The sequence below is a fragment of the Manis javanica genome, chromosome X (genome assembly GCF_040802235.1).
Source record: "Manis javanica isolate MJ-LG chromosome X, MJ_LKY, whole genome shotgun sequence".
Classification (NCBI taxonomy): Eukaryota; Metazoa; Chordata; class Mammalia; order Pholidota; family Manidae; genus Manis; species Manis javanica.
In genome coordinates, this window is record NC_133174.1 from 139,598,604 (window position 1) to 139,737,298 (window position 138,695).

The window sequence follows — 138,695 nt, forward strand, 5'->3', positions numbered from 1 at the left end:
GTCCAGGACCCGGGGCAGCACAGGGGCACCAGATTCATCATACTCTGGGCTCTCCAAGGAGGAGCGGTGGACAGCGAACAGGGATAGCTCGGCGATCTCAGGGTTTGTATTGGGGAGCCCAGTGGCTTCCAGGTCCAGGAAGACAAAGGTCTTGGCCTGGGGTGACTCAGACATCTCACAGGGACAGCGAAGCCTAAAGCTGCCAGAGCAAGAGAACAAGACCTAAAGGAATGAGAATACCTGGGCCCGGCCACCTGCAGCCATCCCCACAGCCAAGGCTCCACCCTCTCTGGGTTTATTTCCCACCACCCCATGACCAGGGCATCACTTCTGTCCAGGATGAGGCCCCATAGGGGCACATCACTGGCTGTTCTGTCCCCTGGCCCGTCCCTGACCATCCCTAATACCACCACCTAGTAAGCAGCCCTGTCAGTACCTTCACCTAGACACCCTGGCTGGGAGCCTCAGGCAGAGCACCCTGCTCTGCACCCCTGTGGCTGGCTGCCGGGAAGCAGGCAAGCAGGCACCTGGGAAGGCTCTCACGGTGATCCCAAGCCTCACTGGCAGCGCCTCCCACGGCCTTCTCCCTGGCACTCCGCCTGCCTCCAGGCTCCCAGCCGCCGTCGTCGCAGGCTTACCTGGGGCAGGCGTGCGCTGGCGTCCTCGGCTGCTAGGCACCTGTCCCTGCACGGGCTGCTCCAGGCAGCCTTTAATCAGCGCCCACAGCCCGCCCCCAGCCACCGGTTGGGCAACAAGGAGGCCTAAGACCGCAGGACCTGCACAGCCGGCTCACCGCCCGGGTCGTGACTAGCGCCAGGGGCTCTGGCGGTCAGGGCGGGAGGGGGCCGGTGCCCAGCTCCCAGGAGCCTCCTGCTCTAGTCACTCACGGCCACTGGGACACACGCCCTGTATGCAGACCGGAAAGCAGAATCTTGGGCGTGACTGTGGACTTGAGGAACAAGTCACCCCAGGCCCGAGGAGGAAAGCCAAGCCTTCCGCCCAGCCCTGCCTCCAAGTGCAACCGGCCAGGCAGCAGCAGCTGGGCCTGGCCCACCTGAGTTCAACACCCAGCCCCATGCCGGGGGTCCTCCTGTGACGACAGTGAGTCCCCTTCTCCAGGGCGCAGTTCCCACCACAGGAGCCCAGGCTGCCCCTCGTGGGGCCATGAAAGGGAAGGATCTCATTGTCATCCCGGTGACAGGGGGACGGGCAGTCTCAAGGCGGCCCTCACACAGTCTGGCTGCAGTGCACCCACCCTGCAGGCTCAGCTTCCACCACGAAGTGGAGATGGTACCTGCTACATGGGCATAACGACGCATATCTAAGGGGCCTTTAGCAGAGGCTGCAAGGAAGGAGGAAAGGAGGTGATCGAGGCCTGGCATGGCGAGTCCTGTGGGCTTCTGCTGAGCCAATCCTTCCCCTCAGAAGAATGAGCAATGAGAGAAAACAGGGTAGGGGACTGCCCCGGTGGCACCCACAGCCCCAGGACCACTGGAGCAGGGGTGAAGCCCAGCCCTTCAGAGCTCACTCCAGAGCAAGGTGCGCCAGCACTCAGGCGCAGGCCCACGCAGACCCAGCCTCCTGCCGGAGCACAGGAAGGCGAGCCACATGCTGGTTGTGGCCTGCCCGCTGCAGGCCTTCGGGAGGCCCCTGGCTTGTGAAGCTGTGAATGTAGCTGGGCAGGGGTGGCTATGGGCCTGCTTGTCCTCCCACCTCCCACAACAGCCATCTGCAGAATGCCACAGGTGGGCGACTAGTGCCAGAGGCTCTGGCAGTCAGGGCGGGAGGGGGCCTGGTGCCCAGCTCCCAGGAGCCTCCTGGTCTAGAGCACCCACAGGGAACTTGCGGAAGTGGAGGTGCAGGTGCAGGGAGCAGAGCAGAGTGGTGCAAGTGAGGCTGGCAGCCACTGGGCCTCCACCACACACCGCGTGTAGGGGAGGCCCCTGTCGCTGGGCTGAGGGGGGCGGGGTCACCACCAGTGGTTCCTGTTTCTGTGCTTGGAGGGAGGGAGGTGGCTGTGACAGGTGCACTGCTCAGCAAGATACTGGGTCACCCTGGGAAGCCCAGAGAGCAGCTTCCTGGACAATCAGCTTCCTGGACAACCAGTCAGGCCACTGGCAAGAATTCCCCAGGCCAGTGCTAGGTGCCCTGGGAAGGAGGAGGAAACACACGGCCCACCCACCAGATCCCAGATGCAGTGGGTGCCAGCAGCTGGGCAAGAGGCCGGAAGTACTGTTCATGGGGGACCCTAAGGCCAGTCACCGAGGAGGAGGCACAAGGTTGGGGGCAGGCTCTGGTCCCATGGAGCCAGGTGCCTTGGAGAGACAGAAATTTTCAGGGCTTGGCATTGCCGAGCTTAAGTGGGCAGTGGCAGGAGAAGAAACAGAAGCAACAGGAGCTGGTGCAAGACGGCGAGTACCCAGAGCAGGCAGGGCACGGGAGCGTCACAGCCCAGGTCCCTGTTCAGCAGGAAGGTCACAGTCAGACAGGGGCCAGGACTCAGGGTGGGAAGTGAGGACTGAGCACTCGGGCACGGGGCCACCTCAGCGCAGGCCAGACAGCACACAGGACACAGTCACGCACAGCCAGGGAGGCCAACAGGCTAGAGGCCGCTTCTTATAATGTGAGGTCCCCTTCGTCCTTTCCCCTCCCAAACTGCTGGGCACTGGGACCCTGTGCCCCCGAGAACACAGCGGCTGTAACTGCTGCCTCTGTGGATGGTGCTGCCCTCCTGGCTGCCTGCGTCTTCAGGGCGGAGCTTCGTGCTCCGACTACTCCGTGCCTTTGTGCAGACTGTCATTGAGGATCTTGTATTTCTGGGTTAGTTCCTCCATTTTGGTGACTGCAGAGAAAAAAATGTGAACAGAAAATTGACTCTAACACCTCCCAGCCCAGAAGAGGCACCCCCCTCCTGCAACGCCCCCAGCCAGGCCCGTGTCCTTCGCTGGCTCTCCTCGGGCCTGACCACCTCCAGGGCCCCGTCACTGGGAACTGCCCGCGGGGTTGGGCCTCTTGGTTGCTCATCTTCATCCTCAGTGTGTTCATCTGTCTCTTTTCTTTCTGTTCTTAGATTTGCTGCTTCATTTTGTTTTCTACTCTTCCTGTTATTTTTTCAGCACTCTGGCAACCATTTTTATCTTCTAAGAGCATTTGCTTGTTTTTCTAGGTACATTTCAACGTGATACTGACTAGGTCAATTCAAATGTGTTGGAAAGTTCTTGCTTAATGGCCCATTGGCTCTGCTTTTCCAGGTCCTCCTCGTCCACAGTGCTGGGCTGGACTGGACAGAGGCCTGGGCAGCTGGTGCACTAGCCCCACTCAGCTCTGGTGCAGTTGCCCATTTCCCCTGCAGGAAGCTTGTGGGGGGCAGGACAGGTGGGGCAGGCAGGGACCAGCCCCCACGCCAGCGGCCCTCAGAAACCAGAAAGAGGTGGGCTTTATGTGCGTGGGCCACCAGCCAAGGCAAAAGCCTGGATTTACCATTCATTTCAATCAGTTTCTTCACAAAAGAGCAGGCTAGGATCTCACTAGGTGCACCAATCTGTACAGAACTGCTTTGCTGGTGCCCTCTGCTTCTGACCCACTCACCACTGCCCGCTCCCTGGGGCTGCTGGCCACCCAGCCCTGGGACTGTGGCAGTTCCACCACGCAGGCTGGCTCCTCAGGCTGTCCTCTAGGTCGCTGTTTTCTCTACCCACTGCATCCATCAAATTGCTCCCATCCACTTCCTACTTCCAGAAACCTGTTACCATCTCTCCCCCTTGGTGCTGTCAACTCCCCTCCCTTGCTCTAAGCACTGAGAGGCTTACTTTGTTTTCAAAATGCATGGATATGTTCTTGGCACTGGGGTCTCTGGAGGCGTGGGAGGCAAACGGGGCTTCAGATCCACCCAACTGAGATAGTGACTGGTGAATGACGATGGGACAAGCTGCCCACCCATGTCACCAGAGCTCTCCCCAGGCACACAAGGCCAAGGCTGCAGGCACAGGCCCCAGCAGACACACCTGGGCCCCTGTCCGCAGATATGGGGCCGCACAAGCAACATAGCCTGGCTACGGGCAGCCAGATTGGCGGCCTAGCTTCTTCTAGCAGGAAGGAAATAGCACAGACAGATAGACCCTCCACAGTCAGAAGGCCTGTGTCATGGAGACAAGATAGGACCCTTAGCATGGAGCTGGCGTGGACCACTTCCCCGGCATGTCTATAGCCCAAGAACTCATCTCAAACAAAACGGAGAAGCTGCATTCACAAGAGCTGAGCTTGAGGGCTGGACAGGCCAGCTCCCCACCAACCCAGTGCTGTCCCCTGCAAGTGGGAGGCAGGCCCACCCTTGGGCACAATATTTTCCCTCACGATCATGCAGACCCCCTGAGGGAAGGCAGAGCTTCTCTGCAAGCACCGCACAGAGAGGGAGGTGGGGGTAGGGTGGGGGAGGAGGGACACCGAGGGAGGGACTGCACAGTGTAGATATCAGAGCACCTGTGATCACAGGTAACATGGCACATGGTGAAGAACACTAATGATCATTATATTAATGAAAGTATGGATTGTAAGCATTTTATGAACAGCACATTATATACACTGGAGGTGAGAGTCACTGTGACAGTGGTGATTAGGATAAACATTATGATAAAATTTTTAAATGGAGGACTCTGTTGCGGTTCAGTCAGAAAGAAGAGAAACTCCTGAGTGCCCCGTAATATGTGCCAAGTGTGCATATGAAGGCCAAGAGCAGTGAGCAGGCCAGCTGCCCAACAGCAGGCTGGCTGGCAGAAGGGTTCATGCAGAGGAAGGGCTCAGAGTCTGTGTGACCTAAAGCCAATCCTTATGGACGCACTGGGGGTGCACTCTTAGAGGCAGACGCTTTAGTCACTGCTGCCTGAGGCAGTGGATCGGAGCTCAGCAGGGACAGGCTGGGGACTGAGACGTCCACAAGGGCTTTGGGAAGCTCTGACAGTCCTGGGAATCTAGAAGGACACGCACATGCCCAGGGCTGTGCAGAGGCCCAGGACACAGAGCATCTGGCCCACAGGGCCTAAAAAATGTAATATCTGCCCCTTGACAATAAAAGAAAAAAGTCTGCCTACCCCAGCTACATGGCAAAGAAAATGAACAAATCACTCACATGGCAGATGAATCTCATGGAAACATGATTCTCACTGACTCAGGACGGCAGTTGGCTGCATGCAGAAAGAGGCACGTGCGGAGTTTCTAGGGTGCTAAGCATGTTCCATTTCTTCACGTGTATCATGGTTATACAGGCCCTCACTTCAGAATCATGTGAACTGGCATAAAGGGGGTTTGCCAGAGCACAAGGAAAACGGCCAACCATTTCATGTTTCTACCCCTATGAGTTGAGACTCTTCCCTAAAGGCTATTTTTCTTAAAAATATATTTTTTTTAACTCTCTCTGAATGCATATTTCCATAATAAAAAAATTAACTTTCAGAAAAAAAAGTTAATGAAAACTAAATTCAGATACAATTTTGCCCCTTTCGAATGGATTAAATCTACAACTGATGAGGATACAGTAAGACGGAAACTGCATGGCCTTACAAACGATGATGAGCCTGGCCTTAGCACCACGCCACCAGGAGCCCCATGCAAAGGCCGTGATCTAAGATGGGGACACACTGTGCGTGAGAACATGCGCACTGCTTCCTTTTATGAAGATTGACAGTGTGGGGGGATTACTAAGGGACACATATTCACTAGGGGATAAATAGTAAAGGAACTGAAACAGCTCTGAACCCAACACAGAGAAAATCAGTATTCACATACTGGCTCACTTCCTGCAAGGGGCTCTTCTATATTTTTTTCCTTCAAAAACGTGAGATCATACTGTGTATTCCATTTTTAATCTGCATTTTTCCCTTTAACATTCTAGAACATGCATTCCCTCACGTCGTCGTAACCAACTTCTGAAACAACAAATACTATCCCGTCAAATATGTACCCAAGTGTTACTTATGCGAGCATTACCCAATGTTAAAACTTTGGATTATTTCCATTTTTCACTATTATAAATCCTGCAACAGCATTATACATAATAGCAAAAAAAATGAAAATGACCTACAGGCTCAGTAATAGGAAATGTTAAGCCAATTATAGCAAATGTCTGAATGGAAGTGTTTGACAATTTAAAAAGTCACTTTGAAAACATGGGAACATGCTTCTAATGAGGTCCTAGGGAAAGAGCATGATATATAAAAGCAAGCACATGTTGTGATTACACTTGACTTATACAAGGAAATAAAAAATGATGAGAGGAAAAAGAATAAAGGGAAATACATTAACACTGACCATCTCTGGGCCATCAGGTTACAGATGGCCCTCTGTATCCTTATTTTACCTCTGCCCATCTATGGGTTACCCAAATTTTCTACAATGAATGTTTTCATTTTATAATCCATTGAAAGAGAACTTTATGCATTAGAAAAAGAAGGAAGAACTAAGGGGACAGTCCCCAGACGCTCCCCAAATGCTGGGCAAGCAAGGAGGAGCCCACACATGAAGCCAGCACTAAGCCAAGGCACATTGGGACATCCCTGTTCCCGACTGCTGAGCAGGCAGCTACAGCTGCAGTGGCAACCACATACCTAAACTCATCAAGGCACTGTTACTGTCCCACCAGATCTGCTCGTCCTGCTGCTGCTTCGCCGTCTCCACAGGTCTCACCGACATGCCACTGACCTCCATAACTGCTTTCAACAGCTGGGAGGGAGGGGGAGGGCCACAGCGAGAGAAGGGGACATGTGGACATTAAATGCTGGTGGTCTGACCTACAGAAGGCACCTCCTGCTTCCCAGCCAGGTTCACACTGGGTATATGCTCTCCCCTAGGCCCTGGAGCATGTGGCATTCACCCCCAAGAACAGCCCAGATGAGGGCAGGACGGCCAGCGAGCTGGAGAATCCCCAAGCTAATCCCCTCCCTCCTGGCCCAGCAGGGATGCCGACCGCTCACAGCCCCAGCCCACACTGGTAGCTAAGCAAAGCTAAATGGTGCAAGGGGAAAAATCCATGTTCCAAGACAAACGGACAGTTCTGATGGGAGAGGACTGCACCCTAACTTGCCCTGTTGGCAGAATCGCAAAGAGCAGGTTGGTCAGAGGTTTGGAAGTCTAAAAGCCTTTCTGTTAAAGAGCCAAGACAAACAACATGGAAGCCCTGAGCCAATGCCAGACTTCCAACACGGCCACCGTACTCGTGACCATAACCAAACCCGGCATTTTAGGTCAGCCCCTGGGGATCTGAAATGCAGAATGACAACACGAGTAAATGCTTATGTAGTCGGCTCAGCAGCGTGAGACCACTTTTTCCCACGTCAGCTAGGTCAAAGGCGCAGACAAGCAAGCATCTGTCTGTCCAGCACACAGACGGGCCGTGACACATTTGCACATATCGGGAAGACAGAGTGAGACCAATACAGGGACAGAAGCTGGGGGCCAAGACGAGGGTCGCATATGGCCAACTACAACAAAGGGCTCCCCCAGGCTTAAGTGCTTGGCTCAGTTAACATTCCCATGAAGTTTAGTGGGGCCCTTGGAGCAGAGAGGGAGGTGGGGGGACAGGGGACACAGCCACATCAGCTCTCATCTCCTCCAGGGGAAACACCTGGCCTTGAAGGCCCCAGGCTGAGGGCCAGAGCCCAGAGCCCAGCCCCTCCCAGCCCGAGTGAACCCTTGGGTGCCTCGCTGGGGCCTGCGGGGCAGCTGGGAGGGAGGGGGACAGGGAGAGGAGAGGGCAATCCTTACTTGGCCACACGAAGTCAGAGTCTGGTGCACAGCCTGTACGATGGGGCCACACGGGTGGAGGTAGGGGCCTGGGTGCTGGCAGCACTCTCGCAGCTCATCATCATAGACTTGGAGGAAAGCCGCGACGAGCTGGTAGAAGTCAGAGATGACCAGGCGCAGCTTCTGCTCCAGGGCGGTGGTGTCAGCAGCACTTCCGGCAGCCCCTTGCGTGGGCTGCACAAAGTCCTGTAAAGCCAGAGGTGGAGGTTCACGCTGCCCTGCCTATCCTTGGGGCACAGGTCCCCTCCCCCCATCAGGGGACAGGCTCTGTTGGCCACCTCATGCTTTGAAAGACCAGGAAATATAAGACCAGAGGCATAAGAGAACCACTCGATTTCATGCAAGGTCACCCGACTTCCAGCCTCAGCCCTGCCACTGCTGCCAGTATGGGCCTGTCTCCTCCTTGGGCAAACCAGGAGGCCAGGCCACAGGGCTGCTAAGAGGGCCACACTCAAGAACACGTATGAAAGCCCTCAAGCTCAGGGCCTGGCACACAGCCCGTTTGAGGCTGATCATTTCCATACTTCAGAAAGCCTCTCCCCTTCAGGTGGGCTAAGAGCCCACCACATTCTAGAACCCACTGGGCTCTGCACACACTTAAACCTGTGTGGGCCGGAACCTCTGCCCATCTCACTTAAACCTCACAACATACTCATTTTAAAGACAGGCAGCCTGAGGTTAGGGGAGGTGATGTTCCCTGCCCTAGGACACAAAGCAAGGCCCCTCCAGCCAGGCCCTCACCCCCAAGCCCTGCAGCCCCCAGGAGCTGGCGTCCCTCACCTCCACTCTGAGCACCTGCAGTTTGGCAGCACTCTCCTGGAGGTGCCTGGCCAGCTCTGCCACCTTCACCTCCTCTGAGCCCACAGAGGGGCTGGCCCTGCAGGGAGAGAAGGGGGATGCTTCCAACTCCATGCCACTGTGGGCCACACAGAAGGGTCTGTCACAGCGGACCAAGTAGGGCACATACCTCTGCCAGTCATCACTCTGCTTGTTGAGGATGGGCTGCACGTCCAGGGGCCATGAGTCACACTCAGGGGTCAGGAGTGTCTGCGGGTGTGGACTGAAGACTGTCCCCAGCAGCACCTCATTCTTCTTCCTGGTGTCCCTGGAGGGCTCCTTCATGCTGCAAATGCAGCCCCCAAGGCCACACTGTCACCAGTGTGAGCACAGCCTCTATGGACCACGCCGGCTGTTTTCCCAAGGCCCCTGGGAGAGATCCAAGGGGTCTTGGCAGAGAGGCTGGTCCTCAAGAGCCCACCTGCCTGCAGAGATGCTCAAGTGCCCACCCTCCTCAGTGGGCCCGGCCCGTCTACTCCAAGGCCAGCACTGCACCTTTGTACCAATGGCCTGGCACTTGGCCAGTGTCCCTGGTTGGGGTGGTAGCCTGCCTTGCCTCATACCCCACAGGTCCTGGACCAGGATGCAGCTGCTGCCACCAGAGCCTGGAGTGAAACCCCAGCTGGAAATGCACCTTGTGGCGGGCCCAGGTGCCCAGCACGCTCCCTAATCACCCAGACCCAGATGGAGGATGGAGGACGCGCACTGGCCATTCTGCGGAGGGCCTGCCCTGAATCCTTACCTGGAGCATCCAGTGGTCAGGCTGTGGACTGCATCCAGCAGCTTGTCCATGAAGCGCAGCTGCTTCTGGGCACAGGCCTGGCCCTGGGCAGGGAAGGCCACATGCACTCACTGGCCTGGCATGCCAGGGACCTGCCCACACAGACACCCACCCTGCTGGGGCCACTGCAAAGGAGGGGCCTGGGATACTAGCTCCCTGTCCCTGCCCAGCAGTATTTTGGAGTGGTTCAGGGACCCTGGCCTCAGGGACTGTTGTCACTGAGTGATCCCTGTCCAAGCCCAGCCTTGGGCTGCAATGATGCCTGGGACCATGCTCTGGAAAGTGGCAAGGTGTGGAGGGCACAGGGAGAAGTGGGAGGGCCATGAAGCTCCTGGTGGCATTTCAGGCCAGAGAGCCCTGGGTAGCGAGCTGTGGGGTCAGGGGCATGCTCTGCTAACATGTGCAGCTCAGCTCCCTGTCCATGGGCACTGGGCCACATGGCTAAAGCTGCCAGGCACTTCCCATGGGCCTGGATCCCAGCTGTGTGGCCATGTTGACAGAACCAGTGTCTCTGGAAGCTTCTGGCTTCTCCATCTCTATATCCTCAGCCTGCCACTGGCTGCCTGAGCCTTGTTACCACCTCTTATTGACTCATTTGCTCAATCTGCCCAAGTGACACTGAGCTCCAGTGACAACTTCAAGGGCAGCCCTGACAGAAACATGAGAGCAGCTGTCACTCAGGACCTCAAAAAGCCTTGACCAGTGGCCAGGACTGAGACACCCTGCCTGCCGTCCCCTCTCAGCACAGAACGGGCTCCAACAGCTTCCCCCGATGCCCGGAGAGGGGTATGCGCCCCTGCTCAGGGCTTTGCCAACCCAGGATGGGACTGGGAATGTGGCACTGGCCCCCGTGAGCAGTCCCAGCCTGTATCTCCCTGTGAGGTCCCTGGGCCACAGGCCTGGACCCTGGAGGTCCAAGCACACGCCACTTTGGGACTGTTCTGTTCTCACTTTGGCCTGGAGCACTCCTCTCCCAAGGATGCGATGCTCTTTTCTTTCGGCTATGCTAGAATTTTGTGTAGTGTGTGTATAATGCGTATACCATAAATCCACTCTTTTTCAGGGTACAGTTCAGGGGTTGTTAGGATAGTCACAGAGCTTGGCAGCCCCCAGCAGTGTAAATGGAGAGAAGGGTTCCCCGCCCTCTTGAGCTACGGGGTCAAACCCTATTACTGCCTCTTCCTCTCTGCCCTCCCACCTCTGTGATGTAGTCATGCAAGTAAGTGGTTTATGGCAGGATGGGTGCAAAGGCTGTGGAAACTGAGCTCACACTAGGACCACAGGCCAGAGAAGTGGGCAGAGCATGCAGCTTAAACCTAACCAGCCAAGTGCCTGCTAAAGCACAAATATCAACATTCTCCATAAACTTTAACAAGACCCAGAGTCAACATAATGGTCAAAATGTCAGGACACAATCCAAAATTACTCAGCACATGAAGAAAACCACAAAAATCTCAACTTGCATGAGAAAAGACAACCAACAGACACCAATGACAAGATGGCACAGATGCTGGAATTACCTGACAAATTTAAAGCAATCATTATAAAAATGCTGAATAAGTAGTCATGAACACTCTTGAAACAAAAGTTAATACAGAAAACATCAGCAAAGAAACAGATAATCTTTAAAAAAACAAACGCAGAGAAACTTTTTAGAACAGAAAAATAGAATAACTGAAATTAAAAAACCAATGATGGACTCAACAGCAGAATGGAGGGAACGAAGGAAAGAGTCAGTGAACTTGAAAACAGGTTAACAAAAATTATCCAATATGAGTGACAGAGAGAAAAAAAGATTGAAAAAAATGTAAAAGCCTTAGGGACTTATAATACAATAATAAAAGGTCTAATATGTGTGTTATAGAAGGCCCAAAAGGAAAGGAGAAAAGTGTGTGGGCTGAAAATAAATTGAAAGGAATAATAGCAGGAAATTTCCCAAGTTTGGCAAAAGACACAAACTACCCAATTGGAAAGGCAGATGTAAAACTAGCTCTGTTTGCAGATGACATGATCTTGTATATAGAAAGGATTCCACTGAAAAACCATCAGAATTAATAAATAAATTTAGTAAGGTGGCAAGATACAAGAGCAATGTGCAAAAATCAACGGTATTTCCACATACTAGCAATGAACAAAAAATGAAATTCAGAAAACAATTACATTTATAATAGCACCATAAAAAATAAAATATTCAGTAATGGAATTAACAAAAGAAGTACAAGCCTTGCACACGGAAAGCTATAAAACGTCTTTGAAATAAAGGAAACCTAAAGAAATGAAAAGACAGCCCATGTTCATGGATAAGAAGACAACATAGTTGATGGCAATATTCCCCAAAGTGGTCTACGGATTCAATGCAATCTCCATCAAAACCCCAGTTGGCTTTTTGCAGAAATTGACAAGCTGATCCTAAAATTCACATGAAAATTCAAGGGACCCCCTAATAGCCAAAGCAATGTTTAAAAAGGGCAAAGTTGGAGGATTCACGTCACAGCTTATTACAAAGCTACAGCAACTGAGATAGTGTGGTACTGACACAAGGACATACATACAGATCAATCGAACAGAATGGAGAATCCAAAAATGAACCTTCACATTTACAATTAATTGATTTTCAAAAGGAACTCCAAGATAATTCAATGAGCAAAGAATGGTCATTTCAATAAATGGTGCTGGGACAACTGGACAGCCACAGGCAAAAGAATGGACTTGGACATATCCCTTCCATAAAACTAAGAATGAATCAAAGACCAAAACATAAGAGCTAAAACTATAAATGGTTAGAAGAAATCATAGGTGTCAATTTTCATGACTTTGGATTTGGCAATGGATTCTTAGGTACGACACTCAAAGCACATGCAACAAAAGTAAATAATGGACATCATCAAAACTAAAAGCTTTTGTGCTCCAAAGGACAAATCAAGGAAGTGAAAAGATGATCCATAGAATGGGAGAAAATATTTGTAAATTAAATATCTAATGTGACTTACATCCAGAATATATAAAGAATTCTTTCAGTAAAAAACAAATGACCCAATTAAAAAGTGGGCAAAAGAACTGAATACAGACATTTCTCCAAAGAAGATACACAAATGGCCAATAGGCACATGAAAAGATGCTCAACATCATTAGTCTTCAGGGAAATGCAAATGGAAACCACAATGCAATAGCCCTTCAAACCCACGAGGACAGCTGGAACCTGAAAGATGAACTGGAACAAGCACTGGTGAGGACGTGGAGAAACCGGAACCCTCCTCACAAATTGCTGGTGAGAATATGACATGGTACAGCCACTTTAGAAATAGCTTGGTGGTGCCTCAAAAAGTTAAATGCATAGTCACTACTGTGGCTCATCAATTCCACTCCGAGCTATATATGCAAGAGAACTGGAAAGCACGTCTCTAGTCAAAAACATACACAGGATGTTCATAGCAGCATTATTTATAAAAGCCAAAATATGGAAATGATTCTTTCAAAAAAACTTTTTATTTTAAGGGTAGGGGCAAGGTTTCTTTGATTGATGTGGGGGTGGATTAGGGCAGCCTGTCTAGAAACCCCCAGGTGGGCAGCTCAGGTGGGCGTGGGGCAGTGCATGGGCTAGGGAGCTCGGGGCCTGGGTTCGAGGCCAGGCTCCGTCACTCGGTAACTGAGCAAGTTGTTTGCCACCTCCCCTGTGAAATGAGGCTGTAGGACAAGTCCCTGCGGCCAAGGGCGGGTGTGACAATTACTGGCATGTAAAACCACTTATCATAGTGCCAGTGTGTATGAAGTCATCAACTGAGGACGGGATACACTCTCTGTCCCTTTGGTCATCATATGCCAGAGATCCACCTCGGTCTCCTCAGCCGCCCTCCCCCTCGGCCCTAAGGACGGTTGGCGTCTACCCAAGGGAATCCTACAGGTAGGTCCCTGCCCTGGGAGGCTAATCTTCTGGGCCTGAGGAGCAAAGGCCAGGGGAAGAAACCCCTCCCTTCCCCACCGTGGCCTGCAGGGACAGAAAGGGCCCTCTCTTACCTTCAGGAGCTCCTGGTCTTCCGGCCCACACAGCATCAGCTCATAGCATAGCTTCACCATCTCTGTCAGCACACAAAGACCCTGTTACTGCAGACATGCACCCAAACCAGAGACCACGCTGTGCACCCAAGGGGGTGCACAAACATACAGAGTGTGGAGTGCTTCCAGGAGAGGGTGCTCGTGCCCCAGTGTCAGCAGGCCTAGCAGACCCAGGTGGACAAGGAGGAAGATAGACAATATACACAGACGCCAGGACTGCCTCTTAGGAAAAGGTCAGAACTTGGAGCCAGAAAGCTTCAGGCCAATACCAGCTTCACACCCCCAACCTAGCTTTATGGCAACGCCCCTATCCCCTCACAGGCAAGGTCCATCTCATACCCCCCTTGTGTCTCAGGAGCAGAATAGGCATAACTCTGGCATCTGTTTTAGAAGATTTGGTGCAAGAAGCAAGCAGAGCACCCATATAAAAGCATTAGCAATCCTGGAGACACTACAAATGCCAGGTATACCACAAGCACACCTGCCCCACTCACGGTCCTTAACCCCAAATCCTCACGTCCCCCATGGCTCCTCTCTCGCTTGGCCCACATCTGAGCTTCAACAAGCCCAGCCGACCCTCCTTTCACTAAAAATCCAGGATCTGGCCAGTGATTCCCTCTCCACTGCCCCCATCTCTTGCCTGCATCACTGCAAGAGCCCCCCAGTGGTCTCCCTGCCTTTGCTGGTTCTCAGCTTACTGGCCCGAGGGACCTTGTTAAAGCCAAAGTCAGGTCACCTCCTTCCTCAGAATAAGAGCCAACATCCTTCCATGGCCCACAAGGCCCAGCCTGATCTGGCCCTGTTGCCTCTCTGACCTCACCCCACCTCTCTCCCCTTGCTCTCTACTCTGCACCAGCCACCTCCTCTCTGTTCCTCAAAGCTGCAAGGCACACACAAGCCTACCTCAGGCCCTTTGTACTTGCTGCTCTCTGGCCCTGAACACTATTCTTCTTGATATCTGCCTGGCTCCCTTTCTCCCTTTCTGCAAGTCTGTTTAAAGGAGAGGCCTTCCACGGCCATCTTACGTCAACAGCACTACCCTTCTCCCAAGCCCCCAGGCACCACTCTGCCCTCACCTGCCTTTATGGCACTTCCCACCACCCAATGCCCTGAGAATTCTGCTGCCTTCTTTATTTACCACCTGTCTCTCCCAGCTGGTATGTAAGCTCCATCAGAGCAGAACAATTCACTACTGCACTGCTAGCACCTAAAACATGCCTGGCATGCAGCAGGCACTCCACAAATACTTGTCAAATGAATTTGTGAATCTCCTAATCCTCACTGGAAGGTTGCAGTCTTTGACAAGCATTCATATCTACCACCTGCTCTGACACTCAGCACATTCCCACAAGTGGGCAAGGCTGAGGTTATCACCCCCACTTTACAGAAAAGGAGGCTGGGAATAGCAAGGTCGAGGCTGTGGCTGGGCTGAGGGCCAGCATTATCAACTGTGCATGGGTATTATACAATTCAGGTACAGTCTGATGACCAGGCTTGCCAGGCCTTGATATAATCCCATCAGTTGGAAAGTACCAGATATAACAGCCCCCATTTCAGCCTCTGGGACAACTGTCCCTGGATAATTAATACAGCAGTGAGAGCCAGGACATGGACTGGGGCTCCAGGGTCCAGCTCACCCACCTTGGAGTGGTCGGGCCAAATGCAGGCCCATGGAAAATTTGCCTTTTGGAGATGAACAGTTAGCCATCCTGAGGACTGCAATTTGCTCCCTTTTACCTAATGTTCATTACTGAGTTAAGGACAGCTCCTGCCAAGAAAGGATCGAAAAGCAGTGCTTACTAAGACAAGCCCCTATGACAAGCTGCCTGGAATGCTCCAAGTGATGCCACATGCAGCGTGCCCCTGCACACACTAGTGAGATGGGGACAGAACCACTGGTGGAGGGGCGGGCAAGGTGGTTCTCTCTTGGTCTCACTCACAAGCCCCTGTGAGAGGCACTCTCCCACTTAGCACACCCAGTATGTGTGTGTTGGGGCAGGGGTGCAGGGGGTGGGATTCTAAAAGGCTTTAGCAACATCTACAGTGTTTGCAGCATCCAGAAGAAAACATCAGTCCAATGGGAAATTCACTACAACTTGGAAGGAGGCCGTGCACAAGCTCAGAAGAGCCCAGGATCCGCCACCCAACTGCAGACCCCTACAACGCAGACCCACCTTGGACCTTCACCTCATCAGCTGGGGACCCCTCCAGTGAGCTGAACCTGTCCGGCCAGGAGGGACATACCCTGCAGGAAGAGAGCAAAGCCAGTCAGGCCTGAGCAGGCCACAGAGGCCCCCTCACAGCCCCTCCGTACACATGCTCTGAAAGGAGAATTACTTGTGCACGTGCTAAACGCCAATGAAATGTTCACTTTAAAAATGGATAATTTTATGGGATGTGTATTTCAACGCCATAAATTATCAGGGGAAAAAAAACAAAGTATTTCTGTAAGTTTACCCTCAGAAGTGTGCATTTGAATACTGAAATTAAAATTCTCACAATAATAAAACAAAATGACTGCCCAAAAGGAAAAACCTGGATCCTCAGAGCTCTAAGCTCTTTCTCAGAAGGCCCCTTCTGCTCTGGCTCCCAGCCCCACGTGCGCACATGCGTCTGCTCCTCTCTGTGTGGAGCGCTTCCTTCCCACCCAGCGCAAGCAGGCCAAGTTAGCTCCAGCTCATCCCATGGAACCCGGGGAGAGTGGCGGATGGCCAGGCCATGCCCACAGCCATGTTGGCATCCCTCCATCACGGCAGGGTCTGGGCACCATCTGTCCATGAGGCTCTGACTATAGGCTCATAGAGGCCAGGACCTGGCTTTCCGATCTGTACTTCTGGGGCCTAACGCAGTGGTTCAGTACAAAAAGGCAGCCAGTGAGCATTAACGAATGAACAACGACGGCCTCTTGCCACGGGATAATCTTCCATTAGCAAATGCCCATGCTTAGCTCTTTCAACAGAAATACGTTTTCTGTTGTAAAAAAGCACAAATCCGAGGATGATTATGCTACTCCAAGATACACCTTTAAACCATCTGGGTGCTCCTAGTGTGATGGGCTCTGAGGTCAAAGCCCCAGACACCCCAGTGGGGAGACAGCAATCCCAGCTGTCCCCCTTGGCCTGATGGAGCCCTGGCCTTGACGACACCATACAGATAAATGGGAAAGTAGCCACTCATAAGCATCTCGCCGTAAGATGCCAAGCTGATGGGCAGAACTGTTTCTAGACACAAAATGCAACTAAAGGCAGTGAGGGCCGCAATATCCTCACAGGTGCCACAAGCAACACACAGCTCAGGCTTCTCACAGGGTGTCCTCTGTGAGGGGCATAGTCTGAGTGCTACGCCCCCAGTGCCAAGCTCAGCACAGCACTGAGGCCATGGGGAAGCCAACGCCCACATGCCAGGGAGCCCCAGGAGCTGGCCCCCACAGCTGGCCCTCCCTACGTAAAGATAGACAGGCTCTTTCCGCAGGATGGCGGGGGCCAGGCTCCACCCTGCCATCATGGTGTGGGCGCCCGGACCCCAGCCCTAGGGACCTGCTGGCTCAGTGTGGTAGGAGAGGACACGGTGGCTATTGTGCGGAGGGCTCACTGCTCCTTCCCTGGAGCAGTGCCTCCAAATGCCTGCATCCCAGGCCACATCTGCTCTGACCACAACCCAGCACCTCAGCCACGCCACCTGTCTTCAGGGCTCATTAAGGCAACCACCCGTTCGGCCAAAGAAGGCAGAGGCAGAAGGGCCGGAGGAGGAGCTGCCACCGCGGGAAGTGCCAGGAGACTGGCCCCTGGGCCCAGCTGTCAGGCAACATTCCCGCTCACAAGGCACCAAGGCGCAGAGCCACGCTCAGCAATCTGTCAGGCTGGGCCACAGGGCAACGGCTCCACACAAGAAAGAGCAAATCCACCAAAGCCGGAGGGCCCCAGCGCAGAAAGGGTGCGGGGCGGGGCCTACCACACTCAAGGCCTCGAAGCTGGGAGCCAAGAACACCCATGTGCCTTGAACTCAGCAACCCAGGGGGCCCTGCGGTTCCATCCTGCCCCACAGTGAGGCCTAGTTAGGCACACAGGCCACCAAGAGCCTCCACACTGAGCTCCCTGGCCAACGCTAGGCGCAATGTCCAGGTGTGCCCAGAGAGGAGTGAATAATGTAGCCCTAATTGAGGGCTGAAATGGTGAAACGATGTGCAAAAACAGCCAACATGAAATCTGGGGGAAACTGAACTCTACCTAATCTTCTTTTTGGGTCCTTGAAAGGCCTACAGCACTCAAGCCAGCTTGGGATCATAAAAAGCAATTATACATTTCCTGGCTGCTTCTGAAAAAGACATCTCTCCGTTGGTCTGTCCCCGCTTACCATTAGCTATCCCAAGCCAGGGGAAGGGGAGATGTGCTTTGCCCTAGGAATTGGAAACTTTGTAAAAGAAGACGGATTTGTGGCTGGGTCTTTGAAAGCTGCTGAGTAAATGTAACATGCAGAGACCTGAAGGGCATTTCAAGGAGGGAAAACAATGTAACAATATAAGAGCACACTGAGCTGAAGCCGGGAGGGCCTGCAGAAGGCCTTGGAAGGCAGCAAGAGAGGCTGTGGGAAAGCAGAGGCTCAAACATGAAAGTACCTCCTCCTTCCTCCCTACCATCCCTAGGACACCCAGCCCAGGGCCAGGCCTGCTGATGTGCTCTAGCCCGGCAGGTGCACCTGCTGGCTGCAGGCTGGATCCTTGCTGCACCAACACCAGGCTCCTGACCCAGGCATCTTCCTCAGCTGGGCCAGGCCAGGCAGAAGAGGGACAGGCCCAAGCCTGGCCTCATGAGAGTCCCGTACCGGGCTGACTACAGCCACTCCAGAGAGGGCCCTAGGGACAGGGCCACAGCACAGGAGCCGGTGCTCGGTGTGAGGCTTGGGCAAACCTTCCCCACTGTAGCCTCAAGATAAGACACTCAGCTCGGGGCTGTAGCTCCCATGGAACAGCCATTTTGTGGGACCTTCTGGATCTTTCCCCTTGCCAGCTGGGCAGGCTTTGCTTCCCTTGCACAGTGCCACTCACCCACACCAGGCTACACCCTGACCTGATGGAATGGGAAACGGGGTCTTGACCCCACTTGTCACTCCTCTGTGGTAAGACCTGAGGCTGTTCATGAATCCAGTTGACCCTCAGCTTCCCAGTCTAAAAACGCAAGGACCAAAAGTAGATCATTTCTCTGGTCCCTGTCAGCTCTGAAACTAGCAGTTAAAGCAAGAACCACCCTCAGAAGCCAAGCTCAGCACTTCAGGGGCACCTTGACCCCAATCTGAGCGTGGCTCCACAGCCCACACTTCTTACCTAAGCAGCTGCTCTCCCTGTGACCTGGGGTAGGGTATGGAGCCCTCCAGAAGGGCAGCTGCTTATAAAAATAACCAACCCCATCTTCCCCAGGTGGGTTGAGTGGCACCTGGTGTACCACAGGGATGGGGGGAAGAAACAAGGATGTTACCGTATGCACATCCACTCCAGGATTTCCAAGCGATACTTCGAAGGACTACACAGCAGTTCCCGAATGGTCTTTGGTTCTGTGATATAAAGACCCTCGAGGAAGGGGCAGTTGAGATCCTAAGCAATGAAAGGGAAAGCCAGGAAGCTTTAGAAATCCCGCACAACTGAGGAGCTGAATTGCCCTTCAGCCAACTCAGCAATCACGCTCTTGGTGTTCCTTCCTTCGCTGCCAAGCACACACCAGGCTTCTTCGCACACACAAGCGCGCCCCAGCCCCAGCGCATGGGCCCAGCACAGCAGGGGCGCGCTCTCCCTACATCCTGCCCGCGTTAAATTCCCCTCACCCTCAGCCCACATGTCGGGCTGCCTGCGTCCCCACCCCCTGTAAGTACGCGCCCTCTGGGCTCAGGGGGCATTTTGGCCTAGTAGCCACCGGCCGGGCGGAGCGGGGGAGGCGTCAAGGGAGACTGATGCGGGGCGGGGGCGGAAGGGGGCAGCGGGCCCTGGCCCAGATACTCGACCTCGTGGGGCGGGTTCCTCACTACTGGCACCTGCCCCTCGCCCACCAAGGTGGCACGGCCTCCGCCTGTCTCCCCCCAGGCCCCGCGAGCTCCCTGGGGCCGGGGCCGGGTCCCTGCCGGCCCCCGCCCTTGCTCCGCACGCCCAGCCTGCTCCTGCAGAGCTCCAGGCCGCGGAAGTCACGGTGCGGCGGGCGGGGGCGCCGGCCCCACCGGCCCGCCAGAGCTGGGGCCCAGGGAGGCCGCCCGGCGAGCCCCTGCAGGGCGCCGGGGACAACTGGGGCCGCCAGCTTCCGCCGCAGGCCCGGCCAGCCCGGCCCCGCCGCCCTGCCCGGCGCCCCGGGGCCTCCCCAGGCCCGCGGCACCTTCAGCTTCGCGAACACCTCCACGGCCGCCGTGGACACCGCGGCGTCGCCCTCGTCCTCGTAGCAGCAGCCGCCACCGCTGGCGCCTGCACAGGCCATGCTGCGCGCCCCGAGCTCCCTGGCAGGCCTAGCGGCCAGCCGCGTACAGACCCTGAGCTCGCCTGGCCACCCGCGCGGGAGAGCACCGGGCCGCAGGCCCCGGGCTTCGGGGCAGGGCTCGGGGCGGGCCCGCGCCCCGGTGCCACCCAGGAGGCGGGCCTCGGGGAAGGCGGGGGGCGGGCAGAGCCGGGACTGCCCGGCAGGCGGCCGCCCAGCTCGCTTCTCCGGGCCGGGCCGCCAGGCCGAGAACGCGCCGGGGCTGGCCTCCTCCAGCAGAGGGCACTCCTGCCTCGGCTGGGCTCTCGCCGGGAGGGTGGACGCGGGGCAGCCTGGGATGCAGGATGCGACTTGAGTGTCTCAACTCCCAGCGCGGGACTCTGTCTCCTGTTTCCCACACTGATAACCGTAGTTAGAGGGAAGTTTGTTGAGTTCGAATTCGGTCCCACCACTCACCCACTGTGTGACTTTAGGCCGGTTACTTACCCACTCTGTGCCTCCTTACCCTCAGCTAATGGGGAATACGAAAGCACTTACCTCATTGGGTAGCTATGATGACCGAGTGAGGTAACAATTTCCATGAAACACCTAGGACAATTCCTGCTACATAAAAAGCACTGTGTAAATGTTGGCCATGTAAATTATTCTAGGTCCTGCTACTACCCCCTCCTCTTCCCCCAGTCTGTCTTTGACCTTCATGCAAAGTTCTGTGCCTCCTTCCTGCCCTGTCCAATTACAAATTTCTTTGCATCTCTCAGTCCCCTCCAACTCAAGGAGTCTGGACTTAAATTTGGCAACCTGTCCACCCCAAGATCTCCAAAGCCCCCAGCTCAGTGAACTCCCCCGTCTCTCGGACCTGCTTATGGGAAGAGGCTGGTGCCTGGGGAGTCAGGAGCCAGCGGCAGACAGCTACTGCCAGCCCACCCCAGTCCTCTCCAGAGTGACGCCCTCCTCTGCCCCTGCCCTGCCATCTCCCAGAGGGAGGGATCAGGGGGCAGCACTAGAGGCTGGAAGACCCAGGGACCTGGCAGGAGGCAGCTGTAGTCATCTGGCTGACAGGAGAGGACCCAGCCCTGTCCTAGGAGGAGGGGTCGGCAGGAGTCTGGGCTGAAAGGAAGGGACCTCGGCCTGGCTGTGTGGGGCAGGGCCTGATTCCTTACTGAATGCTTTGGAATTCCAAGCTATTTTGAGGGCATGGAGCCTCAGAACTTGAGCTGAAGGGACAGCCCCAGCCCAGGGACCCAACTACATGCAAGGCACCTTAAGGTCCCCTTACCCCCTCCCACATGGCTGCTGCCTTGGGCTATTCTCGCAGCTATAAACTGTAGGGGCTTTGGGTTGGGTTTTTTAAATCATTTTTCCCCTCTTTTTCTGCTTTTGTTTTTCTTTTTTGCTCTTTTAAAAATTTCATTTCAATCACAGCCCCAGTTCAGACATTCAAATTCTTGTGGGTTTTTCTGTGGCTCTTTCCTAGGACTGGGGAATTTGGCAGGAGAAACCCCAGCAGTGTGGTGGCCTCCCCGACCCTCCCCATATCCGCTGCTCCTGTGGCCTGGGAAGAAACCAGCCCTTGTGGATTCTGGAAGGAAATTCCCCTCCCCACCCTGCCCTTCCCCAACACCACAGCTCTGTCCATGGCACAGGGTGGGATAAGAGGGGATTGGCATGGCCTAGAGGGGAAAAGACCATCTCAAGAGGTCATGGGGTCCATCCTCCTGCACGGACGACCTGCTAGCTAGCCCTCAGCTCACAGAGATGACTGCTGAAGACCTGGCAGCAGGCTGTTGTCTCCCTGCCCACACCACCCCCAAATCACAGCACCTCCCAGGCATCTTCTGCTCAAAAGGCTAGAGGCTGGGATGGGAATAGAGGCTGCTGTGCCTCTCAGGGAGGAAGGAAGATGGGCCTGAGTGGTAGAAGCTTCTGGAAGCATGGATTCAGGCTCAATACAAGGAAGCACTTCTCTCAGAAGGCTCTGTCTAAACACTAGCTGGCTGCCTAGAAAGAGAGAGGGCTCCCTGTCTTGGGAGGTATGCAAGCCCAGGGAGGCAGGTAGGGATGTGGAGGGGTGGGTTTCTAGAGGGAAGAGGGTAAGGACAGACCTCTAAGGAGCATTCCCGCCCGGAGTCCCTTGGTTCTGTGAGGGAGGCCTGGGCAGGTCAGGGACTGAAAATGAAGCTGAGGGAGCCGTCTGCCAGGTGGGGATTTGACAGAGTGGGGAGTGGTAGAGACTATGGGGCCCTGGGCAGACCCAGGCACTGCACACAGCAAGAGCCGACCTCCTGGTCATGGGGGAAACTTGGCCGTGGATCCCAGCAGGGCCTCAGCCATGTGTCAGGGCTTGGAAAACAGGTTGGAAAATGAAACCGGTGGACAAGCACTGGCCCCACCGTGCCAGGGATGGGCTGGCAGGCCATGGAGGCTGAGGCAGCCAGCCACGTGAGACACCTCACTTTGTGCAGTGGGCTCAGAAATGCAAAGCTTCCTCCAGTGGTTTCCCTGCCCTGGAGCAGCGGCTGCCCGTAGGAGCTGTGCAGGATATCAGGCAGGAGGAAAGTCCCCAAGAGCATCTCCACCCTGATATTAAAGTTGCCTTTAGCAACAGACCTCATGGTTCAGGGGGAATCTTAACCAGAACCCTCCAGCAGACATTGCCAATCAAAGGAAGCTGAAGTTCAAGGGCTTATCTCTCCAGCAAGGAAGAGAAGGCAGCCAGTCTGAGAAGCTTTAAGGGGCAGTGACTCCTTCCTAATCCCCCACTCCCTTCACCCCTGAGGTTCCCCTGGTGAGCTCCAAATGCAGGTCTTTGAAGAAAAAACATGTAGGGTGTGTGTGTGTGAGAGAGACAGAGACAGAGACAGAGAGACATTTCAGGGGAGGAATTCAAGTATGGGATGAGAAGCTTATCAAGTCCATGGGAGAAGTAAGTCTCAGTGCCTGGCACTGGCTTTTGGGGAGAAATGAGACAAGGTAATGAGGTCAGGCTAAGGATCGTCTGAGTTCAAGACTTTCCCCAGCAGAGGCAGCGTGAGCAGGCTGCTCCCTTCCCTCCCTCCCTCTCCTCCCCAACACCCTTCCCAGACCTTCCCATCTGCCCCTGACTGAGCTGCCGCACTCAGCTGTTGATCGCCGGTGACTGAGCTCCCAGGAGAGGAGTCCAGGCCCTACGGCCAGCCCATGCCAGAAGCCCACTCAAAAGCAGACCATCTTCACACAGACGGGAAGAAGAGTGGAGAATGCAAAGTGGGCGACCCTTGCAAATGAGACAAGGAAGAGCCACAGGCTGCAGAGAGCCCCAACCTTGACCTGACGGACTCTCAGAGAAAGAAGGACACTGGCGTTCCCTTACGTGGTTGTCATTCACCCACCCCAAAGCCCTGGGGACTGGCCTTGGCCAAACACTTGCTACTGGAGTCGTGTAAGTCCAGAGGACTCCAGAGATGCTCCTTGTGGACTGACACATGTGGGCCTGACACAGGCATAGGCTTGGGGAAGCCTAGCCACCTCCCATGCCAGCGCGGGGTGGGTAAGACTGTCAACCGAGGAGCTGACTGACTACTGCCAATCCTCGAATGCTCTCATGCCAGGTCTCTGCGCCCACCCTGGGAGTCCTCTGGCCTATGAGGGTGGAGAAGCTGCCCCGGGAGTCGCGCTTCCTCTTGCCATTACTTCTGGCCCCTGTGCTGGGGCAGGGGCCACGGCAACCCAAGGCAGCAGCAGCGGGAGAGCCAGCCCCGGGGGGGGAAACCTGTCCTACACGTGGGAAACTTAGGCAGTGCTGCTTTAGGGTCTTACCCTGGCTCCTGCAAGAGCACACTGCGTGGGTGGGGATACCCAGGAGTGCACCCCATCTCCGAAGGAACCAGGAGTGGGAATGGACACTGGGGCAGGGTAGGTCACTGACGGGGTCTTAGCTCATCCTCCTGCACCAAGCCTCACAAATGGGAGGCAGGCTGGGCCCTGAGGGGCCTTGGCACTCCCCCTCTGAGAGGGGCCTGGGCCAGGGTCACCCTGGCTGGGGGGAGGGGCAGCGTGCTGAGTGGGATGGAGGTGGGGCAGCTGTATGCGCTGGGGGGGGGGACCAGGCGGCTGGAGAGGAAATGGCAGGCAGGATGGCCCCCTCCGCAGGGAGACTCGGGTCTAGACGGCTTGGCAGGGCCAGCAGGGCTGAGTCACATGCGTCTGGAACATGAACGTGCCCACTGGGGAGGGCCAGGCGGGGGAAGGGCCGCTCAGGCTTGCCTTCCCTCGCCCTAGCCCCAGCCCAGCATGAGCCCCAGTTTCTGCCCAGCTGCTGTCCTCTGCCTCAGGCCCCTGGGTGCCCACCTGTAGGGGCAGGGGCAGGGAGTCCAGTCAGGAACATATGACTGGCAAGAACCAATTGAATTTCAAATGGAGAAGGGGATGGGAAACTGGCCCCTAATGGCTCCCATCCCAGCCATGGCCCTATTCCCTCCACCCAGCTACTTTGGCCACCTGGGACCTTTTTGCCCCCAAGTGACCCTTGCTACACTCCATCCTCCTGCACTAGAGCCATCCCCAGGGACGCTGAAGGTCTCTGCTCCTCTACCCTGACTGCCAGTGCGCCTTACTCCCTGCCAGCCCATCCACAGCTGTCATTGTCCTGCCTGGGGGCTGTTCCGCCTCCCTGACTGCCTCCCCCGCTGCCTCTGTCCCTATCTGTCTGTCTCTCCCCCTCACTTACTCAGGAACGCCAGGTCTCAGGCAAGGAAGCTGGGCAGATAAGTCCGGATTGGCTCATGCATTTAGTGCTCACAAAAGCATCTGTGAGAAAAGTCATTTAATTGGGACCAGATCCTCTGAGGTTTCAAGGGCATTAAAACAAGATGGGTTTTCTCTAGGGAAGAAACTGCTGGCAACAGGAAGACGGCATGAAAAGTCTGGCTCTGTTCTTCTCCAAGCTTTAGGAGGGAAAAGGTCCCTATACCTTCGTTTATATAAGATAGATGCATGAACATGCACCCTGAGAGACCCTCCCACACACCCCTTGGGTACATGCAGCACACACACACACTGGTTTTGATGTTGGTTAGACACAATGCTGAAGGCTCCAGAATGGGCCTGTCCCCTTGCTCTGGGGATGAACTGAAAGGTGGGTCTTTGGCTGCAGAGCCATTGGTCTGCCTTGGGCCCTGGCAGCAGGACTGGTAAGTAGTGGGGGCTCAATGCATTTGTCAAATGACAGATATAGGGGGTCAGGACAAGCAGCCCAGACCTTGGCCGTGACCTCCAGGCATAGCTCGCAGGTTAGGTGTTGGACTCCCGTGCTCTTGCCCCACCAGTCTCTGCCTGCAGTGTTCTGACTCCGCCCACTCCCCGCCCCCGCCCCCACACCCTGGCCAGCACCCTCCACCCTGGGCCAGCCAGGGTGCCCTCTCCCCTGGAGGCTACAGCAGCCTCCACGTGGAAACCTGTCTTCTGCCCTTGTTCCCTCAAAACGTCCGTGCTCTACCCCACAGCCCAAGGGACCCTTTTATAATGTAAGTCAGAACATATGATTTCTCTACTCAAAAGTCCACAGTGGCTCCCTGTTTCCTTCAAGGTCGGAGGCAAAGTCATCCTACTGTCCTCTGATGCCCTCTGACTCTTCCCCAACCACCCCTTCGCTCAGCCTGCTTCACCACACTGGTCTCCTTGCTAGTTCTCAGTCTGGGCCAAACCCTTTCCTGCCTCAGGGCCTTTGCACTGACTGCCCCTCCTTTTTGGAGGGCTCTTTACTGGAGCTCTTTTTATTGCCTATCTCCTTTTCATTCACATCTCCACTTACTCACAGTCCTCATCTTGTCCTCTGTTAAAAGTGTCCCTCTCTCCAGTCACCATGGCCAGCCCCTTTCCTTCTGATGGGGTCTGTGTGTTCTTCTCTAGACAGCCAGTTCTGTGAGCGCAGGGCAGCTGACTGTGTGGTTCACTGTTGCACCACACACAGTGCCAGGCACAGTGCCTGGCCCACAGCAGGGGCCCAAGAATGTACGGTGAGTGAAGAATCCATTCCCCAACCCTCCCTCGATGGGAGAAGAGCTCTCAGCTGTGCAGTTCTAAGGAGTGTTGAGGGACAAGAGTGTTGCTTTGCCATCCTCTGGGCTGCCAACTGGGAATCCTGACTTGTGATGGTCTATGTGTGCACACATGTGTTGGACAATGCGCCACGTGGAAGGGAAGGACAGAAGGAGAAGGAGAAGGAGCAGGAGGCCCTTCTTTGCCCTTAGAATCCTGGGATTGTGCAGCTAGAAGCAACCTTCATCATGTAATGCAGCTTCTCTAGGCCCTTTCCAGCTCTCAGACTCTGGAACTGCCTAAGGTGCCCACCCCACCCCACTGAGATGGGATACTGAGGCCCTGAGCAGGGAGGCTTGCTCCTGACATCACACGGCCCGTCAGTCCAGGGCAGAGCTGGGAGCCCAAAACTTTCCAGCAACCCCCAGGCTGCATCCCTGGTTCCTGGAAAATCCCAGCACCCCTCCCACCCTGTGCTCCAGACACCAGGCTCAGGGTTAGTGTTGGCCTAAGGCCCTGCTTGTCTCAGCCCAAGTCCATGACCGAGCTATGCATGCAGGAGGGGCAGGCGTGGGAGGGCAGCTCTGGTTCTGCCCAGCCCCCTAGCAGGCTGGCTGTGTTCCGTGAGGGCTCCCTCAAGGTTCCCAGGGTGGCCAGGTGCCCCAAGACTGAGCAGAGTGGCCACTGGGCCCCCAGCAGAGGAAGGGCAGCAAGGACAGGTCTCCACAGGAGCTGGGGAGCTGAGAGTACCCCAGGCCTCGCCACTTCCTGCCTAGGTGGGTAGGAGCTGGGGTCCCTCCCTCCTCCAGGCTTCTGTGCCAAAGAAACCTGGGAGCAGCTTCCCCCAACCCCCATCCCAGCTAATGGGAACCAGATGGCAGGATGTTTAGTCAGCGCCTGGGGAGCGGCTTGAACAGGGGGAAATGGGTTGGGGGCCAGGATTCCAGAATCCGTCCCCAGGCGGGGGGAGGGGCGGAGCCTGGGCTCACACCACAGTCAGTCTCCTGGGACGCAAGTCAGGCAGATTTCCGTACCCTCTTCAGGTGATGCCTTCTCTGTATGAGGCAGGCTGCTCAGCCTTCCACGACCCCCAGCGTCAGCGAACCCGCAGCCCAGGACATCCTGTGTCACTCACGGGTGCGCAGGCAGACAGTGGCTTCACCCTTGGCTCCCAAGGTGTTTGCTCATGCTCACTCCCAACACAGTCTGTCTCTGGTCTGCATGTGTCCCCGTCCCAAATTCAGGCCATAAACTAGAGGTCTGGACAGGACAGCGGCAGGGGGTTGCGAGCAACTTCATGTGGCTCTTACAGGACTGTTAGCAGGCATAGGGGCTGCAAAAGGGCAGTGACTCTCGTGTCCCTGCCACACCCCAAGCACAGTACATCTGGGACTCAGACCCAAGTGGGCAAACACTGAGGAGCCTGGTGAAGACCCACTGGCTAGCGCCGCCCTGCCCTGACCAACCCCCACCCCGTCCCCGGTCTCCTGCACGCCTCTTGTGGCCAGCTCCTCCCCACCCCTCTCCCCTCTCCCGCCCACCCAAGCCTTGCCCACAATTAACTCATTTTTTAAGACTGCTTCCAAACATAAGTCAACACTGGACAGAGCTGTAGGAAAAGCTTCCTCAAGGCTGGCCTCGAAGAGCCGCGTGGTGAGACTGAGCCTCCTCGCCAGCCCCCTCTTGGCCGCCCTGGGCTCCCACAAGGCTCAGGCACCCCCATCTTTGCCTCTTGCTCCACCCCAAAGCCCGCTCCCTCGGGCCTGGCCTCCTTTCTGCATTGCCCCATCCTGAGCGCCAGGTGCTCCCTGACCAAGACAGTGTGTGTGAGGCCTGGGGAAATCTTAGGTGTGTCTGATGACAGTGGTGACTGGGACCTGGGACTCTTGGCCAAGAAGTCAGGGCGGAGGAGGGGGTCTGTGAGAGGGCCTCACACAGGCCACCTCCAGGCTGTCCAGGCCAAGGGACCCTCAAGAACCCAGCAGTCCCTGGTCCGCACATAGTCCAATGGCGGGGTGGGGGGAGGGCGGTGGGAGGCACAGCAAGAGGTGGCCACAGGGCATGTAGACCTGTCCCCCACCCCACCCCCGCAGCCCCGAGGTAGGCAGGGAGCTGGTAGAAGGACCATCCTGAAGCATGCCTCTGCCCGGGTGTTCAGTTTCCTCCAGAATTGGGAGGCCTCGGCCCCAGCCCCGATGGCAGAATCCCGCAGGCTTGGCAGATTCCAGAAGGTGGCCTGGGCAACTGCCCCTCTCCCAAAGACCCAGGAGGCCCTGGGTCCTGCTTCTTGCATGGCCCAGCCGCTTTCTTATCCCAAGCATGGAGGTAGGACCTGGCAGCCTGGGATGGGCAGCTTGCTCTGTGGTGGGCCTCACAAGCCCACTGTGTGTGGACACAGAAGCCCCATTCACGGGGGCCACTGGGCCTGGGCCAGTGGAGAATAAATACAGGCCTCTGTCTGCACACACAGTGGGCCTGCTTTCTGGTCCAAGAAAAACGCCGCCTCTTTCTCCTCAGATGGAAGCAGGGATGTTGGGGGTAAGTTGGGAGCAAGGCCTGGGAAGGTGCTTATTTGCCTGGGGGCCTTCCTGGGAGAGGGCGGGGGCCTGTGGGGGAGGCTCCAGGTACCACAGTGAGGACCAGGAGCTCGGGGAGTGGGACTGTTGTTCGCTGTCCCCCTGTGTCCGTCCTGCCTCTCCCAGCCCAGCAGCCTGCGTGCCCGCGCAGTGGCGATGAAGAGCGCGCTGCTCCCAGTCCTGGCTCTTTGGGTGGGCTGCAGCCCTGGAGGGGCCCTGGCCAAGCAGGGGCTGGGCCTGAGGAAGCCCACAGCCCTGCCAGCCCCCTGGGCCTCCAGACGGTGAGTAGGTGGCATGAGCAGGAAGACGCTGGCAGAGGGTAGCGCCCTAGCCCACGACTTGAATCCCCTTGGGGCTGGGGCAGCGGGAGTGAAAGCAGGTCACCAAGAGGCTGCCTGTGTGGTGCCCACCTTGGGTGCTGGGGAGGGAGTGGGAGGGGCCCATGGGCCATAAGGACCCTTCCCTGGAGGGTGAAGGGGGATGCAGAGTCTGAGAGGCCTCGCGCCCATCACCTGGCATGGAGGCAGGAGGGAGAGAAGCCCTGCCAGGGCGGGCTGCTGCAGCTGGGGCTGGAAGAGCGGGCCCCGCTTCTCTGGTGCAGGAGTTGAGCCATGCACCCTAAGGCCTCCTGAGGAGCCCAGGCGCAGCACAGAGAGCTGGAAGTCAGGGGGCCTGGGGCTGCGGTGTGGTGGCATAAGGGGCCCCAGGAGGCTGGCTGTGGTGTTGCCTTGGTCATATGCCAGTGGTTAGCACCAGGCTTGGTAGCCCCACTGCAGGAGGAGCCAGTGGGCAGACACAGGAACTGCAGAGAAAGCCCCTGGTGAATTCTGGTTGAAAAGGGGCTGCCATGGCTGCCAGCCCTTCAAGGTAGCCTCTAGGCTGTCCTCACCACAAGAGCCTCCCCTCCCAGCAGGCACTGGGGCTTCCACCTCCAAAAAAACACTGTGCCAGGTGGTAGCAACCTGCTTGTCATCCTAGAGGCTGTCCCCACCCATCCTTGCCCAGAAGCACCCCTGGGGGTACAGGAACATACCCAGCCCCCTGCCTAGGGCCACAGAAGCTCCCCTGGGCCTACCCCTGTGGGCAACTTGGCCTAGGGGCCTCCGGCCTGTTACGAACTGAGCAGCACCCTGCTTTCTCTGGTGCTTGGGCTCCCCTTCTGTGGGGCCATGAACAGGTGGGGAGACTATGGAGTCTCTGGTACTTGGTAACCTCGGGGATCTGTGACAGAAGGCTGAGAGCTTCTGAAGAGAGAAGAGAAAGGCTGCCCCATGTGCGAAACGGCCACTATCCCAGCCCACACATTCCTGGGGCTGCCCAACCTGCAGTGGCTTGGACCTGAGCAAGAACAAGTTGGACACCTGGGGCCTGTACCCCCAGGCCTTCCACTGCCCCCTCCGTCTGCTCTCTCAGGGGGCCTGGGCCTGGGAGGAGGGCTGGCAGGTCTGGGGTGGCTCCCGTCATCCACTGTTGCTCTATGCAGATGAGCTGGGAGCCCCTTAGGCTAGGGAGGCAATACTGTGCGCAAAGGACCAGTGCATCTGCCACCAGTGGGTACACTGCCCATGCGGGGAGTTGTCACAATAAACCCACAGAGCCTCAGCACCAAAGGGCCTCTCCTCTGCCTGGCCAGGCCTCCCAGAAGCTCAGAGTTGGGCCTTGAGGACTGTCCCAGACCTGCTGAGTGTCCCTGTGCCAGATCAATGCTCTGTCTGGGTTGCATGATCCCCTTGGGCTTTGCAGTAGCTCTGGAGTTCTTTGTCTTATGGGGTTCTGAGGAGCCGTGACACAAATGGCAGGTGTCACTGGGATCCTTTACACAGGTGGCCATGGCTCCAAGAGTAGCAGAGACAGTGGCATCTGAGTCCCACAGACAAGGCTGGGTGGAAGGGGACAGGGAACAGAGCCAGCGAGTGGCAGGTGGGCCCCTTACCCCCAGTCCTGGCCCCAGGAGCTGCATCTGGACACCCATGTCATTGAGCAGGTGACAGAGCATGTGCCCAACCACAGCCGAGACCTCTGCATGCTGGTGCTCAGCAAGAACCCGCTCCAGGAGGACCGGCAGGCACCACAAGCTTGGACTGTGCTCCCGTGGGTGCTGCCACTGGCCTGGCACCTCATGAGCTTCACCCTGACAGGCCCATGGAAGTCAGAGAAGGAGGACTCGCCCAAAGGACCCCAGCGAGTAGGCAGGGAGGGAAGAGAAGGCTGGGGATGGGCCTGGTCCCACACAGGTTACCCAGGTCACCTGCCTCCCTGCCCAGGGCTCAGGGTAGCCTGGGCCTTCAGCCACCACCTGCCCAGCAGAATCCCCAGTGCTCCTGCCCATGCCCAGATTTACCCTGCAGGCCCCTCGGAAGCTCACCTGGGAGATGCCATGGGCTTGCACAGAGGCACAGCGTGGGTGGTGAGAGGCAACAGGGGTAGGAAGGGACACGGAAGAGATAGTGGGCCCAGCAAAGAGACTACAGAAGTGTCCTGGGGTGGCCATGACAGATCACCACACACCGGGCGGCTTAAACAACAGAGATTTCTTCTCTCCCAGTCCTGGAGGCCAGAAGCCTGAAGCCACAGTGTGGGCAGGGCGGGACTCCCTGCAGAGGCTCCAGGGGAGGGTCCTTCCTCGCCCCCAGCATCGGGAGGCCCCAGGGCCCTTGGCTTGTGGCCACATCACTCCCATCTCTGCCTCTGTCGCCGTGTGGACGCCTCCCCTGTGACTGTGTCCTCTTCTGTCTCTTATAAGGACACTTGTCACTGCATTTAGGGCCCACCAGGGAAATCCAGGAAGCTCTCAACTTGAGGTCCCTCACTTACCTACGTCTGCAAAGGCCCTTTTACCAGATAAGATCACATTCCCAGGTTCTGGGTAGACATCTCTGGGGTCCACTATTCACCCTACTATAGCAAGGGTCCAGGACGAGTCCCCGCTTTTTGGTCTGACAGCTGGGTCTGGGCACTAGCAGGAGAGGTCGAGGAGGAGGCCCAGCTCTTACAGGCATCGCCCCAGGACTCAGGATCTGGTCCTGGGGGCAGCAGGAGGGCTGGGAAGGCGCGACCCACGGGGTGCGCACACGGGGTCAGCTGTCTGACCTGCCGGTCCAGGGACTGGAGCCTCCTGCCTCCTGCCCTGCAGCCTCATGTTCCAGGAAAAACTTACCAGAACGTTTGGGTTTAATTATTCTTTTTTCCTCTCCCCCTCTTGCCAAGGGGGCAAAGAAAAGCAGACAGCAGCCTAGGGAGGGACCGCCCAGCTGCTGTTCCACTCCCGCCATGGGGCCTGGGCAGGGGGCTGGCGGCCAGTCAGGCCCGGGACGGCAACACCCAGCTTTCCTCTGGCTGGCGGAAGGGAAGGGGGCTGCTGTCTTGGCGGGCCGTGGAGGCACCAGTCATGGGACCTCCCACCCCCACAGACTAAGGGTCCCAGGGCCCCAGGTTCAAAGGTTGACCCCACTCAGGGGGGCTGGAGGATACCACTAAGAGAAGCCACTTTCCCTGCCCGCCGCCCTATTGCCCGCCCTGGGGTGAGCCAGCTTTGTGGCCTCCTGAGCTTCACCATCAGCCAAAGTGATCTCTCGGGGTCCCCAGCCCTGATCCCCAAGGGTTTGGTTTTATTTTTCTCTCCAGCAGAGATGAGAGGGAAAGACTGAAAGGCCGAGGAAGGGTGGGGCAGGGCCAGGCCTAAGCAGCGCGCAGGCACCTCCCCTTGGTGTAAATGGGTGGAAGGGGGTCTGCCATCTCCACACCAAGGACCGCCCGGCTAGCCTTCACATGAGCCCCTCTTCCCAGACTTGGGCAGACAGAAGCCACAGACGCCAGATAGGGCCTGCCTGCCTCCTGGCCCTTCCCAGCTGTTGGAAACTCTGGCACAGGGCTCTGGGGGCAAATCCCCACTCCCCTTTTGGGCGTGGACCTGGGACCCCAATTTGGGGTTCCAGCTGTGGCTGTAGTTCCTGCTCATGCAGGAAGCTAGAGACCCTCGACCTGTCCCACAAACCAGCTGGTACAAGTGCCCTCCTTCCTGCATCGAGCACGTCCCTGGCTACATGTTTGTACCCATGAAGCCAAGCCTGGAGCTCCTGCGCCTGTGTCACAACAGCCCGCATGCCATGGCACCCACAGTGCATCCTGTCTGAGCCTACATGCCTCCCTGGCTGAGGTGCTGCTGGGTGACCAGCAGCTACAGGCCCTCCTGCGTGGCCGGCTGGGCCTCTGGGGGCCGCAGGCCCTGCACCAGAGCCACAGCAAGATCAGGTAGGTCCACCTGCCTGTGCCCACTCTGCCTGTAGGCTCCTCACCCACGGCTCTCAGAGCTGAGGGTGGAATTGGGGGGGGGGCATCCTTCACCACCCCCATCCATTCATCCATCTTGTCTGCTGAGGTGGAGGCTGTGCCCAGTGACTGTGAAGCCTAAGCAGCCAAGGAGGGGGGCTGCAGACAGCAGAATCTGGGAAGGTGAGAGGACTCCAGCCCAGAGCAGCAAGGTCCGGGCCCCAAATGGGAAGGTGGCAGGTGGTGACCCTTCACCCTGGGTCTCATCTCTGCACCTTGGTTTCTACCCCCCCCCACCTTGCCTCCCCATTGTGATGCCTGACTCCCCTTTCTGGGGTCTTTCCTCTGCTCACCCCTGCTACCCCCACTCCACAACACATGCCCCAAATTCCATCTGTGTCACTTGTGTGGCCCAGGACTCACCTCACCTCCATGCACCTGGAGAACAACCGCATGGACCGCGCCGCATCCCGCCCGCTGCGTTCTCTTGCACCCAGGCCCGCCACAGCGTGGGCCTCCGGCCCCAGCAGGGGGGGGAGCTGGGGAGGGCTCCTGGAAGGCCCGGAGTGCGGGTGTGACCAGGCCCAGCTCCACCTGATCTTTGCACCACTGGGAGAAAGATCTAGAAGACTGCTGCTTCAGATGTACCCACTTCCCATTGACTGCTGAGACCCCTTCACTTAGTAAATGACTCAGCAGGGTGTGGTGCTGGTTTGGACTTGAATGTAATAAATGCATCTCGTTCAAGCACACGCGTCTCCACCAGCCTCCCTTCCTCCCTCTTGGGTCTACAGCCCAGGGCCCACATGCTGGACGCTGCCTTGTCAGCAGGGAGTCAAGAGGGCCTGGTTCCAGAAGCTTCCCCAAGAGCCTCCCCACCCGCACCCACCCTGGCCAGGGTCCTGAAGTCCCCTGCAGCTCAGCCCCAAGCCATCTGGGGACCCAGCTCACCTCCTTTGCTCAGGGGGCATCAGTCCCTCTGGTGCAGGAAGTGTCCCAGTCCCAGGTGTGGATGGATGGAGGTGGGCTCAGCTGGGAGGGCTAACATGGAGGTCCCTAGGGTCCCTCTGTGCTGGAGCCACCTACAGCCGCACCTGCACCAAGTCCAGGGGTACCTTGCTCCCTTTCCCTCTAACCCAGGTCCTGGGGCCCTCATACTGGTTCCCCATCCCCATCCCTTGTGCACAACTGTCCCCAGGCCAGACTGTGGGTCCCCAGGTCCCCATCTGCAGCCTTCAGGGACAAGCACAGGGGTCCATGGATGTGGGACGTGGGACCCAGACTTGGTACCAGGGGAGGGTGGGAACAGCAACCCTTGGGGCGCAAGCACTGGGTCTATGGGAGGGCTGGCCCAGCCCTGGGAACCCAGTGGCAATGGCCCCCCCGACTGGGGTTGCTGACTGTCCGCCTGGTGGGGGAGGCAGACACAGACACAGTGGGCTACGGTGGCTCAGCCGTGGTGAGCCCTGAGGTGGGACGGGCCAGCTGTGTGGGTGGCCACATGGGGTCTACAGAGCCCCCAGAGGCCACTGCGGCAGTGGCCCTGCCTGTATGGGGGACCACCAGGAACGGGGTGGGGTCCCTGGGTCAGCCTCCGCAGCTCACAATGCCACCATGCCCAGTGCTGGGGTGGGGGAGGGACTGGGGGGTGGACAACCAGCAGGCAGCATGGCCCACCTGGCCCCTGCCCGCAGCTGCTGGGTGTGGGTGAGGTGAAGGAGGAAGGGCACCAGGTGCCCATGCGGAGACCTTGACTGGGATCTGGCCTGAGAACCGGAGTCTGCATGGGTCACGCTCTGTAGCCAGCCCCCCTCCTCCTTGGGGTTCTCAGGCAGGGGATGGGAGAGGCCTGGGAAGCTGGTGGAGTATTTGCTTTGGACTCATCCCTGCATTCCTTCTCCTCCCGGGCCTGGGCCAACAGATATGGCACTTCCTGTTTGGGCTGGGCCAGAGGTCAGCAGCCCTTGGGGCGCTGGCCTGATGGGGAGGGCCTGCTGCTCTTTCAGCTCTCGTGACCCCTCCTCCCTGTCCGGCTGTCCCAGCCTGGCCCCTCCTAATAGGGACAGTCCCCAGTCCCCTCCCTCCCAACTGTTACAGAGGTGGGGACCTGAGAGGCACAGGAAGTCCAGGCTGGGTGAATCCCCTTGTCACCTCCATCCCTGTGGGCCTTGCCCCACTGCTGCTTTTACCTTATTTCTACTGGGCCACCTGCGCTGCCTGGCCACGGAGTGTGGGGAGAGGACCAGAGGAGGGTAGGAGGGACTGTGGAAGCAGGCAGAGCACAGGTGGTTGTCCAGGAAAATTGCCCTACAAGCAGGAAGCCACTTGGCCCTTGGGGTTGCTGTTGGGTGGGCTGAACTCAGGCCCAGAGGCCGTTCCTCCCCTGACCATCCAGAGCAGCTCGGGGTGTCTGCCATCAGGCTCCTTGACAGACTTGATAAGCCACGTAGGCTACCAAGTGGGGAAGGGCAGACCATGGGGACAGGGAGCCCTGGAGCACTCCTTGGGAACTTGCACCTCTGCCTGCCCCTCCCAGCCACAGTCCCAGAATCCTGCCCCTTGGCCTCCAAATTCTTCTCTTTGTCCCCAGCACCCCCATGGGAGGGCCAGCCGCTGCTCCTTCACCAGGCGCCCTGCCTAGCTTCTGCACACCCAGTTCCAAGCCTCCCGCCTGTCCCGTACCCCACATTGTGGCAAGCTCGTTGAAGCCCCCGCATCTTGAAGAAACAGGCCCTGGAAGGAGTGTAGCAAGATGGGGAGGCCAAGGCTGTGTCTCACGGGGTGTGCCCCTGGCCCTGCAGCAGCTTCCACCACAGCAGTCACACAGGACCAGTCCAGGAGACACTGGCTGCCCAGACCCCTCCCCTGCACCCACCTTCATCCCCCACCCCCACCAGGGTCCCCTGGCCCTGCAGGCAGCAGGCAGATCTGGGCACTGCTCCTGGGGGCTGGTGTACCCCAGGGGAAGACCATGGATACCTCCTGTGGCTCGGCCTCCTGTCCATCTACCCTCATGTGGCCACACCCCAGACCGTGCCCCTCTAAAGATAGCTAGATGCAGTCCGTGCCTCTGCAGAGCCCCCTTTCGGGGCCTGAAATTACACCCCTGGCAGCCCCATGTGGAGAGCGCTGTGTGATTATGTTCTCAGGGGAAGGTCAAAAAAAGCACTGGCATGGAGAGTGCCAGCTTTCACCGGCCACGCCTCGGCCTTCAGCTCTGGGAAGCTTCCAGGTAACAGAGGCTTGGGCCACTCCGCAGCAGCTCGGCTCCCTCTTGGGTCTGTTAGCACGAGCCCCCTCTGGGGGCACAGGTTACCATACGCTGCCTCGGGGCTCCAGAATGTCACAGCTCTGGCCTCCAGGCACCTGAGGGCCTGGCGCCTCCCTGGAACCAGGGGGCCCAGCCCTCTCCCTGCCCTGCCCTTCCCCCTAGAGTTCACAGATCGGGACTGGATGGAGCCAGCAGGCTATGAACCTGGGGGCGCCAGCTTGGGTTCAGGGGTCCCTGAGATGTCAGCTCACTTCTGGGCGGGATCACTTGCACAAGAAGTGACTTACATGTGTGTGTGTGATGTGTCCCTGGGAGTTCATCCTGGTAGCTGGACGTAAGAGGGCTTCTGTGGGTGGGAGCCTGTGCTCTGGGCTGGCCCTCTGAGAGTCCTGTGCCGGTACCCAGGCCCGCGCCATTGCCCTCACAGCACACGTGACCGCCGCTCTTGGGCACCATCACACATGTCCTTGCTTCTGGCCCAGCAGCATGTGTGGAAGTCAAGGCCCACGGACTCAGTGTCCAGGGAAGGGGCCGAGAGGCAGAGGGGAGACCCAAGGAAAGAATGGGGAGCCGGGAAGAACAGACAGGAGGACAGGAAGGCCCAGGAAGGGGGCTGGCAGATGGCTCCTGAAGCTCAGGGCCCAGCTGCTCTTTCCAGCCTCCAGAGGCTCATGGGACCAGCAGCTGGGTGGGCTGGAGCTGGGAGCAGGGGAGACTCTGCTGTCTCAGCGGCTGCCACCTGTGTAAGGACCCCTCTGAATCCCTGCGAGCCCTGCTTGCTGGGCCACCACCCAGGCCCCAGGCTCTGCCTTCCAGGAACCAGTACCAAAGGCGGGTTTGGGGCCCAGAGGGGACTGACTAGTGGCTCAAAGCCTGTCCTCTGCCTGCCTACTTCTCTCCTGGGCCTCCCCCTGCAGCTCTGAAGCCATGACACATACAGGTGCAGACCAGCTGTGGGGGGATGGGTGCAGTCGACTCTGGGTCTTTCTTCACACACAGACCTACCAGACGGCAAGGGGCTTAGATTGCCCTGCCTGGGGCAGCCCCCCAGCTGCTCGACAGCCCTGCCTGTCCCCCTCTCAGTGCCCTTCCATCCTCATGTCGGCTCCTGACTGTTCCCACCGCCCCACTGCCTCCAGGCACCTGCCCTGTGCTCTGGGGCTCCAGACTGGGCACCAGGAAGCAGGCTGGGGCAATGACCCAACAAGGGCTAAAGGAGGGAGCTAGCAGTGTGGTCTAGGGGCCTGGCAGGGCCGGGCACGATACTTTCCCAGGAATCCTGAACCCGCCCCCGGGCTCCTTCTCAGGTCCAGAGGACCAGGTTCTTGGTTCCTCTGGCAGGAGAAGGGGCTTCTGTGGAGGGGCCTGGGTGGGTTCTGGGCTGAGGACAGGCCAGTGCCGGCGGGATCACCCAACACTCTGTAGCACTTTAGAGAACGTGTCCAGGCTGGGGCTTTGGAGGCCTGTCCAGTGGTGTCCCAGAGGCGCAGGGCATGCTGGGAGAGGGCCCTCATGACCCAAGGGCTCGTGCTGGCAGGGTTTAGGTTCTGCCCCCCACCCCCACCCTTTATGACTAGTGCAGCCCTGCCCACCACTGACCACTGCTGTGCATCAGCCTCCTCTAGAGCCTGGGGGCCTCAGGAAATGCCTTCTCTTCCTTCCTGCCTTGTCCCCCATGCCTGCGCTCCCCTGCCTCCTGGTCAGCTAGAGGGCAGGAGGCTGCCAGTTCCCACTAGCCAGCAAGGACGTGCTGTCCCCACACTGCTTAAGCAGGGGTCTGGGCTGTTCCTGTGCTGCAGGAAGTGGAGGCCTGCAGGGAGGGGGAAAGGGGAGTCCCAGGACTGAGGTGCTGCCTGGCTGGTCTGGGAGGGGCCCCCAAATTAGAGGCCCAGGCAGAGTGACTCAGTGGGCCTTGGGCCGGGCACTCAGTCACAGCTTATTGTAGACTCCAAACCACAGACAAACGAGCCTTCCAGGCAGAAGAACTGTATTTACAGAAATATTGCCCCAGACACATTCCCCAGCCACAGGGAAGAGCTCCGGGTGCATAACGTGCCTCTTCAGGGGGTCGCCTCATTGCCACCCCCAAGCTCCCTCCAGGAAGGAGCCTGACTGACACCAGAGTGCACTGTCGCAGTGCCATGCGGAGGAGACACTGTCCCCTTGCTGTGCCCGCTCCCATCCACACCTCGGCAAGTGCTCTTTCTTCCACCACCAGTGTCCCTCTTCCCTCTGTGTCTGCTCCAAGTTACCTCCTCCAGGAATCCCTCCTGAGGTTTTGGTGCCGTGTGTAACCTGGGGAGGTAAGAAATAAGAGGGTCATGTTCCCCTCCCCTGCGGCTCCGAGCCCAGCTGCAGAGCGCTCAGAATGGACTTTCCCCAGCCCGGCCCTGACCACTGTGCCCAGGACTCTTTCACCCCCACTGGGACTCCTGAAGGCCGAGGCCCTGAGTGACAGCTCCTAGGATCCCAGCCTGCAGAGCAGTGTGGGGCACAGTGGAGGGCCGGCTGGGGCATGAGGCCAGGTAGGGCCTTGCTTGGCAAGCAGTGTGCTTAAGGTCTCCTTGAGCAATGGGTGTGTCTTACATGGAGTTGCTTGTTTTTATTCATTTTTTCGAACAGCTTTATTGAGATATAATCCACATATCATACAATTAACCTATTGAAGATGTACAATTCAACGGGGTTACGGATGTTCAAAAAACACATAACATCACCAGTCAACCTAGAACATTGTCACCACCCAAAAAGAAACCACACACCCTTTAGCTGTCACCACTCTATGCCCCAGCCCCCGGCCCTAAGAAACCACTAATTTACTTCCTTTGCCTGTAGACTTGCCTATTCTGGACGTTTTCCTGTGGAATCATACCGTATGTGGTCTTTCGCAACTAGCTTTTTTCACAGAGCACAACCTTGTGTACATGTTTTGGACCCTCTTTCTGCTGCTACCCGGCCTGACTGGGGATGCTGAAGCTCTGTGGGACTACACGGGCTGCAGGATAGTAGTCTTTGTACTGACAGATGTTTGAATATGTCTCCAATAAACAGTACAAAACACAAGCAAACAGGCAGACCAATTGACTCCCCTTGTCTGGAAGGGCACGTGTCCTCTCCGTTCTGCAGGTCCCAACCATTTGCAGCCGGAGCTCCCCACCCAGACCCTGCTTTTCCCATGTCTCCTTCTGTTCCCCAGCCTGAAAGCTTCTTGCAGGCAGGCACCAAGCTTAGTCAGGCCACCATGTGTCCCAGGTCCCTGCCAGGGAGCCCTCAGCTTATGCTGATGCACAGAAAGCGGGTATGGGCCCAGCTACTCCCCCAAGCAGAATCTTCTAGACCCCACCTGCATGTCAGCCCTGGACAGCAGGCAGGGCCAGCAGGGGTGGGTGCACGCAGACCCTCAGACCTCACCCCTTTCCTCCTCCCCTCACACCTGCCTTTCCCTGGCCTCCACTCAGCCTCGGCTCCATGAGCTTTTCGCCCTCTATGCTTTTCTCTCTGGGTCGCAGGGCACCTGCACTGTATTGCATTGCCTGCCTGAGTGTCTTCCCCTGACAGACTCCGTGTCTCCTTTGCAGATGTCAGCTTGCTCGCTACTTCAGTTCCCCTGTGTCTAAACCCTCACCTTGGTCTCTCTGAAGTGGCTCCTGTGGGAGTCTCCCTTCATGCAGGGTCAGCCTGTGACCAAGAGCTGGCTCTGGCCTGGCCCGGCTGCATGCTGGGTCCACAGGCTGGGGAGGGACTGGGACCCTGCTGGATGGGGAGAAGGAGTTGTGCTAAGGCCCTGGGCTCTAGACGCAGGTGGAGCTGGGCTCACATGGGCCCTCAAGTGAGCCTCCAGTAATCTCAGGGGGGTGTGGCTGATGACGGCCTCTTCCTGGGACACTTGGCGGGCTGGCCCGCTTGGCCCCTGTAAGTAGCCAGCACAGTGCGCAGCCCAGAGGAAGTGTCTACCCACAGAGTGGTCATCATGTCCTAGGGACCCACAGGAATGGAGTAAGACAGCTGACCGGCCAGGCCTCTCCTCCTGGAATCAGCGTCCCCATCCTCAGCTTGGCAGGCAAGCAAGGGAGGACCCCGAAACTGCGGTGGCCTCCTGCCAGGCCCCAGCTAAGTCGCATCCTGAAACCACACAGACAGGACTGGTTCCTCTTTTTTTAGGGAAAAAGGGCTAGAGTGGGGTGGGGGGTAGGGTGTCGGGAATGCCTGGGAGCCTAGATGCAGCCCTCCCTAAGCCCAGAGAACCGCCTCCTTGTTCAGGGCAACGCTACCACAGGTTCTGGGCAGGCTCAGGGCAGGAGTCCAGGGACCACTGATTGGACTGGCAACCAGAGTTGGCCTCCGTCTCGTCTCCCTTCCATTTCTGCCCTCCCGCCTTCCTCGGCTGGGCCTAGCACCAGCAAGCCAGTTCCCGCCCCTCGCTGGGCCTCAGTGTCCCCATCTGGACGGTGGAAAGTCTGACTCTCTGAGGCTGTGCCTGCCCAGAGCCGCCAAGGGTCCTGTGTGTGTGAGAGTACTGTGTCCCTTTACTATGTGCCCGGGGCAGCAAGCGGGTGCTGCAGGGGGTGGAGGTAGGAAGGGGGGCAGGGGGTATAACTAGCCCAGCTGTCTTCAAGAAAATTGCTCCCTTTGAAGTTGCCAGGGGGGCCCCGGGAAGCCTGCCCCCTCCCTCCCTTGGTCCCTCCCTCTCCGCCCCACCAGCCCCGCCGTGCTCCCCTCCCTCCCCGCCCCTCCACGCCATCCCCTCCCGTCAGCCGGCCCGCCCGCCCAGGCTTTAGCCTCCCTCCCACAGCCTCGGTCTCCCTCTCTCCACCAACGGCCCAGGAGTGAGCGGCGGCTCTCTGACGGCTTGGCCCACACTGACACACGGACGGCTGGACACCCAAGCCCATCAAGTACAGCCTGCACCCAGCTGCTTCCCCTCCCCAGGTAGGGCCCCGTGCCAGCCCACGCTGGCTCTGCTGTCCCCACACTGGCCTTGAGCTGCCCTTGCTGTCTCATCCCTGGCCCCGCTGCCCCCTCACTATCCTCAAGATGCCCCCATGCCACCCCTCCGCGCCCCTGCCCTTGTCCCTGCGGCTCCGGCTCCCTCGCTGCCTCTCCTGCCCCCAGGCTGCCGCAGGCTCTCGGTCTACACCCCTTCATCGCCACCCTGTGGCTCCCTGGGTCCTTGTCCCATTTCCGCCTCTTCCCGCTGCTTCCAGGTGCCTTCCCTGCCCCGCTTCCCTCCCCTAAGTGGCCTGCCCCAGCTCTGGTCCATGTCTGCCCTCTCTGCCACTCCCTCGGGCTTCTTCCCGGTGGCTACCACCCCAGAGCATCCCCCTTCCCTGCAAGTCTGGGGTGCATCCTGCCCTGCTGCCAGCCTTGCTCTTTGTGCCTGGCCGTGGTCAGGAGTACCTCTGGGCTGCTGCCCAAGTGCAGTGCCAGGGAGCGGTTCCCACTAGCCCCCTTAGTCCTGGGCTAGTCAGAGACCTGGTTTCCCCAGCACACCCCAGGCACGCTGCCCAGATATTCCTGGCTTATGCACAGGCTAATGCCCTGCCTCCACCTCCTCCTGGGTGAGGTATGGGTTCATGGAACCCTGGCTACCAGGGCCCTGGGTGACGCTTCCTGGGTAGCTCCGTCCTGTCTGTCCCCAGAACCCCCTGGTATTGGGACTCGGGATGGGGTGAGGGGGGCAGAAAGAAACTCAGGCAACTGTGGCATGTTATCCTGGGCAGGCCTGGCTTGAAGCCCCTGCAGGGGACCCTGGGTAAATGTGAAGCCACAAAGCCCACCTCCAAGCTAGGACACCATTATCCCAAGATGGGTGCCTTTAGGGATGGGTGAGGTTCAAGAGCTCCCTGACTAGATGCCATCCCCTAAAGGCAGCCCTCCCACTGGTGTATGAGGCGTCCCAGGAAAGGAGAGTCCCAGGTCTAAAGCAAAGTGTAGATGCAAAGCCCCCCCACCTCATCCATTGTACAGAGGGGGTAACTGAGATGTGGAGGGTAGGAATCTACTCCCAGTTGCACAGCCAGGCAGGGGCAGAGTTGGGGCCACAACCCAAGGTTCCTGACTGGCAAATGCTAGCTCCTAACTGTATACTACCCAGGGAACCTTCAAAGTCACTTGGGCATTAATATGATAGCACTGTATAGGGATCAGAGTGGGAGGTGGCAGAGCCACTGGGCCCTGTTCTCCAGGCTCTCAAGATGGGTGGCATGCCAAGGGGCCCAGCGGGGGTGGCCAGGAAGAGCAGCATGTCACCAAGGGCCCTGGAAGGCTGGGCGGTGAAGCACCCCTTCGCTGCTCCATGGGTAGCCCGGGGCCCTGGTTAGTGAGGGCTGCCTGCTGAGCTGGTACTGCTGAGAGGAGCAGGAGGACCCGGGTCTTCCAGGGCAGGGTGGTGGGCAGGCACGGGCAGGGCAGACCTCGCCAGGCCTGGGAGATTATCCTTGAGCAGTTGTCTCCGGGGCCACTCAGGGTGCTGCGATGGCCAGTCCCGTCCTCAGGGGGCTCCTGCCTCTCTGCCCTTGCCCTTCCCTGGCCGGTTTGCTCTCTGCACAGCAGGGATTTACTGGGATTGAGGCAAGCTGGAGGTGCTGGAGCCATCCCTCAGTGCCAGGAAGGTTCTGGGGAATTTGCCTCCAGGGATGCGGGTTCAAGAGGAGTGAGAATGCTTACGTGCAGGTGAGTGCCTCCTGGTGACGTGCAGCAGCCTGTGCCATCTGAACCCTGGGAGAGCTGGCACGTGGGTAGAGGCACTTTCGTGTGGAACTTGCCCATGTCTGGCTACCGTGGGCACAGAGCTGCCTCCAAGCCGCCGGGACCAGGCAGTGGGAGCAGCCTGGCCTGGGAGCGGGGGGGGGCACAGAAGACTCCCTTAGCAAGCCAGCCAGCTGCTGAGTGGCTGCCTGGCCACCCTGGCCTGCCCACCCACTGGCCCACTTTCAGCCCTAAAGACCCAGGCCACAGTGGGCATTAACCAACCCACTGCTTTTGTGCCCTGCCCTGGGACAGGGACTAGGGTCCACGTTGTGTAGATGGGGAGTCTGAGGCCCAGTCCCTTTATCAGTGAGTTTGGTGGCACTTCTGTGCTGGCTGATTTTAGGGGCCCAGAAATTTGGGGGACCATCCCTCTGACAGAATTTCTCCCCAGTCCCACCAGTGGCCCTGGCCCATTGAAGAACCATGAACAGGGAAGGGTAGGAGGAAAGGGAGTGTTTGTAAGACAAGAAAACTTTCCTTTCTTTAGTAATATTCTGTAGTCACTCCAACAAGACCCCACAGCGCCCCTTCCAGCGACAGCATCAAGTCCTCGGGATGAGGGGGAGGGCACACATGACTGTCTGTACAGAGCCTCCCGGCAGGGCTTCCCACCCCTCCTTCCTTGCTCTTCCCCAATGCTTGACCCCTGCCCCAAGCTGACCCCTTCACCTAAGCCTGTCTCCCCCACTGGTGGGAGGGGCTGCACCAGCTCAAGGACTTGGCTCAAAACAAGGGGCTGGGCAGGTGGTGGGTGATGATCCTCCCAGGGCATCCTGCCGTAAGCCGTGAGGTAGGGGGTGAGCGTGGGCTCCCTCTGGAGGCAGGCAGACCCGGGTCTGCCAGCTCTGGGCCCTCCCATCAGCTGGTGCCTGGGGCCGTCAGTGAGCACCCCTGCTGTCTATCCTCTTCTGCTCAGACACTGACGGCAGGGGTGCTCACTGCAAATGCAGTCCCAGGGGGAGCCAGTGGGGATGGGGTGGGGGTCATGGGGAGGGTTGGGGGGATGCCCGCTGCGGCTAACTGGCCAGCCCCGTGGCCAGGCCCTTCTCCAGCCTTCAGAGCCAGCCTCCCAGTGCTTCCAGGGCTGTGGTTCATCCCCCCACCTTCCAGATAGGAAGTGAAAGCCCTTTCCCTTGCCTGGAATGCAGGGCCTGAAGGTCCTCTGGGGCCTCCTTCACCCCCTCTGGGATTCCAGGCTCCTGGGAGGCACCTCAGTCCCACCCCATTTGGCCTCTCCCCTGAACCTCTCCACTCTGGGTGGGGGCACCTCCTGGGTGGCTATGGAGAGCATCTTTTTACCCAGAGCCCACCAGGCTCCCACCACTGCCTGCAGAGCAGCCCCACAGACGGTCCTGAGCCCAGCACAGCCACCAAGGACTCCAGCAGCTTGTGCCTGCTCCCTCCCTGTGATGGCGCGTTCCTCAGGTTGAGGGCGCTGGGGGCGCTGCCCATCCATCCTGGAGGCCTGGGCAGTGCTCTCCTGCCCGGGGAACAGGCCCCTATCTTGGCCTGGCTTGGGGGAGCAAGGCTCTGGGAGCCAGAATGAGAACATCTCCCTGTGCGGTCTGGCATCTGCTGGAACCTAAAATGCTCAGAGGAAACACCCTTGCCCAGGTGGAATGATGGCTTTTCCAGGCGATTTCCTGCAGACAGGCAGAGGCAGCGGGGGTGGGGCTGGCCCGGTGGGTGCACTGCATCTGAGGAAGGGTACCTGGCCCCGTGGGCAGTGGGGAACTATTGATGGTTACAGCCAGAGATGCCACATTTCCACAGGCTTCATGATGTCGGCAAGGGGGCTCAGTATCCACACAGCAGGGCCCTGTGGTGACCAACGGCATTGCCTCCCGGCCACGTGAGGGGGCTGCGCAGCAGTCTTCTCCAGGCACCTGGGGCTGGTCAGGCCCCTGCACAGGGCAGGGAGTGTGGGGTCTTGTGACTTTAGGGCCTGAGGCAAGGTCGGCAGTGGCAGAGGATGAGGCCAGACACATGCGCAGGTAGACAGATGTTTTCTGGCAGGGTGGGGGTGGGTGGATGGCATCAGCCCCCTTGTCACCTCCCTGGCGCAGCCCTTTGCAGCCTCCAGCACCTGTGTCCAGGTCAAGCCTGTCCCTGAAGGCTGCCACAGTGCAGGCACAGCTCTGTTCCATCACCTCAGCAGACCCAGGGACACAGCAGAATGGAGCTGCCCTGGCCAGCCGCACCTAGGCAGCAGCTCTCTTTGTAGCCTGGAGGGCATGGTGGTGGGCTCAGGGTGGCCGGGGTGCACGTGCAGATTGGGTGGGGCTCAGGGTTCACCCTCTTCACCAACCCCTCACTTAGTCACCCCCACACACACCCGTGCATGTAAGCTCCAGCAGACCCACAGGTGGCACACGCCCTCCCCTTCTCTGGGTGACACTCAAGTGCAGACTAGAACTGTTGGGGTGGCTGGTGGGCTGGGGCCTGAGAAGGAAGCAGGCAGCAGCCAGATGTCAACCTGGGTGCCACAGCCACCTGCCCAGCACAGCTCTGGGCAGTGCCCCTGCCTCTGGTCTGCTGGTTGAAGCTGGGCAGGGCAGGACTTTGGTGGCCCCTGTGTCGCCCGCCTCCCTCTCACCCCTCTCCACCCACACAGTCCCAGGGACCCAGCAGGCCTGGGTGGCATGCACATCAGAGTTCAGGTCAGGTTGCTAGGTGGGGCCAGACACCCTGGGCTAAGGCTGAGGGACAGCGCCCAGCGTCTGTGACTTGGCAGCCGTGGGACACACATCTGCAGGCGAGCTCCCAGGCCATGCCAGACATCAAGTCCTGCTCCTGCCGCCCTTGGCCCAGCCTGAATGCCTGGCACGGCCCCTCCATGTTCTCAGAAGCTGCCAATGTGTCTTGTTTGGCTGTGGCCTGGGCCCCCCCCCCGCTCAGAGGACTGCACTGGCTTTCAGAGGCCCAGACAAGGAGGGCCCTATTGGGTCAGCGGTCCAGGCTCCAGGAAGCCCAGCTCTACCCTTGCTCATACCCGTGGGCGCCAGGCCTCCCCGCTATTCCCACATCTTTCCTTTGCTCTGAGGAGGTGGGGCCTAGCGAGCTCAAAGCACACTGTGATGGGGCTGAAGACCCTGCCTGAAATCCTTGGTGACACACCCAGGAAGGCCAGTGAAGGGAAACTGAGGCCCAGAACCCTGGTAGTGTGGGGAGATCGGGTTTGAGGAGGAGGTTTGCCATGGGTCTCACAGTATCTGTCCATGGGGGCTCCAACTTCCCAGGCCTTGGCCCCACCTGCCTTCTGTGTGTGTGCACGCACACACAGGTGGAGTCCCAGTGTGAGGTGGTGTGAGAAGGCAGGCACAGTAGCCCCTGACCCGGAACAGCAGCAGCCTTGGGCCCCTCCCCCAGGCTTTCTGCATCATTGCCCACGTAGAGCCACACTCTGTGGGGACCGCCCTGGCTGAGGGGCACAGCTAAGCCCTAAAAGGTCAGGGCCTGGAGTTGCCTGAGCTAGGCTCCAAGTGTCAAGCTGAGTGACTTCAGGAAAGTTGGTTCCTCTCTCCAGGTCTCAGTTTTCTCTTCCATAAATGGGGAGACCAGTTGTGCTGGACACAGGAGGGCCTTCTTGTGGGCTGCCCCCTCAAGGCCCCTCCCTGGCTCCTTTTGGCTTTGTGGGGGTCTCTTGCAGCCTCCTGTGGGCTTGGTGTCTGGCCGGCCCACTCTCCTCTGCACAGTTCTGGCCTCTGAGTCTCATGCCAGTTCCCCATGGGAAATGAGATCTGGGCTGGGAGGCCTGCCTGGCCCCCACTCTACCAGCTGGCCTACTGCTGGGCCCAGCCAGGAGCTGGGAAACACCCATCAAACCTTGTCCTGTGCCTCTGTGTCGAGGCCCTAGTGTAGGGCCCCCAAGTCCCCAGCCTGCCTCCCCGACTCGGAGTGAGCCTGTGCTAGAGCCAAATGCCCCTCCCTCAGCCTCATTGCAGCGCCCAGATGCAGCGAAGTCATGCACATGGCTGCTCTGAGCTGGCTCACGTCCTCTAGTGCCCCTCTTACCCCAGGGTAAGAGCCCACTTGGAGCCCCAGGGGCCAGTCTCACCCTCGTTGGCCTTCCCAGTACCTGTCCATCCTCTTCCCTGGCAGAAGGGCCAGATTCCAGGGCAGAGGTACCCTGTGGAGACTCCTGGGCCTGGCCAGACCACCCCATCCACTCCCACCTGCCCAGGTGGACCGTGGATCCCAGAGCCTTCCAAGACTCCCACTGGGCATGCCAGAGCTGACTCATCCCCACTGCGAGGTAGCAGCTCCCCCTCCTTCATTCTCCCTTTCCTGCTCTCTCCTACCGCTCCTCCCCCTCACAGTCCCGGGTGCCCTGGGGCCCCTGGGTAAGGGCCCTGAGCAGCGGCAGCAGGCGCAGCAGGCCTAGGCCCACCCTGCTCTGCCCTGGGGGTTGCAAACTCAGGGGGAAGAAGAGGGGACACTCTCTCCAGGTAGGCAGGCATGGGGCCTTCTCCCTACTCTGTACCAAGGACTTTTGGGGGCTCCCTTGGGCCCTGCTGGGCTGGCCCAGGACTGGCAGGACCTGGGGTGTGATCACAGGGTCGGAGGCTTGAAGGAGCCAGGGAGGTTGGATGCTTTCCACGCATCGGGGACCCTCACTTCGCTGTGTGACCTGGGCCAGGCAGGCAGCCTCTCTGAGCCTGTCACTGGTGGCCATGCTCTCAAGAGGACTATCGGGGCCTGTCCTGGGCTGGCCACGTGGGCCCGCGAAGCATACCACAGCTCTGGCTGCCCCATTCCCACCGCCAGCAGGTGCAGTTCTGTCCTCAGGGATGGTGGGGGCCAGGGTAGGTCAAATGATCTTGCTCAGGAGGTGCCCAAGAGTTAAGGAGTGGATGGCAAGCCAGGGACTGATAAGAACCCAAGGTGCAGGGCAGTCGTGCCTGGCCCTGGAGGTGGGGGGATTGCAGAGCAGTGGCCCCTGGCAGCCGGCCTGGCCCCACATCAGCTGGGCCTGCCTGGGAGAGCAGCAGGCAGGAGTGGCTCTGAAGCCCTCACCCCCCCAGGGCCTCCTTCCACCTTCACTGGCCACAGTCAGGCTCAGGCGCTCACCCTGCCCCACTGAGGCCCCAAAGAGCCCTTCCCCTGGCCAGTGTGGTCCCCAAGTGAGGACCTCTCTAGGGTAAGTCCGGTTTGGTCTGCAGGAGGCCCCTGGGACCCAGCTGGGCTCCCTACCCACAGATGCACCCAGGGCAACCCCAGACACTGGGAGGCAAGCAGGGTAGGCATGCTTATTCCTTTATAACAGACAGGAAAATGAGGCTGGCTAGGAATTGTCCGGACATCCAGGTAGCCTGGGTGGTAGGACAGGCAGGGGCTCAGGGCTGTTCCGTACAACACCTTCCTGCAGAGGAGTCCCTGGATGGGGGGCGGCCTCTACTGGAGGACGAAGGAGGCAAGCAGATGTGGGCGCAGGGTGGGGGCAGGTCAGGCGGGGCAGCTTGCCCCTCACCCTCACCCTGCTGCCTGGCCTGGGGGCGTCCAGACAAGCCTGACCCTGCCTGCCACCCTGGCGGCAGCCTGCTTCCCTGGCATGGCCTCTCTAGGGGGCCAGGTCATGGGCAGAAGGGAGGCAGGGGCAGAATGGGAGCCCTAGGGCTCTGCCAGCCAAGCCAGGGGAAAGCCTGTGAGTCAGGGGGGTATGCCAAGGCCCTGGGGAGCAGTGAGGGTGGGGGCCGGGGGCCATGCCCCCTTTATCCTGACAGTTTAGTCCATGGCCAGAGAGGCCACCCCTCTCCCTGTCTGCCTTGCCTCCAGGGCTGGCACAGGTCTTGGCCCAGCATGCCCAGCCTGGTGTCTTGGCCTCAGATTTTTAGAAAACTGTGGGTGTGCTGCAGCAGTTCCCGTCCCCCATAGCGCAAGCCTGACCATGCCCACATTGTCCTGAGCATGAGGGATTGGTCCAGGCCCCAGTGATACCTTCAGAGCCTGTTGGGGGCAGATGCTGGGCTTTCCCACTGGCCTTGCTGACCCCCAGGCAGGCTGTGGGCTGACGCAGTGGTGGACGTTGGGCAGTGGGAGGAGCGCTGAGACCCACTAACCGGGAAGACACAGCCCGGCCCACCAGAACCAAGTACTGTCTGAGAGTGGAGGCGAGTGGAAGGAGGTGCCTCTTGGCCACCCACGCCATTCCTCCCCTCCCTCCCTCCCTGCTGCTACTGCCCAGGGGTTCTGGCTATCTCCAGTGAGGGATGGGGGTCCCAGAGTGAACATATACCAGAACTCAGTCCCTGGCATTCGGACGGTGGCCAGGAGAGGGGCAAAAGGGTGGGTACAGGTGCTGGCTGGGCCCTCCTGATGGCCCCTCCTCTTCCTGGCCTCCCAGGCACACCCAACATGTGGTCCCTGTGGCTCCTTGCGCCCCTGCTGGCCCTGAGCCAGGCACTGCCCTTTGAGCAGAAGGGCTTCTGGGACTTCACCCTGGACGATGGGCTGCCCGTGTTGAACGATGAGGAGGCATCAGGTGCCGACACGACCTCAGGTGTCCCAGACCTGGACTCTCTCACACCCACCTTCAGCGCCATGTGTCCTTTTGGATGCCACTGCCACCTGCGGGTCGTACAGTGCTCCGACCTGGGTCAGTCCCGAGGCTGGGGCGGGAGCGGTGCGTGGAAGTGCAGGCCTAGCCTAAGTGTCCCTACCAAGGGGGTACATGCCTGAGCTGTGGGATGGGCATGGGGGGTATAGGGTGACACCACGCAGGCTTGGGGGTCCTGGTTTCAGTGTGGGAGGTGTCCACTTGTCTGGCTGCAAGCAAGTGGGGAGCAAGAGCAGCCTCCATCTGTCACTTCTAAAGCTTCCACCTGTGTGTGGCAGAGTCTGTGTGCATGCATGTCCCTATGTGCTGAGCCACTCAGGGGCAGGGGCCGGGGCTCACACAGGTGATGGTGGCGCTGGCCCCCAGGTCTGAAGGCTGTGCCCAAGGAGATCTCCCCTGACACCACACTGCTGGACCTGCAGAACAATGACATCTCTGAGCTCCGAAAGGATGACTTCAAAGGCCTCCAGCACCTCTACGTAAGCCCGCTCTGGCCCTTCCAAGGGGTGAGGGGTGCGCAGTCTGCAGCGGCAAAGTTGGGGCAAAGTGGGTGTGTGCACCTTGTGTGCAATGCAAGAGGGGACTGGAGACCCATGGCATTCTGAGAGAAGTCTGGAGGCAGGCCTGGTGGCAACACCCAGGTCATAGGTCACATGTGTGGGTGTCAGCAGCCGTAAGTGCAGGACAGGATCACTCAGCCCAACTCCCTTTTTGGCTGAAAACATTTCATCTTATTGTTTGCTCCCAGCAACATAGGAAGAAAAGATTTCATTGTAGCCAGGGTGCAGGTAGGGAAAGTGAGGCACGGGGCAGCAAGGAGCTGTGCTGAGCAGTAGCAGCACTGGCCTCTGCCTGTGACACAGACGGATCTCCTCGAGATGCAGACATCCCTAGCTCAGGTGACAGAAGACGGAGGGAGAGGAGAGGGCAGGGCGGGCTGAGCACGGGTGCCGTCACCTCCACTGCCGTTCTGCCTCAGGCCCTCGTCCTGGTGAACAACAAGATTTCCAAGATCCATGAGAAGGCCTTCAGCCCCCTGAGGAAGCTGCAGAAGCTCTACATCTCTAAGAACCACCTGGTGGAGATCCCTCCCAACCTGCCTGGCTCCCTGGTGGAGCTCCGCATCCATGACAACCGCATCCGCAAGGTGCCCAAGGGTGTGTTCAGCGGGCTGCGCAACATGAACTGCATTGGTGAGTGCGGCCCAGCCCCTGGCACTTCTCGTCTCCACTGCAGCCCCCACGCTGGAGGGGCTCAGGGAGAGAGGCCTCTTCCGGCTGGAGCAGCTGCGGGCTGGGCCATCCAGCCCAACCACAGACAGTCCCAGTGGGTCACACAGAACATTCTGGAGCCCATCTAGGAGCAGGCCCTTGAGCAGCCAGGGCAAGGTGAAGAGAAACCAGGACAGCACAGAGAGATGGAAGGGAATGGGCTGGCGCAACCCACCGGGACCAGCAGGGGCTGGGCAGGCTGCCGGGAGGCCTGCCTTGGCATCTGGCTCACCTCCCTTTTTCCCCCTGCCCTCTGAGGTCAATGCCAGGACCCTTGGAAGCCTCATGGTCTTGAACAACTAGGAATGTGCAGTTAGCCTGAGACATTAGTGGAACTGCTTTTAGGGGGCAGTGGGGGAACAGGAAGCTATCAGGGCCCTTCAGGCCAGCCGAGCCGGGAAGCCAACAGGCCCCAGGGGTGTGCAGGCAGCTGCCAGCCTGTGGCTCTACGGCTGAGAGGGTCTCTCTCCTAGAGATGGGTGGGAACCCCCTGGAGAACAGTGGCTTTGAACCTGGAGCTTTCGACGGCCTGAAGCTCAATTATCTGCGCATCTCTGAGGCCAAACTCACTGGCATCCCCAAAGGTAAGGAGGCAGCCCTTCCCTGCTGCCTGGCCTCCAGCGCACAGATGGACCAGCAGGGGGCCCTGGGGGAAGGTCCGTGCTGGAGCAGTGAAAGGGAGCCATCCCGAGCCACCAGTCTACTCAGGGAGGGCTTCAGCAGCCCCCTCCCCACACCGGGGGCACAGATAGGGCCTCTCTTCCTGCCCCCCTCCACAGCACCAGCTCACACATGGCCTCCCCTCCCACATTCCACTCAGTGCACCCTCTTTTCCTGTCAGACCTACCTGAGACCCTGAATGAACTCCATCTGGACCACAACAAAATCCAGGCGATTGAGCTGGAGGACCTGCTCCGATACTCCAAGCTGTACAGGTGGGCTGCGGTGTGAGGAGGGCGCCCATGCCCTCCCAGTGCCGTGTGGCCTGTGGGCTCCACCCCACCATCCTCTCCTCCTTTGGCCTGTCAGTACATCCCATCTGCCCCTCTGCAGGCTGGGCCTGGGCCACAACCACATTCGCATGATAGAGAACGGGAGCCTGAGCTTTCTGCCTACCCTGCGGGAGCTGCACTTAGACAATAACAAGCTGTCCAGGGTGCCTGCCGGCCTTCCCGATCTCAGGCTCCTCCAGGTGAGAGCTGAGGGCAACCCCCAGCGCCAGGTCCTCTAAGACTGGGGGAGGGAAGTAGTCCCTGTCCCCTTGGCAGTTCCTGGGCCCTCTGCCCTTCCTCCGACCTAGCTCGGGGAGCCTTGGTGGCGAGCGGAGCAGGACCAGCATGCTCTGGCCATTTGCTCCTGCTCTCTCTGCCTCTGCCTCCTCATCTGGAAAGAAGCACTCACAAGGTGCCAGTTCAGTGCCAACACTCTGTGCTGAGGAAGAGGAGAAGGAGCATGGGACTCCACTTGGGGACAGTGAGAATGGCAGGACAAGGGTAGAGAGAGGTTGTGAAGGATGAGCAGGAGTTGGCCTGGTTGATATCAGAGCTGAAGTTCTCCTCGGTGGTGGGACACCAGAAATGTGTGGCAGGGCCTGGACGTTGGAGACTGGTCTGGGCATGGGTGTGTTCAGATTTGTGGCAAGGTAAGGACGGCCCAGGGCTGAAAGTGGGCTGATGAGGGGTGCAGGGCCTTGTCTGGGGTTCTCTCAGGGGCCCCTTTCCTTGCCTTGGCTTCCGGTCACATGTGTGAACTTGTCCTTGCCAAGCCCTGCTCTGGGCCTCAGTGTCTTCCTCAAACCTATTAACACATGCCAGGGACCCACCATTCCCATGGGCCAAGTCCTGCAGAGTCTGGCATTGGACTCAAGCCTTGCTGAGCATGCCCTCTGGTGGCCAGTGTCCTCTCCACATACAGTGGGCACTGCCACAGTCAGAGAGCTTGGGCCCCCTTATCCACCCTCCTGCACGTTCTTTCTGTCACTCCCCTAGGAGCGAGTTGACTTCAGAGAGTTGAGGGGGGATGCTGCTAGAGGGCATGTGCCCCTGAGGACTAAGAAAAGGAGGTCATCCTGCAGGCTCTTTCTCCTCCAGTGACCCCAGCTTTCTGGAGTGAGAGGCTGCTCCTCTGGGGGTAGCCCTAGAGCCCAAGGAACCCAGAGAGGAGAGCCAGGGACCCTTTGTAAGCCCGAGATGCCATCTTTCCTGCATTGACAACCCCACCTGCCCCGCACGTGCCGCTCACGCCCCCCCTCCACCGCATACCTCACCTGAGCCTCTCATCCCTGCCCCTGGTCACATGCCAGTGCCTTAACCCCAGCCAACACCCACCTAACAACCATGCCCAGGCCCTCAAACAGCCTTGCTAGAATACAATGCAATGAAATGATACCCATGAGGTGGCCTGGGTGGGGCTCAGCCAGGAGGCAGGGCCCGAGCTCTCCATGTTCTGACCTCTGCCCAGCTCACCCAGTCCAGAACAGACTTGGGAAGGGCAGTCAGGGGTGACTGGGCTGCTGGTACTGAGCCTAGGCCCTGTCCCTCTACCCACAGGTGGTCTATCTGCACACCAACAACATCACCAAGGTGGGCGTCAACGACTTCTGCCCAGTGGGCTTTGGGGTCAAGCGGGCCTACTACAATGGTATCAGCCTCTTCAACAACCCTGTGCCCTACTGGGAAGTGCAGCCAGCCACCTTCCGCTGTGTCACCGACCGCCTGGCCATCCAGTTTGGCAACTACAAAAAGTAGAGGCAGCAGCAGATGCTGTGGTGGCCTGGGGGCGGGTGTCTGGGTAGCACAGCCGAGGACCTAAAGAGGGAGGCAGAGTGATGGGTCGAAGCGAGTGCCCAGCTGCACCCAACCCAGCCCCACCCAGGATCCCCAGTCCCCATTTTCTGCCCCCTGATGCCCTTGCCCTGACTCCCAAGCAAACAAATGGGGTAGCAGGCCCAGCCCCCATCACATGCCCCTTGGCTTCAGAGCTGCCCTGCCCCACAGCATAGCATTTAGAGGTGCCTGCATGAAGTTTTCTTCCCGTCCACCTTAAAACTAAATTGTCCAAGGGTTCAATTCAAGGAAAATGGTCTCTGGGCCTCGGGCAGGGGGGTGTGGGGGCTAACAGGGATGGAGTCAGTGGGCCCCGTGAAGCCCGTCCCACCTGCTCTCCACATCTCCCCCCTCCCGTCCTCTAGCTTCCGACACTCCTTGGCCTGGCCTGCTGCCCTTGGCCTCAGACACGTCACCCCCCCCTGGCCCCTGGACCAGTCTTCTCTCTTGGTCTCTCCCTCTTCTTCCCTTTGCTCTCTCACATCCGTGGACTGGCTCTGGTCTGTGTCTCGCTGGGCCTCTGCCTATCCCCTACCCAGACAGGCCGGGAGGTGGGGGGGCAGATGCCTCCCGGCCTGCCCTGCCCAGGCCTTCCCCCAAGCCTGCACAGTCCTGGAGGAGGCAGGCAGGTGGAGGTGCTGCCCAGCCCCTCGCCATGTGCTCCACAATCAAGAGGGACCCAGCATCCCCCCAGAGTCCCCAGCATGCTTTTCATTGTTCCCCTTTCCCCCATGACAGCTACGTCTCCTCTCCCCTCACTTTCCAGCTCCTGGTGTGCTGGGAGTGTCAAGCGATCACACCCAGCTTGAGGAGGGGCTGTGTCTGAGGTCGGTTGTTGTCTTTCAATTAAAGAAACACTGTGCAATATGCCTCTGTGCGCAGCCTTTGGTGGCACTTGGCACCGAGCAGAAAGGAGAACCGCAAGGACCGCTGCGGCTGGCACCCAGGCTCGCTCTCTCTGGGAGCCCACTCAGAGCCCTGGACTTCCCTTTTGCTGCTTTCCCTGCCCTCAGGTGAGGGTCCTTGGCACCCTCAGGTCTGGGGCTGGGAAAGGAAACCCCCGGCAACTAGATGGAAAGCCCCAGACTGGCCCCTTTCCCTGCCTTCTAGGTACTTGGGATGCCCCAGCTGTCCTTAGGCTGGGCTCCTGAAACAGGCCCAGTCGAGGCAGCGCCTGCCTTCCCAGCGTGGGGCATTTGCAAAGCACCTGTCGGCTGCAGAGCACCAGGCTAGACCCCTGCCCGGAGAGGGGAATCTGGAAATCCTAGGGGGCGCTGCCTGCTGGACCTGATGGGGCTTGGGGCCTCAGAAAAATGCTGGTCAGACAGGCAGTCAGAGCTGTGGGCTGCATGCAAGTCAGCGCCAGGGGGCGCACTCCCTGGAGGGAAGGGCCTCAAGGAACAGGGCAGCATACTGTGCGACCCAGTAGGTCAGCTGTGTGCCAGCAGAGCCAAGCCCAGTCTGCAGCGTGCTGGTGCTGCTTCCCGAGAGAGGGTCCAGGGCACAGCCTGGCACACCTGCTCACCAGGGACCCAGGTGTGCCCCAGAAAGGGTAGTCCTTGCCGGGAGGGCAGTCCTCAGAGCAGTCCCCCTCAGGTAGTAAGCCTCCCAGGCTGAGGCGGCAGCCAGGGCCACCGATGGAAGTCCCCCAGAAGGGCTGGCCCAGAAGAGAAGCTGCCTGAAGACGCTGCACGCTGGCTCTGCATACCCAGCTGCATGCCCTTCTGCCTGGCCTGGCACCGGGGTGCCCAGCATCCCCAGGTTTCTCCTTTTGGGGATGGGAGGCGACACAGCATGGTGGCACAGGGATAGAATGTCACCCATCAGCTCATAGCACTATTCTGGGCCATGTGCTCCAAGGCCTGGCAATCTCTGCTGAACTGGGCAGGCTCAGAGCAAGGGCACTGGCCAGGGGCCAGAAGTCAGGGCCTCAGTCAGGTCCCCTCACTGGCCAGGAGGAGGGCAGCTGTCACCAGGGCCTGGAGGAGACAGAAGCATGGAGCCCTCAGGCGTTTCTCTGTGGGCAGGTCCAGGGCACCAGGCCCCACACAGCCCCTTGTGGATCTCTGTTGTCTCTTCCTGTCTCCCTCCTGCCTTCCTGCCCTGTCTTTCCTCTCTGCATCCCTGTCACTCAGGGATGCAGGCACCACAACAAGCAGGGACAAGTGTAATAATGCTGGTAGGTGCAAAGGAGACCCCCGTGGCTGGACCACAGGGAAGGCGTCCTGTGGGCCTGGCGGGTCACCCGGCACATTAGGGGATAGTGCCCTGGAGGCGGGATCCTCACTGCGCCCAGACCACGGGCTATGAGGCACCCAGGGGACCTCTCAGGCCACATGGCAGGAGCCCAGGTAGGTGAACAGGGCCATGCCTGGCAAGGGCTTGTGGGTCGTGGTTGGAAAGGAGGGCTCCACACACAGAGCAGCTGGTCAAAGACGATCACTTAGTGTCACTCTGCTACCAAGTGTGCTGCAGTCTATTAGATAATAATAATAATACTAAAGAGTTGAGACTGATTGGGCTTTAAAAAAGCCCGATGGCAACATCAAGGTTATCCCCACCAGCTGACAGCCGCCCCGGGGCGGTTTCATGTACACTTTATGCAATGAAGAGGCCCTCCTCGTGGAGTTCAGAGCCTGGCTGAGGTCACGGGAATCCTGGGGTGGCAGAGCTGTGCGGCCAGTCCACTTGGGACTATGGCCAGTGGATAGGTTGGGCGACCCCAGTCAGAAGGCCTTGGCAACAGTAGGAAGGTGGCAGGAAAGACGGGGGAGGGGTTGAGTAGGAACCCCTGGACCTGAGGACAGATGGCACGTGTGGCAAGAGGTAAGAAGTGGGCAGGGTGAGGGTGCAGGGCCCCCCTGCCTGAGGCCCCTGGAGGGAAGGGAAAGGGCCACAAGGAAAGCCGCCTGAAGGTCAGGGCCAGTGGGGGCACACAGGCGTGCTCACACACACACACACTCAAGTCAGCGCCAGGGGGCACGCTCCCTGGAGGGAAGGGCGTCAAGGAACAGGGCTGCGTCTGGTGTGCACCTGCACACCCGCATACAAGGCAGGGCAAGTCACGGGACAGCTCCCTCTGGGAGGGCTGTCCCGTGGAAGGTGTAGCCGCCACGGAGCGGACTCTGAATGACACAGGCTGGAGCCGGGGACATTTCTGAGTATTTATTGCAGGTCAGGTGCCTTCTGGATGTGGTGGGGCCCAGCTGGAGCCTAAGCTGATACCACCACTTGGGTTTAGACGAGCTGGGGCTTGTCAGAGGGGCAGCCAGCCAGGCATCCACAGGCCACGGCCAGGGTTGGGGGCAGGGAACCTCAGAAGGACAGCCCCTCCTTGAAGAGCCTGAGGGCACGGGGCGGTGGCTGCTCTAAGAACCTGGTCCCCTTGCGGGCTCTAGGCCCTGCCGCAGTGGGTTCCAGGCTCCATTCTTGGGAGAGAGCAGAGGCAAAGCCGTGTGCCCTCTGGACATGTGGGGCCTGGGTGCCCTGCCCCCCACTGCACGTGGGTAGCCAGGGCAGGGCTTAGGAGGGCCCAGGGGCTGAGCTGGCCCCAGAGGCTGGAGCCAGGCTGGCAGAAGTAGCTGTGCTCAAAAGACCACCTCCCCACAGGCAGTCCCCAGGAAGCAGTTCCCCAGCATGGAAAGGGTGACCCCGGCTCTCTGGAACTTCCAGGGTGGGGTCTATTGAGGCCGAGCCCCTGGGGAGCCTGGGGCAAGGTGTGCTGTGGGCAGGGGCTTCTCCAGAGCCAGGTCAGGCGGTGTGAGTCTCCTGGAGCTGCCTGCCACAGCAAAGGACCACAAGCAGGTGGCTTCAAACAGAAATTGATTCACAGTTCCAGAGGCCATAAGTCCACAATCAAGGTGTCAGCAGGGCAATGCTTCTTCCAAACACTGTAGGAGGCGCTCCTTCCTGCCACTCCCAGCATCACTGTCCCCAGAGGAGGCTGTGACAGCCACAGCAAGAGCGGCTGGAGGGAAACCGGGCAAGCCAGGAGGGGCGGCAGCTGTGGGGCCCGCGGACAGGAGGGGCCTGGTGACAGGTGGCCAAGGACCTAGGAAAGGAAGCATTCCAGGAGTGGGGGAGGAGACGGAGGACTGCGGGCAGAGGTCACGAGGCAAAGGAGGGTGGGTTCTGCAGCTGGACGGGCACAGGACTGAGAGCAGGCCTCTCATTCTTGGCTTTATTCCTTAGGTTGAGAGCACTTTTGAGGTGGTCCCGAGAGGATACATGACAATGTAGGAGGGAAGGGCAGTGACCCAGGTCTGAGGCCTGTGAGGAGGTACTGCGGAGACCAGGTATGGGGCCAGAGGACAGGGACGGGCAGAGCGCAGGGAAGCGGGAGGTCTGGGCCACTAAGCCAGGCACCTTCCTCAGCCTGGCCCCCGGCCACTGGCCTCCCCGGGGCGGCTCCCTAAGCATTTCTAGTACAGAGGGCTGGACATAAGGAAGAGCTTCCTAGCAAAGCTCTCCCCACCGACCTCTGTACAGATGGAGAAACCAAGATGGCTGGCCGCTTAGCAAGGGCTGCCGGTGACACTAGCAGTTTGCCCGGCACCCAGCCTCCCTCACTCTCAGGCTTGGGCTCTCCTCCTTCTCAGAGCCACAGACAAGGACCAACAATGACTTGCACCACAAAAAGGAGGCCATTCCTTCCCTTCCTGGAGCCCATTAACTGCTTGGGGATTGCCATTTGCTAGTGACTGGGGACTTCCATGGCACCCTGAAGGGCTGTGGCTTTGTCCCTTCAGGCCTCCTGAAGACCACATAACTTGTCCCTTGGCTGCCTGACCTTGGCTGCAGTGGGCCCCATCACAAAGGGGTGTGGCACAGGCGACTCTTACTTGGGCTAACCCTGGACAGTGCCCCCCAGCCCCAGTGTGGGTGGGGGGAGACGAAGGGGTAGCAGTGGGTGTTCCCTGCCTCAGATTTTCTCTCCTTGATGTGCTTCCTCCCTGGGTGTTTGAGAACACCTCCAGCTCTGAGCTCTACGGGCAGGAGAGACCTCACATGCTGGAGCCTGTGCCCCCAGGTGCACAACAGCCATCAGTAAAATGAACATGCCCCCAGGGGCAATTGGCATGCCCCCCAGCCCCTGAGGGAGGGCAGTGACAGTCCCCTCTCTGCTCTTCAGCCACTCACACGCCTTCCTGTGTGGGTCTGTCCCAACCCACTCAGCAGCCATTTCTTCCCCACCCCTGTCTCACCAGAGCTGCCGACACATGTCTGCTAAGAGGCTGATGGCTAACAGAGCACCGAGCCCATGATAGGTGCTCAGGAAATCAGGGGCTCGCTTGGACTTTCATCTTGCCTATTCCAGGCACAGAGCAGCAGGCGGCCCCCTCCCCATGCCTCAGACACCCAGGAACAGTGGCTGGGGCTGAAGTGGAAGGGGAGAGTACTGGAGGGGGCACGTGTGTGTGTGTGTGTATGTGTGTGAGAGAGAGAGAGAAAGAGAGAGCACGTGTGAATGGCTGTGTGAGTTTGTGTGGAGTTACGGGAGAGTGTGAGATTGTGTGTGACAGAGTATGACTGCATAACTGAGTGGATAAATGTGGGTGTGAGTGTGAATGTATGTGAATAACTGTGTAAGTGTGGATTGTGTGACTGTGTGTGTGTGAATAACTCTGAGTGTGTACAAGTGTGTGTGAGTATGTGACTGTGAGCGATTGGATGTGTGTGATGGTGTGTGAGTAACTGAGTGTGTGTGACTATATAACGTGTGAGCATGAGAGCTATTCAAGTGAGTGTATGAGCTGAACAAGCCTGTGTGGGTGTGACTGAGTGTATGATTGAGCATGCACAAGTGTGCATGAGTGTGTGTGAGCATGTGTGAGCTTCTGTGTGAATGTGCATGAGTGAGAATGTGTGGTGTGAGTGCAGGGCCGTGTCTCAGCCTGTCAGTGGTCATGTGTGAGTGACCGCAGGTGTAGTATGTCATCAAGTGTGAGCTATGTGAATATGACTGTGTGTGAGTGTGGCCGAGCACATGTGTGCTGGTGTGTGAATGTGCATGCATGAGCAAGTGAGCATACATGAACACATGTCAGTGTGTGCAAGTGGGCATGTGGCCTCTGCCTGCACTGACAGGTGCCAAGTCTCGAAGGCTGTCCATGGAATCAGCTGCTTTCTGCCGGAGGGACATATATGGGGAGGTCTGACAGTCCCTGGGAGAAGAACCCCTACAGTGCTTTTGTGTCCTTTGGGTCTCTGTCACAGTGACACCTCCTCAAAGAAGCTCCCAGTTTCCCTGAGCTCCCAGCACCGTGTTTCATCTCCTCCTGACAATGGTCTCATGGGGCCCTTACCCCAATTGTGCTGCCACACTCTCTGCCCGCCAGCTCCCTGGTTTGTGGTCCCTGCTGTGTCCCCAGCACTCAGCCTGGGCCTGGTGCACAGAATGCCCTGGGACCCTGTTTGTCCAAGGCAAGAAAGAATTCGTGACTGTGTCCAGACCTCTTCTACTTGCTACATTCTTGGGCGCTGAGCCCTGCCAGCTCAGGGGTAGTAATGCTCACTGGGGGCCTGTCACTTCTCTTTCCTACACACTCATCCCCCTTCCTGTGCCACTCCTACCACCTTGCACTTCTGCTCGCTGTTCACAGATGATGGCAAAGGCCTAGTCTGGGTTCAGAGGCACCCACTGTCCTAAGAAGCTTGGAGCTCTTTAGATGAGTGGCATGGGCAAGCCAGCTCCCACCTGGCAGCTAGATGTCCATGGACACACACTTGGGTCTCTGGCCACAGATGCACCTAGCTGCCTTTGGGAGCATGGGTCCTCTCTGCAGCGGGGTTTATCTGTGTGCCTGTCTCAACTTGTGTCCCCGACTGTGTCCCTGGGTGTCTCTCTCTGGGTGTCCACCTGTGTGTAGTATCTCTGTATCCTGCACAACTGTGATTGTGTAATAACCTTTTGGGGTCAGGGAGTTTGAGAATCTGCCCTAAGCTCCAGCTGCCCTCCTCAAAATGCATTTAGATGTCCTCCTCCGGACAGTGTGCGGGCAGTTTCAGGAGGGTCACCAACCCCTCGGAGGCCTCAGGGGCACATGGACCCCCCACATTACAAATCAGCAGCCCAGCTCCACATCCCATTTGGCCGTCAGGGAACCCGACTCATAGGGTGCCCCAGTGCCATGCTCAGCGATCTCTCCGTGCTCCCAGGTGCCAGGGCACCCCGGTTTCCAGCTGCACCCCCCATCAACCCCCGTCGCCCACCCGCCAATGCCCTCCAGAGGCACCACCAGGCCAGGAAGGGCAGGCACCCTCCCTTGTCCTGGGGCACAGAGGGGCGCGCACTAGGCGGGCTTGTGGCTCCAGAGCCCCGCGGCCCCTGCGCTGCGCGCCGGCCCCCGCGCCGGCTCTCTCCTCCCTCCTCCTCCTCCTCCTCCTCCCCTCCCTCCCTCCCTCCTCCCCTCCCTCCCTCCACGCTCAGAGCTGCGGCTGAAGCCGAGCGCGCCGCGTCGCCCGCCGCCGCCGGTGCGGAGCGTGGGGAGCACTCGGCCACAGCCCTCGTCTATCGCCGAGGGTCGCGCCTGGTGCCGCCAAACAGGCCGCCCTGTGCCGGGCCTTTCTGTCCTTGTAGAGGATCGTGGCCCGCCGGGCGCCTCCCGTTCGCCCGCAGCGACAGCCCCGCTGTAGCCGAGGCCGCGGTAGCGGCCGTGCCCATGACCGGGTAAGTGGTGCCCGGGGCGCGCGGGCGGGGGCGGGCAGGTGGCGCGACCGGCAGGTGGGGGGACGCGGTCCCCGCCCACGGCACCTGCGCCCCGCGGCCGGCCTGCGTGCCCTTGCCGCGCCGCGGCCGCGCGTCACCGCGGGGCCCCGGCCAGCCGGCAGCGCCCCACACCCCGCACCCTGCGCCCCGCATCCCGCGCGCACTCGCATCTGCGTCTGGGGAAAAAGGCCGCGGGGGGTTGCGGGCGGGGTCCCGGCGGTCACTCCTGGGGCTCCAGGCCTGGGCCAAAGCCAGGCCGCGCGCACGCACCTTCCTGGAGGCTCTTAGAAACCCCCACCCCCTGCGCCCTCCCACTGTCATCCTCCCTCAACACACGGTCTGAGAAACCCTCACACGCTCCAACACATCCCCTCCGACGCCTACACAGCAGCCTAGGAGACCCCGCTGCTAGCAGGGGCAGTGGCAACCGGCCAACAGCCCTGGCCACACTTGGGTGACTCCTTCTCCATCCTTGTGTGCACAGCTATCCTTCCCCTCCTTACCTGTGTGACCTTGGCCAGATGGCTTCCCGTGTCAGGCCTCAGTCTTCTGGTAGGTTTAGGATTCTGGAATTTGGAGCACTGAAGCGGCATCTCCCAGAGGAGGGAGCCCTGAGCCTCCCCCTGGGACAGTCTGATTCTCTCTCTAGGACCCAGTCTCCTTCCTTCTGCTGGTCCCTGCAGGGTTTAGCAGTGCAGCCAGCTGTGGAAGGGTGGCAGGCAGGGTGGGGCATGGCATCTGGGCAAGGCAGGACTAGAGGGAAACTTGGGGTGACAGCCAGGTGAGGAGTTGGGATAGAGTGTGAAAACACTCCCTCAAGGGGCAGGGCAGGGCCAGCATCCATCAGCTAGGAACTTGACACTCCCCCAGCTGGGGCAGGAAAGGGGAGCCACTCGGTATTTCAAAGATGAGGCCACTGGACCTCCGACCAAAGTGGGATCCTGCTGGCCACCTGACCCTGGCCATCCCCACCTCCTGTGGCTCCCAGCTGGCAGGCATCCCCCTCATTTGCCTAAATGCTCTACACCACCACACTCCAGGCCCCGCTGTCACCCCTCACTAGTCTGTGAGCATCTTAAGTCAAGGACTGATTATTAATCTGCACTAGCTGCGTGAGTGCCCAGCACAGACCTGGCACAAAATGGGCACAGGTTTCTGTGTGGCACATTCATGACCTTGACCCCACTGAACCTGCAGAATCACCTGAGGAGGAGGCAAGGCCTGGATTTTTGTCTCCATTTTCCAGATGGGATCATTGAGGCCCCAAGAGGGAGAGGGACTTGGCCTTGCATTGACTGGATGGACAATGGCCAGGGACACTCCCATGGGCTTGACAAGGGAATGGCCTCCCACACTTCCCTGCAAGGTTCTAAGCAGCTCCCTGGACCCCCAGCTAAGTCTCACTGTCAGCGCCTCTTGACAGCCAATGTTTTCATGGCCTCTTTCACAGCTGAGGAAACCAAGGCCATGTGTCTCTTAAGATGGAATCTGGGAGGCAGACCAGGGTAGTGGGAATGCCCACCTGAGCTGGCCTGCAGAGGGGAGGCCTGGGGTCTCCCCAGGCCCCTGTGGACCTCAGCTGAGGCCTAGCAGAGGGTCCGAGGGTGGAAGTGGCCCCTGGAAAGCAAGCAGTCAGAATGGGCAGCAGCAATTCCAGGGCATTGATTGTCCTTGCTGCTGGTCTCGAGGAGAGGAAGGGCCAAGGACTTGGCTAGTCTTGATCAGATCAACGTGGTCTGTGCCCAGTGCTGCCAGGTGGTTTGAGCGAAGGGGCAGGCAGCTCCGGCACAGAAGTGTGTGTGTGGGGTGGGTGGTAATACAGGCAGATGGAACTGAGGTGGCGTGGGAGGGGGCTTTGTGCACAGCCAGAAGGAAAGCCAATCCTTTAGGGAAAGAAGCCCCCAAGGCTAAGAGCAAGGTGGGAAGAGAGGAGGGCCAGGGGGGTGGCCAGCAGCAACATGGAGACAAAGAACATGTGGGAGGTGTCCTGACATGCACAGGAACTCCCAGGTTTGGTGCATGCTCTGGGCCTGATGGTCTTTGTGACCTTGGCCAAGTCCTTTCCCTGCTCCAGGCCTAGGGAGGGTGGGGGTGGGCCTCAGCAGACTCAGCTGACATTTCAGGATTCCGGGCTGGAGCTTCAGAGGTTGAATCATTTGCAAGTGAGCAGGGGAGAGGCTGGGCTGTGAGTCAGTGAGCGCTCTCCATCCCAGAACCACTCCCGGGTCAGGGAGGCAGCCGAAGGGTGCCGTGGTCAGCTGTGCCCATTCCCCTCACCCCAGCATGGCTCATAAACAGGAGCCTCTTATCTTCCATGTAGACAAGATGAGTGTGCCCGGGGTCCCTGGGGGCTCTGAGAGTGCAGCTTCAGCTGGGAATCTTGAAGCTAGCAAAGCCAGGCCCAGCTTCCTCGGCTCCCTTGCAGAGCAAGCTGTCAGCACATATGTAGGCTATACCCCTTGCACTCCCTTCCAGTTTTAAACTGAGGGAGTGTGTATTTAACTGGTGGCTGCTATGTCCATCAGAGCTTACTAGCGCACCACACAATGAGAGTCATGCCAGGAGTGATGCCAATGACACTCACGTTTCACCCGGCACTGCCCTCAGCACTTTGTAGACATGCCCTCATACCACTGAAACCACCACCAAATGAAGCTATGCTGTTGCTTTCCCCATTTGGCAGATGAGGAGACTGAGGCCCAGAGAGGATAGGATTGGAAGGTGGGTCACGAGACTCCTAAGTCTGGTCTGTGCATGTAGCTACAGGTTTCATACCCTCTAAAAATCTGTGCTGAACTTGGCAGAATGGAACATTGTACACATGAGCCAATTGTCAAGGGTACTTCCAGCCCTGGGAAGACCCTGCAGCCCAGAAACTGAGCCACCTGTGCCTCCATCTACCCCCTGAGACAAACAGACACACTGGATTGATATCAATCCAGAGCAAGTTGGGAAACGATTTGCTGTTCAGGGCACCTCCATGAAGGAGCAATCTATGTGTGTAAACTGCAGCTGAAGGAGGGGGACCTGGGCTGCAGCACTGAAAGTACATCCTTAAATCTAACTGAGAGTATGCCCCCAGGAGCCTCACCAGTGCCATCTCTGAGATGGGTCCAGGAGTCCAGCTCTGGCTGTGACTGCTTGGTAGGGCAGAGACCTGGAATGTGCAGATGTCTACTCCCCGCCCCCACCATTTCCCAGAAGGCCCCTTCTTTAGCTGGGGCCCCAGCTCCTCTCTGTTCCTCTCTTCCCTGCCCTGGCTAAGCTGGCAGAAGCCAGGCCAAGTGGTGCCTGGCTAGAAAGCCCTCCCCTGCCTGTGCACCTTCTGTTGGGTGGGAGGTGCTAGAAGTGTGCCTGGGGGTGCTGCCTGGAGAGCAGGATCTGAGCCCACATATCACCAAGACAGAGAGAAAGAGGCTCTCGGATGCAGGAGCAAAGGCTTGGGCATCCTGGACTGCCAAGGTTGGAAAGGGGACAAGGCCAAGGTCACATGCCTGAGTAAGTGGCGGTACCCGGACCAGAGCTACAGGGTGAGGTGGAAAGGCCCTGGGGGGAGGAAAAGGCTGGAGGTTTCCCCTGAATCCCACCACTGGGGACGGGCAGGGGACTTGGGGCACAAGAAGTTTCTGGAAATGAGTCAAAATCAGAGTTGTGCAAAGGGGAGCACCTTATTTAAAGGGGTCCTGAGCCTGCTTCAGTGTTCTGTAGGTGGGTCCCTCAGTAAAAGAGAACATTTTTAATACAAATGAGGTGACTTAATTAAAATTAAGTTAAATTTAAAATTCGGTTCCTCAGGTGCCCTAGCTACATTTCAAGTGCTCAGTAGCCACACGTGGCTGGTAGTTACTGTATCAGAAGTGCAGGCAGAGAACATTTCCATCACTCCAGAAGTTTCTGTCACACGGGCCTGCCGCTTCAGAGCCAGTGCAGACCGGAGTCCTCGCAGGGACCTGAAGCCACTCTGCTGCTCACTCTCCCATGGCTCCTTGAAAGGGAGTGGGTCATGCAGGTGTGGGGGCCTGTCTACCCCCCAGAGAGTCTGGAGGCCTTTGTCACATTCATCAGGGGCCAGCCCAGGTGTCCCCACAAATGTGACAAGGGAGGTGAGAGAGTGTCCCCTTCCGGGTGCAGCCCTGCCCCATTCTGATCAGGCCCCTGCCTCAGGCTCCGCCTGCTCACTGCTCCCCGGGCCGTCCTGGTGGGGTGGGCAGCTCTGCACAGAGGGGTGAGCCACGTGAAGTTTTTTTAAAAGTAATGTTTATTTCTTTCCATTTAAAAATAATGCTCTTAACATGCACGGTCTCTGTACAAAATTCATAAAACACAGAGCAGTAGAAGACACAGGAACCCCTCCATCCTATCACCAAAACGCAAGCCAGTGTTTCCATTTTATTGGACTCGTTTCCTCTCCGTTTCTTTGCATAGGCTATTTATTTTCACATAACTGTAATTATGCCATGGGCACAATTGTGTAATCTATTTTTTACTTCACATAGGCATTTTCTTTATTAATATAATCTCTTCCTAAATGAATTTTTTTCAAAATGGATATAGTTTAATTTTTTTAAGATTATGAAAGTGGTTAAGTGCTTATTGCAAAAATTAAGAATGTGAACCATGCAAAGAAGGAAGTACAAGTGAGCGCTCGCTCATTCATCAGCTATTCATCAAGCACCCAGGATGTATCAGGACGATCCTCAGGACTGTAATTACAATTTTTAATGGCTGAATAATATTCTCTCAAGAGATTGTAATTCGCTTAATTATTTGGCTATTTGCAGAGATCCAGGCAGTCGAATTTGTTTCACTCTCATACGTGAGGCTCTGAGCATACTGGTGGGTAACATGCATCTTGTACCGAGGAGAAAGGGTCCAGACAGAAGAAGCTCATTCTGCCGAACTCTTCCTCAAAAAGGCCCTTTAGTGCTCCCAGAGGGCTGGCTTTCTGCAGCCCTGCCAGGGCGGGGTATTAGGATTGAACACCTTGCATAAATATCCAGGTCCAAAATACCTACTTCAGGTTCTGTTCATTTAATGGTTCATAAACGAGAGCATTTCCCCACATTTTTTAATCTAAATTGTATCTCTGTTTTTTAGTGATTTATCTGTTCCTCACCTTTATTTATTGAGGTCCTAGTGTTTTTCTTGTGGGTTTGCATACACTTTATACATACATGACAGGTGGTGACAACCTAGCATACATGTTGCAGATAATTTTAAAACCTGTTCTTTGCCTTTTAATTTTTTCAAGCAAAAGGTAAACACTTTTTCTCTTGAAATTTTCTTTGTGATTTCTTCCATTGCTTCTAGGCTTACAAAATCCCTTCCAGTAATCTGAGAACTCTCCGTTTCTTGGTTTGCCGTGTGTCTGCGTGTGCGCATAATTGCATTTTTAAGATATTTTAACTCTTTAATCCAAGGGCTGGGTGAACTTTATCTGCAAAGGGTCCAATAGTAAATACTTTCCACTTTGTGAGCCACAGAGTCTGAGTCCTGACTGTGTGACTCTGCATCACAGCACGAACACAGACAGGACAGAAATGAATGGGAGTGGCTGTGTGCCCATAAAACTTTATTCGCAAAAATACTTGGCTGCCAGATTTGGCCCTTGGGCCATAGTTTGCCAAATCCTGTTTAATCCAAAGGAAATTTGTCTTGGGGACTAGTGTGAGGGGAGGTCTAAGGTACATCATTTTTCTGAGTGCCAGCCCATTGTCCCCATTTCTTTTATCAACTCATTTGTCCCCTGCCTAATGTGTGATGCCTCCTGCAGCACAGACTGGTTCTGATGTGCACTGGGGCCTGTTTCTGAGCCTCCTTCCTGTTCTGTGGGCACATCTGTGGGCTCCTGTGCCAGTTTGTTTCTGGTACCTTGTATCTTTTAATACTTGACCCACAGTTCTCACCTTGTGTTTTCTTAGAACAAAACTGCTTGCTCTCCTTGCCTGCCTCTTTATCTGCTGAACCCCAGACCCATGTACCAAGTACCCCTTCCTGCCTCCTCCGGAGCCTCTTTAGAGTTCAGAGCAGCACGTGCTTCCCCACGAACTTGGGTGGCATCTCACTCTCTGCAGACGCTGTGGGTTTCCTCACGGAGGTGCACAGGGGGAGGCAGGCATGGGCAGGAGAGTGCCATCAGAAGCCAAAGCCCACAGCTGAGGATGGCCAGAAGGCCCGGGATCACCAGGCCCCCTGGCTAAGAAACACAACGGAGGAAGGGACGCAAAGCCACAGGAGTCACTGCTGGTCGTCCCCATGCCCGCTGCAGGGGACCCGGATGGCAGGGCTCCCATCTTTGTGCTTGTCACTGGGACTCACTCCCCTGGCTTGCCCCAAGTGGAGGCATATTCAGAAGAGCCAGCACCGCCACTTTCCCCCGACTGGCCTGGGAACAACGTCTGTCCCTGGACTGTCCCGACACCAGGCCCCCCGCCCGCCGTTGTGGTGACGCAAACCCTGAACCGGGTTTGAGGCCTGTGGAGCGGTGGCTCTCTGCCGAAGCACTGTCTGCACAATGGTTGGCGCGGGCTGTGGCGGTGGCACAGGGCGTGAGCACACGGGGAGGGCCCTCCACAGTTGATGGCCCAGCCGGAAGCGCTCGGTGCCCTCAGAGCCGAGCATGAGGGGCAGCCCTGCAGCTGCTTCCTGGGCTGCATTCAGGCCTCCACCTGCCATGCCAGGCCCGGGACCCTCCCTGACGACCCACGCTCGGTCCTCAGCCCCATTCCTCCTGGAAGAATTTGGTGGGGGGTGCTGTGATCATGAGGGTGACACAGACCCAATTTATCAACTGAGGCTTGGCTCTTAGATCAGCCATTAAGGAGCTGGCCGGGGTCACAGGGACTGTGACCGTGCCCTCAGGCTCCCTGTGGCACCCCTGGTCTGTGCTGCCCGTTCTCTGCAGCCCCAGAGGGGAAAGGTAGGGTCAAGTTTGGGGTCCCCAAGGCTGTAAGCTTAAGAGAACTACTCAATCATCAGAGCAAGCGTGCAGAGGCTTTCAGTGGTGTCCCCACCCACATAGAATGTTGTTGTTTTGGAGCCACGGGCCTGGGGGGGATGCACGTGGTCTGGGCCCCTCAGGCAGCTGGGGTCCCTGAGTGGTGCCCTGTGAGTGGAGTGGCCCCTGTGGTCAGAGGGAGACTCCCGCCTGCCGTGGCCCAGCACCTGCAGTAGGACAGGAGGGAGGGGTGTGGGCGCAGGCACAGGCCCGGCCTGGACCCTCCTCACCCCGTCTGCTGCCCCTCTAGTGGCCCCTGGCTCCTTGGCCAGCGGGCCGGATGGGCGGTGGAGTGCACCAAGAGGGAGACTCAGACCCCAATGCAAGAAGGGCCCTTCTGCCTCTGCGGCCCCAGCATGCACGGTTCCGGCACTGACTGGGCCTGTAAGAGCTCTGGGATATCCTTTCAGGGCTTTGCTGGAGATGCTTCTGGATTTGTAAACCAGGGGCCACTGTCAGAAATAACCTTTCAGGCTCCAGCAGGTCTCAGTCTGTGTGATTCAGACGGCAGCCAGGCCCCTGGTGACCTTCAGTGTACTTGCTCAGGGGTGCCCCTCTACGGTCAGCTGGGAAGGGTGGCATGAATGCTTTAGTGTGCTAGTTCTCTTTGGGTCTGGGTGACAGAAGGCCAGCTCGACTTGACTCCCGTCTTTACTCTGAACACATCTTCTCTGCCCCACCCAGCGCACTTCCACTCTCCACTCCAAGGAAGTACCCAAGGCCAAGGTCTTTTCTAAGGGCTCAGAGTGCTCAGGGTCTCTGTGAGGTGAGAGCCTCATCAGCTCAGTCAGCCTGGAGTGAGCCAAAGTTGTCTTCTTGATCCCCAATTTGGGTCCCAGCCTTCTGGACTCTTTCACTGGTCACAGAGAAGTGAGTCTCCTTCCCTGACAGTCCCCTGGCCCCTGACCTTGACCCGGTAAGTTTCCCTAAGCCTGGCTTCCCAAGGGCTTTAGCCTGTTTCCAGAAACCATATGCCCTCCTCACCAGGACCCTCACTGGAGCCTCTCTGGAACCTGTCCCCAGGAGGACACATGTGTGTCTTGGCAGTCTCCTTATCTAGTCACCCCTGGGCCTGCAGCACCCCCACAGCCTCCAGCTGCCTGTAATTTCCTTAATTACCTGTTTAAGCCTTGGCTGCTTCCGGTGGCTTGGAGCTGGCTCTGGGATCAGAAGCTGGCAGGGGCAAGGGCAGCCTGGTACCACAGACAGAGCCGAGAAGACCTGGGAGAGGATTGGGATTGGGCACCCCTCATTCCATCCTCATGTTCTCTGGCTATGAAGGCCTGGAGGGCAGAGATGCACTACCTCCCGCCCCCCAGATGTGGGTTCTCTGCCACTGTGGGCTAGAAGCCTGTCCCAGAGGCCAGCTACGAAGTTTTTGGGTCCCCCCACAACTGCCACTCCTGAGACCACAGGTCGGGCCATGCTTTGCAAGGCAGGCCCAGGACCTCACTGCCAGCCACCTGCTCGCAGGAGTGCAGGAGTGCAGGAGTGTGCCAGGCCGCTGTGCGGGGGAGGGGCAGCCGGCTCAGCTCCCTGCTGCAGTGCAGCGCTCCCGCCTCGCACACTGCGCTGTAATTGGATAATTAGTGTCATTATGCTTCCTGCCCAACAGCTTCTCTTCTCGCTCTCCGCTCTCTCGCACTCCTTCCCCAGCTCTTGCCTTCTCTGGCAGAAAACAAATGACTGCCCTTCCCCCAGGGCAGAGTCATGACCCCTTAACGACATTTCCAGGCTCCAGCCAGGAAGGGGCTTCTGACTTTCACCTGGGACGCCCGGGGCGCCCAGTGCTTTGAGCACCACCAGTGCAGGGGGTGGACTTCCCTCTAGAAGCATTCCGGGGAGCCTAGCACTCTCCAGGAGGGATTCAGGGCCCAGGCCGCCTTGAGGTGGCCCCAGAAATGGGAAAGCACCCCAGGAACACTTGGGGTCAGTCCCTGGCCAAGCAGAATGTTCTGGCCTCACTAATGGAGCCTGGGCCTGACCTATGAATTCTGGAGTCCAGATGGGCTCAAATGGGTATGTGTGCATGGAGCTCAGCAACCCAGCCAGGAGGAGCCAGGACCCATTTCCCAGATTCAGAAAAGGGGGCCCCCGAGAGGTTGAGTGGTGTGCTAGCTCTCCCAGCTGGCCTGACTCCACCACCTGTACGCCCAAACCCTGAGGTTTCCCGAGACAGATCTCAGGTCTGATCGCTTTGCTGAACTCTTTCAATTGGCTTTAATCATGTGTTCATTGCTTTTCTGGGGTTCTGGGGTAGTCACTTGGCAGAGGGGCAATGTAGAATTCTCTGGAGCCAGACCACCTGAGTTCACATCAGCCTCTACTGCTGGAGGTGCAACCCTGAGTGAGCTCTTTAACCTCTCTGTGCCTCAGTGGTTCCAGCTCTGAAGTGAAGATAATCAGTCTTCCCACCTTAGAGGCTTGTAGCTCAGAGGGAATGCCTAACCCCACCAAAGCAAGGAGAAGAGTGCCCCGCGCAGCCTAGGTGCCCGGCATTCCTGTGACCAGATGGTCTTTCCGTCTCTTCAATACTCTCGTCGTTGCATCTTCTCTTACTTTGGCTAGGACTTCTAGGACAATGTCAAGTGGCACAGGTGAGAAGGAGCCCATGGAGATGTAGGGCTTTGGTAGGTCATGGAGATGTTCAGGGAGACCTCCTGGCTTTCCCAGAACCAAGGCTGGCTTTGGGCAGAGAAGAAAGGCAGGCTTGGATCTGGTGACCGAGGCTGAGTTCCTCCCTGCACACCTGAGTCGCCCAGGAGATGGGCTTGACGTCTTTAATAGAGACCCAGTTTAATGGAGTAGATGGAGAGGGAGTTGCTTTCTTTTGCACATAAAAATCTAGGTAGGCAACCTAGGACTGGTATGACAGCTACTTTGGCCATCAGGAATCTGGGCTCCTTCAGCGGTGTTGCCACCCACAACATGCAGAGTCAGTGTGCAAGATGGAGCAAGATAGCTGCTCCTGCTCCTGTCTTCACATCAGCGACATTGAGTGCATTCACACTGCTGTGCAGCATCCCCACCTTCCACCTCCATACTTGTTCATCTCCCCAAACTGAAATCTGCCCCATTAGACACCAACTCCGCCCCCCGCCGCCAGCCCCCAGCCCTCCACCGGACTTCCGTCTCTATGAATCTGACATCTGACTGCTCTATGCACCTCGTAGAAAGGGAACCATACAGTATCTGCCCTTCTGTGTCTGGCTTATCTCACTGAGCATAATGTTTTTAAGGTTCATCCATGTTAAAGAGTGTGTCCGATTTTCCTTACTTTTGAAAACTGAGTAACATCCCAGTGTCTGGAGAGAGTACATTTCCTCTCTCCACTCATCCACTGATGGACACTTGCGTTGCTTCTAGCTTTGGCTATTGTGAATCACGCTGCTATGAACATGGGTGTGCAGATCTCTTAGAGACCCTGCTTCCAACTCTTTTGGGTATAAACTCAGATGTGGAATTGTTGGATCCTATGGTAATTGTAAGTTTAATTTTTTGAGGAGCTGCCATTCCATTTTATACAGCAGCTGCCCCATTTTACATTCTCTGTTGGGGCTTGTTTTACCTGGAGAATTCTGGGCCCTCCCTGGAGCCTCTGAGGGCAGGGAAATGTATGGTATCAAACCTGGCTGGACCTGCAGATCCCCTGGGTGGAGGGACTCTACAGAGTCCCTGAGATTCCCCCACCCTTCCCCAGTACACCGTGCAGCGCCCTGGGACTATGCATTTCCAAAGTCCACTTGTGGAAAGGGGGCCCCTCCAGGTCTGGTGTACACTGCTCTAGACTGATGCATGCTGGCCATCAGTTCCTGAGAAATGCTATAGAGGTTCACCCCCTGTAGGCAGGGGCAGAACCTGGTAAACTCCGGGTCCCTACCACCTCCAAGAATTAGGTTTGTTGTGTTTCTCTGGGTTCCAGAATCCCCCCTGGGTGAACTCGAATTAGCAGGGATTTCCAACGCCTGGAGTCCGTGTGTCTGTCTTTCTGCTGGCCTCAGATGGCCCTTTGAGTCTGGACTGGGTGCTGGATAGGAAGCACCAGTGGGTCCCTGAGGCGGCCCTGGTGCCCTGGTCAAAGCACAGCAGGCCCTCCCTGTGGGCAGCCTTGCAGGTGTGAGCAGGTCCGTGTGTGCGTGAATGTGGGGAGAGGGTGCCACAGTGGTGGTTGACCCTTTTCTGCTGTTACTGTTTTGCCCAAAACTGTTCCCTGCAAGAGCCACTTGGCCTGTGCACAGACTGTACCAGGAAAAAGGGGGGAAAGGGGGTAGGTGAGCACTGGGGCTGTCCCTTTAAATCTGTTTTCTCTGTGTTATTTCCTGATTTTTCCCATCCTCCTCCCTCCACTAGCACAAATGGTGGAGCTTTGAGGGCCCAGGAGCTGCAGTGACGGTGCCTCTGAAATATTAATGAGGCTGTTCTCTGCCTCAGCTCCTTCCCCCAGGCTCACTCCCCTGCTGCCTCCCTCTCTCCCTCCCCCAGCAGGCAGGCCTCCTACTCGGAACCTTCCTTTCCCTACCACGTGATCACCAAGGTGCACCAAGCAGAGGGGAGGGGTTGGAAAAGGGCCCGGTGGGGGAAGGAGTGGCGTGGGAAGTCAAGGGTTAAAGGGGCTCCAGCCACTGGCTTCACCTGCCCGCATCAAAGCAGGCCCAGGCGAGGGCAGGGTGCTGCCAGCAGGGTCCTCAGAGGGCCCCTGGCTGGCTCCCCTGCCTGCTCCCCACCTGCTCCCGGATGGCCATAGGGCCCTGTGCGAGCCCCACCCACTGCTGCAGGGGCTCCGGGGGCCCTGGGCCAGCCTGTGGGGCCTGGCCCTGGCTCCAGATGCCTGGCAGTGGAGAAAGAAGGAATCCCTTCAGTGAGTCATGTTGCTGGGCCATGGGTCCTTCTAGAAGGCTAGCCCCTGCTCAGTCGGTGTGTCCAGAGATGCCAGTGAGCGGTGTGCCTCAAGGAGGGCCTGCACCTCTCATTCTCTGACTCTGCCTCATAAGGAACTTGGATCTCAGGACTAGGCCATTGCCAGGTTCTGCTCCCTTCTTGCCTGGAAGCATGGCATCCTGCGCCTGTGGACGCTCCCTGGCAGCGGGACCCGGCCCTTTCTCCCAGGCATCAGGACTCCCCCAGAGGAAATGTTCTTATCCCCAGCTTACTGACAGGAGGGCCCAGTGGCTTGGGAGTGATGCCAGGACCTGGGCCTCCCAGCTTCTAGTCAGTGCCATCCACCAGGCCTTGTCCATCCTGGGGAGGCAGCAATGCCTGGCAGCAAGTGCCCCACCATCAGCACGGGCACAGGTACCCACTCAGACCCAGCAACTGCAGACTGGTAATGGACAGTGGCCACAGTGGGACTGTGTTTCCGTAATTAAGAACAGGGTGCATTCCAATGCATTGCAACCTGTGACTCCGGGGACAGTGGCAGGCTTTTGTCCTCAGTTCCTTGTCTCGTCTGTACAGGCAAGGCTGGCAGCCCCACAGGGAGCAGGGAGGCCTACTGGGGATGCACAAGTGTTCTCTTTCCTGGCAGCCGAGGGGCTGAGCTGCTTTGGGTGCTGTGCCTGTCCTGAGGAGCACAGAAGGCAGGGCCAGTGGGTCTGGGATCATGGAGCCTCCCTGGACCTCAGTATCTCCATCTGTGAAACGGAGATAAGATGCCTTCTTGCCCTCACACGGTATTAATGCAATAAGGGGGGCATTTGGAGTGGGGTTCTGAGAGGGGAGCCTGGGAACAGAGGTACCCCATTGGAGTTAGGAAGCTTCTAGATTCTTGGAGGGTGGTGGGCTGCCCAGGGCCCGGGGGAGGGTGTCAAGGAGGCAAAGGGGGGGATCAAAGCAGACCGAGTCAAAGGTGCTGGAAGAGCCCCTAAAGCTCAGTTAGAGGTGTCTGTGAGGGCAGGCACAGGGGAGGAGATCACCTGGGTTTCCAGTCAGGTAGACGTCGTTGGGCCCAGGGGCACGATGTTTCGGGGTGTCCAGGCCCCACTGGAGGGAAGGGTCCGGAAGGGAATCGGGTGACAGTCCTGGACTTAGGCAATCACTCGCCCTGCCCCGGCAGCCCCCTGAAGCAGCAGCCCAGTGAGGGCCACTTCACTGTGATGGCCCATTGGGGCCCGGATGGAGCAAATGCCAGAATGTCCGAGTCCCCCTCTGTAGAGATTTTATATTCAATTAAGCCAATTAAGATCTGAAAGATGAAGGAGTACATAAATAGTGCGCAAAATGCCCTTTTGGTTCCTACAGACCATTCTAGGCAGCTGGCCCAGGCTGAGAAGTCTCTGTCAGGCCTGCAGAACTGACAGGCCCGGGCAATTCTGTTCTTGGTCATTTAGCTCCGTGGCGACTGCTGTCCTTATTCAGACTGAAGGAGACCATTGACCAGGCTTACAGAGAACCCAAGGAAACAAGACTATATGCCGTTTGCTCTCTACAGCAGCTAACAGTCACTCAAGATAGATTTGATTTAACTGATGGCTCCTGCCTGCCCTGTGGCCTGTGGAGTTAATGAAGATGATGAAGGTTAGCATGAACACAGTCTTTGACTTCAGGGCAAAGCCTGCTGGGCAGACTGCCCTTCATCTCTGCCCCACCCTCATGCTCTCCAGGATGGAGATTCCTCCCTCCCAAGGCCCTCAGCTCCTACGTGGCCAGCCAGGCCCCTGTGCACTCACTCCCCCAGGCTCCCACCCCCACCCAGGGCTGACCATGCAGTGGACTGCCCACCAGCTCCATAATCACGTGTCTCAAATTGCTTACGGCCCTGAGAGCGAGAAAAACGTGTTCACAGGTTGTTGCAGTGCCGAGCAGAGTGAAATAGGAGCAGTCATGGGGGTATAGACTCGGCAGCAATCAATTTTGGCAGACTTTCTGGAGATTGTTCCACTTGAATTGCCACTTAAATTCATCAGAAGTCATCAGGTGGAGAGGGGACAGAAGGATACGCAGGGCAGGGAACATTCGGAGCACTTGGAGCTGGCAAGGCTGCACCTTGTGGCAGGGCGAGTGGGGTCACGGATAGGCTGAATGGGCCAGAGCAGGAGAGGAACTAGAAGGTCTTTTGAAGGAATGTGGCCTTTTGCTTGATGAGGGGGCATGAGGGCCAGGGGGAGGATTGAAACTGTAAGCCAGTACAGCTTGGAGGCAGAGAGAGTGACACTGCCTGAACCAGGGAAGGTAGTGACCCAGAGCAGGGTAGTGACAAGCCACCTGACTGAACGGAAAACTATGAGGTGGTAGACGGATGTGGGGCCTACTTGATGGGGAGCAGGGGAGAGGGAGCCAGGCCACAATTGCAGCAGACAAGGTGCCTGAGATGGTAGGGCCAGCCGAGGGGCCGTGGCAAAGAGCAGGAGTGCTGTGTGCCCTGGCAGAAGGCCATGCCTCACCTCCCCACCCTGTCCCCTTACCGTGAGTCACCGCAGGCCCATTAGGCCACAGCAGTGATAGTGCACCATGAAGAGCAGCTCAAGGACCCTGTGCGGCTCTGTCTGGGCCAGGTGCTTAATTGAGGGCAGGGCACACTGGGGGCAGGGGGAGGGGGACGGAGCTGGTTGCCAGGGCAAAGGCTTTGCTGCCAGACTGCAGGGTGTCCCTGCTCCAAGGAATGGGCATTTCCACCAGGATTAGCTGCTGGTTCCTAGCACCTGCCCAAGAGCCCACCCAACAAGCTGCCATCGCTCTGTGAGACTCTGGAGCCCACCAGTGCCATGCGGGCAGTGCCATGCGGGCAGGGCCAGGTGCCTTCCAACTGAGCTTTCTCCGAATAGAAACCCAAACGATAAAAAGGTTCCAAAGGAAAAATGGCTCATCTGGCTTCCCTTTTAGAAAGAACCCCCGTAGAGTCCCTAGACAGCTCAGTGGGGGCTGCGCAGGCACACGGCTGGCCCCTGGGGCCCCAGAGCTGCATGCACAAGGGCTCGGAATGCAGGCCAGCCACCTGCCTGCCAAGGGCATTGGAGCCGGAGGTGAGCCTAAGAGGGGCACCCACTGCCAGGCTGGTGCAGCCAGGGCCCTCTGCTCAGGAGCAGTGTGATTTTGCTGGATGTCCCCCACCCTGCCCCAGCACTCACATGGCCCCTGGGTTGGTCCTGTCCCAGCTGCCCTGCCTGCCTGGGGCCAGAAGACAGCCCAGGCCCAGGAAGCTGAGTCAGGGAGGCTTGAGGCTGGCCCCAGCTTGTGCCCACCTGGCTGAACCAGACCCCATCCCTCCCAGCCAACAGGCTAGGGGTGTGGGGAGATGGGGCCCACTCCTACCAGTGTCACCCAAGTTGCTCCTGACCTGGAATGCAGAGGCACGGGCACTAAGCTCAGGGTTGGAAGAAGAAGGGCAAGAAGGTGTACCCAGCAGGGGTCCCAGCTGAAGCAGAGGTCTGCAGGGGGAAAGAGCCCAGTGGGGGGATGAGGGCGTGGGGTGGGAGTGCCAGGCGAGGCTGCCTGGGGGGGGGATCAAGGTGGGAGGGGGCTGGCCGAAAGCTGCCGTGACTGCCTGCAGCGGTTCCTGAGACGGCCCGCCAAGGCCCGCACAGGGGTGCGAGGACCAGCGTCCTAGCGGCTCTGCCACCTCACCTGGCCAAGCCTCGGTTTCCTGTGCTGGTGCTGATTCCTGCCATGCCAACCCAAGTGGGTGGGGGTATATTCACATAGCACCCCAGATGGAATGCCAAATGCACCCAAAAACCTTCACTTCTTCAAGCCCCTGAGCTCAGGGATCACCACCATTGCCCCCTGGCCAGGCGGATCCACCGGCCACAGCCTCCTCCTTTGTTGCCCAGCTTCTGTCCCAGCGGTCCTCTGCTTGGTGGTGGCCCATGTCGCTCATGGCCCCGTGGGCTCTGCAGCCCCTTCACCCACTGACCTGTGCTACTCCTTGCCTTCTTCCTGGCATCAGAAAGACCTTCCTTCTGGAAGAATGTCTCACTCCTCCACCTTGGGTAATCTTTACTCAAATGTGCCCCTTCTGAGAGGCCTTCCCTGCCCCCTGCCCCCTTGTCCTCTCACCTGCTATGTACCCATCTCCCTGCCAGACAGAGAGTGCGGGAAGCCATTCAGCCTCGGCCGCCCCTCTGGCCAGGGTGGGCATATGGTAGTTGCTCGGTAAAGATCTGTCAGATGGCAAACTGGAAGGACGGGCGGTGGGGGGATGTGTGGGAGTAGAGAGGACGTCGCATTCAAGTGTCTGCCATTTTGTTCCCACATCTTCTGGCAATGAAGTCTGCTCCATGTGGAAAGTGTCTAGAGTGTTAATAATTCGGTGCCCAAAGTTTTAAGCCATGGATCACTTTGGATGGCCCCTTTCAGAAGCAGCTGCCTGCCTTCAGGGCTGTGGGCATGGAGGTAGAGCCCTTGTTTCTCAGGGACTCTGGTCTTGTCCTCTGAGGGCTGTGGCAAGTGAATGTGACACTGCTTCCAGTGTCCACTGGGCTCTGAGTAACAGGCAGGGGTTCTCCTGAGAGCAGAGGCCGGGAGGCTCTGGGCTATTGTCTTTCTGTGGGCGGTTCTAGATCAGAAACTGAATTGGTGCCCAAGTTCCACTTCCGAAAGTATCCTTCTAAGCCAGGAGCCTCCCCGAAGGCAAGGAATCAGGCCCAACTGAGCCATGTTGCCAGGAGGCCTATTTGCTGGTGTGAAGGCCAAGGCCATGTGCAACCCTGGGAGCTTAGCACTTGGCCTTGGGAGATGCTTCTACTTATGCTCAGGCCATCGGGCAGCAGAGGTGGGGAAAGACCAGCAAGAGAAACTAGGAGCTCAGGACAGGGCAGCTGAGCAGGCCCCCAAGGTCCACAGTGCCAGACCCTGGGAAGGCCATGGGTGGGGCAGCCCAGGTGCCAAGCAGTTCCTTGGGCAAGTGGGAGTGGTGGCAGCAGGGTGTTGGGGACATGAGAGAGATGACAACTTCATGATGCTCTGCAGAGGAGGGAAGGAAGCAAGGTCTGGGAGTTGGCTGGCTGCTCTCAGCATCTGGGGACCCCAGCTCCTTATTCTGTCATCTGGAGAGCAAAAGGGTGTGAAGAGGAATGGGTGGCACCATGCTGTGGAGCAGGGTGACAGAGAAGTCATCGGTGACCTGTGATTGCTTTCTGCTTCCCCCCTTCCATTTCCATTATCCTCTCCTTCCATCGCTCCTTCCACCCCTCCTTCCGTCCCCTCCCTCCTCCTGCCTCTCTCCTTCTGCCTTCCCTCTGGGCCTCCTCAGTTCCTTGACCTGGCTCCCCAGGTACCCTCAGGGCAGCAGAGACACCCAGCACGCTAAGCCTTGACCTGGCGCCCAGCTGGCCCTGTCCATGGCTTGGCCTGCTCCCCGGGCCCCTGAGCAGCCGTAAGCCTGACACTGTGAGCTGCAGAGGTCGTGCCGGAAGACGACCGGACCAGAAGACCAACACCACCGCTGCCACTGGGGATTTATAGCATGCTGGCCACCCAGGACAAATCTTAAGCAGGCAAGAGTGGGGAGCATGATGGAGCAGACACAGGCAGGCAGAGTCGTGGCACAGACGACCCACCCAGGCCAGGCGGGACTGGCCATCCGTCAGTCGCAGTGCATCACCCCTGCTACAGTGTGGGTTCCCAAGTGGATTTGGGGACAAAGCCTCCATATCCCAGCTGGGCTGGTGCTGACGGCAGCAGGTGCCCGCCCGGAGGCACCGACATTTCCTCCTTCCCCGCGTGGGCCAGCCCTCCCGGCTTGGGTGCTCACGGTAGGCAGGACTAGGGAGGGGGTAGCCTGGCAGGCATGAAGGCCACTGGTCCAGCCTGGGAGGTGAATATTGTGTTCCATAAGCCATGGCTCAGATAGAGTGCAGATTTGCAGAGAATGTTCTAGAAGAACAGAGTGGACCTCTGTTTTGTGTCAACTGTGCTCCTGGCTTCTTCTCACCTCCTTCTCCCCAGGTGCCTCGGCTTGGCCAGTTCCCTGCTGCCACTGCCTCCACTGTACCTCACCCGGGCCCTGGGGCCACAGGTGGCTGCCTGCCCCCAGCAGAGGCTGCACCGGCAAGAAGGCCCAGCACCCTCTCCTCCCTGGGTGACAGGCAGGATGGGTGACATGGCTAACAGTTCCATCGAGTTCCACCCCAAGCCCCAGCAGCAGCGGGAGGGCCCCCATGCAGGTGGCTTCGGGTGCACACTGGCTGAACTGCGCTCCCTCATGGAGCTCCGAGGGGCTGAGGCGCTGCAGAAGGTCCAGGAAGCCTACGGGGACGTCAGTGGGCTCTGCAGGAGGCTGAAGACCTCACCCACAGAGGGTAAGTTGGCCAGCAGAGCCCCGGCGTGGCCTCCCATGGACAGAGAAGGGAGAAGGCAAGGCCCTGGTCCAGCGAACGGCGATAGGAAGAGCCGCAAGGGGTGCCGGGTCAGGGGGCCTATCCCTGGGAAGGGAGGGGGTGGCCCAGGGAAGAGGGATAGAGTGCCAAGTGCAAGTGGCAATGGCCAGAGGCCATCCCAAAAAGATGCAAGCCTGAAGCGGTGAGGGTCTAAAGAGATCTGCTGCAGAGAGCCTCCAGGGAGCCTGGGGCATGTCCTCTAGAACTTTTCAAGGGTGGATACCTGACTGCCATCTTGGGTCCCCATCTCTGCCCTGTAGCCTCTTCCCCTGCACCAGCAGGCCTGCCTGCTGGGTCTGCTGGGAGACCAGGACCACCAGGAGCCTGGCTTGGCCCGAGATTCCAGGAGCTGGAGAGTTTTCTGGGCCAGTGCTGCCTGCCTGTCATGGCTACTGGGGCTGTCCCAGCCCAGTGCCCGACCTGTTCCTGGCCAGCACTGATTGATCTTACTTTTGTCCACCCAGAGCCCTGATCATCGCCCTTCCTTGTCTCCTGTTCCCTGGCCCCATCTGTCTGCAGGTGAGAGGGTGCCCACCCGGCCAGGCCAGGAACTCCAGGTGGAGTAGCCTCCCACCAGGGACCACCTGGGTCTCTCTAGCTTTGCACATTAAAGGGACCCAGCCTGGTTTGGCGTGCCAGCAGGGCAGATGGCTTGGCTCCGAGCCAGAGGAGTTCTCTCCCTCCCTCTACCTTATCCACCCAGCGCCAGGGTTTGGGGCCAGGCAGAGGCTTGGGTGGAGGGCCATTTAGCCACAAGGGCTCTGGCCTCTCCCACATAAAAGGAAGCAGATGGGCTTCAGCTGGCAGCTCTTTCCTCTGTCTGTCAGGCCTTGTTAAATATTTAAAATGTCAAGGCCCCTGGGAACCTGCCCGATTCTGCCACAGCAGCTCCGGAGCTCACTCAGTGCCTGTGAAGGGGTGGGCATGGAGAAGGGCAGGATCCCAGGTAGATGGCCCAGCCCCAAAAGAGGGAGCCAGCCAGCCCGGGTCTGCATCCCAAAAAATAAGCAGGGCGAAGACCACCCTTTGCCTCTCTGAGCCCTGGAGCCCTGAAGGTCCGGGAGACAGGGACAGGTGATTCCGGCCCCCCAGCAGGTGTGGAGTCAGCACATGCCTACTGGCTGGGTCCCGGAGTTCTCACCCAGACCCCCTACTCCTGCTCAGATGCAGTGGCCTGAGCTCTTGGGAGGGGCCAGCTTAGCTATGCCCCAGGCTCCACACTAACCTCCTAGCAAGGTTGGAAGACTTGAGGGGTGCTGACAGAGTGTTGCTTTGGGGATGGTACGGAGGCCAGGGAGGTGTGTGGTGTACAGGGAAGAGCACATCAGTGACCCCGGCCTTTGCAGCAGTCCAAGAGAATTTCAGAAGCCAGGGAACCTGAGTCTTAGGTCAGACTCAGAGGTAAGCCTGGGGGGTAGGGGGGAGCTGGGCTCCAGCCCTTCCCGTCTGGCCTCCTCTGGCAGTCATGGGAAGGAGGAGGTGGTTTAGCCGGCAGCCGCACGATGTGGTCCTAACCGAATTCTGATGGCATCTGGCCTCTGCTCTGGGCAGGGCGCCCATGTGTGTCCATGCCAACCAGCCAGCCCCTGCCCTGGCACCCAGGACCTGGGCTGCCCCTGGGGGCCCACTGGGCTGTTGCATGCTCAGAACCAGAGGGGCTGCAGCTGCCCTCTCTGTCCTCCTCAACTGCTTCAGCAGCAGCAGCTGTTGGGACCCTGATCCCGGTAGGAAGGCCAAGGCCTCGGGTTGGTCTAGAGCAAGAGAGAAGCATTTGCTGCAGCATCAAGGGCAAACCAAAGCCAAGGGGCAGGCTGATGGAGGATGAAAGGGAGCAAGATGGTTTCTAGGGAAGGGGCACTGAGGCTGGGGCAGTGCCCCGGGGACCTGTGGGCTCTCTGGAGGGTGGGATGGGCCTCTGTCCCTTTCAGGGGCTCCAGATCATGCAGATCAGTTCCCAGGGCAGGGGCAGCAGAGGCCCGGGGTATCTGGGAAACCCAAGGTTTGAGTGTCTCCCTAGTGCTGACCCCGCCTTTCATATCTCCTGTGGGCCCTGAGCTTCTCCCAGTCACCCACCCAGCTGGGAAGCTGCAGCCTCCAGGACCTGGAGCCACAGCTGGCCCAGGGCACAGTGAAGCTGCGGTGGGAAGGGTGGAAGAGCGGCGGCCCTGTGGGTGGGAGGCCTGCACCTGGCCATGCCCGAGCTCCAGGGGCATGCCAAGGCTGTGCTGGCTCTGGGCTTTGCTCTTGTCGGTCCTTCCACCTCCGTAGGGCCCCACACTGCCTCTCCCCAGAAACCATCCTTCCTTTCCCAGAGCACATAACCCTGCCCCCCACTTCCTCCCAACTCCTTAGGCACCACACTTAGCACTTTCTTGTTCTCGAGTCCTCTGGGCCAAGTCTTGCGTGCCTTCCCAAGTTGTCTGGGACCACCCCATGGGCTGGGACCCAGATGCTCCTAATGCCCATCACACCCGCCTCTCCCTCAGGAGGCCCTGAGTCCCAGCTACTCAGGGCTGTGAGCTGCAAGCTGAGGTCCGTCCACTAGGTGTCAGTGTGGGGCTGGCACTTGGAATAGTGGCAGCTCTGATGCCTGGAAGGAAGCAGCGTCCTGAAGGCTGAGGGCCAGGGGATGGCATCGTCTCATTTGCCAGCTTCTGGTGTGGGTGTCTGGCCCTGGGAGGTGGTAGCCTGGATACCAGACCCTCATGGAAGCTTCTGGTGCCTTCAGTCATGGGTCTGAGGAGACTCATGGAACTGAGGCAGAGACCGTGAGGCCTCAGGGCAGGCCTGAGTAGGAAGTGGGTTGTCCCAGGAACGTACAGTAAGGGCCCTGCTTCTGAATGCTGGGGTAGCTCCTTTGTGGCTGTTCATTCTGGTCCCCTGCACCCACCAGGCCCACCCTCTCTCCCAGCCCACTTCACCCTCTTGCCCTCCTCCTGGTGGCCTGGGGCACCATCATGAACCACTGACAATCCCAGCAGCCCCACAGGACTAGAGGAAGGAGCTGGGGGCACCATGGGCAGGGCAAGGAGCCCATGTCCCATCCTTGCCCTTCACCATGACCTCCCAGCGCAGTCTGGGAAAGGAGGCAGCCCTCTCTGGAGGGTGGGCCATGAGAGCACAGGGCCTATGCTAGACGGTGTGAGCAAGACTGACAAGGTCTTTGGGCTGCTGGACCCCACCCTCCCCCAGGTCCTGTGTCCTGTGCACATGGTTTGACCATGCCCACCTCTTGCTGGCTCAGCATAGGTGAGACTTGTGTCATCTTGACCCAGAGGGGTCCTGGGCTGCTATCAGGAGCCCGCACTCATGGGCACAGGGAAGTTAGCTACTTGGGGGCAGCTGAGAGTGAGCTGTCACCCCCATGCTCTCCACCCATCTTGCTCCTTGGGGCAGCCTTGGCTGGCTTCTTCTGCCCCTGTCTCTGGGCAACAACACTGGCCATCCCCGGGCCCAGCAGGGTTCCCTCTGCCTAACAGTGGCAACACTGGGGCAAGGGGGGTGATGGGGGACTGACATCAGGTGTTAATGCTTTGTTTTGCTTCTCCCCTTCGGAGGGATCCTCTGTAGTCCCCAGACAGGTGGCTTAGGGGAATGGGCTGGCCCTTCATCATGTTGGAGGTCCCACCTGGGGGCATGCCCATGCCCTCCTGGCAGCTGGAGGGGCTGCAACCACACTCCCGCACACACACCCCCAGGGTCCACAGAAAGGCTCTTGACGCCAGGCCAGTAGTGCAGGTCACACCTTCCGGGAGCTTTGAGTCTAGTGGGCCACACTGGCAGCTGGCCTTTCCCATGCTTGCCCCCTGTGCCCCTGATCTCTGTGTGGCTTGCAGGCCTGGCTGACAATGCCAACGACTTGGAGAAGCGCAGGCAGATCTACGGGCAGAACTTCATCCCCCCCAAACAGCCGAAGACCTTCCTGCAGCTGGTGTGGGAGGCTCTGCAGGACGTGACCCTCATCATACTGGAGGTGGCCGCCATCGTCTCCCTGGGTCTCTCGTTCTATGCACCGCCTGGAGAGGAAAGTGAAGGTGAGCATGGGAGGACCTGACAAGAGGGAAGGAATGGGACCCGACACAAAGGGGCCACGGCGTGACTCCTTTGCCACCCCTCCTGTCCTTGGGTGCAGCGTGTGGGAACGTGTCAGCAGGGGCAGAAGACGAAGGGGAGGCCGAGGCGGGCTGGATTGAGGGGGCCGCCATCCTGCTGTCAGTCACCTGCGTGGTGCTGGTCACGGCCTTCAACGACTGGAGCAAGGAGAGGCAGTTCCGGGGCCTGCAGAGCCGCATTGAGCAAGAGCAGAGGTTCTCAGTCATCCGGGACGGCCAGCTGCTACAGGTCCCCGTGGCCGCGCTGGTAGTGGGGGACATTGCCCAGGTCAAGTATGGTGAGTGCACCCCGTACCACCCACCCAGCGAAGGAAGTGCAACCCCTGTTTCAGGAAAATGTAGGAACCCCTCAGGGCAGGCCTTCCCCGAAAAGCACATGGACCTGAGGTTCACAGCCCCAGAAAGTAGGCTGTCCTCATGGCGTATTGAAGGCAGGACAAGGCTGGGGGTGGGCAGATCTCCCAGGAAAAGGAGGAGACCAAAGGAAGTGGGACCTACCCCACTGAGACCTTCCCTGGGGCAGGCAGGAGGTGGCAGGAGAAAGGCCAGCTGGACCCACAGCCTGTGATTCCATAGGAGACTTGCTGCCTGCTGATGGGGTGCTCATCCAGGGCAATGACCTTAAGGTCGACGAGAGCTCCCTGACAGGCGAGTCGGACCACGTGCGCAAGGCAGCTGACAGAGACCCCATGCTGCTCTCAGGTGAGGCCTGGCGCCGGGCAGCCTGGGAAGCCATTTGGTCTGGCCACCCCTTCAACTAGGAACCCTCTGAGTAACCCTTCTGGTTATGGAAGCTGAAGACTTCACCCTCTATGAGGCCAGGGTGGCCCATGGGAGGCATGATAGGCCCCTGGTATTCTGAGGGGAGCCCCTAGAGGTGGGGGTGGGGCCTGGGTAGGCATAATGCCATGCTGCTCCCTAACGCAAACCAAGAAGCGCCAGTGGGGGCAGTGTTCCCTTTCCAGAAGGTTCCAGCTTAGCCCAGTGTTTATCCCAGTGGCAAATGCAGTGCAAAACAGAACAAAGAGGCTGGAGGTCCCAGCCGGGCCGTGTGAACAGCTCAGCCCATGCCTCTGGGCCAGTAGCTGCTCCTGTGTGGGCCTCTGATTCCCCTCCAGCCTAGGCTCAGAGTCAGCATGGCCTCCAGGACCTCCAGACACTGACTCCCTGCTTGTAAGATTCCCAGGAGAGAACTGTAGGTGCTGAACATGCCTCCTGCCGGGCAATGCAATTCTCTTATCTCAGTCTCTCTGTGTTGCTGTGCCAGGCACTCATGTCATGGAAGGTTCTGGAAGAATGGTGGTGACAGCTGTTGGTGTGAACTCCCAGACAGGCATCATCTTTACGTTGCTTGGAGCCGGCGGAGAAGAGGAGGAGAAGAAGGATAAGAAAGGTAAGGCAGCACTGCCTGCCTCTCTGCAGCCCACTCTCCCTCTTCTGCCTTCCTGCTGGTGGTCCCCTGCTGACCCAGTCCCGGGCTTCAGCTCTGGTTCCTGGGAGAGCCAGCCATCAGCTGAGAGTGAGAGGTCACACCCTCCCTTCTGATTCCTTTCAGCACCCCTCTTCTGGGTTTTTGCCCCAGAGCCAGCAGGTTGGGAGTCCCCTCCGCGCCAGCTCTGTGTAAGGGCAGCTTCCCTCAGACGGCTCTCCCCAGAAGCCTTGGGACACGTGTGCCAGGGTCAGGGGAATGTCCTGTGTGGGTAGGAATGGGATTGAAGGGACAGGGGCCAGCAGCTCTGGCTTGGGAGAATGCTGCTGGGGGCCTCATGCCCACCCTCAGGGGTGCTTGAGCCCCAGGGTAAGGTGTTGAGAGTCCCGGGCAGAGGTGGAGGACTCCAGGGCCCAAGACACCAGACTCCTCAAAGGGCATCCAGGGCCAGAGGAAGCTGGGATGGGGCAGGGGGCCCTCACTGCAAGGAAGCGCTGTGGGCCGGATGCCATCTGGGAGAGCCCAGCTCAGCTGCCCTCGGCATCCCCACCAGCTGCCAGCCCCACCTCGGTCAGGCGAAGCCACTGGCCTGCTGAGCAGGAGGGCTCTCTCTGCCCGGCCCCTTGGTCTGTTCCAGCAACTTGGGGCCAGAGCAGCATAAGGACACGTGTGGTGGTGCCCGAGAGCGGCAGTCATGTGCGCTGTGAGGGCAATGGCGCGGGCCTGGGTACTGGCACAGGACTCTCAGAAGGCCAGCCCAGAGCACGGGCTCCCACCCACAGAAGCCAGTGTCCCCAGCCCCGGCCCCCTCCCTGTGCTGTAGGGGACTACAGCGTCAGTGACACTCAAAGCCCTGGCAGCTGAGTCACTCTAACCTTGTGCCCCCTCCCCCGGGGAGTCTCCTCTGAACCCTACCGCACTCCCACAGGGGTCCTGAGCATGGAGGCCCCACCCATGACCCCTGCCCCCTTCTAATGGACACCCAGAGCTAACTGCCGGCTGTGCTGCAGAGAAAGCTGATCCCTAGACCAGCGGGGGTCAGGAACCCCCTGGTAACCCCCTTGTGCTGAATCTCACTGGGGGGCACTGCTTGGGGCTACAGAGCTGGGACCAGACACCTGGCAGCCCTAAGTGCCCATGGTGGCAGGCCTTCCAGAAACCTCCTTTCCCCTGTGCTCACCAGCTACTCTGTCTGTGCCCTGCTGTCCTGTGCGCGTATGTGTGTGTGTGCCAGGGCCACGTGGACGTCCTCAAGTTCCCGTGTCTGTCATTCCTCTTCCATCATAGGCAAGCAGCAGGATGGGGCGATGGAGAGTAGCCAGACCAAAGGTAATGCGCACCTGACGCTCAGGGTGGGCGGCCGGGTGGGGGGCCAGCGGCCTCACTTGCAGGAGTGGCACCTAGAGGCCATCTGCACACCTTGCCAGATGTGCACAAAGGTTGCTTATGAGAGGCCATTCTTGTGAGGAAACTGAGGCTCAGAGAGGGTGACTCAGGCCTGTGGGTTTCCCAGCTCAGCTGCCTGTCTTCTGAGGCTCCGAGGCCTGCTCTCCTCTCAGCCCCAGTGCCTGGTTGGCACTGATACTCAGTAGCCAGGATGAATGGTTGTCAACTGTAGATGCTGGAAATGTGAAGGTGGATAAAGCACAGTCCTGGCCCTGAGGAAGGTCACCGTCCAGAGGGACAGACCCCCTGGGGCAACGATCAAGTGCAGCATGGGACCCAGGGACCCAGGAACCAAGACAGGGTCAGACAGGCAGACGGGAGTTGAGAGGAAAGGGACTGCGAGAGCAATCAGTGGGGAACGAGGCTAGAGGGACCTGGCTCCAGGGCCGTTGAACGTCTAAGTGGTCTCAGGCAGCCAAGGGGTGAAGGGACAGGTGAGAAGACTGGAAGCAAGAGGGAGCAGGTGACACAGCAAGGTGGCCAGTGGAGTTAGAGACCCCATAGGCCTTAGAAGTGGCAGAGGCAAGGCAGGAGACACACTCCCCCCACATCGGGGGTAGTGTGAGGGGTGCAGGGCCCCCCAGGGAAGTGGAGACAGAGGCGTGAGGCTTGCCCAGGGTGGTCCATTCCAGCTAAAGCCTCGGACAGCCGAGGAGGGGGCAGAGGAGAACACATACACATGCCAGGCTGGGTGCTGCTAGAAGCTGGGCAGGGAAAGAGAGCACAGGGGCCCCTGAGCCTCCCTGAGGGGAGCAGGGAGGTGGCTTCAACACCAGTGGGCCCATGAGGCAGCTCAGGGTTCTGGAATGTTCCTTGGGCCCCAAGCCTCTGCTCTCAGGCATTGAGATTTGGGGCATTACAGGAATGGCCACCCTATCTGTGTGCCCAAGTTATTTGTGCTTGTGTCTGTCCTCCCTTCCCCATGAGCCCCCAAGAGAACCATCTCTGTCCAGTCCAGGACTGCACTGGAACTGCCCGCTCATCTCACGGGGGCCTGGGCTGCCAGGAGAGAGCAGAGAGCCCCTGTGCCATGTCACACTCAGAAAGCAGAGTGATCCCCTGAACCTCATGTCCTCTCGTACAGTGTGGCATGTCTCCCTGTGAAAGCCCCTTACAGTGGCCACCAGGCTGGGCCCTAACCTAGGCCATGGGCTTCCTCGTGTGCAGCTAAGAAGCAGGATGGGGCAGTTGCCATGGAAATGCAGCCCCTGAAGAGTGCAGAGGGCGGAGAGATGGAAGAGCGAGAGAAGAAGAAAGGCAGCGTGCCTAAGAAGGAGAAGTCGGTCCTGCAGGGCAAGCTCACCAAACTGGCTGTGCAGATCGGGAAAGCAGGTGGGGACAGTGGAGGGGGCAGCCCGGGGCCACAGTGGGTGAGGAGAACAGTGGGCTCCTGGACACAGGGCCAGGCGGCAGGGGGCAGGCCAGGCGCCAGCACTGACGCTGGGGGCCTGGTCCTGCTCCACTGCGATGAGCATGATTTCAGAGCCCTGACTCTGGCTCAGGCCGTCCCTGCTGCAGCGTCCCTTACCTCGTCTTCCCTCTTGCTCTTTTCCTCCCTCACCGCTGCCGGCCCCTGCTGCCCATCCCCTCTGTGGCCTCCATCACGGCTGGGCAGGGCTGGTGATGTCCGCCATCACCGTTATCATCCTGGTCCTCTACTTTGTGATCGAGACCTTTGTTGTCGATGGCCGGGTGTGGCTGGCGGAGTGCACGCCCGTCTATGTGCAGTACTTCGTGAAGTTCTTCATCATCGGGGTCACTGTGCTGGTTGTGGCTGTCCCAGAGGGCCTGCCTCTTGCTGTCACCATCTCCTTAGCTTACTCTGTCAAGGTAATAATAATAATAAACAGAATAGGAATAAAAATCCCTCGGTAGCAGGATACAGACCCAGAAACTGGGGTGCGAAGTCCTTATGCAACTCGGATGCAATAAGGACTTGGAGGAAGTTTGGGGTTGCTCAGGGGAAGAGCAGAGGGGGTGAGCAGGGGCCCAGAGCCACACTCAACCATCCTCATCCACCCCGTTCCCTGAGCACAGAGAGGTGAGCTGCAAAGCAGGTAGGCCGGGGGCACAGAGGGGCAGGAAGGAAGGGGATCAAGGGCAGAGGATACTGGGAGACAGTGGACAGAGCCTGGCAGAGACAGCCGGTCGGGAGCAGCCTGCAGGGCCATCAGGTGGCCCAGGAGGGGGCTTTGGGCAGGGGAATCATCCTCGGTAGCAGGGAGGCCCCGGGGCGGCCTTGCGGAGAGTGGCCACTCAGAGTCAACCGCTTGGCCTGTCTGATATCAGAGTCCTTACGTCTTACAAGCCCGCTGCCTAGTTTGCCCACCACCCTGCAGCCACTCCGAGCTCTGCCTTTGGGTACTGCTGCTGGCCCAGAGGCGAGGATGTATGCCTGCTGACTGGGACCCCCAGGCTGTTATTGCTGCATGGACAATTACTTGGGCAGAGCAGAGTCATATGTGATGCTGTGTTAAAGACCTGCTGCTCCCCCATCCCATGAACCAACCTCCCCAAGGACAGCTGGCCACCCAAGCCCCCACCTGTGCCCTTTACAGAAAATGATGAGGGATAACAACCTGGTCCGCCACCTGGATGCCTGCGAGACCATGGGCAACGCCACGGCCATCTGCTCAGACAAGACAGGCACGCTCACCACCAACCGTATGACCGTGGTCCAGTCCTACCTCGGGGACACCCACCACAAAGAAGTTCCAGCCCCCAGCACCCTGAGCCCCAAGATCCTCGATCTGCTGGTCCACGCCATCTCCATCAACAGTGCCTACACCACCAAAATACTAGTGAGCTGAGACAACTGGTGGTGGCTGGGCCAAGGAGGGCCTGGGGCAAGGGAAGGGGGCCGGGTCAGCCGTGCAGTGTGAGCTGTCGCCAGTGGCCACTATGGTCTCTGGGGTGCTGGTTTTCCTTCTGCTCGCGCTTGGACCAGTACTCCTGCCCTGGCTGCTGAGAGGGGCCTGAAGATCCTGGAAACACCATCCAAGCTCAGTGAATCCTAGGAAACCTGCCCATCCAGTCCACATTGGAGGCCTTCCTTGGCTCCTGGCCACCACACCCGAAAGATGTGTCAGCCAGGGCCAGGCTGGGGCCCCGGGGTCAGCAAGGAGGGTGGACTTGGGCCCCGGTGCCATGCGTGTTCTCCTCCACCTGGCAGCCTCCAGAGAAGGAAGGCGCCCTCCCACGCCAAGTGGGCAACAAGACGGAGTGCGCTCTGCTGGGCTTCATCCTGGACTTGAAGCGGGACTTCCAGCCTGTGCGAGAGCAGATTCCGGAAGAAAAGCTTTACAAAGTGTACACCTTCAACTCGGTCCGCAAGTCTATGAGCACAGTCATCCGCATGCCTGACGGCGGCTTCCGCCTGTTCAGCAAGGGCGCCTCAGAGATCCTGCTGAAAAAGTGAGTGGGTGAGAGGAGCAAGCCCCAGGCTGGGGACACTAGGGGCCGGGGCCAGTAAAGGGTACAGGGGGTCTGCTTTTATTATTGTGGTAAAATGAACATAACATAAAATTGGCCATTTTAATCGCTTTAAAGGGTGCAGTTCAGTGGCATTAAGTGCTGTTAAATGTTGCACACCATCACAACCTCCAGCTGCGGAGCGTTTTCATCGCCCCAGAAGGAAAACCTTGCCCCCATTAAGTGGTTATCCCCATCGCTCCTCCACAGCCCCTGGCAGCCACTGGTTTCCTTTCTCTATGGATTTCTCTCTTCTGGACATTTCATATAAGTGAAACCCTACAATATGTGTGTTTTCCTGTCTGCCTTCTTTCACTGAGTATAATGTTTGTACAGTGCATCTATGTTGTAGCATGTATCAGCACTTCATTCCTTTTTATGGCCGAATAATATTCCACTGAATAGACAGACCACATTTTGTTCATCCTTGCACCTGTCAGTGAACACTCAGGTTGCTTCCACCTTTTGGCTATTGTGATTCTTACTGCTATGAACATCCCTGTACAAGTTTTCTTTGCACATGTGTTTTCAATTCCATTGGGCATATTGCGGGGTCATATGGGAAGTCCATATTTAACTTTTCAAGGAACTGTTGAACTGTTTTCCACACCAGCTGCACCATTTTACATTCCCACCAGTACTGCCTGAGGGTTCTAGCCCCTCCTCATCCTCACCAATGTGCTGTTTTCTGGTTCTTATGATTATCATGATTATTCTTATTACAGCCACTCTAGTACATGTACAGTGGGATCTCATGGTGGTTCTGATTTGCATTGCCCTGATGACTAGAGGTGTTGAGCATCTTTTCATGTGCTCATTGGCCATTTGTACGTCTTCTTTGGGGAAATGCTTATTCAAGTCCTTTGCCTGTCTTTGATTTAAGTTGTCTTTTTATTGTTGAACTGGAAGGGTTCTCTATACATTCTGGATACTAGATCCTTAACACATATATGACTTGTAAATATTTTCTTCCATTCTGTGAGCTGTCTTCTCACTCAACTGATGCAGAAATGTTTTTCAACATGAAGTCCAGTTTATCTCTTGTTGCTTGTGCAAGTTTTCTTTTCGAGGTGATAAAAATGCTCTAAAGTTGACGGTAGTGATGGTTGCAGAGCTCTGGGTCCCCGCGGGTGTGGCGGCAGGATCTGGAGGTCCTGGCCCTCTTTCTGTGCTTCTCCTCTGGCAGGCACCATGGCTAAAAGCCTTATTTGTGCGCTTGGGTGCTGGGATCCAACCCCAGCCCCTCTGTTTGCTGGTTGTATGAATGTGATGCAGTTGCTCCTCTGCCTCGGACCTCTGTTGTCGCCTATAACATGGAGGAAGCAGGAACACTGCCCTCCCGGGCGTGCTATGAGAATTACACACGCGAATCCACACAAAGGCTGGGCTCCCTGCCAGCCTGGGTTGTACTCGTAACTTCCTGCTCTGTCCTCCACAGCCAGCATCCTCTGTCCTTCACTAGTCCGTTTGCAGCCCCCATTCACTGCGCACTATGCCTGCCTCTGGGGCCCTTGGTTCTCTCCTCCTCCTTCTGCACCTGAATCCCACCCTCCCCACCCCAGCCCTTCCGAGAAACTCCCAGGGTCATCAGGGCTCATACTGCAGGGCACCGCCTTGTTGGGGCCCCGCTCCATGCCATTCACTTCTCGCTCATGCTCCACTCTCTCTCCCTAAAGCCCCACGGGGCAAGAGTGATGTCCCCCATCTGCCATCAAGTCCACACCAAGCTGCGAAGGGCCCTGGCTCCAGCCTCCTACCCGGGGGCTACACCTCCTGGGCCGTGGCAGTCTATGGATTTACGGCTCCTGGGGCTGCCAGACCCAAGTAACAGAAACCTAATGGCTTAAAACAACAGAAATCTATACTTGGAAAGCTCTGGAAGCCAGGTCTAAAGCCAAGGTGAGGGCTGCGCTCCCTCCACAGGCTCTGGATAAGGGTCCTTGTGTCTTCCAGCTTCTGACAACACCAGCAGTCTGTGTCTTTCCTTGGCTTGTAGATGTGTCCCTCCAGTCTCTGCCTCCATCATGAAATGGCCTTGTCCCTGTGTGTGTCTGTGTCTCTATGTGCCCTCTTCTCATGTCATAAGGATCCCAGTCACTGAACTCACCCCACTCCAGTGTGACCTCATCGTAACTTTGCAACAAGCCTGTTCCCAAGTAAGGTCACAGGCTGAGGCTCTGGAAAGAACTGGAACTGGGGGGAGGGGTGCACTGCTTAGCCTTTCACAGGCAGCGCACCTGCCTCCTCGGAGAAGAATGTGCACAGTGTGGGCCAGAAGGCTCTCCCTGGTGCCTGCTGCACCTCCCAGCAGCCCCCGTTTGCTCCACTTGCTGCGCTGCCGCAGCCCCTCTGGTTCTGCCCCACTTCTAGGTGCACCAACACCCTGAACGGTGATGGCGAACTGCGTGGCTTTCGCCCTCGGGACCGGGACGATATGGTGAAGAAGATCATTGAACCGATGGCTTGTGATGGCCTCCGCACCATCTGCATTGCCTACCGGGACTTCCCTGCCACCCAGGAGCCCGACTGGGACAACGAGAGTGAGGTCGTGGGTGACCTCACCTGCATAGCTGTCGTTGGCATCGAGGACCCTGTGCGGCCTGAGGTAGCCACGCACTTCTCTGGGACTGTCCCAAGTTGTCGGGTCGGCTGGAGGGGCAGCCCTTCCTGCCATCCAGCCTCCACAGCTTAGACTGTAGACATAATGCAAGAAAGACCCACCCCTCTCTCCCACCTTCCCAGCGGTCACACCACTTCCTGCTGGAGTCCAGCCAGGCTGGGGACGGTTGGCAATGCAGGGGGTGTGGCCACCACAGCCCAGATCAGACCCTCCCCATCATACTGAATACCCCCTTGCCCTCTCACCTCTGCACCCACGCGGAGGCTCTGTCCTACCCACTTGAAGACACCCTCTTGCTTGGCCTCCAGGACTGGCTCAGGTTCTACCTCTACCAGGCGAGAGTTGGCAATAGTTAGATTCCAAATGGCTGTGACACCCACAGGACCGATGGACTGGAGGGGACAGCAAGGTAGAGGCAGGACCCAGGCGTGACTCCCAGAGCTCTGGTTTGGAGAAGCGGGCAGGTTGTGCTGACATCCCTAGGCTGGGAAATCAGAGGGCACACAGGTTTGGGGGCGGGGAGCAGTTCTCAGTCGAGGGTTTGGTTGGGGCCAAGTGAGGTTCAGGACATCCCTATGGAGATGTCAAGTGTGTAGGTGGCTATCGGAGTGGAGAGCTCACAGTAAAGTTCCTGGCAGGAGAGACATTCCAGAAGCATTCTTACATAAGTGATGCCTGGGGTGGGTGTTCAGTGGAGCAGAGGTGGGAGGGGCCTTCAAAGGAAACTTGAAGGATGGGGCAGGCGGGGCAGGGCGACCACAAGGGCCACTTGGCCAAAGCAAGAGAGCAGCTTGCCTGGTCCCAGCAGAGGAGGGCCCTTGACATTGGGAGGCCATTGAAGACCTTGACCTGAGCAGATTCTGTGGGCTGGCAAGGCAAAGGGCCAGCATGGTAGACAGCTCTATCGAGAACGCTACTGAAGAGGGAATAGAGATATAGAGCAGAACTGGGGCAGGGTGTGGAGGGAATGAGCAGTCCTTAAAGGTGGGAGGGCCTCAAGGGAAGACAGCCTGCCAGGGCTGGAGCCAGGTGCCAGTGGTGGATGTAGGACCCCAGGCCCCAGAGGGAGAATGCCAGACACAGGGGGTGCAGGTTGCTAGAGGGTGCAGGGAAGGGCCCTCTCTCTCCTCCAGGGCCAGGGCCTCTCCAGTGGCACCCACCTTATGTCAGAGGCAGGACCACCTTGATCCTGCTAATTAACCTGAAAGCAGGTACAAGTCGCCCTGGGGGTGCTGAGATGAGGGAGGCAGGTGTTCGTACACCGCATCAGACACCTAACAGTCTCGATCCAGAGTCAGTACCTACCACATCTAAGCACTGGCCATGGGTCATCAGCGACAGTGTCTCCCCACATTCCAAGGAGACTGGGACCACCATGTGCAGATTTGGGGCACCTCGGGGCCAGCCTGGGAGGAAGCAGGGGGTGGCAGAGAGGAGAGGACAGACTTCCAGCCAGAGGAACAAGCCTGGCAAAGGCAGGTAGCACGTGGAGCAGCCTGGGAGAAGCAGGGGAAGGGGACATCTGAGGGTGGCAGGGAGAGGGCTGCTGCACAGGAGCTGGGCCCAGCCCTTCAACCCATCAGTACCCTTCTCAGAGTAGGACATTATGGTTTTCATAAGTTTAGAAAATGTGGAACACAGGCCAATGTAACAAGATGGGCACAGTGAAGGCCCCATCACAGAGGCTTGCTGCAGCAGGTGGAAGCGTGGGGCAGGAGAGGCCCCTTGGCCAGGCAATGGGCTGCTCACTTACGATCCAGACAAGGCCTTGGTGGAAGGGCCCAGGGAACAAGACAACTCCTCTCTGGCTTGAGAGGGCCAAGTGAGAGTCCGGGCAGCAGATGGCACTGACACTGCCAGGCTGTGGGGTCCAGGCGGACCCCCACAAAGACCAGCCAGAGGGGTGGTGGCCAAGGAGGGGGCCAAGGGCCCAGTGGAGTTATGGGTGCTAATGGCAGATGGGAGGGTAGATGGAGCTCTGTTAAACATGCCAGGGTGCTGGGAGGTGTGGCCAGAGGAGGGCCCTGGGGATCTCTGCCCTGCAGCACCATAGGGGCCCTGAGAGGAGTGGGGTCTCCATCAGACACCTGGCAGAGCAGACAGGGACCAGGACCGCAGGCAGGCAGGTGAGGAAGGACAATCTCTGCAGAGGGAGAGGGCACCTGAGAGGGGCACGGCCTGGGCAGCATCCCGCACATGTAGAGGCCGGCAACCCAGGGGCTCAGGCTCATCACAGCCACTGGGTGGCAGCAGAGGGGTGGCTGCCAGACATTTTCAGGGACAGAACGGAGTGCACTTGATGGGGGGGTGTCTCCCTGTGCCCCATCGTCCAGAACCCCAAGATCCTCAAAGAGCAGAAAGTGTCCCTGAAGCTCGGAGCAAGGAGCCACACTGCCCTTGCGCCGTCTCTTCCCTGCTCAACCTGTCCCCAGGGCTTCCCCCCAGCCCAGCAGTGCTCACGGGGAGCCCACGGGGAGGCACTGGGCCCGTCGGACAGGCAGGGAGCCAGGTCCAGGGCCCGGGCCACACCCACGTCTGCACCCAGGCAGCTCACAGGCCTGGCTCGCTGAGCTCTGAGCCTGCTCTGCCTGCTCCCCCTCCGCCTCCCCTCCTGGCCCCTCAGGCACCATATGGCCGCCTCTCTCCTCACCACAATCTCTGGGCTCAGGAGTTGCCTCCTCGTTAGCTTGAGAGCGGAGCCGCCTCCTCCTGCCCAACCTCAATGACCTTCAGCCTATTTCCGCTCAGCACTAGGAGGTGTGTCATTCGTTCATCCTTATCTAGAGTCAAATGGTAAACTTGGGAAATGGAAATGTGTGCTCTAGAAGCAAAGCCGTGTCCCTGTTCCCTGACAAGCATAGATGATGCTTTACTGTGTGAGACCTATAGCTCTGATGGGGGACAAGTGCCACAGGTACCCAGGGCTTATCCACAGCCAGCTGATGGCCAGGAGCCTGCCCTGAGTCAGGGCCCCCAAGGGGACAGGCCCGCGGTGGGCCTGCTGTCCGGCAGGGGGCTGGGCCCAGAGGTCCTCCCTCATCCCTCCGGGGCGAGCTCTGGGAACCAGGGCTGATCCGAGCTCAGCAGCTCTGGGCTCCGTTTGGCAGTGGAAGGTAAGGTTGCTGGAGCTGGGTGATTTCTGTGATCACTTTTCCAGACACGACTCTGCTGGTGACCCTCAACAGCAGAAAAGCTTCCAGTGGCTTCTCCCAGCCTTGCTAGCTATTGATGTAGGCTGACCATGGCAACAGAGGAGACAGACCGTGGGTGCTGGGGTAGGGGTGGGGGCAACACTGTGCTGCAGATTCGGATGAAGGGAAGGGAAGAGCCTGGACACAAATGCCTCTTGCTTTTATGGACCCACCCACCTCTCTTGTCTCTTCCAGGTCCCTGAAGCTATCCGCAAATGCCAACGTGCAGGCATTACGGTCCGCATGGTGACTGGGGATAATATCAACACCGCCCGGGCCATCGCAGCCAAGTGTGGCATAATCCATCCTGGGGAGGACTTCCTGTGCCTGGAGGGGAAGGAGTTCAACCGGCGGATCCGCAATGAGAAAGGCGAGGTGGGCCCCCACCCCCCTACCCCTGCTTGCCCGAGCCCACTGGGGGCCAGGATCCACAGCCACTGTGTGCTTCCCCTTCCCAGATCGAGCAGGAGCGTCTGGACAAGGTGTGGCCCAAGCTGAGGGTCCTCGCGCGATCATCTCCCACTGACAAGCACACTCTAGTCAAAGGTAATGGAGTTTGAATGGAAGACACTGGTAGAGGCTGGCCTCATCATAACAAATAGGGAGACTCAGGCCCAGGAGACATTTATCCAAGTCACACAGTACGGGGCCCCTGCATTCTACTGAATCACGTCACCTTGTGTCATGCCACTGGATGGTGGGCTGGGGAATGGAGGGCTGCAAGCAGTGGGCACAGTTGCAATCCCAAAGGATCACCAGAGCCAACCAGCCCCCTGCAGCCCCCAGGGCGATCACACCAGGCCACAGATGGCTCCAGCCCTGCTCTGTGTTCCAGGGATTATAGACAGCAGCACCGGCGAGCAGCGGCAAGTGGTGGCCGTGACAGGGGATGGCACTAACGACGGGCCAGCCCTCAAGAAGGCAGATGTGGGCTTTGCCATGGTAAGTCGCCTGCTGCCAGCCTGACTTACCATGCCAAGTAGGGCCTTTTATCTCCAGTACGTTCGCCCTGTGCATGAAGGTGGGAGCTATAGGTGAAAGAAGCTTTCTCTCACATCCTGGCCTCAGCAGACTGACCAGCAGACTGGCTCTGCTGGTCAGGGGGCACACATGTGAGTTACTGAAATGCATTTGGTGTGATGATACCTGAGGTGGCAGTGCGGCCTGGCTGGGCTGTCCTGGGCTGTGAGGAGCTTGTCAGTTTTCCCCCACCTCACCCCTTCATGGGCCAGTCTAAGTGTGCACGTCTCTTTTGCTGTTCTTATGGAGCTAGTTCTTTCTGTAAAACCATGACCCTGCTGAACAGGGTGGCCTGACAGACGCTGCCCCAGTGGCTGGCCCTGGCACCACAGCCTTCTGCTGGAGTTGTGTTTGGCCGCCGAGGGCCAGCACCCAGCAGGCCCTTCTCTCCACCCTACCATGAAGGAGCGCTGTTCACGTAGCCACATTTGGTGGGGCCCACTGTGGGCAGGGTAGTCCTTCACAGAACCCAGGACCCTGGGGGAGGCCAAGCTTCAGGCCCCGGGCACTGTGACCCCTGAGCCCTGGGGCAGCAGCCAGGGTGTGTGGCTTCATGCAGCTGCAGCTCACCCTGCATCAGCCCCTCCAACCCGTGTGCACCAGAAGATATGTCCTCGCTCTGCCAAACACATCCCCGTCCAGCACCATGGGCGCTCCTTAGCTGCTCTAACTCACTAAGACCAGACAGAAGACCAGTTGGCAGCCATGTGGCAGTGGCTGGGCCTTGTGCTTGAGGCCATGATTTGGCTGCACAGCACCCTCTTGGTTTATGTCAAAGCCCCTTGCCATGCTGTCAGACAGCTGCCATTCGGAGTACAAGCACATGTTGCATGAAACAAGAGCTGTTCCCAGCTGGTGGGGAGCCCCGTTTGGAGGGGCAGGCAGGTTGTCAGCCTAGTTAGGCTGGGTGATCAAGTGGAGCTGGGGAAGAGGCCAATATACACTTTGTGTGTGTGCCCCCCACCCAGGGCATCGCAGGGACTGATGTGGCCAAGGAGGCCTCAGACATCATCCTGACTGATGACAACTTCACCAGCATTGTCAAGGCAGTCATGTGGGGCCGCAACGTCTATGACAGCATCTCCAAGTTCCTGCAGTTCCAGCTGACAGTCAATGTGGTGGCTGTGATCGTGGCCTTCACGGGTGCCTGCATTACTCAGGTGGGCACTGGAGGCAGCTGTGCCCTTGGAGGACTCTGGATCTCCCTCCCACAACCCATGGGGCATGCAGGAAGCACGTGGTTTCCCAGGCTCCTCGTGCCCCGTATACCTGGACCCTGGTGCAGGGAGCAAGCCCGGGACTCCAACCCCAGGAGTGTTCGGACCCAGGTGCAAGAGCTAGGTATTTTCTTTGCTGGAGATTTTTTTTTTTTTACGATAAAATTCACATACCAAAAAAGTCACCATTTGAGAGTGGCAGTTAGTACATTCACAGTTTTGTGCAACTGTTTCCTCTTAGTTCCAGAAGATTTCCTCACACGAAAAGGAAACCCTGTCCCCATTAGCAGTCTCTCCCCAGTCCCGGTCCCCAGCCCCTGGCAGACACTGATCTCCTTTCTGTCTCTACAGACTTACTTGTTCTGGACATTTCACATAAATGGAATCAAATGATTGGTAGTCTTTTGTGCCCGGCCTCCTTCACCTTGCACAGCGTGCCGGAGGCATGGATCAGTAGTGCTGCATTCCTTCTGATGGCAGAGTGGCGCCCCACTGTATGGAGAGAGTGCATTTTGCTTATCCATTCCTCCACCAGTGGGCATTTGGGGTGTCTCTACCTTTTGGATGCTCTGCACAAGCGCTGGGGCCAGTGGGACCCTATAATTACTGTTTGGAGGAGCCTCTTCCCCTTTTTTCAATAGTTGAATTCTCTCCAGCATTGAGTGTCCAGAATTTATTTGCCTCTCTTTCAAAGACTTTTTATTGAGATGAAATTCTCATAAAAGAAACTGCACTCTAATAGCCATTTTAAGGTGCACAACTCAGTGCTTCTTAGTATATTCACAGTGTCATACAACCACAGCCTCTGTCTCGCTCCAGAACTTTCTTAAGCCCCCTGTTCCCACTAAGCCATCGCTCCCCACTCTCCCCAACCCCGGCTCCTGGCTGGCACTCCCTTGCTTTCTGTCTCTGTGGACCTGTTGATTCTGGAAGTTTCATAAAAAAGGAATCACACAGTATGTAGTCCTTTGCGTCTGGCTTCTGGGAGGCTGATTTTTACCCAAGTCAGAGGCAATAAGGAAAAGGACGGTCCAGTGTGGAGTTCCTGCCTCTCCTTGCCCCCTGGGAGTGGGAGGGTAGGAGAGCACCCAGCAGTCAGGCTTTCACGGTGTGGGGCAGCTGACGGGGGTTGTAACTGTCCTGTTAACAGTTCAGACCGCACCTTCTCGATCACTGCCACCAGCTGAGAAAAGAAGGGACAGTGGCAACATTCTCAGAGCAGGAATCTGAAAACCCAGCAAGCGTGTGTGTTGACGTAGCAATGGTGATGTCACTTTTTATGGGGACTTTGGATTTGTTGCATTTTCACTTGAATGAAATTCTGGGGACACTAACCTCAAACTGAGTTTCTTCCTAGGAGTGGGGGACCAGTGGGGTTTCTGGTCCCGCACAGGGGTGACTGCCTCCTCTCTGCACAGGACTCTCCTCTCAAAGCCGTGCAGATGCTGTGGGTGAACTTGATCATGGATACGTTTGCCTCTCTGGCCCTGGCCACAGAGCCGCCCACCGAGTCACTGCTGCTGCGGAAGCCGTACGGCCGAGACAAGCCACTGATTTCCCGCACCATGATGAAGAACATCCTGGGCCACGCGGTCTACCAGCTCACCGTCATCTTCACCCTGCTCTTCGTTGGTAGGTTGGTCCCGCGGCACAGTGCGCTGCGGCTGGCCCCGCAGCTGTGCTCTCTGTGCGCGCTTCCCCGGGATGCCACAGGCCCCTGAGCACCCAGGAAACCGTCCACCGCTCCACAGAGCGGGCGGAATAGCCCATCCGCCATCCAAACGCAGACCGCCCCCCATCCATGCACTCCCACGGGACTGCTCCTCCAAGGGACAAGGGCCGCAGCACTCTGCTGAAGGAGCAGGACAGCAAGGGGACAGGAGCAAGGAGGAGGGGGAGGACAAGGCGAGCCAGAGGAGGGAAGGCAGGGGGGAGGCGGGGAAGCGGGCCCCCGGGCCGCCACAGCGAGATGCCTGGGGCCTTGGCTTGCAGGGGAGCTCTTCTTTGACATCGACAGTGGGAGGAACGCGCCCCTGCACTCGCCGCCCTCAGAGCACTACACCATCATCTTCAACACCTTCGTCATGATGCAGCTCTTCAACGAGATCAATGCCCGCAAGATCCACGGCGAGCGCAACGTCTTCCACGGCATCTTCAGCAACCCCATCTTCTGCACTATCGTCCTGGGCACCTTTGCAATTCAGGTAGGAGGGGTGGCTCCACTCCTGGGAAAAGTGGGGGAGCAGGAGACCTGCCCCCCTCAACTGGCCTGCCCAGTTCTGAGCCAGAACCACTTCTGCCCACCTGCTGTGCCGGCCCCTGTGGCTCTCCCTGGAACCCTGTGCCCTCGGTGTGCACAAAGAAGACACACCTCATCTTCAGAACATTCCAGCCTTGCCCTGCAATCACCCTCTGGGCTCCAGATGGGCTCATGGGCCTTCCTCAGAACTGACTCCCTCCCAGCTCCCTCTAGGTCTGCCACTCTATTCCTAGCATTTGACTTCTTGGCAGCAGGCCACCATAACTCCAGAAAGTTCCTTTGGAGATGGCCTCTGTGCCCTGTGCTGACACAGCAGCCTCTAGCCGCCGCAGTGCTGGGGACAGGCTGGTCACTCAGCTCTCCAGGAGGAGCTGAGTGTTCAAAGCTAAGGCGTACTCTTCGGAAACCTCACAGGAGGCCAGGAGAGCCCACCCTACATGGTTCCCAGAGGAGGGACCCCCAGGGAGGCAGAGGGAGGGTGGGAACTGTGGGCAGGAAAGCCTTTACTGCAGCTCCTTGGGGAGGAGCTGTGACACGGAGTCAGCGGGTGAGCAAAGGTGGCCTGGAGTGAAAGCCCAGGGAGGGGGCAATAGCCTACATTGGAAAGCTTGCCCCTGGAAGGGGGTCCTCCCCAGGAGGGGGCGGTGAGGGCTGAGGAGCCCAGGGCAGATGTTCAAGTATCAAGTTTACAGAAGCTGGAAAGGGGGTGAATCTGCCTGGGGGGAACCAACAGTACCCCTGACTCTGACCAGGGTGGCCTGGAGGACAGGGGGGCCCTGACAGGTGGAGGCTGGGCCTGCCACTGGACCCTCCTCCTTCCCACCCCTCTCATGCAGATCGTCATCGTCCAGTTTGGTGGGAAGCCCTTCAGCTGCTCCCCACTGTCCACAGAGCAGTGGCTCTGGTGCCTGTTTGTTGGTGTTGGGGAGCTGGTCTGGGGACAGGTGAGTGTCTGCCTTGTCGGCTTGCCCGGCCCTGCCCCTGCCCAGCAACCTGCTCTGGAGCCACAAAGCCCATGCCTAGGAAAACATGCAGTGCGTGTTCGGGGGCCGCAGCATGTAGGAGGGCTCAGACCTAGGGCAAGCCACACTCCAGGTGCGAGGCCACGAGTCACCACATCTGCAGAGAAACCACAAAGGGCCATGGTCAGGATGTCACAGGACCCTGGCAAAACTCTGAGCTGATGGAAAGTGAAAGGGCGACACCTCAAGCTGGGTGGGTTGCAGTTGAAGCCCCCCACAGGCAGGTTCCCAGCATTGATGACTGCATTAGGAAGAAAGCCTGGGTGCTAGGGCTGGCTGGCCCATGGGCACACAAGAGGCCTCTGAAAACATTTCTCTGCAGTTCTAGAACATAGGCATAAAGAGGCTAAGTCCAGGATCCACTTTGCCTTATGTCTTGGTCACCTCAGGCCTCCAGAACAAACTGCCACAGACTGGGCAGCTTATATAGCAGGTGTTATTTTCGCAGCTCTGGAAGCTGGAAGTCCAAGATCAAGACTATGTAGGGCAGGGTCCAGAAGAGACCATGCACGCACTTCCAGGTCGCCTGTCGGTGTAAGCACATGGCAGCACAGTTTCTCCCGGCGCCAAAGTGTGACAGCACGCATGGAGCACTGCCACTGGGGAAGCTCCCCCGAGCTGTGGTGTCCAGGGCCTTCACTGGGAGTCCATCCTGTAGGCCTGGAGCACCCACGTGGCTGACCTCAGTGAGTCTCCACCCCCCTGGAGGTCAAGCCGCTGTGTGTGGCCCAAGAGCCCTCCAGCTATCACGCTGTCCACATAGACTGCCTGGCGGGGCCCTCAGCCCCTGGCAAAATCAGGCAGGGTGTGCTGGGCCTAGAGGGCCCCTCCCAGACCCGGGCAAGGGCCAGACCTGTCTCTGGCAAGGTGAATCTCTTACCACGCACACTATGCAGCAAGATCACACTGGCTGCTCCTTGACCCTCAGGCTAGCCAGGAACTGATGGAGGTGGAGCCCTAGGCATGCACACGGGGCCCCTCAGTGGGAACTGCCCCTCAGCCCCCAGCAACCTCCATGCCCAGCTTTCCAGGGACTGCTCTTGGTCAGGGGAAAGAAACTGGAAAGCAGCGTTTGGCACCATGCAGGGGCGGTCCAGACATGCAGCCTCAGGGACCAGGAAAGGTGCCCCATCCCCAAGTCTGCCCACAGGGAAGAGGTGTTTAGGAAACAACAGTGTGTGATGCCAGGGGACAGGGAGCACAGACACCAGCTTTGGCCTGTGTCAGAGGGAGGTGGGCAGTCTGGGAACCTTCCTGGGCCCAGCAGAGCTCCCACCCCTGCCTGCTGTCCTTCCCCTCTGGTTCCCCAGGTCATCGCCACCATCCCCACCAGCCAGCTCAAGTGCCTGAAGGAAGCAGGGCACGGGCCTGGGAAGGATGAGATGACCGACGAGGAGCTGGCGGAGGGGGAGGAGGAGATCGACCATGCTGAGCGGGAGCTCCGCAGAGGCCAGATCCTCTGGTTCCGGGGTCTCAACCGGATCCAGACACAGGTAAGCCGCCGTGCCATGTGGATACTCTGGCTTTCCTGCCTCGAGAGGGTGGCAAGCAAGCGGCAGAGAATGGGTGAGATGAGCCCGAGGTCAACAGGGAAGCCCTTGGGTCTTGTTGCCAAGATCACAAGGGCAGTTGCTGGTGTCCCCAGCCAACTCTCGGCATGCCCACCAGCAGTTGTGGGGCTGAGATGGCCTGTCCACAACACTCCATCAGAGCCCAGGTGACCCTCCCCTAGAGTGGGCGCAGGTGTCAGCTAAAGGCGTGTGCTGTGACCAGTAGCTATCTCTCGGGGGCACGGGCCGCCCACTGTCCACATAGCTGCTGAGCCTCACTTCATTTGGCAGAAATTGCTCCTGGTCATGGGGAAGCGACATTCTCGGGATGGGAGAGGTAACTCTTTCAGATAGTCTTTGGCAAACTCAACATTCGTTGCATTATATTGTGAATTCTATGGAAAGACTTCATTTGGGAAGAGGACTCTAGCTGACTAAATTGGTCCTTTCTGTTCATCCCAGTGTCCACATATCAGGGCTGGTCCAGGCCAAGGCCATCCGCTGTAGTCCCCCACAGTGACCTCCCGGGCATGGGCACTTGCAAAGGCTTCATGAGAGCCCACCTGCTGAGCCACCCCTGCTCAGTGCCCCCAGCTCTTCCTGCCAGTCTTCTTGTCAGAACATTCCATGCTCACTGTCTCCGCGTCCTTCTGTCACACTCCCTGGTAATCCCATCTCAGCCTGACCCGGGGCCTCAGTATCCCAGAGGGCCCCCTCCTGCTCTGACGCTTCTGCCCAGTGCCCTTCCCACAGTGCAGCTGGCCCTGCTCTCCCTGGCAGCTTGCTGTCCCCTCGCCATCTCGCTGCTCCTCATCCTAACTTACCTGGCAGCCCCCCTCTCCCCTGAGACTTCAGCCTATCCTGCAAATGTGGGAAATCCCACAGACCCAGTGGTGCTGGACACAGTAGGGAAGGAAGAAGGAGTGGGTGCGAGGTGCCCTGCCTGCTGGAGCCCTGACAACTCCAAAGCCCCCACCCATCTCACCTGCAGCTCCCTTCCTCCAACTTCCATCCCAGCTCCAAGGACCCAGATCTCTTCTTGGCCAATTCGCCCCAGCCTGCTCCTCCCCTCGAAACCTCCAGATGTCAGCACGGTGCCCCTTACTCACCCCCTCCTCCTCCACCCAGCCAGGATCCCCAGAGTGCCACACCCACACCAAAATGCCCCTTAGCACCCATACTAGGCTTGGTCCAGACCACAGGCCTGCGGCCCTGGGCCCACCTCCTCCCAGTCCCCCAGGTCCTGACTGATGGCTCCATCATCCATCACCTCCACGGCCCAAGCCAGAGCCCTGGAGCTGTCCTTCTTGCTGTCTCCCTGCATACCTGGTGCACGGGCACATCCCATGAGCTCAGCTCTGCCCCCTCAAATGCATGTCCCCTGCTCCCCATCTTCCCGGGCCAGCCACCAGCATCTCTGTACGGACTGAGGCCCCCTGCTGCCACCCAGGCGCCCTGCAGCCTTCTCCCAGCATGGCTACCCAGTGACAGCCCTCCAGCCATTCCCTGTACTCTCCCCAGGGCCCCCATTCCCACTCACCCAGCTCCAGTTGTCCTCCTCCCCGGGGTCCCACCAGAGGGGACACTATCCTGCACATGGTCCGGCACATCTCTGGAGTTGGCTGAGGCAACTTCCTGCCATGGACCCCTTGACCTGGAACAGGGCCTCAGACCGCACCTCTCCCCAGTGTCTGCCTCCAGCCTGTCACACATTGCCAGGGACTCATCCCAAAGAATCTTCCATGAAAGGGACCCAGAGCGTTCCCAGCAGCCCATGCCTGCCCCTGGAGGTTTCAGAGGACCTAGCCTCAGGGCACCCCTCTTCTCCTCCACAGGCCCCAGCCTCAGCTCTGGCCATGAGCTCCCAGCCTTCTGCCTGCTCTGCCAGCCTTTGCTCAGCTTAGCCCCTCCAGTGCCCCCCTCCACACCATGGACTGCGTAGCCTCTCTCCCTGTCCTAAGGGTGAAGTCCGGGGTCCTGACTGTGGCCTTCAAGCTCCTGCCTTGATGACATCCCCAAATGCCCCATGACCCCTGCTGCCTTTCCAGAAATGTGCGCTGCTCACCCATGTCATTGCACCTTAATGCTGGCCACTGGCTGGCCATCGGTCTCCCTGGCTCCCATCATGTGTCCTTGGGCCCTTCTCACCCTGCAGCAGCCCACTCAGAGTCCACTCCCTCCTGCCACCGTGGGCACACGACTTCGGGCAGTTATCCCTGCACACGGCAGTCTGGGCTCCTTAGCCCAGGGCGCTGGAATCAGTGGGGAGCACGGTCCCGGGCTGCCCCCAGAGCTCAGGATCTGCAGGGCTGGGTGAGATGGCACCAAAGAACTCCACTAAGGAGCTCCCGGGGCTTTGGGAGGCTTCGTCGGTGGAGAAGCAGGAGGCCAGCTCTCTTGGCTCCCTAGCAGCTAGGAAAGGACGCCTTTGTTCTGGCCTGGACACCAAGCACCCAGTAGAAGAGCAGGAGGAACCTTTGTAGCCAGATCTCCCCTAATTGCCCCCTGGCCACTTCACTGTGAGCCCCTACCTACCCCACCCTGGCCCAGTGGGCTCTTGCCCGTAGTGCCCCCACTCTGCTGCAGAGTCCAGAGCCAGCCCCAGCCTGGGAGTGTGGGGGAGCCCAGCATCACTGGGCCCCTCTAGTCATCCCGTCTCACTCCTGCCAGGGAGCCCAAGCAGCATGAGCTTTCTGGCAGTTGGGACGGTAGCCCTGCCCCAAGCTGTGGCACCTGCAGTGGAGGGGGTGGGGGGTGTCAGTGGTGCCCCGGCCACCCATGCATCTGTGTCTTCTGTGTGCCTGTGGGCTCTTGGGCCTGCCACTGCTGCCTGGCTAGTAGAGCGGGTCACCCCAGTCAGAGTCCTGGTGGTGTGGGCCATTCTGTGAGCACCCATGTAGATGTAGATATTGGCCAGTCAGTTCCCTGCTGTACACGAGGAAATGGGGCCCAGAGAGAAGGGCCTTGCCCAGGGCCATCCAGTGAGAGTCCCCCCAACCATCCCCAGAATACTTCTCGTCATCACCATAGAGCCACTCGTTCCTCTGCGGGATCTTGTCACACTGAATTCACCATGCTTCTCAAGAATGCTGAACCAGTTGGTTACTTTAGCTCACTTCAGCTCACTTTTAAAAGCATCTATCTTTTTGGTTCAAAATACCTGCTTGAGAAATAGAAGTAGAACCCAGGAGAAATAAAGCCCCCCAGGTTGTATGGACGCCCATTCTCCAGGCAGCTGGCCCTAGATTTTTGGATTGTGTGGACCACAAAGTTGCTCCCCAGCTTTTGGAGGCCAGCACAACCTGTTGTGTTGCTGAGTGAAGGCATTTTGTAACCTGCTACTGCTCTCACCATCATTTCACACTAACATTAATGTACGGGATGGTTAGGGGTCATTACAGGATAAAGGCGAGTCCTTGAAACCCAGCACATGGAGCTTTTTGAAGTGCTCATGACAAGGTCTGTTTGGCATTTCATTACCAACCAGCAAGAAGCTTCGTGGGGGTGGGGGTGTGTGTGACAAATTTGCAGTATCTTGACTGGTACCATCACCATCCCATCAAGACAAGACAGCACTCAGAGAGGTGGGGTCAGAGGCAGGAAGGGCACCTTCGCCGCATTTAGAGTCCCATCTTGAGACGGACCTGTCTCCATAGCCTCAGAAAGAGCTCCTCGATCTGGGGGGGAGATGCACCCCCAGACAGAGACACCATGGCATGACTCCTCTTCCTTCAGTGCCCCATGGGCACTCAGAGCACCTCAGCCATGGGGCTCACTCCTGGCCGTGAGGGCCCCTGCTCTAGAAGGGGACTTTGGCCACCAAGTACACAATTATGCATCTTTTCTGAAGTACATCCAAAGATTGAAATGATAGATCTTTTGGTTTAGGTGGTGCCGGGTGGGGTGTCTGAGGACTCAAGCCGCCTTCCTCCGAGAAGCCTGGCCCTGTGTCAGACAGCCTGCTGAACCTGGCGGCCACCACATGGCCACTGAGGGCTCAGGGTGGGACGGGACAGGGCCTGGCCGTGGGCCCAGAGCAGATAGCCGATCACCCTGCTTTGCTGCTCACATCATCTAGTGAACTACGTGGCATTTTCCAGAGAGTGGATTCACCTTCTAAGGCCAAAGCGTCTCCCCACTGAGGGTATTCCCAGAAAGGCAGCCAAAAGCTCACCATGCTGGGCTGGCCTCCCAGTGGGGGGACGCCCACTGTGGCCACTAGGCCGCAGCTCCTTGGGCCCCCAGACCCCCGTGCTGGTCAAAGGCAGGGTCAGGAAGTACCAAGACAGTGGGACTCCCAGCAGGGGCACGCACATTGCTCTCACCTCCCACAGACCCACTTCCCTCTCAACTCCTAGGAAGCTTAAAGGGCCAGTGATACAGCACAACCGCCCCCCCCCCACAGCCCTGCCCTCCCCCTACTGTGTCCATGGCTGCGTGACAGGGAGTTCTGAGAAAGCAGGCCCTTCTGGAAACCTCCCTCCCCTCTTTGCAAATCCCTCCTCTGCTCTGGCTTCCTGGCTTCCCAGGGGGCCTGCCCCCCCCCCCCCATCGCTGGGGAGCAGCAACACATGGCCCCTGCTCAGAGCAACACAAACGAAGGGCAGACCAGGGAAGGGCCCCTGTCCCCGTGCCACAGGGAGCCTCATTTCTGATGGGAGCATGTCAGGTCCTTCAGGTGTATTGGGGTGGAAAAAAAGGTTGAGAACTACTGGCCTAGGATAGCAGAGTATTGCCAGACGCAGGTATTTATTGGCAAGTGGCTTGCAGCAAGCATATGGTGAACGCAAATGACTTTCTAAAATGTCTTTAGTGTGCCATGATTGGTAACCCCTGCCCTCCTGGTCTTCGGAGAGCTGTCATTTGCTCAGCAAACCCTCTCTTGGTGGATGATGCAGAGGCTGGCCTGGGCCACGGCCATGGCCCTGTCAGGAGCACCGTCAGTTCCCAGGGAGGCTTTGCTGTCACGACATGTGTGGTAGCCGGGACGCAGTGCAAGCCAAACTTTATCTCATTTTCTCTCCCACAGATGGAGGTAGTGAGTACCTTCAAGAGAAGCGCTTCATTTCAGGGTGCTGTGCGCCGGCGGTCCTCGGTCCTCAGCCAGCTCCATGACGTAACCAATCTTTCTACCCCTACTCACGTAATTCTCTCTGCTGCCAATCCCACCAGTGCCGCTGGGAGTGAGTCTTGAGTCCCCTTTTCTCTCATAAATGGCATCTCGGGGGAAGAACACGCCTCCCCAGCTCTTCCTTCTCTTTTTTCCAGTCTTGCATCCTCTGCTCACCGTGGCTTTTCCGCTCTTTCTTTGTCGCCCTGTCCAGCCCTTCCCGCCCAGATGGTGTGTCTCTTCAAAGCCATATTCTCTTATGAAATGTATTGAACCCATGCCACTGCTGGACCTCCTGCTCTTTTCTTTGGTTTTCGGTTTCCATTTAGTGCTCCTTCTGTCATTGGTTTTCTTTTCTGGAACTTGTCTGCGTTTGGTGATGGTTCTTCATGAACTTGGGCCACTCCTCATGGTGTCTGGCGTCAGGGTGGGGCCGTGGCTGGTGTTCTGTGGGGCAGTGAAAGGGAGGCGCACAGCTCAGGGCTACGTTCTGAGGTTAGAGCAGGAGGCAAGTGTCTCTTTGGCATCATTACAGTGGAGGAGTCCAGCCCAGCTACTTGGGACGAAAGTGGCAGCTGCAAGAATTCTCCTTGAGGTGGTTTCCAAAGGCAGTAGACCTGATGTGGCTGCTGTTATGTGCCCCCAGGTGGGCTCAGAGGTGGCTCGCTGCTCCTGCTCAGGTGCTGCCCTCCCCGTGGGCCCTTGCCCTGAGCCACCGGGTGTTAGAGGTGTCTGAGATTTCCCTTGAAGTGCAGCCCTCCAAGCCTGCACTCCCTTATGTTTCCATTTATTCTCAAAGCACCTTCACTCTTTCCAAACAGGCCTCAGGATTGGAAGGTGTTAACCCAATGTAGTCCACAGTCTCTCCTCCTTCCTCAGAGAAGCTGGGAGAAATTGAGTCCCTTCTTTACGTTCCAATGAAAAGTTCCTGTCCTGTCAGTCACATTTTAAAGAGAACCCAGGGATGGTCCTAAAGAGGTACAAACTTCTGTGATTGCTCCCATTTTTCACAAAGACAAAGGGAAAGCCACCAGCCCAGTGAACCCACTACCCTAGGGCTCTCCCGCTGAGAGAGGATGCAGGGAACAGTGTGGGACCCCCGCTCCCAGCCAGGGCTGCCTGCTTCTCCTAACAAACTGAAGAATTCAAAAATTGCACAGTAAACCTTCGAGTATGAGCCCGGGGCCCCTGCCAGAGGGTCTGATGCCACATCTTCCCTTCCAGTGAGGCCCAGCAGCTTCCCCACGGAGGGGGGCTGTTAACCGTACCTTTTCCCCCACAAGACTCTGGGATTTTCTTTTTGCTTGATTTCTTCTCTTTTCCTTTCTTCTTTTGTCTTTTCTTCCTTTCTTTCTTTCTTTCTTTTTTTTTTAGGAACCAGTGGGGGACGTCCCTCCTCTTGCTTGAGCTGTTGTCTCAGGCAACTCTGCCCTTTAAGGGAGGGATGTGGGCTGCACTGGTCCCCTTCAAAAACAACACGTGTGTGCACATGTACACATACACACACACTCAAACCACAGGCCACCTAAGAATCCAGTTCCCTTGAACACTCACTGGGCTGCCCACCCAGGTCACAGATACTGGCCAACAGCTGTCACAGGTGGTGCACAGCCTCCCAGGCCGTCCTGGGCCAGGGCCTGGCTAGGTAGCAGCACTCTCCTTGGGAACAAGGGGACAAAAGGGGACATGGATCTGCCCAAGGGGCACACACTGACCTGCTCCTATCCCTCCCTCCCTCTTGATTTCCTCCATGTTTCCTTGCCATCTCTCTCTGCCCCTCCTGTCTGTCCATCTGCCTGTTGACTTGGGGGGAAGGCAGCTGTCACACAGTCCCCACTGTGCATGCCCCTCAGGCCTTCTCCACAGCTCTGGCCTTGTTCCACTCTAGGGCCAGCCCTGAGGAGACCGACTGTCCCGGGGCCTCCTCCCTGGAGGCAGCCTTCCTCTCTCCCCTCTTCCTGGGCTCTAGGTTCCGAGCACTTTCCTTCCTTCCGCAGCCATCTGCACCCCATCCCCCCACTTCTGGGGCCCAGCAGTGCCCAGTAAGAGCAGTAGGAGAGACACTACCCCTCCCACCAGCCACAAGCCACTCCAGCAGGACATAACTAGTGCCTGGCCAGAAGAAGGGCTGCTGGGCAAGGAGCGGCCGGCAGGGACCCAGGGAGAGCTGAGCACCTCTGTCTGAGGAGGGCACTGGGGTGACAGCATGGGGGTCCTGATGCCCCAGCTCACAAGGGCTGGCTTCAAAGTTTCCCCCCAGTTGGGCAGCAGCACCTGAGAAAGAATCCCCACTGTGGAGGAAGATGCTGGTTGGAGGACCAAGCAACACCGGGGGGCACGCCTGCTACCACAAGTCACCAGCCAAACACTTCCTGCCACCATCACCGTGTGGCAGATGGGTCTAGCACTCTAAACGGCCCCCCAGTCCGAGCTTCGAAGACCCTGAGAAATCACCAAGCCCAGTACCCTCATTGTACAAATCAAGGGAAGGCCTGGCAGAGTGGGGGCTAACCCCAGGCCCTCAGCCTCTCTTGGAACTTGTCAGAAGGAAGGCAGGGTGCAGACCACGGCAGAGCTCCTCGGCTAGCCAAGAGGCAGCACTGCAGGAGGTCCAGCCATCTCGGGTCACTAGGTTTCCTAAGGAAAAGCCCAGCTCTTACGGGAAGTCTCCCGTCCTCACCCATGCACAGCCATTCTGCCCCTTATCCTGCGTGCAGGGCCAAGTCTCTCTAGCACACCAGAACATCACTTCCAATGAGGACCTCCGGCGCTCCGGTTGGAAAGCCCAGTGCGGGGTGTGAACACGGAGCCCGGGGGCCAGAGCGATAGGCGGCCGCTCACCAACACAGGCAAGAAGTGGCTGGAGGAGGTCCTTGGAGCCAGAGGGAGAAGCGAACAGCCCGGAGGGGTGGCCGTGAGGCCTAGAGCTGCCCTGGTCCTTGGTGCTCACACCCACCCACCCTTTCTAGCCAACCTCTGGCCCCCTGGCTCCCCACACCCCCACACACACACGCGTGTCTCTCCCACTTCTGGATTTGGGAGCTCCAGCACTGCCCCCACTCTCTCAGTGGAGCAGTGACCTCACAGCTCCCAGATGGCGCTGGCGGCCTCCTTCCTGCTCCCTGCCTGGCCTGGTGGCTGCCCCCCATCGTGGCCTTTTCATTCTCCACCTGGGCTGTCGCTCCTGCCCTTCACAGCAGCCCCGCAGGACCTCAGCCAAGCCTGAGTGGCGCATGAAAGACCATTGTACAACGACCACTTTCAGTCTTTGGGAACCAAGAGCTGTGAAACCCTGTCCGCTGTTGGAGTGTCACACACCCCAATCCTGCCCCAATCACGCTCACACCGTCACCGCGCTGGCTGGGTGTCAGGATCCCCATGGCATGCCCACATGTGGGCACTCTAGTCACTAGGTTTTACTAACGAGCCGCAAGCTGGGTGCCTGATGGCTGCCTCCAGGTACAAGCAGAGACACTCAGACACAGCCCAGCCCCACCCCAGCCACAGAGCCGAGGCCTGGTGTCTGACAGCTTGCCCGATGGCCCTCCCATGGCACTAGGCCATGGAGCTGGTCACCCAGCCTGGTCCTCCTGCAGCACAGCTGGGCCTCTATACTCGAATGTTTACTGTCGCAGTGCTTCTGAGAGGGCTCCTGACCCAGCCCAGCAAAAGGGGCAGGGATGGTCCGTGAGTGCGGCCAGAAGGGCTCCCTCGGGGCACTTCCGTTCTGATTAACCATGCTGAAAACCCATCACGGCAGGGGCTTTATTTTAATTGGCTTTTGCAACATGAAAACCTTCCGTCCAACTTGGCAAAGCAGGGCCAGGTGAGCCCCCAAGATTTCCTTGAACATGCCTGTCAGGAGCCTGGGGAGACGCGCTCACCACGCCCTGCCGGGACTGCGGTCCCCATACCCAAGCCAGGCCCCGGAGGAAGGAGCCTTGCAAAGGGAAAGCCGTCTTGTTTGCAGGAGTTTGCTACTTCTTGTGGAAGGTCATTGAGTTAGTCAAGTCTCCCCGCTTGGATTTCTGGGACTAGTGTATTGGCACTTTCTTCTCATCTATTTCTCGGTGTCCATAGTGCCTCCATACTAGGAACAGTATCAGCCCCACCCTGCCCAGGTCTTCCTAAAACTCCGGGCCCTACCACAGGGAAAGACCATCCAGGCAGTCCCTAAAGCACACATCGGCCCACCCACCTCTGCTCTGAGCTCTCCCCAGGCAGCACTTCCAGGCTGGCCCCAGGGCTGGGAGCCGGGGCCCAGGAAGCTCAGGAGGCTTACTGGAGGCCCTATAGCTGGACATGGCCAGGATGAGAGGCAAGACCAACACCAGAAAAGCGCAGAACTTGCCATGCCTGGCTCAGGTCAGCACGACGTCCTGTTGATGTTGGCAGCATGAGCATGAGTCTGGGCTTTCCCAGTCCTGGGCACTCAGTGGGCACACACAGGATGGGCGGCTACCTTTACAGAACTTGCTGGCCATTAGCACTGTTAGCTTGCTGGCATACACAAAGCCACACCTTTAGTTTGGTTTTGGGTTTGAGCCCTCAGGGAAAGGGTCAGCTCTGGAGTTTGTGTTGTCATGTTTCTTAATTCTGTGGTGAGGAAGGGGGCCTTCCCCTTGCTGCCCCTTCAGTTGTGGGCACATCACCCCACACCTCTTTATGTTGCTTTCAGGTCATGATCCACCCTCCCCCCTGCAGGGAGGGTTTGGGGTCTGGGAACCCATGGCTCTTACTGGCTGCTGCATTCAGAATTTGCTCTAAATCCAAAGCCTGGATGCCAGGGGAGCTGACAGGTCCCTTCCTCCCACAGAAGGTTCTAGATTAGTGGGTGGTATAGAGACAGGAAGCAGCAGAAGGCAGCGCACACATGTGAAGTTGTGTGAGCCTGAGCAGTAAGATAGGAACAGAGAGCGTGGCTGCCCCCGCCCCCGCCCCACTGCCAGGGGGGACAGACGGTGCCAGGCACAGTTTCTGTTGTTACTGTTACTGTTGTTCAGGAGCCTTTGCGTTTATTATTCTCTTCTTTTCTCTTTGTTCCCATTCTGCGTCCCTTCCCTGGGGTGGGCATTCCCTCGGTCTTTGCTTGGCTTCCCTCCTTTCTCCCCCTGCCCCCACCCCCACTGGCATCGCCTGACTGACTGATGGTCAAAACAGAAGGGGCGCACACCCCTTTCAGCTGTGGCCCTCACCCCCTCTGCTTGGACGCAGCCATCATCAGTAGCATGGTCATATTGCAGAGTCTGACCCAGGCATACCATCTGCTTTGGCTCATGTGGCTGCAGGGACCCTATGGTCTGTGGCCTCATGACCTGTGCCACTAATGTAGCTCACGGTGGCTTAGGTGAAGGCAGGCCAGGCCTTCCATTTGGGGGCAGAGGGGCGGGCAGCAAAAACAGAGAAGTAAGCTTATTCTCACTGCAGATGGCCCATCTCAAGCCTCAGAAGTGAAGAACGTAGAGCAAGAGAAATGTTTGAGGTGCTCTTTAGATAAATGTTGTCCAGAACAGCCTTTCGGAGGATGGATATGTGAGCTGAGTCCCAAACAAGGAGAAAAGGCCAGCATTGGACAATGTGGTGGGAAAACAAATGTAGGCATGGGGACAGGGCAGGTGCAGTGGCCCTGGGTGAGACTCAAGCTAGCTGGTTAGAGCAAAACAGGTGGCGAGGCTCTAGTTAGGTGATGCCATCACGGGAAACTTACTTGCAAAGTGAAAGCAGGTCAGGCCAGGTGGGCCCCCTACTTGCAACGCCTGCCCACTGATCTCTCCCAGATGCCAGCACCATGCTGGGTGCTGGGGACGTTAGTGAATCAGACAGACACCTGCCCTCCAGTGAAAGGAGACAGGAGAGAGAAGAATGGGATCGTGAGGTGCTTGCAGGTGAGCCATGCTGGGGAGAAAATAAAGCAGAAGAGGAGCAGGGATAACAAGGGAGGTGGGTGCCTTGTGACTGGAAACAGGGAAAGAGGTGTGGTGGATCCGTGAGGGAAGAACCTTCCTGTCAGAGGGAACAGCCAGTGCAAAGGCCCTGAGGCAGAAGTGTGCCTGAATGCTTCTGGAAGAGCCAGGAGGCAGAGGCTGGAGAGACTGAAGGAGGAAAAGGAAGAGAATGGCCCAAGGCCTTGGCAGGACTTCGAGTTTTCCTTTGAGGGAGATCAGCTATTGAACGGTTGAGGCCAGTGGAGTCTGTAACATGCTCTCGCTTTCATTACAAAGGAGGCTTGGGCTGCTGTGCTGAGACCAGACTGGAGAAGTCAAGGGTGGCAGCAGGGAGACCAGGGAGGAGGAGTTCGGGGGGGTGAGGTGGGGTTTGAAGTTGAAGAAGTAGATGGCACCCCAAGTCTGGAGATAGAGATGCAGGACTTGTTAGCGGACAGGTAGTATGTAAGGCCACAGTGGACAGGAGAACCTAGGAAAGACATGAATGTGGGTGAAGAAGTGAAAGGGTCTAAAGACGAGCAAGCCCTGGTGCCCTGGGATGTGTGGGGATGGGGAGGAGAAGGAGTAGGACCTGGAGGCCTGTGTCCGTGCAGGAAGCAGGGGGATGGTATGGGGAGCATTGAGTGCCAGCCGTGAAGGTCCCTGGGAGCAGGGGCAGGAGAGAACAGAGCGAAACAAAATGCAGGCCGTGAGTATCAGCAACTGTCTATGGGTGGTGGTCAGCAGCTGGAGGGGATTGCAGCACCGAGAGAGGGTCTCTTTCAAGACAGGACAGATGAGTAACCCAGACAGGGAAGAGGGAAACGAGGCGTCCGGGCAGTGCAGGAGGAAGGAGGGCTAGTCTGGGATGCCAGGAGGTGGGGACACATTGGGCATCACTCAGGTGAGATGGGAAACTACGGGACAGTCCTCGGCCTGCCCAAGCACCTCCTAGAAGTCATCTTTACCCTAGAGTGCTTTTCATTTCTTTCTTTTACTGGTAAATTATCCTACAGTAAAATGGACCTTTGGGGGATTCAGCTCCATGAATTCCCTCACCGCGAGGCTGGTGTAAGTGCCAGCACAGCCGGCCCCCAGAGCAGCTCCGTCACTTGCTGGAGTGTTTGGAGTCCCCACCTGCTAGGAGGGGAAGTGAAGGTGCTGACTCGGGAGTGAGAGAGAAGGGGTGGCGCGAGGGACCCCAAGGAAGTCAGCCACCCGGCAGGAGCCAGGGAAAGGTAAAGGGACCAGCCAGGCTGGGTCTGTGCCCTTGAGAGGGCCTCCAGGGCCACAGCAGACATGACAGCAGCAGTGGAGGTGAGGAAGGCTCTGCTGTAGTGAGGTTTGGGGACTCAGGGTCACAGGACACACTGATATATGGCTCTGGGCTCAGGGGTCAAGGTGCCTCTGAAGTTTGGCCCGAGCCTTGCACTGGGATGAGAAGACCAGGACTAGTGGGACAAAGCTGAGGGTCCTTCCTGGCCTCCTTTTAAGCCCATTAGCTCTCAGAGGGGAGGTGAAGGAGCAGCAGGTGCATGCCAGAGGGGGCAGCCTGGCTACAGATGCAGATGGAGGTGGTCCTGAGGTATTTATGGTGTCAAGGTGGTCTGTGAGCCAGGTCCCTTTGCGAGTGGTAGAGGTGGAGAGGTGGCCTGAGGACCCAGCCTGGGCCCCTGGGACGGCCCCAGGACTGCAGGGGAGCCTAAGGAGGCAGGAAGGGCTGCCCACTGGGGAAGGGTGCTGCTTCCACTCAGCTTTGATCACGCTTTTGCTGGGACATACAAAACGCCACCATGGGATGGAAGTCCTCGGCAACCCCCCCCCACACACACACATTCCTCCTCCTCCCCGCCCCTTCTGGCTTCTCTTAGCAATATTCACCAGCCCCCACCAAACCAGCATCCCAGGAATTGACCATGCCCTTCAGTGGTGGGTGGCCTGAACACACCTCATCATAAAAGCGACACCAAGGCAATAGTTAACCACTGACTCTAGGTGACAAACAGCAAGCAGGCAGCCCTGGCACCCGCTGTTGGTTGAGTGATTGCTCTATGCCAGGCTCTTGATAGGCAGCCAACATGCAGGCATAATTCCTCCTCTTGAGGTTGGTGATGAGACAGACACTAAAATGTGTCTGATTACACCTGGGAGGAGTACCCAGAAGGAACCTTCCAGGGCAACAGGAGCTGTGGAGGGAAGGGCTGGCCACCATTTGAGGGCAAAGACTGTGGAGTTCAGCCAGGAGCAGGGAGGCCTGACCTCAGCACATGACCCAGGACCAAGTGAAGGGACCTGCCCAGCGAGGGAAGAGGGTGTAGCCACGGTCACCGGCCACCAGATCTTTGCTGGCCAACTTACAATAAGCGCCCCCAGGGTCAAGGACAGCAGCACACTGCTTGCTCTAGTTTCTGTGACTCACGGGGTGAGGCTGACAGCTGGAGTGGGTGCAGCACCACCACCACCATGCCACTTTGGCTGGCGTCCCAGGGGCCTCCCCATAATTCGAGCACCAGAAAAGACACAAATAATGAGGCGACATCTACAATGGCTAGAAAAAGTGAATTCTGTTTCTTTTCATCACATGATTCTCAATTCCGACACCAGTCTGAAGGAATTAGGGGACTGAAGGCAAGTGGTTGTCCATCTGCAATCTGGAAGATGTGGCCTCATCAAATTCAGAGAAAATCCTGACAGGATTTAAGACATACAGTAAAAAAAATTCCAATTTTATGGAGCTCTTTGGCTCACTTGTTTTGCACTCAAAAGACTGTGAGGTTCGCCTGGCCTAAACTGATCTAGGGGCAATGTGCTTGGCTGAGCAATGCTGGCTGTAGGATGCAGACACTGGAAGGTTGAAAGGGACCGTTGTCAACAGTGTGATTCATGTTGGGGGGCAGCAAACTTCTCGTATAAAGGTCCCGAGAGTAACTATCTTTAGCTTTGTGGACCAGGTCCTTTTCACAACTGTCAGTTCTGCCCTTGGATCTCTAAGACAACCATAGAGATGCATAAGTGAATGGGTATGGCTGTGTGGCAATAAAACTTTATTTACAAAACCCAGCTGAGGGCCAGAGTTAGCCCTGAGGTCACACTTCACCAACACCTTCTCTAAACCAAGAAACCCAAATCCCAGAACCTTGGACCTGGAGAGGACTTCAGGATCCAGGCTGTGTCCAACCACTCACATAAGGAGGGGCTGGCTTCTCCCTCTTAGTGCACGGCTAGCTGGCTCATTCAGGGCCCAGCAGAGGCCTTCCCATTGACTGCCTTCCAGAAGCAAGACGGAGCACAGGTTAGGGGGCTAGGGAGGGGGCAAAAGACGTGGTAAGATCCGAGCAAATGTGTGTGTGAAGATAGAGCAGCTAGTGGAGGGGGGATTAAAGAAACCAAGGGCTAATTCTGGGCGCGGGGTCCTACAGGAGGTGTGTGAGGCCAAGGGCAGCCAAGGCCAGGGAGCAGAGCACTGGGGGAGGCTCTTCCCTCTGGGGAGTTGTGCCACATATGCTAGTAGGGTGGCCAGGGAACAAAGAACTAGAAAAGTGTGAGCAGTGGGAGAATATGGCAGATTGCAGGCACTGCAAGAAGGGGGCTGGCTTGGAGAATGCAGAGGAGGAGGAGAAAGGCTGAAGGGGCAAACAGCCTCTGGTGGCAGAAGATGCAAGGAGAGAAGGGTCTGTGAAGGGAAATGACAACTTAATCACATGCAGCCAGCTGCCAGCCAGGAGGGTCTGTAAGGAGGTATGAGGAGCAGCCGCTGCAGATCGGGGCAATGGAACAGGACAGGTTTGGTGGGTGCAGATCACAACGGGCCATTTTCAGTCTTGGCTGCCTCGAGTGGAGAACTGGTGGGCTCTCAGGACTGGAGCTTTTAGGACGGGCCTGGGCCGCAGTCCCGGGTTATACCCAGATGAGTCCCCAAGCCACCACCAAGACTAGGCCGTGGGCCTAGGGGTGTAGACAGAGGAGAAGGGACAGGCCTGTGGGCAGAGGAAGGAGCAATGGAGGAGACAGGGCCAGAGCAGCAAGTGAGGTATGAGAAGGGCCAGGCAGGGCCAAAGTCCAGGAAGCCTGGAGAAGTTTCTAGAAAGAGGGGCAGTTGGCTGCGTTGAGTGCCCCTGAGGGATCAAATAAGATGGAGATAGAGAAGTGGCTGCTGGACTTAGCAGCAGGGAGACTGATGGCCTGATGGGTCTGGGCATGGTGGGTGCTGGCTGAGGTCATAAGAGCTGGGGGAACCAAAGGGCAATGTGCCAGAGGCTGTGGACTCCACTCTCCAGCATCCTCCTTTTTCCAAGTCATCTTCTGTTCTACCAAACTGGAACTCAGATTGGGCAGAGAGCACAGTCCTCTCTAAGGAGGACTGCGCCAGTTCTAAGCCAGTCCTTCCTCCCCCTAGAGCAGGGAAAGGGGAGGGGGTAGGCAGGAGTCCAGTGTGTGTCCATCACTCCTGAGTTCCAGAATATCTGCTCAGGTCAGCCTACAGAAAGCCACTGCCATTTGTCCTGAATGTGGACCAAGTGACAAGACTGAGACCCAAACCTCAAAACCCTTGCCACAGCCAGGCAGAGCTGCCCCAGTTGCTCGTTCCAGTGGACGGACGTTGATCATGCAGTGAGCCCCTGCCATCGCTGTGGGTGGGACTCACCTGCACCAGCCTGCCATTGATTGTCTCCTCCCTCCCTCCCTCCCTCCTTTCCCCCCTTCCTCCCTCCTTCCCTCCTTCCCTGCTCCCACCTTGGGTCCCTGTCGCTCCGCCTCCTACTCCAGATCCGGGTGGTGAAAGCATTCCGTAGCTCGCTCTATGAAGGCCTGGAGAAACCAGAATCCAAGACCTCCATCCATAACTTCATGGCGACGCCCGAGTTTCTGATCAATGACTACACCCACAACATCCCACTCATCGATGACACAGACGTGGATGAGAACGAGGAGCGCCTGCGGGCCCCCCCACCCCCGTCCCCCAACCAGAACAACAACGCCATAGACAGTGGCATCTACCTGAGCGCGCATGGCACCAAGTCAGCTACCTCGTCAGTGTTTTCTCCCAGACCCAGCAGCCCGCTCCACAGCGTGGAGACATCCCTCTAAGCAAAACTGTTTTTGGTGCGGGAGCACCGGCCGGCAGGCGGCCCAGGCCTGCAGGGGGTGGGGCGCAGCCAAGGTGGCTGGAGACGGCACTTGCAAGAAGCCAATCCGTTCAAGGCTTCTTACCCAGAACCCAGGAGGAGGGAGACAGAGAAACTAGACAGTGAGAAAAGCTGTGTTCCCCCTTTTTTTCTAACGGAAGCTTTTTTTTTTTTTTAATCAAACACTACAATCCACCGGCTATTCACCATTTGGGCTGTGCGGTGGGGCAGGTGGCTGGTGTCACTTTATTGGGAGCTTCATTCACCACTGGAGAGCCAATGGATGGACAGATTCATACAAAAAGACATAAGGCGAGTGCTGCTATGTAGGGAAAAGGAGGACGCCCCCGCCAGGCAGCCCACCCATGGAAGCCACCTGCCGACGTCCGACGTCCCCGCACAGCCAAGCACTCCATCCCCAGGACATGTGTGCAGTCTGTGTCTGTGTGTGTGTGTGCATAGATAGGTGTGTGCGTATAGACAGATACGTACACATATGACCAGAGGCATATTTAAAGAATAAGGAGCTATTTATTGGCATGATATGTCCATTCCTCTCATCAGGTGTTTTCATTTTGAAATTTCATTATTTATTGTGGCAAGTTTCTTTTTCAGGGAACTAGACTGCAAGAATATATTTCTGGTTGCTCGGGGAGCATCCCCCTAGCCCCCCACCGCCACCCCACCCCACACAGCTACCCTCCTCCTCCCCTCAGCCCTCTGCCCTCCAGGCCCAGTTTCCGTGAATGTTGTTGCTGAGATTCCCCAGGAGAAGGTCAGGGGGAGGGACACCCAAGATCCCAGCAATTACAATAGAAACATTTGCACTTTGAGACCCCTGCCTATAGAGGGGGAAAAACCTTTTGATGGAATATTTTATTTAAAGGAAAATACCAAAGTAGTGATGAGAATGTCCCCTCCAGTAGATGGGGGGAGTTTTGCTTTCAGTTCCTTTGGTTTCAACTCCAGTTCTAAGTCGTGATTGCTGGCTGGTGGGCTTTCTGTGTCCATGCTTCAAGAGTATGGAGCACTAGCCCCTGCTTCACAAGGCCTCATGGGAGGATCCAGGATTCCAGGAGCTGCCCCAGGAGATCCAGGTCCCAGGTGGGGGGTGGGGTGGAGACTGGCAAGAGTCAGTCAGGAAGCGGTAAACAAAGAGGTACCTTCAAAAGCCCAGAGGAGCTGACTCACCACAGTGCAGCTCGAACTGGAGTCTCACTCTTTGCTTTGGCAAATACCAAAAAGTTGTCCCTGAGGTGCCCAAAAAATGACTGGGAAAGTTCTTGGTCACCACCTCCCACAGAGCTCTTTGGTTCACAGTCTTCTCGTTGAAGGACAGCTCGGACCCACAAGGGTGTCGACTTGTGTCTGCAGCCGGCTTTGGTGCCATGCAGGGAGCAGCGGTGCCTTGACACCATTACCCTAACCACTCCCCTGGGTCTTTCTCACAAGGAAGTCAGATTTGCCAGACGGTTCCCTTGGGAGCCTCTCCTTGCAGTGTGGGCAACCAGTGTGCCAGGCCTGGGTTCCCCCAAACACGGACTCAGCAGGGAGGGTGTTTCAGCTTCTGAATTCAGCTGTCTCACATGGTGCAGGCAGGCGGCTGGGCTGTGACCACAGCTCGTACACGTGCCTGTTGGCCTGGCCCTGGGGACAGCTGGGAGCCAGGGGCCATAGGGTCAGAATGGAAACTGCTGGTGCAGATGGGCACACTCAGCAGCTGCACTGGCAGAAGGCTGCTTTGCCCATCATATGCCCTGTCCTGCACCCAGCCGCGGGGCCTCCTCTCACTTCCACTGTCTGCGAGCACCCCAGGCTGGCATCCAAAGCACCCTCAGTCCCCACCGTTAACATAATGCCACATCACCTCTGAGCAGGAGTAGTCAAGCCTTGGGCAAAGGAATTTCGGTTAGGAAAGAATATCCCACTTAAAATGCCAGCTACAGATAACTTAAAGCCATCCCTTTTTTCCAAAGGGCATCTTGAGAATGTTACCTACGTGTAAATTGTTCCCTAATGTCCTTGTTTAAACAACAACAAAAAGGGCAACTCAATTTGTTGAGGGTCTGTGTATTCTTAAACCAGAAATATAATTGGAAACATTTAAATTGAAGAAGATAAACCATGTAATGCTACAGTCATGGGCTTCTTTTCATTCTCTTTTGCAGACACATTGCTACAACAGCGAGTCAATGTATATGTACAAAACCCTCAGTGCTGCTGTACAGAGTTGCCTCCTGTGCATGTCAATTGTCTTGTCCCTCAGTTGCCGGGTGTGGGGCTCGAGAAAGGGGTGCTGGGACCTTGGATCGTTGCTCTCATTTCTGTACAGTCTTCAAGCCAAGGGACCTGTCTCATCAGGAAGCCGCTCTCTACAAAGCATTATATTATATGGAATGGCTTGGTCAGCTGTGTTTGGTTATTAAATATGTTTTACATTTTTATCTGCCTGTTACAAAGATGAACAAAAATTATCTTAATGAAGAAGACCAGATGCATAAGTCTCTAGTTGAACTTCCTCATTTAAAAATAGACCAAAATTTCTGTGTATTAAAAAAAAAAAAGCCTCCTACAATCCCAGTCTAAGTAACGTGTGTTATTTATTATTTGACGACATCTCCACCGGAACAAAAGAGAGGTGTCTTCACCCACTTCACCAAGCAGGGGTGAGCTGCCAGGCTGCGGCTGCCTGTCCAGCACTATGGAAAATGGGAGGGCTCGCCTGCCCTGCAGGGCCAGAGGTGCGCCTAGCTCCCAGCACAGGTTTGCTGGGCGGTCCTCTAACTGTCTCGACCTGGAAGGGCCTGGCCTGAACGTCCAGGACGTGGGGGCAGGGGACACCAACCCAAATGCCAGAACCCTGGAACACAAGCAGTCTCCCTCTTTTCTTACTGTGGTTAAAATATACACAACATAAATATGACTATTTTAAACATTTTTAAGTGTACAGTGAGTGCCAAGCACATTCATGTTGCTGTGCAGCATCCCCACCATCCCTCCCCAGAACTTGTTCATCTCCCCACGCTGAACTCTGTCCCCGTGAGACACCAACTCCCCACCCCACTCCCCCAGCCCAGCCCCCCGTCCGCCTTTCTGTCTCTCTGACTCTGACTGCTCTACGTCCCTCACCTCGTAGACGTGGAGCCATACAGCGTCTGTTTATGGTGGCGCGCAGTTTCACTTAGCACAATGTCATCAAGAATTTCCCTCCTTTTTGCTATCGCACTGTATGGACAGCCCCCATTTCCTTTCTCCACTCAGCCATGGATGGACACCCGGGTTGTTCCCACCTTCTGGCCGCTGCGACTCATGCTGCTGTGAACACGGTGTGCACAGCGCTTGTACCATTTTATCCTCTGCCCAGCAGTGCACAAGAGCTCCAATCAGACTTTCTCTTTGAGAAAAGAAAAATGGGAGAAGAAAACATTAATTAATTCATTAATTGCTCCCTGGGTCATTCTCCCATTTATTCCTTTGCTCACCAGGTCTCTTTGAACACCTGTGTGTGGGGACATCCTCTGGTCCACCAGCAGGGCCACAAACGCAGCTCTGGCCCAAAATTTGCAGACGACTGCCACGGCAACAGTGCCAAGACCGTCCACATCGCGTCACCTTGTACATTACCCTTATAGACCTCGCAATGCATTTTCCAGGGAAGCGGCCACAAAAGGAGAAAAATGGGTTCCAAATTTCCTCCCAACCATCAGGGTTCACACATCTAAAAAAGGCAAAAAGACCAATAGCAGGGAACAGCAAATAGGAAAGAGCCCTTGCACTTTGATGGGCCAGTCTATCTTGAACCATAAGGCTAAGTGAGATCGGATCAAATGCCATATCAAGATAGCAAGCACCTCACTGAGAGATATTGTGCTCCCGCAAAAGAATCGTTAATTTGTGTCTGTGGATTCTCTTTTCCAGATTTCTGCTATCAAATATGACACAGGTTCTCATAAGAAAAACATTGGTCTTAGCCAAATGGCTTGGGGCATGGAAGTGCTACACGACTATCCCTCCATGAAGCTCACAGCCATCTTCAACCCCGAAGGGCACCCTGAGAGCAAGAGTACATGTCGGGAAGGTCCATGTATGAGATTTCTGGGCAGCTGGAATAAAGCAACACACAGTGGAGACTTCAAACCACAGACATTCATTCTCTCCCAGCTCTGGAGGCCAGAAGTCTGAGACTAAAGTGTTGGCAGGGCTGTGCTCCCACTAAAGGGTCTAGGGGAGGGTCCTTCCTTGTCTCTTCCAGCTTCCAGTATCACCAGAAACCCTTGGCCTTCCTTGGCTTGTACACACATCATGGTAGTCACTGCTGCTGTCATCCCGTGGCCTTGTCCCTGTGCATCTGTGTCTTCACATGGCGCTCTCTCTCCACGTCTGTGTCTCTTCTCTTCTTATAAGGACACCAGCCAATTGGAAGAGGGCTCACCCTGCTCCTATAGGGTCTCTTCTGACCTTGACAACATCTGCAAAGGCCCTACTTCCAAATAGGCCCTACCCCCAGGTGCCAGGGATTAGGATGTAGACACATCTTTCGAGGGACACCATTCACTCCATTATAGCTGAAAAGGACGAGATGGGCTGAGTCCCTGGGAGGACCTGGTTTTCCCTCCCCCTTCTACCAGATTGACAGGCCAAGCAAGGCTCAACCATTTATCACTTCACAGTAATTAAGATTTAAGATATGCCCTGGACTATAAAACTCTTAGAAGCTTCAGGTTCTAGAAAATCTTACCTCAATCTTTTTGCTCTAGGCCAAGCACACCCTGCCTAAAATAAAGGAGGTAGAGGGTGTATATCTTTAATTCCCATTCTTTTTCACAAAAGCCTCAGTAACATAAAACCAAAGCAAACTCAAACCACCCTGTACCTCTGTCCTCACAAAGCAGGGCCGGCTCTGTCACACCTTTCTCGACAATGTCACATCTGGCATTCCAATGACAGCACACGCTGAAGGTGGGGCTTCCAGCCCCAGCAGCCCCAGGCAAACATACAGATGACCCCTGACTAACAGGTGCTGAGAGGACAGGCCCAGAGACCAGGACACAAAGCCAGCAAGTCCCCGGGACAGTGTGACACAAGTGGGTTGGAGAAAGTTTAACACAAGTTGCTGGAGGCTGAACCTGAGGGGACCCAAAGCAACTGAAGCTCCTTCTCTCCTTGTCAGGCGAGAGAAGACAGAATCCAAAGGGGAAATGTCTGTCTCGTGGCTCCATTCTGATCAATAAGGGGAGTGCCTGGTCAGTGCAGGGCCGGCGAGGCCCAGGGCTGGGGCAGTGCTACCTGGGCCCAGTCTGTGGGGAGGAAGGCACACAGAGGCCAGATGCTTTTTGAACAGGAGGCAGAAAGCACCAGCTGGGCCCCTCACTCTCCACCCTCCACGCTCAGATCCCTACCCCTGAGCCCTGGGACAAGGCACCAACCCTGCCCTCAGAGGGATCGTAGCTGAGTTGGGTGGACAGTCGGAAAGGACACAGTGGAAAAGAGGACATATACTCAGCTCCCTCACCCAGAAGACTGCCTTACTTGTCATCAGTGTGTGAGCCCTCCCTGTGACCCTGAGGGCCAGCACTTGAAGCTCCCCGGTGGATCCCAGGCAATCCACCCAGCCCCAACGCCTGGGTCTGATGCAGGAAAACACCCGGACAGGCCGCTGGCCCGCATGCCATTGCATGTGGACGGGCAGCGCCAGCAGCGTGCATCCAGCCCAGTGGAGCTGCCCAGGGAGAAGAGCTGGTCCTTCCTAAAGAAGTGCCTTTGGAGTGGGAGCCAGGAGGATGCCACAGCTCTGTGAGTCTCTAGGCTCCCGATTGAGACACGCTGTCTTGACATTTAAAAATCCCATCTACTTTCTAGTTACATTTTGGTCAGAGCTGGGTTTTTTGAACCCAAATGATACCCTTTAATCCTTTTTATCCAAAAGTTATGCTCACTCACGGAGCAGGACTACTGCCAAGTCCTGCACATGGTCCCAGGCGGGAGGACTGAGGACCCGTGGGCTGTCCTCAGTGGCCATCATGCCCTCAGGAAGCAATGGAGGGCCTGCCCCAAGAACGCCTCAGGAGCACAAGGGGCATTGTCACCTGGAGAGTATTTTCAGAGTGATCATGTCTGGACAGCATCCATAAACAGCCCAGAGCAAAGACAGGGTGTCTCTGTTGATTTGCATCATCTTTTATTACACAAAATAAAATCCCATCTATGTTGCATAATTCATACTTTCTATAAATCTGGCTTTTAAAAAAATCCCCAGGGGTACAGTCCCATCCATTTGATTTTCCTTCCCATGAAGTCACGCCTCGATTTCAGTCGGAATCCTCTCAAAGAACAAAAGCAGACATGGACGCCTGGGGCCACCCCATGGCGCACTCCTGGCCTGCCCGCTGGAGGCACAGCTCCCGTCACCGTCTGGACCACGGCTGCCGGGGACAGTCAAAGCATGACAATCAAAGTGGCAGCATGTCATCGCCTTCACCAGCCGTATCCAGCAGCACAAAACCAGTCCTCCCAGCCAGTCCTCTGGGGACCAGCCATCACAGCGATGTGGTGATGCCGTCCCCAGGCAGCCGAGCGTCCCGGGCTTCTCTTTGGGCAGGCCTGGACCAGGGCCTTAGGGGATCTCTGTGTCCATGGTATAAATCTGAATGAGATCAGACACAATGTTATCAATGATTGGCTTGGTAAGGTCGTCACTAAACACCTAGAAAGGAGAAGGAAAACAGGCTCCAGTTAGACTCCCTCTGCGTTAAACAAGGCGCCCGCCACTAAGCACAGAATCACACTGCATGGGGCACAGCTCGCGGCCCTGCCCATTGCAGTTGGAAATGACAGTGGCTCTCTGCAAAACCAGTTCAATTCTGCAAAGGCTGATCACAAGGCAGAGAACATTCCAGATGGAGGAGACCCTGGTGATCATCGAACCCAGATAGAGAGGGGGACTGGTCTGAGCTTACACAGGGAGTGGGTGACAGCTGGGCCCTGAGCACAAGCTCCTCCCACCCCCCACCCCCCGTAATCCTGGCAAAGGGGCTGGGAGTCCATTCCCAGAAATAGGCGGACTAGATCACCTGGACCCCACCCCAGGAGAGCCCCTGGGGAACACCTGGACCCGCTCTATACCCTAGAACAGATATCCTCCTGACCATGCCTGAGAGCTTATAAAACTGTGAGGTGATTCCCCAGGGGACCAAAGCAACAGCGATATGTGGCACGCGGCTGACCATGCGTGACCCCAAGGAGGGTCTGGCCCTTGCCCGGGTCTGGGTGGGGGGGCCCTCTAGGCCAAGCACACCCTGCCTGATGAGAGTGCCTCAGTTTGCCAGGGGCTGAGGGCCCCACCAGGCAGTCTATGTGGACAGCGTGATAGCTGGAGGGCTCTTGGGCCACACACAGCGGCTTGACCTCCAGGGGGGCGGAGACTCACTGAGGTCAGCCACGTGGGCGCTCCAGGCCTACAGGATGGACTCTCAGTGAAGGCCCTGGACACCACGGCCGCTCCCAGAACCTACCTTCCTGTTGTTTTTGCTGATTTCACCCTGCATCCTCTCTGGAATTCACCATAAGAACCACAAGCACGAGTAAAACGGCTTTTCTGAGGCCTAAGAGTCCCCCTGTGGAGCATAGAAGCTAAGGGTGCTCTCAGGGACCCCTGGTGACATGGGAAGTTAAACAGCAAAGAGGAGCCCTTGGCTGGATGCTGTGGGCCCCCTGGGCCAGGGGACTGCTGCCTGGGGAACCGAGGTGCCATTAGGGTCAAGGCCTTGGGATGAGCCCAGGCAAAACCTGGACCTGAGGCCACCCACTCCACGGCCCCTGAGGAAAGCTAGGACCCTCTGCAGGCTACCACTCCAGGTGGGAGATATGACCTGAAAACCCCCCAGTCCTGGCTCAGGAAGATCAGCCATCTTGCCCTGGACTCTGGGTAGAAAACAAATACTTCTTCAGAAATATGAGCTTGTCTGCCAGCACACTACCTGTGCGCTCCTTGAGACCCCAAGGCAAGAAATGAGGGTTAAAAAACAGTGCAGGGCCACAAAACAGAAGCAACTCAAAAGCCCATCCATGAAAGAATGGCCAACACAGTGTGGCCTCTCCATGCCATGGAGGAGTATCCAGCCTCACAAAGGATGGAAATGCTGACACGCTACCACATGCTACCACTTTAGAGTCGGTGTCTCAGCTACCCAGAAGTCCGACATAGCTTGGCACAGAGGCCACCCCCCACCCCCGCGACTGTGCCCGAGCGCAGGCAGGCTTCTGGTGGGGAAGCACATCAGGCTCTGCCAAGTCTCCTGGCCAACACGGCAAAGCCCCAGCCCGCAGCGGACAAGTGACAGCAGGGAGGTGGTTGCTGCAAGAAGTGGTGGCGGAGAGCATGCAAGGGGAGAACATGTTGCACAAAGCAGACGCAAGCATCCCAGGGCTGGGTGGGCAGGGCTGTCATGGGGAGCTGCTCATCACTAGTCAGCTGGCGCTCGCGCCTCACGAGCCCGAAGGGCACCCACACGCTGGACACTCCTGTGCATGTGGCCCACAGTCATCTGGAGAAGGCGAGGAGCTGGGTGAATGTGAGCACGCCACCTCAAAGGGGCCACTTTGTCCCAGTTTTAACAATTATTGGGTTGTCTATGCTGCCCAGAAAATAGGCTCATGGAGCTGCTTCCTGGTGCTCTTCTCGCATGAGAGCGGAGAGCACGGGGCAGGGGCAGTACAGAGATGCCCAGTGATGTTCAGGAGAGCAGAAAGGAAGACACATGGAGGGTAGCCTGCACGGACAGTGGCAGATGAGGGGCGACAAGGCAGATCCCAGCAAAGACAAACTGGGGTCACAGCGCCCACGAGACGTCCTCAGAGAGCAGTCCCTCTGACACCACCTGATTCCAACAGGGCAGGGACACCGAGGTCACATGATCTGGTAGTACTTGAGAGGCCCAAGAGTGGAGCAATACTTGTGCCCACACAGACACCCTTTCACCCCCATACTGCCGTGGGGGAACATTGGGGCCAAGACAGATGCAGGGCAAGTGATAAAGCAGACAAGCCACCACACACTTACACTCTGGTAGTGGGGGTGGGAGCACAGGGCAGGGTTAGACAGATGATAAAGGACAACAGCAATGAAAAGGAAAAGCTGGGTCATCCCGGAAGGCAAGCAGGTGGGTACAGCAGGGAAGGGAGGGGGCGCCCTTCGAACCAAGAGCTGCAGGAGCAGGCCTGGTAAGGCACCTAAGGGGCACCCTCTGTTCAGGAAATAGATGACACACTTCAGAAGATTTCTGGCCACTGTGGGTTTGCAGGTGAGGGGTGGTGCACAAAAAGGAGAGACCTTCAGTTACCTCCAACTCTGCTTACATAGAACCTCATTCTAGGACACGTCCAGACAATGAGGTGGTTTGAGTGAGGACACAAACTTCCGTATGGGAAAGGAAAGACAGAAATGATCTCAAAGCTCCAGTTTGAGAAGCAGCGGGACTACTCAGAACATCAGATGGGACTGCAGAGGTCTGTGAGTACAGCCCTCCTGCCAGAAGACATCAACTCACTCTCTACAAAGTGCACTTTGGATTCAGGAGGTCTGGTGGAAGGCGGGGATCTATCAATCGTCAGTCTCATTCACCCATGCACCCATCCATTATCCATCTATATCTATCATCTATCTACCAATCATCCATCCATCTTTTTAGAGGACTCCCTAGACTTCTGACATGAAGCAGGTTTATTCACCTCTGATCTATGACAAGCTCTCGATTCACTAGAAGTGCTTGGCTGAGCGCAGTAGTTCTCCACTAGGGGGGCAAGCCCCCGGGGCACCTGGCAGTGTCTGGAGATGCTTTCAGTTGCCAGCCCCATCAGAGAGTGACCTGGCCCCAAAGGTGCACAGTAGCAATGGGGAGAGCCCCTGCCTTAGATAACCGTGACAGAGTGTCTTCAAGTTCAATATTCCCAACTAGCCCATAGCTTTCTTCATGGATAATTACTACAAAGACTCATGAACACCCAGGTCCAGGGACTTCTGAAAGCCCTTAAGCATAGAAAAGAGGGACACATGCGAGGGCACGGAGCAGTCACCTCACCTGCCACCACGGCTTCTCGGCCTCGGCCTCGGCGGGCACCTCGACCCCATAGGCCTCCAGGGCCAGGTGGAGCACTGCCACAGCTATGTGCTGAGCCTGGAACCGGAGGCACAGCTGCCCATGGTAGCTGTCCCGCAGCAGGGCCCAGGCAGTGACGGAGATGGGGGTCCGTTGCCAGCTGTAACGATTCAGCCAGTTCTTGAGGGAAATCAGGTAGTGGAGCAGGTACTGCAAAGACATGCCAGTCAGCCAGGTGGCCTTTGGGGCTCCGGCCCAAGTAGCCTGCCTCTTCACTGCGAGGCGCTGTGGGCCTTTGGCCCACCAGCCAACCTCCCCAAAGCTGTCTCAATGTGAATAAAACACAAATTGAATTGAGTCACCTCCCTGTTCAAACCCTGCAACGGCTGCCTGTGTCACAGAGAAAAAAGCCCCAGTGCCTCCACTGGCCTCCAAGCCCTGACTCCCTGTCAGCCTTCAGCACCTTCAGCCAGCCCTCCTGCTGTGTTCAAACGTGCCAGGCATGCTCCACCTCAGGGCCTCGGCACTCACTGCTCCCGGCCCCCTGTCCCCGGCCCCACATGCCTGTCCACTCTCATTGTCCAGGCCAGCTCCTAAGTCCCACCTGGGCCACTCACGAGGGCCACCCCCACCACAGTCCCTCTCCATCACATGCCCTGCGCTGGCCACCGGAAATCATTCTGCTCATGCCCTTTCCAAACTCAAACACTAGCTCCAGAAACAGTGTCCTTATCTGCAGAACACTGTGCCAGGCTGCCCAGACTGAGGCTAGGGGCTAGCTGGTGACAGGACACCTGCTTTCAGGAGGACAAGAAGCTGCTGACCGTAACTCTTACTGACCTTCCAGTTCAGCTGTCTGTCAGCTCCCACGCTGGGAAGACAGCTGCTTTGCCTGAACCTCCCGCTCTGTGGAACACACCAGTGAGCCCGCTCGGCAGGCTTGAACACACACACGTAGGATGCCAGCATGCCACGGAGGAGGGTATTCGCCCGCTGCTTTACACCCATCCCAACCCACTGTAAGGGGAAGGCCACTGCGCTCACAGCAATCCTGAGCCCGGCTCCCCAACCCAACGGTGCCCCGCAGCCAGTGTGGCTTTTCCCCAGACACGGTGCCCCATGACCACCCCCTGCAGAGCCAGTGTGGCTCCTGCTTGTCCCCTGCATCGTGCCAACTGAAAGACCAACCAAAAGCACAACTGCTTCAAAGTCTCCACCAGAGGTTTCCAGGATTAGAGAGGCAGTTAAGAAGGACGGGGGTGAAGTGGTAAAGATACCTCAAGACAAATGCTGGGCATAGAAGCCACAGGGCATAAATCTGCAAAGAAGTAAAAAGCTAACCTTTTCAAACAATATGGCTTCTCTCTCACTTACCAACTTTACATTTCCCTGTATGGCCCCGGAAGATGACTGGTTAGCCAGAGACGGGTAAGATTCCTCAAGGGAGGAACAACCTAAGACAGGCACAGTCGCAGGGGGGCCATCAGGTGAGAAATTGGGGATCAACAGAGGTGAGGCTCAGAACCTCACCCCCCCTGCTTTGAGAGAAATCTTCTGCATCCGTGGATGTCTTGCTGCCCTTGTCTAGCCTGGATTAATACTTAGTCCATAGGCACACACCTGATCATCTGATCATCTACATTTGCCCTCTTACAGCACTAAACTATGTTTTCTACCTCTATCTTGCATCTACCTACCACTTCAGCATTTTATTAAAAATAAAAATAATAATAATAATAAAGGGAGAAATGTGGGATCCACATATAAATCAAGTACAAAAATCAAACGAATATTCATATTTGACCTGATTGTTTCTAGGTCATAATGCGTGATCAAAACCGAAAGTCTCTGTGATGACTGTCCTTGTACTGTTCACCATGTAAGAACTTATTCACTATGTAAGAATTTGTTCACCATGTAAGAACCTGTTCGTTATGCTTCAGAAGATTGGAGACTAACGAGAATTAGGCTGGGGGTGGATTAATGATTGTGCATTGAGCACTGACTCCCCTATACAGAATTTTATTGTTGTTAACAACCATTTGATCAATAAATATGAGAGATGCCCTGTCAAAAAAAAAAATCATCTTAAAATACAAAAAAAAAAAAGAAAAAAAAAAGAAGGATGGGGGTGAAATGGTAAGGATCCCTGTGGTTATGGAGTTGTTTCGTATCCTAAGTGCAGTCGGCAGTGGACACCAGAAGGTACAGCTGATACGACTGTACAGCGCGCTGTGCAGTACAAGTAACAAGCAAGTAACAGCCCTGGGCAGCACCTCCATGTATCAGGATGCTGGCTGCCACCCTGTGTTCGAGTTCTGCATGATGTTTCCGTTGGGGAAGAAGAGGCAGCCTCCATCACAAATGGGATCTCTGTGTTATTTCCTCCCACTGCTTATAAATCCATAATTGTCTGGGCAAAAATTTCAATTAAAAGGAAACAAGATCCTGGTACAGAGCTTCAGCTCACAAACAGCCCCAGCCCCAGTGTCTCTCTGCAGGCCACCCTCCCAAGCTGCCTTCACAGGGGCCTGTGGCCCCCACAGTATCACAGCCAAGTGCTCTTAGGGTTTCACATGTCCCTTTTGCTGCTGTTTTAAACAGCTCCTCTGCCAGGACATAACGTGTCCCTAGCACTTAGAAGCATGCTGCTCCGCTCAAGTCACTCCGCTCTTCTTGTGGGTTTCTAAGCATAGCTGAGCAGGCTGTGAGCTCCCAGGCACAGCAGCCAACTCTTTGGGACAGGGACTCTGGTGGGTCACGACACCAGCCCTGTTTCCCTGTGGCTCACTGCACACACAGATATTCAGGTTCCAGGACCTGCAAGTTCTTCAGAGGGTCGTGTGGATCCCAGCCTGTGGCCACAGCCAAGCAGGTGGAAAGGCAGAAGCTGGAACTGGAACTGCTTGAGAAAACCCCAGGAGCAGCCAGTCACGGCATGCAGCTGGGAGGGAGCTGGGAGGGAGCCCCGTTTCCAGCAGCAGTCTTGCTCTTCCTCCCATACTCTGCCTGCCCTTGAGGATTAGATGGGTGCACTTTCAGGACCAACAAAGTGGTCTGTGCTTCTAGAAACAGTTACCAATTGCCCAGCATGTACCTTGTGTGGGTGTTGGAAGGAGACTTGGAAACGCAGGACTCTCAGCACGAGGAGCTCACACTGTACAATGCTGTCCCGGAGTGCCCAGAAGCGGGAGTCTAGCTCCAAAGGTTCGCTGCCCGGGTGAAAGTACCTGTGCAGAGTAAGAGCACTGCTGACGAAAGCCACGGAAGTTCCCGAGGAGCCCTTTAAGTCACATGATGTCCCAATACTCCAGTGTCCTTCTGCCACAGATTAATATGGCGTCATTCTACTTATGCTTTTATAGGTCATTCTCCATCTACCTGTGCAGTGTATAGGACAAAAACAGTCATGGACAGAGGAAAGAAGCCAGCTTCTAGTTTTAGCCCCCATGGGCTGTCCCATAGCAAGATGTCAAGTTTAAGGTGGCCTCTTGAAATGCCCAGAGGAACTGGAAGCTCAAGCATGCGAAGTCAGTGGTGCTGCCTATTACAGTCAGCCTGGCAGTGTCCGAGGCTCTGACTCCAGGATCAAGGAAGGTATTTAAATACATCATGGGGATGACATACTCAGGAGAGTGAACATTTCAGCTTCCTGTTTCCAAATGGTCTTTCCTCCATTCCAGATCTTTCTGTCCTTATTTATACCGTACATACATCCAACACTCCCACCTACACAAGATCACCCAAGAGTACAAGACGACGACTCACACTCAAGTGGTCAAACTTCCCTGCTATGACTCGTTTTCCAATTTCCCCACAGAACCCCCACCCAGGTGCCCCCGTCTAATTAATGACCCAGACAATTTCGCCTGCATGTCCTCCCTGCCAGGGACCTGGAAATGCCCTCCCTGTCCCCTCTCCTATCTCTCCTCTTAGTCTTTCACAGCACACCGTGAACCTGTCGCACTTAGCAGGGGGGGCGGACTTGTTCCATCATGTGTTTATCAAAAGACAAGCAGCACAAAATAATTTTCTTCCCTACTGATAGGACTTCCTGGAAAGACCACGGCACACTGCTAGTCAGTAACTTTCCATAAATCACTTTGTCCAGGGATACCCCCAGCCTCCCAGGCCTCAGCCCAGCCTGGTGGGCCAGCTAGACCCCCACACATCCCTCCCCAGCAGGAACATTGGCTCCCCCACAGACCACTGTGCCCACAGCAGAGCAGGAGACCTTCCTTAGCAATTCTGACTCAGTTTCTCACACCATCTAAACAAACCAATTGCCCAACTGGGTCCACATCCTCCCCACCATGCAGGCTGATCTAAGGGGCCCCCAGAACCCAACTGGTGCCATCCCTCCAGTCCATGACTCCAGATGAATCTGACACACATCTCCAAGCTCCCTCTGCTCCAGCCATGCCGCCCATTCCCCATGATGCCAGAGACTCCCTCTTACCCACCCTCCACACTCCAAGTGGCCTTTGAGGCCTCCCAGAATCTGGTCCAAGCTTCTCTCCCACAGAATCCCCACCCCACCCCCACGCTTCTGACATCAGGCTCATGCCCATCTTTGCTGCTAGGACTTCTGGGTCTGGTTCAAGGCACCCAGGTGCTTCCCTCTGAGCTCAACATCAGGAAGTCCTATCAAGTGCCTGGGCCTAGAGGCCATTACCTGTTGGACACGTTGATGATGTCCCGAGTACGCAGGTGCTGCTCCTCCACTTTGCCAGCCAAGTACAGGGAAGACATGGCAACCAAGTAGGGGTCATAGGCGTCCAGGCTGATCTCGCAGAAGAACTTATGGTAGATGGTACAGGCAGTGGCGATGGGAATGGAATGCATCCCCAGCTTGGCACCTACCAAGAGAAAACAGGCAAGAGAGGGCTTCAACCCAGTGCTCAGCCCCTACTGACATACGGGGGGAGCCGCTGGGTAGGCCCTGAGGGTACACACCCCTGCTCAGACAAGAGCAGGACCTGGGTCTTTCACCGGGTCCTCTACCTGAGGGACTGAGAGCCAAGCTTCTCCGACTCTAAGGGGGTACCAAGCCCTTGGGGGTCATGCTCGAATGCAGTGCCCCCTCAGTAGCTCTGCAGATGCTACACTTCTGCCAGGCCCCCAGGTCATGCCCCAGCTGCAGATCTGCAGACCACACTAGGAGAAGCGGTAGGTTGCCATCCACAGATCATTCTGTTTCTATGGGAATTGATTGCCTTCCTTGGAATCTGTGGCACATGCCACAGCTCACTAAATCTAAACCGAGATCTGTTTCTTGTTATCTCTACCCCCTCATTGTCTGGCACCAGGGACGACTTGCCCCAGCGACCTGGGGGCAATTACATTCCTGGAGTAAAGCATGTTAATCACTGTGTCTAGAAACTTGTTAACCCACTCAAGAATGTGATACCTGATCAATAAACATGAGAGGTGCCTTTCCAGCACCACTCGAGCTGGTATGCCTTGAGTCCCCTGGCTGGCCTACTCAGGTCTTCGATATCTCATCGCGTCGCCTCCTTTATCTGCGGGTCGGAGACGGGGAGGAGGCCGACAACTGGCGCCCGAACAGGGACCTGAAAGATGGTCAAAACTCAGAGCGGGGAACCTCCGCTCCAGGCGACCCTTGAAAACTCAGAGCGGGGAAGCTCCGAAGACTGTCGATCCGGTAAGACTCCCGGGAAAGCGTATGTAGGGACAGGATCGAGACATCAGGGACACTATAATGGGCCAACATGAAACTAAAGCAGATAAACCGGAGGATTACTTAAAATTACTCCGTGCCCTCCTGAAAACACCAGGAGTGAAAACTTCTAAAAAGAAATGTATTAAAAAGTATTGTTATCAGTTGCCTCCACAGAGAACACTCAGACAAGCTGATGAGAGTAATGCATTAAGAGATTTCAAAGAGGCTCACAGACAGGGCAACATTATCCCTGTGCCTGTTTGGGCGGATCAATAGCCCCTTAATAAAGAAAAGTGGCATCCTTACACAAGTTAAAGAATAGCTTCAGCTAGATAGATTAGAATTGTCCACGAGCCCGTGGAATTCCCCTGTATTTGTTATAAAAAAGAAGTCAAGAAATTAGAGACTCTTACACGACTTAAGGCAAATAAATGCGGTTCTTAAACCTATGGGACCTTTACTACAAGGCCTCCCTTCTCCAGCTATGATTCCAAAAGACTGGAATATGGCTGTCATTAACCTTAAAGATTGCTTTTTTACAATTCCTTTGGCCATAACACATAGGGGAAAATTTGCTTTTACTGTCCCTTCTTTAAACTTACAGGCCCCTTCAGAAAGATTTCAATGGAAAGTGCTTCCTCAAGGAATGCTAAAGAACCCCACAATTTGCCAAATTGTGTGCACACAGCCCTTCAGCCTATACATGAGAAATGGCCCTCAGCTGATATCATTCATAATATGGATGATATTCTCATAACTCTACATAAACATCTCTCTTACTACTATTCTCAATGAGACCGAAGTTGAATTAAAATCATGGGGCTTAAAAATAGCCCTGATTGTACTGTTCACCATGTAAGAATTTATTCACTATGTAAGAATTTGTTCACCATGTAAGAACTTGTTCATTATGCTTCAGAAGATTGGACACTGACGAGAATTAGACTTGAGATGGATTAATGATTGTACATTGAGCATTGACCCCCCTATACTGAATTTTATTGTTGTTAACAACCATTTGATCAATAAATATGAGAGATGCCCTCTCAAAAAAAAAAAAAAATAGCTCCTGATAAGGAACAACCTAAGATAGGCACAGTCGCAGGGGGGCCATCAGGTGAGAAATTGGGGATCAACAGAGGTGAGGCTTAGAACCTCACCCACCCCGTTTTGAGAGAAATCTTCTGCATCCGTGGATGTTGTGTTGCCCTTGTGTAGCCTGGATTAATACTTAGTCTACAGGCACACACCTGATCATCTACATTTGCCCTCTTACAGCACTATGTAAGAATTTGTTCACCATGTAAGAACTTGTTCGTTATGCTTCAGAAGATTGGAGACTGTTGAGAATTAGCCTTGGGGTGGATTAATGATTGTGCATTGAGCATTGAGTCCCCTGTACAGAATTTTATTGTTGTTAACAACCATTTGATCAATATATATGAGAGATGCCCTCTCAAAAAAAAAATATCTCCTGATAAAATACAAATACAATACCCAATGAATTACCTGGGGAATAGAATTCAAGAAAATTCAATAATCCCTCAGAAAATTCAGATAAGGAGAGATCATCTTAAAACTTTAAATGATTTTCAAAGATTATTAAGAGATATCAGTTAGATCTGACCATTATTAAATATTCCTACTTATAAACTGCAATATCTCTTCAATACTTTGAAAAGACCCTCAGATCTTAATAGTCCTAGAGACTTAACCTTAAAAGCTGAAGGACTCAAGTAGGTAGAACAACACACTCAAAAGGCTCAGTTATCAAAAATTGACTTACACCAACCTTTTACTCTTATGAATTTCCCTTGCTCCCCCTTCAAAGCAGTCCTCTTAGACCTGCGCCACTTTCTCCTGTGTAATGTAAATAGAGCCTGTAAAGTAATCAAGCTGAACCCTCAGACCAATATGTAAATAGCTCTATTCTACTGACTCCTTTCCTTAGAGGCAGTTGTCCTGGAGCTAAGCGTTTCCTTGTCTGCAGCCCCAGGGAAGCAAAACAAGCCTGTGACTCAGATCAAGGCTCTAGCAGCGAAAAGTCACCCAGTCCCTGCACTTGTCAGGCAGCCAGGGGCCTCTCAAGGAAAGACTAGAGCTCGGGCAGAAAAAACTAAGAAAAGGAACTGAGAGCAATTCAATCCCTAAATTCTAAAAAAGAAGTGTCTTATCTTCTGCACACAAACCTGGCCCCAGTGCAAACTCTCTGATTAGAGAGGCTTGGCCCCTAAAAGAAGTATGCAATATAAAGTTATACAGCTAAATATATTTTGCCACAAGGAAAGAAAATAGTCAAAAGTCCCATGAACTACTACAATATGGAACTAGTTTTCTAAATTCTTTTAGTGAAAATCTATTCTACTTATGAAGTTCATCATTATCTTTGAAAATTGAGAAGTATTAAACTAGACTCCCTGAGAGAGAAGAAATTTCTCTTCTGCAGTACAGCCTGGCTTTAAATGATTGGAGCTAGAATTGTACTTGCATTTCATTTCCAGCCCCCTGGACACACACAGTCCCTACCAGTTCAGAGCCTTCATCGGCCCTGTTAGTCTGGGGCCGTCTAAACCTTAACCCAGTTACGTAAACTGCTCGCCCTTAGAGTGTATTCTTGAAAACTGAAGTACTTTTAATCAAGTAGGCTAAAAAGAAAGCAATTAAATATCAGTAACTCAAATCTTTATATCAGTTTGTCTGTCTGTGCATATGTTTTCATATGAAAAGTGTTGCTAAACTGTAGTCATTACGTCTCAATTTGTATGTTTGTGTGTCTAAGTGTGTAAATGAAAAATATTTTCCTACCTCCGGATGGTATTAATAAAAATTGTGGAAATTGGGTACTCTAAAACTTCCAGAAAATCTAATAAAAAATATTAAGCATTAATGCTGATTTAAGTTTAACTGAAACGGACATGTCCTTATAGTTATCAGCTGCCAAAGTTTACTTAAAGTCATTTAAGTTGATGTTACCTGTTAAACATTTCAAGAAGATACTTAAAGAAAACCTTGACTTTGTCTAATGTTTGATAAAACTTTTATAAGTAATCTAGCATGGTTGCTAAAAATAAGTAAACAAGTGTAGCAAATAAACTTCTTAATAATAATACTGTATTAATGTATAACAGTGTATATATCTGCAAACAGCCTGAGAATCTTTGTGGTAACCAAAATTCTTAAAGTTTGCTAAGTTATATAGACATATTTTGTGCCTAATGAGAAATTGTGCTGTAAGGCACATTTCCAAATATGATAATATATGTTCATAGATGTATCAACCTGAAGAATACTGGTGTAACAGTTTACAGTAGCCTATTTTCCAGTGTTCACTGAATAAGGAAAATATTTCTGTATGCTAAAGATGTGTCTTTTAATAAGAGAAAGTATAAAGAATAGAAATTCGTTTTGTTGAGAGTAAAAGAAGGTAATTGTTCTAAAGTAGTTATTTATTTAAAGGGGGAGAACACTGAATGTAAAAGGAAAGTTGTAGAAAACTTGTGGAAAAATTGATATAGTCATGCTATGTAAAATTAAAGCAAGTAAGTCTTGATATCAAGTACATAGCAAAATTAGAATTTTATTTTCAGTTAAAAAGACAAAGTTTTCTTAAACTGTTAGTCTGCTCTTAATGTTGAAAGATTGCAAAAGGCTTTCTAATTGTTTTATCAAAATAGTTTCTCATGCTTAAAGTCTCAATGAATTGTCTGAGTATTTAAGAAAATGAGATTCTAATATCAAAGGACTAAAAGTTAAACTTTGCTAACAACTGTGTAAACTTCTGTATCTGCCTTTGAAGTATTTTGTTGTAATTCTAGTTAAATGGATAAGTGTTACTTCATGGCAACCTATAATCTTAGTTAAGCAAATGCCAAAGAAACTTTCTTCTGGCTACTTTCCGAATCAAATTCACAAAGGTGCTCTGACCTCTAGTTAACTCTGATATGTTCCAGAGGGCC

The 138,695-nt window shown here is 56.9% G+C and overlaps 5 protein-coding genes across 19 annotated transcripts in view; 2 read left to right on the plus strand and 3 right to left on the minus strand.

Moving 5' to 3' along the window:
* The window catches only part of TREX2 (three prime repair exonuclease 2), a 3,187-nt gene extending 742 nt beyond the window's left edge, over positions 1-2,445 (minus strand). The window contains exons 1-2 of one of the 3 annotated variants that reach the window (XM_017670671.3): positions 639-2,445; positions 1-199 (exon numbers count right to left, since the gene is read on the minus strand). The exon at positions 1-199 is cut by the window's left edge and continues 742 nt beyond it. In XM_017670671.3, coding sequence (XP_017526160.2) covers positions 1-174 — 174 coding nt within the window. In that variant the 5' untranslated portion in view covers positions 175-199; positions 639-2,445. Of the gene's footprint in view, positions 200-436 lie in introns of all 3 variants that reach the window. The other 2 variants (XM_017670672.3, XM_073228213.1) reach the window with 2 other exon arrangements.
* Positions 2,446-2,586: 141 nt separating this feature from the next.
* On the minus strand, positions 2,587-20,041 carry HAUS7 (HAUS augmin like complex subunit 7). The gene is given in 11 exon segments (XM_073228212.1): positions 2,587-2,774; positions 2,776-2,842; positions 6,600-6,714; positions 7,756-7,980; positions 8,575-8,671; positions 8,762-8,917; positions 9,374-9,456; positions 13,427-13,488; positions 15,640-15,710; positions 18,937-19,052; positions 19,819-20,041. Coding segments are annotated over 11 exon segments (1,263 nt in total). The 5' UTR covers positions 19,918-20,041; the 3' UTR covers positions 2,587-2,602.
* Positions 20,042-40,783: 20,742 nt separating this feature from the next.
* BGN (biglycan) lies at positions 40,784-54,316 on the plus strand. The gene is made up of 8 exons (XM_017639992.3): positions 40,784-40,974; positions 49,139-49,390; positions 49,718-49,830; positions 50,331-50,544; positions 51,096-51,206; positions 51,464-51,557; positions 51,676-51,814; positions 53,172-54,316. The coding sequence occupies exons 2-8, from the start codon at positions 49,150-49,152 to the stop codon at positions 53,367-53,369; spliced, it is 1,110 nt and encodes a 369-aa protein (XP_017495481.1). The 5' UTR covers positions 40,784-40,974; positions 49,139-49,149; the 3' UTR covers positions 53,370-54,316.
* Positions 54,317-60,865: 6,549 nt separating this feature from the next.
* Positions 60,866-119,928, plus strand: ATP2B3 (ATPase plasma membrane Ca2+ transporting 3). Of its 9 annotated transcripts, XM_073227572.1 has the most exons (24): positions 60,866-61,116; positions 74,479-74,665; positions 78,339-78,582; positions 79,034-79,386; positions 83,301-83,498; positions 83,597-83,854; positions 84,153-84,278; positions 84,844-84,969; positions 86,293-86,334; positions 87,619-87,783; positions 88,067-88,281; positions 89,010-89,252; positions 89,624-89,865; positions 92,293-92,527; positions 95,929-96,108; positions 96,192-96,279; positions 96,569-96,675; positions 97,722-97,913; positions 99,389-99,602; positions 99,963-100,174; positions 101,067-101,174; positions 102,563-102,745; positions 107,832-107,918; positions 118,604-119,928. In XM_073227572.1, the coding sequence occupies exons 4-24, from the start codon at positions 79,179-79,181 to the stop codon at positions 118,922-118,924; spliced, it is 3,750 nt and encodes a 1,249-aa protein (XP_073083673.1). In that variant the 5' UTR covers positions 60,866-61,116; positions 74,479-74,665; positions 78,339-78,582; positions 79,034-79,178; the 3' UTR covers positions 118,925-119,928. The 9 variants fall into 9 exon arrangements, with proteins under 9 accessions (XP_073083673.1, XP_073083672.1, XP_073083674.1 ...); XM_073227571.1 differs by lacking the exon at positions 74,479-74,665; XM_073227573.1 differs by lacking the exon at positions 74,479-74,665 and having other exon boundaries at positions 78,360-78,582.
* Positions 119,929-125,123: 5,195 nt separating this feature from the next.
* CCNQ (cyclin Q) overlaps positions 125,124-138,695 on the minus strand; it is a 20,695-nt gene continuing 7,123 nt past the window's right edge. For 3 of the 5 annotated variants that reach the window (XM_036991046.2, XM_073227438.1, XM_036991045.2), the window contains 5 exons: positions 134,467-134,629; positions 133,732-133,915; positions 132,154-132,286; positions 129,039-129,266; positions 125,124-125,665 (listed from right to left, as the gene is read on the minus strand). In XM_036991046.2, the coding sequence (XP_036846941.1) occupies positions 125,576-125,665; positions 129,039-129,266; positions 132,154-132,286; positions 133,732-133,901 (621 nt within the window). In that variant the 5' untranslated portion in view covers positions 133,902-133,915; positions 134,467-134,629 and the 3' untranslated portion in view covers positions 125,124-125,575. The remainder of the gene's footprint in view (positions 125,666-129,038; positions 129,267-132,153; positions 132,287-133,731; positions 133,916-134,466; positions 134,630-138,695) is intronic. The other 2 variants (XM_017639989.3, XM_017639990.3) reach the window with 2 other exon arrangements.

Bases quoted from the DNA above. Each gene is read 5' to 3' on its own strand.
- BGN (XM_017639992.3), top strand. From the start codon at position 49,150: ATGTGGTCCCTGTGGCTCCTTGCGCCCCTGCTGGCCCTGAGCCAGGCA. The intron at 49,391-49,717 runs GTCAGTCCCGAG...GCTGGCCCCCAG, and splicing joins CGTACAGTGCTCCGACCTGG to GTCTGAAGGCTGTGCCCAAG. The intron at 51,558-51,675 runs GTGGGCTGCGGT...GCCCCTCTGCAG, and splicing joins CGATACTCCAAGCTGTACAG to GCTGGGCCTGGGCCACAACC.
- ATP2B3 (XM_036991057.2), top strand. The intron at 83,855-84,152 runs GTGAGTGCACCC...GTGATTCCATAG, and splicing joins CATTGCCCAGGTCAAGTATG to GAGACTTGCTGCCTGCTGAT. The intron at 102,746-107,831 runs GTAAGCCGCCGT...TCTCTCCCACAG, and splicing joins TCAACCGGATCCAGACACAG to ATGGAGGTAGTGAGTACCTT.